The sequence below is a fragment of the Ornithodoros turicata genome, chromosome 2 (genome assembly GCF_037126465.1).
Source record: "Ornithodoros turicata isolate Travis chromosome 2, ASM3712646v1, whole genome shotgun sequence".
Taxonomy (NCBI): Eukaryota; Metazoa; Arthropoda; class Arachnida; order Ixodida; family Argasidae; genus Ornithodoros; species Ornithodoros turicata.
This window is the reverse complement of record NC_088202.1, coordinates 123,449,531-123,593,709: the sequence shown is the minus strand read 5'-3', so window position 1 is coordinate 123,593,709 and position 144,179 is coordinate 123,449,531. Positions and strand designations below refer to the sequence as shown.

Sequence of the window (144,179 nt, the reverse complement as noted above, 5' to 3'; positions counted from 1 at the left end):
GGGCTCACGGTTCCTTGACTTTCGCATCGGGCAACTATGTTGCGAGATGGTTATGTCTGCTACATACTTAATTAAGGTACTGATGGTGCGGCCAAATCAGTTTTTCTTCACACCAAATCCCACAGCGGGTTATCCGCTCTAGCATTACATCATAACTCATTACAGTTGTGCTCCTTGTTAGGAACACACGTCCCAAGTCCCTTCGATGTTCCAACCTCTCACTCCTCGTCTTTTCCACCCATGAGTTACACCAACCATCCCCACAGAGGCTCCGGCCCGGAGCCTAATTAGTTATTTGTGGTTGGGAAGGTACATATTTCTTTAGTTGGTCCGCGTGAGCTCTTCTGAGGAAGGTGTTGTCGTGATTTCCAACGACGTAGACGTCTTGGATTTTGTTGCGGATGTAATACGGACCTTTGTATGGATTCGTGAGCTTGCCCTTTCGTACATGCGTTCGAAGCAGTACTGGATCTCCGATAGCGTAGTCGGCTGTCTTTCTGTGGATGTTGACTTTCTGCATCTGACACGTTTGTGATGTTTGTAGCAATGCTCTGGCTTGTTCCCTAATGTGTTCAACGCTTTCGTCTTGCGATACGAGTGCCAGGTCGCTTGCCGAGATTGTGGTGAGTTCCTGAGGTCTTATAGGGTCGTAGCCATATAGTACGTGGAATGATGAGCGCTGTGTTGCCGAATGGGGAGTTGCATTTATTTGAAACAGTATTGGTGCAATATGTTGTTCCCAATCTTGTTGTAAGGACTGACTACTTGTATGGCTGACAGCTTTTGTGAGTACTTGCAGAATAGAACGGTTGTATCTCTCGACGAGACCGTTTGAGCGAGCCATGTATGGTACTGTCAACGTGTGCGTTATTCCGTGGGATTCGAAAAACTCCCTTGTGGTGTTGCTAGTGTAGGCACTGTCACCGTCTGAAATCACTGTTTCAGGTTGCCCGTACTTGCATATTATGTCGTTTTTTAGGAACTCAACGAAGTGTATCGATGCTTTTGATGGAACAGGCTTGGCTAGAATGTATCTTGTGGAGTGATCCACGGCGGTGATGAGGTACCGGTTAGCGCTGCCTTCGTTGATGGGTCCTATGTGATCCATAGAAACTACTGCGAATGGTCTGTAGGAAATCTCTCGGAAGTGTAGTTGTCCTGTTGGTTGGTTGGTTCTGTGGTTTGTGGTTTGGCAGGTTTCGCAGCTGCGAACGTATTCTAAGACATCTGCGTGGAATCCAGGCCAGTGGTATTTTCCTGCTATCATAGACGCAGTTCTTTTTGGGTCCATGTGGCCGTGTTCGTCATGATAGAGACGAATAATGGTGTCCCTTAGTAACAGTGGTAGCGCGATGACCCGTTTTTCTTTACCTTTGTTGAGAAGTATCAGTATCAGTAATTCTTCTTCTAGGACATAGTCTTTAACGATCCTGTTGTCGATTCTTGTGAGGGATGTCTGTGGTTTTCTGAGGGTTTCTATGATGAGTGCCAATTCCGGGTCTTGAAGCTAAGCGTGTTTGAGTTTGAAGTTCTCAGCGCGCACGGTGACAAGGGCAACGATGCTTCCCGGAAGTCTTGACAAGGCATCGGCTACTACATTTTGTTTTCCTTTCTTGTGTTTGATAGTGAAGGTGAAGTCGCCGAGGTCCAGTGCAACTCTCGCAAATCGTCGAGAAACGGTTGCTTTAGAGGCTAAGTGCATTGCAGTCCAGTTATTTGTGTATATAGTGAAGCTCGGGAGACCCTGTAAATAAAGTCGGAAACGTTCAGTTACAGCCCAGTGTATGGCAAGTGATTCTAGCTCGTTCGCATGACGGACTCTATCCTGTGCAGGAACGAGTCTGCTGGCGAATTCCACGGGTCGTTCATTGGATCCGTGTTTTTGGCAAAGTACCGCGCCGAAAGCGTCACAGGAAGCGTCAACATAGAGGATTGTTTCTTTGAATGGGTCGAAGAACGCTAGTATTGGTGGATTCTTGATGCAGTATTTGAGTGTGTCTAAGGAGCGCTGGCATTGTTCAGTCCATTGGAATTTCACACTGGCTTTGGTGAGTTCAGTGAGTGGTTTTGCCACTTCTGCAAATCCTTTTATGTACTTCCTGTAGTACCCGGCTAATCCAAGGAATGATCGAACTTCTTTGGCGTTCTTGAATGATGTGTATTTGTCGATGTCTGCTGTTCTGGAATGGTCTGGGGTTACGCCGTTGTTGGAAACGATCCTCCCGAGGAAAGATATCTCTGTTTTGAGAAATTCGCATTTTTTTATGTCGACTTTAAGGCCTACTTGAATCAATCGTTGAAGGACAAGATCGACAACTTCAATGTTTCTCTCTGCGTCAACAGTGTGGATGCATATGTCATCCATGTAGAGTACAAGTTCTTCTGACCATTTGAACTCCTCGAAGTATTTGTCCATTGCAGCTTGCATTGTAGCTGGAGCGTTGCATAAGCCGAAACTCATTCTGTTGTACTGAAAGTGCCCATCGGGCGTGACGAATGCAGTCTTGTGCCGGTCCTCTTTGCGAATAGGTATGTTGAGAAATCCCTTTTTGATGTCAATTTTTGTAAAATAATTGGCCGATGGTAATTGGTCAAGGACATCATCAATGCGAGGCATGGAATAGGGATGCTTGATGGTTTTTGTATTTAGCTTTCTGAAGTCGTTACATAAACGCAAACGTGTCGTGATATGGTGGGGCTAATGCACAACAATACAAGGCGAAGCATATTCAGAGTGTGAATGAGACACAATTCCTTTCGAGAGCCATTGTGTTACTTCCTCCTCCACGAATTTGCGGTCGCTCCATGAACACCGGTAGGGTGCTGACCTTATTGGTATATCGTCTGTTTGTTGAATTGAATGTTCCACATCAGAGACAATGCCAATGTCGGAATTGCCACTTGTGAAGGCCTGTTTGTTCTTCTTTAGGATTTGCTTCAATTTTTCTTGTTGTTCAAGCGGTAGGTGGGAAACATATGGAAGAGTTGCACCTTCGGTAATGTCGGCAACACAAGTGTCGTAGGTTGCAGTATCTACAACGGGCGGTGCATCAAGAGTCGGTAGAGTCTCGGTTTGCGGAGTGTTTATTTCTCCTGAAAGTGATGAGCCGAAGTACTCAGCATTCGGTTTATTCTCTTCATTTGTACATAGTGTTGTTTGGATGATCTCTAGCACAACATGGTTGTCCTCTGTGATGGTAGTTTTTATTTTGGCCGCGCATCGCCAGTCATTGCCTATGATGACATCTTTCGGAAGGTCGTCAAGTACGGCGATTTGGGAGAGCAATGCCTCGTGTCCATCGACTGACACTGTAGCAGTACAGCTGGCTCTTGGTGTTACAGCAATATTGCCAATTGCCGTGACGGGTTGCTCTGTCCATTCATCTAGGATCAGGTTGCTTCGTTCTGCCATTTTTCGTGATATGAATGTGAGCCATGATCCTGTGTCTAGGATTCCTTCAGTTGTATTATAAGGGGATAAGCTGAGGTGCTTGGATGGATGGCAGAGTTTGCGTGGTATGATTGTTTGCGGTTATGTTCATCCCGTGCTCCGACGGAGCTTGAGGTGGGCAAGACGTCGTCGTGCGCTTGCGGTCGAAACAGGGAGCGTGCTGCTCTTTGTTCGTTTCTTTGGTCAGGAAAAGGACAGTCGTAGCTTAAATGACCGTACTGTCCACAAAGGTAGCAGTTATAGGCTGCCCGGTCACGTCTTGGGGACCACCTTGTGCTGGGGTCTTCTCCTCTGATGCAGTCTCCACCTTGGTCTTGGTTATTATAACGAGTGGAATGAAATGTTCGCTGGCGTGTACGTGGTGAGGTTCGTTGTGGTACTGGCTGTAGGCTTCTTCCTTGAGGGTTTAACCAAGGGTCGTGCTGTTGTACGAATGAGTTAGCTATGTCAATGGCAGTTTGAATAGCTTCCATGATGTCGAGATTTATGCCACGATAGTGAGTTGTGGTAATAGTCACAACTTCGCGTTTGTTACATCCGTAGAGAACACAGTTCAGCTTGTCGGAATTTGAAAGTTTGTATGAACACGATTCTGCTATTTTTAGCCGAGCGAACAGATAAGATGATATGTCTTCGTTTTGAAGCTGCGTGCGTTGGACTGCAGTTGTAGCCCAGTTCATTGTTGTGACACTCTTTTTGAATGCTTGACGTATTTGCGTTTGCCAGACTTGCCATGTTTTGGAGTGCACTCCGATGGTTTCGTTCCAGTCACGAGCTGCGCCGCTTAATTTCATTCTGGCAACAGTTAATGTGGTAGAATCCGTCCAGTTGTATTGGTCTCGTATTTGCTGTATGTCTGTTAACCAGCTGTCCAGTTTATCTTCATGAAGTCCGTCAAAATTTCTTATCATCGCTGTCAAATCGAGTTGCGGTGCAGCTAACTGACCTGAAGGATTCGAAGCTGCTATTCGGGTGGCGTGGTCGAAGAGTGTCATTTGCGTTCCCATAATTGGTCTCATGGTCGACAGACAGTCCCTGATTGTCTCAGGAGTCTCCTGCGCTGGCGGTGGACAGGAATTTGATGCATCCGTGTTCGTTGTCACGGCCGAATTTCGCTGATTAATACGTTGCGCTATTACGTCTTTAGTCCCTTGGCACTCGAGGTCAACAGATATGCAGTAGTCTTCTAGTACATTTTTGGGCAGGGGAGTGATTACACTTACATTGTAGAATTTCCCGGTATTCGGATAGTCGGCTGCGCCATGTTAGGAACACACGTCCCAAGTCTTCCTCTTCTTCTTCTTCGTCCCACGGAGAATGGCCATTAGCCCCAAGGGAGATCGGCCCTTCGATGTTCCAACTTCTTCCTCTCCCTCCTCGTCTTTTCCACCCATGGGTTACATCCTACATTTAACCGATATCTGCAAACCATTACGCGCATTTAAAATTAACCCCAGATTTTCTTAGAAGTTCAACGATTGCTATCGCATCACTCCTTGTGGCATCAGCAGTCGCGCAGCGTTTTCTTTTTCCTTCTCATTTGTTTTTCCGAGGACTCTGTTCTCCTCAATACATGCTCTGAACGCAACGCGACACGTGAGAATCGCAGGATCATCAGGATGCATCCGTCGCTCTGTTATTCCAGCCCGCATATCTACTCGTGTACGAAACGAAACCGATGTTGAATTCCAATGGCAGAGTCGGAGCATGCGGCAGACTCGGCAATGGAGCGGCTTGATCTGGCCTAAAGCAAGTGATCCGAATCTGCGACTGGAACACTTGCGCCCAACTTGGAGTTTAGCCCTGGCTTGGTGGATGGCGGCCAGAGACGGCGGAAGAAGAAGAAGAAGGTACTCATGTTCCATTATAACGCCATGTTTTGCAACTTCAAGGTCCTTCTAATCTCCTAACGTTGACATTGTAATGTCTGACTTATCGCTTCCTTCATGAAATAAAATCGCCAACGTACGACGCGAAAGACTAGTCACAGCGAAGACGCGTTGCCAAGCTGCTTTGTTGGCGAAGCAGAGACAGGAAATAGGAAGCACAAGTGACAAGTCACAATAGAGTTCCGATTGAATCTGCCTATTTTGGCGGAGCAGTCTGGGTTGCGCCCTGGAGCGAGCTTGGCTCGAATGCCGCTCCGAAGCTCCCATTGAAAGATCCCAGAATTGTTCCCAATCTGCTAATCGAACAGACTTGCTCTCGGGGGAGCAACAAAACTTGCTCCTGAGGCGCTGCGAATCTGCCATTGGAATTCAACACTACACAAAAGACGCGTGCCTCGGGGTTTTTAATTTCACCGTGGGTTGGCACTTGGCAGTGCCGTTTTCTACTGGTAGCGTCCGTCTGATACCCTGAAAAGAGGTCTTTTTACAGCTAGTCACTCTATAGGTACACTCTTAAAAATGAACTTCACCGCATAGCACGCTCGTAGCTAACCATAAACTCTAATGACACCGTTATGTGCCCTGATTTGTTGAAAACTGGAGGCGTATGCCATTTTTGTGACACTTATGCTGTTCATAATTGTCACAAAAAATGCGTACACCTCCCGTTTTCAACAAATCAGGGAAGATAACGATATCATTCGAGATTATGGTTGGCTACGAGCGTGCAATACGGTGAAGTTCATTTCTAAGAGTGTACAGCGATATGTAGGTCTGTTGGACTCAGAATTTCAGCAGGGTACTCTACAAGATGGAGATCGACAAATATACGTTTCTACAGATTTTCTTCTAAATCCCGGTTCGATTTCGTGATATGTTACGTATTCTAAACCGCCACTTAGGGAAAGGGCTGTCTAGTCGAAGCTCCATCCGCTTCCATTACCGGAAAGAGTAACGATAACGAAATTACGCCCGTTACCCTCTCCTGGAGACCAAATTGACCTAATTAGTGACATAAGTTTCCGGGCTTCGTGTTCCTACGCGTGGCGAAAAACCGCATCAATATTTGAGATCACACCGTAGGCCATCCGCTACGCCTTCAGGGGGTTTTACATGTTACCTTTCTTATCCTGAGTGACAAAATAAAATATCCACAATGCCACATCGATAACGAATCATGTAATCGGAGGTTCGACACAATGTTCCTGCGACGATATCAGATGGGCACTAAGAACTCCGCCGTATCACTCTCAAATACACTTCAGTATAAAGACAATTCTTTGCACTGAAGTCGGCTGTTGAAGCCACTTTCTTGTGGACGCAGGTGTCTCTTGGCAGATTCGAATTCCCCCTCTTCTCGGACGAAGCTCTGGTCGAGTCTTTGTTCGCTCAATTATGGGGCTCTTCTTTCCTTCCGGTTCATTTGCACGCAGCCTTTTCTACCGTATTGTCGCTTTTCGTTAAGCATTTGGAATGGGCTGACTTTCCGCTAGATATACTCAGGCGCCACGGTTAGACCGTGCAAGCACCTTTTTACCGTATCTTTTCGCGCAGAATGAAGCAGCGAGAGCGTCAGTGTACTTTCATGTTAGCAAAATGCCGACTGGGACAGTGCAGTCCATCTTTTGTTCGCGAAATTTGTTTTCCGAAAATGTTCAGTATAAACTTGTAATTTTCTATATGCACCATTATGTAGTAAAATGCTGCACAAATCACCACACTTCGATGACTGCTGTTACGACTTTAAAAGGACGATATATGCTGCGCAGTTACAATACTATATGGCGCTGTTCGAGCGCCCATAAGCGCTGTTTGTGCCCACAATCACACACGAATTTGATTAGCGACGCATCCTCTCTGCCTGTTTATAGAAGTAGAGGGAGTATAACACAGGCACATAATTAGAACTAACAGGAGTATAACAGGCATGTTTGTATTTATACGCCAGCATAATCATCATCATGAAACATCGTGAAACAGTCTTAATTGTAATGTCCTTGACATAACGAGCAGTTTGTCCGTTTCCTCATTCCATAATACAATTTGGCATCGCCATAGCGTCAGCCTCACAGGCGGCAAAGCAGCAGTTCGCGCGCAATAATGACGTGACTAAAGTCTGGCTAATAAAGTCTGGCGCAATAATGACGTGACTAAAGTGACGACACAACGGGATACAAATGCGGAGACTGGGCAGGAGAAGCCCGAACGATTAGTCGAACCCAATGCTACAAATATATTTGGTCCAAACGTTCGTGGGCTATGGTCAGGTGTACTTATGGGGTACGACCAATGAGCCTAAGTTCTAGTGTCCGAATGCGCTTTCGAATGACAGCTGTAACCCCATATTGCTCTATGCTGTTCCCTTCTTTGGGTAACTTTCGATGCGTGCTCCCCTCTCGGTTTGTCGAATTTTCACGGCATAGCTTTTGCTTTCCGAGAAAGGCGAAATATCTAAACAAAATGTAAGCTTTCTACAGAAACCGAGGTTGATATTTTAAATACTTGAACCCCGACCCCTGACGACCCCTGACGCTTGGACCCCCAGGATGCCGAAGAAGGGGCGTTCCGACCCGGAGCGGAAAGCTGGACCGCGTGTCTATACCTCGTCGACGCCAAATACTGCAAGCAGAATCAGGGCGCCAGAGATGACAACTTTCCTCTGGTTGATTGAAAATCGCCAGTATCTACAAGGGAAGAAGAGCACAGAGGAGGACAACTACAGAGAAGAAGCGGACGAGACCAGTTTACTTGGAGGGAGGGAGTCCATGTGATTACATCCAACGTGCCGTTACATCCAAAAGCGAGACTACATTCATCATGCCTTTACATCCAACGAGCCGTTACATCCAACGTGTGCTTTAATCCATTTTTGGTTGATACGTCCACAGGCCACTACATCCAACGAGCCATTACATCCAACGGGTTCTTACATCCAACGTGAGTGCACGTCCAACGAGCATATGTTTCGAAACTTTCTTGCAAGTCAAGAAGTACACGGCAATGCGTGGGTACACGCTTGCAGAAGAAAAAAAGAAAAAGATAATAAATAAATAAATAAATAAATAAAAGGTAATGAATAACGGGTCTTCCTGAGCTGCAAGAGAACCGAACCGAAATTATTTTACAGGTTCGCGCAACGGTTCAGGTGTAATTACTGCCTGACGATGCCCGTACAAATTCACGAGTCGTGAATTTAAAAAAAATAAGCCGAATAATACATTTGAAACCACACGGGCTATAAGCTCATAATGGTTTTCTCTGTACATTACGGTGGTTTATTTCGTTACTCGGAAAATCGCCAAGCAATGGTGATTTTTGTCCGTCGTGAAATCGACAGCTCATGGCGATAACAGAACATTCCAATGAGAATCCGGGGATCTTTTACAAAAACCTTTCCCTGTGCGAACGACTCGGTGTGCGGACATTTCGGAGTCACAATAAAGTTGTTGTTGTTGTTGTTGTTGTTTTTCTTTTTTTTTTCTTTTTTCCAAGCGGTAAAACCGCATACGACGAATTCTCGACAGAAAACCTGCCACCGTCACCGTTTCTTCCGGTGAGCCGACGCGAGCAATCGGAACTTCACCGATTTCTCGACGACGGCGGTGGACAGGTGGTGGTGGAAAAATTTATTCCATGGGTGGCATAACTACAAGTGGTACGAATACATGGCTTTTAAAACATGCTAATGAACATGTGCGAACGTGATGTAAAAACTCAATTGTCTGATTAGCTTTAATTTCCCCAGTCAACAAACAATGTATAACAAAAATGGTCAAACATATTCAGGCTGCACTGTAGTACGCGAGTTTATAACTCAAAGGTCATCGTATGAGAAGGAGGGTGTGGTGAATGCCGCCACCACACATAGATGGCACCAGAACCCATGGTTAGGTCATGTCCTGGTGCCATAGTTCTGGTCTCACGCGCAGAGGGAGGGGCTTTTGGTGTCCGGAGTGTTCGGGAGGTCCGGGTCAAAAAACCGTGAGCGCGTGAGAGCGCGGGCTGAGAGCTCGGAACGTTTGGCCTAGTTGACTGGACTTTGACGTAAGTGAATAATAAACCTTTTATTCCTTGAATAACTTGGTTTGTCTCGATGTTGCGTCTTCCCCGGGGACAGAACCGACGGGTTTAGCTCCGAGAGTGGCAATAGTTTCCCACAAGGGTGATGTCACATACACTTGCTGATTAAAATTTGGAGGGCAAGCGGGGTAACTCTTTGCAGTGATGGAGTTACGTGGCTAAAGGTGTCACACGCAATAAAGGCACAGGGACAGAAAGAAGAAGAAGAGACCAACACAACGCTACTGCATTGATCTTGTCCAGTGGCGTAGCTTGAGGAGTGCCGTATAGGGGAGGTCGGCCCGGGCGTAAGATTTTTTTGGGCGCAAGTTATCGGCACAGAGAAAAACAGTTCGAAATATAAACAGTCAAACTATTTATCACCTGAAAAAATCTAAATTTTTTAAAATTGGGCGCTCTTCGAACGATCTTCTGGGCGCCTCAAATACGGAGGCGATTGAAGCGAGGTTCGAAATACCACACGCCGGTGTAAATTTGCGTCCTATGTGGGCTTCGACCGCAGACTGGGTGCGTTGAGACAGCAGAGCATATTCTCAAAGTGAAGCAACCGAAGCGCAAAGTCCGTGAAGCGCTTTCTACTGGATGGGGGGGGGGGGGGGGGATTCTGATGCATTCCTGTTATATGCCTTGTTTGGGGGCGCCATACTCGGTTAGCCCCGTGCGCTGGGAACCCACGCTACGCCGCTGTGTCTTGTCTCTTCTTTTCACTCTGTCCCTGTGCCTTTGCTGCGTGTAACATCTCTAGTATGACATACCAACTATCCCCGATTCAAAACCTTAGTGTACATGTGCAATGCAGGAAGAAAGAGGGAGTAAGCGACTGATGCAAGCGATGATGCAAAGGTCTTATTGTAACGTCTATATCCGTATATATCCGGGCCGTTGCGTGAACGACCGAACGACAGTTACCATCTGGACGACACCAAATAAAATGTCCTGCTGTAGCGTATATATCCGTATTATATCCATCTCTATATATACATATGGGCCGTTGCGTGAACGACCGAATTGGGGAACATGTCCTCTCGGTAAAACACAATACTACCAACCACCTGCTAGTCCATTGTGCTATGCAAGTGCCAGCCACGCACTAGAGAGGTGATGGAATAGATGTGTATGGACCAGGTGAGATAATAGAGCCACGCCATATCCGCAAAAGGGAAAAAAATGCATAAGTGACACCTCGATACACCTATGTGACAGTGTAAGTAACTGTTCAGAGTATGGAACGCACAAACATACGAACATTACCTATATAGCCTCGAGGTGTCTCAGAACATGAATGATTGAGATATGTTAGTCGTTGAAAAAGTGCACTTCACAGCCATTAAGAGACGCATGGTTTGATTCCCGCCGCTGGCTGACTTTTTCGACGGCTGCCATATTTCAATCTTAAATCAGGTTTCTTGAGAGCATGTTTTAAATATGAGTGTTATATCTGTGTTTTTTAGGAAATATCTCCTTGTCTGGTGGCGTTCTGCGGCTGCTCAGAAAAATAGCTCTGTATTTGATGTCGCCTAAGTAAAACAGTTGAAGGTTGAGCGATTGTTTCAACCGCTCCTTCTTCGTCTGCGCTCTTCTTCCCGCATAAGCCGAATGTACCAACTAGTCTTACAAAGTGTGCTATTGCGCCAGTAACCGTACAACGGAGATTTTGCAGTACGTTCAATGAAAGCGAGCACTTGCTTCTTGCAATCTCTTCCTGCGTGATTTCAACCCTTGGCTCTGCAGCAATGGCGCCGGGACATCACAGCTCAATCTCTCATGTATTCGGTACACCCAAATTTGTCGTTTTCTTTCCCTGCCCGTCTATTACGCCATTTTACCTCCCTCCCGCGTAGACTCCGGCTCAATGTGGCTTTCACCCCGCAATTCAAGTGCATGATCAGATGCTGTGACACGGGCCTCTGTTCCACCTACGGTGTTGTGGCGACCGCCCAGCACGTTCTTATGGAATGTTCACTCTACTGCCCGCAAAGGCGGATATTGTGTGATGAGCTTGCCCGTATCAGCAAGAGGCCGCTCACCTTAGCTGTACCCATTGGCCCTTATGAAGATCCTGTGCTCCATCGTCGGGTTCTTCACCTGTTCGTGGACTTCCTGTCGTCCACTGGATTGCTCCAGACGCTTTAGTTTGTAGCAGTGCAGCACCTTCATCCACATCGCTACTGGTGCGAGGCACCATCTCACGAGCACAATCATTAAAGCATCAGTTGGGCTCTCGCCACTAACCGAACAGGTTGTCGTTATTTAGAGCTCCCAACAAGTTCTTCATCATCATCATCACACTACATCATCCCACATCATCTTCACATAATGTTCCACGTGCAATTGGGTAGGGTACCGCACCACCGCGATGAAACACCCCATCTCATCGTCATCTTTTATTGATGTTGCTGTTGTTGCTCTTCCTAAGGGCACTTGAAGCCTAGAATAAATTTCTCTTTGTGTTGTGGCGCTGGTAGGAGAACCAGGGCTCTGGAAGCCCAACGTAGCTCACAATGCCACATTTGTGCAAATTATAGTACATCCTTTTCTTCACAGGGTTTGGCGGCATACAAGTTCCTGTTCGTGTTCAAGTGTGCTCCTGTGAATTTCCTGTTAGCGTGATGTTGTTATGGCGACCTGAGTTCTGATTGGTGGAGAGGATCAATATGGTTATTTTTGTTCTGGAGTTTCTTTTAGAGGTTTTTGCTGTACATAACTGAGGGAACAAGTTACACCTGATGCGTGTGCATGCGTGATTATACAGGAGTAGCAGTTCACAGTCCCTGGAAGCCTAGCTTTTATTTTTCCTTGCCAATCCATGCGTCCACTCAAGACGATCAGAAAAAATGTTCAATGACGTGAAGTTTCTCGTCGAACAGTGACGTTTAGGACGTTGTGTTGAATTTTTACTTCAAAATTAGAAATAATTTGGGGCTTTCGAACCTGAATATCGCTTGTCATTTTTGCTTTTTATATACGTATATATACATATATATATATGTAGCTATGAGCATCTCCGCACCGAATCCCTCCGTATTCCGCTACGCTCCTGCACGGGGGAAAAGTCTACAGACACGAAGCAGGCTTTAGAAATGCGCTTGGCGAAGATCACCGAAAGAAGTAAATTTCTCATGCTAACGTCGGTGACGGAATTTGCACTCTTGCACTCACAAGCGCGAGGAAAAAAGCACATTACAGAAGAGCGTGTACGTTCGAAGGGCGCTTCACAACGAGTCAGCACGCCTCAATCGTGCCTTGAGTGAAGCAGGTATGGAGTCGGGCATCTTAAATGTACGAGAGGTTTTGCAAATAGAATTGTGATTTAAGCAGAGCATATATCACTAGACAAATTCATATTTTGTGGAACTATATCATGTCCACATTTGCTGTACACCCGTACCCGTACGTACCCGTACCACCCGTCCATATGCTGTACACGCGCGCCCACGTAACCTTGTGGTAACTACGTGAGCCCTGCATGGTTCATTTACCAGGTGGGCACTGCACTGTGTCTGTAGGCATGATAATTTAGATCGGCAACTTCACCTCTTACGCTGAGGTGTTCGTAAGAAGTAGAATTGTCAACGACTGTGGAACAGAGTCGTTGACAATTCTGCTTCCGTCTTGCAACGCTGCTACACTTTGCAGTTCGGAAGAGAAAGCCATATAATCGTGGCCACAATAGCGGAACTGGTAATTCAGATTATTCATCATTTAGAAGATTATAGTTATTGTTTAAGACTAACAATTATTATTTCTAGTGGATGCGCAGTTAGATCCTCACTCACTCAAAGGAGTGTCCTTGTCGTTGACATTGACGAGAGCACTTTTGGAATAAGCTCTGGTAGTCCTTCACTTGTCTCGTCGTGTTGGCTGGAATATCTTGAACTTTGTGGAATGGACGACCGTGTTGCGGGAAGGTGAAATGCGCGGGAAATGGTGTGGAAGCAAATGGGTGCTGTGTTTGCCAGAAATTTATTATAGTGAGAGTCTGAGAGAACTGCGAGCAAGGACATCTCGATGACGCATTTCTCATTTGCTAATCTTCACCTGTGGTGTTCTGGCACACGCCAAGTGCTAATCCTACATCTTCTGCAGCCTTCCTGGCATTGAGATGTCAGTCATCACGAATGATTCCTCTCACGTGTGTCACTGTCCTCAGTGTGGCAGGCAATCTGCCTGGGCGGCAGTGATGGACAAAGTACCTCAAAATTGTACTTAAAGGAAAGTGCCAAGTACCCGGCGTCATTGGTACTCTAAGTACAAAGTAACTTAAGGTACAAAGTGTAATACAAATTTCACCGAGCATGCTTCGCCCAGCGACGGATATTTTGCTATCAAACTTTTATAGAAATCTTGTGAAAAACCTCGTGGTTCTGACTGGAATAATGTGTTATGGCCATAGGCTTCCGAATTCGTGAAGAAAAATATTGCATTTGCTCGGCTAATGTGCCAGTTCAATTAACAAAATCAGCTTCATCAATGCGTGACAAGAATGCAAACTGCCGTAACGGGTGGCAACAACCTTTAGGGGTGCATCTCAAGTAGTTTCAAATTTTTTATGGAGCGAGACCTATTTTTAAGAACTAAATGGACGTCCTCTCGTCGGACACCCGAACACCCTGAAAAATGGCTTTGTTGCCAACAAAATAATTACCATGCAAACCAGGTAAATATAAAAACGAATAGAATAAATACAGTAAATAAAAATAAAAGGTTTACCTATAAGGTGGACGGCTTACGCCGCTGGCGGGCCATGCAGGACTGGATATAGCGGTACAGTGATTTGTATAAACTGGGTCAAAAATATCGTTGGCGAACGCAGTCATACGCCTTAAACCCTGTATTCACATGAGTCAGTTTTCTGCCAGCTGACGCTCAGGCGGCAGGGAACGTCACCGCTCTCTGGTGCCACGTGACCGGCGCTTTTCGCGGCGTCACCACTTTCTGGTCTCCGGAGCGGCAGTCGAAGCAGCCGGATATCAGAAGCCCAAATGACCGGCGGTCGGGTCGGCGTGGGGAGTCGTGAGGACTGACGGGTCGAGTGACGACAGAATAACGAATATCAAACGACAGCCGTTGGGGTGGTAGTTGAGACGATAGAGCACTCCACCTTCAATAACGTATAGTGTATAGCGTTGCGAGTGTCCTTCCTGTCGCTTGATGGTAGACGTCCCGTGAAAATGCCGCACGAGGATAGCAAGGCCAGGGTCGCGAAGTTGCTCAGCACGGAAGGACACTGATAAAAACGGGGTAAGAGGCAGTAGTTTCGTATCGGATGCCTGCGACTGTTAATTCAGGAGAGGCCGACCGTGACAGAGCATCGACATCAGAGTGAAGTCTTCTTGATTTGTGTTTGAGAGTGAGATCTTATTCCTGAAGACTCAGGAGCCAGCGGGCAAGGCGGCTTGAGGGCTGCTTGAGGTTGGAGAGCCAGCACAATATTTTCGTCTTTTTTTTTTTTTCAGCATCCCAGTTGGGTACTTGAATCACTTGGCAAGAAAGTATCATGATCCTGGGAACGCCCATGATCCGTACACAGTATACTAACGCACACCAGCACGGGCACAAATGCACAGACGTGGGTGCAGCAGGCGCGATTTTTGACCCACGCGTCGACCGTTATCACAGGGGCGACATCTAATGTATTGCTCGATAGACGAAAGCCTGCTTAGCGGACGCAAAGCATTCTGGATAGGTCATGGTCACATGTCACAGCAAACGTCACCGCATACGTGACCTTAAAGATGGCCGCGCCCGTGATCGCCGGCCAAACCGCTAGTAAAAAACGCGTTTATTTTTTCTGTGTCTTTCGTGGACCTTTTTCGATCCCAGTAATTATTTTTATCCGATAATCTCGCAGTAAAACGTGCAGTTTTGTTTATGAGGGCTCGTACTGCTGACCACTTCCAAAGATGTGATGACGACCCCGCGTTAAGACATATTGAGCCGGTGCGATGTACTTAATCTAAGCAGAGACGGGATACCACGTCGCGGAAGAAGCACCGTTTTGTTTACACTGGTAAAATACGTTCATCTCTTGACTTTATGCAAACGGGAATATGTCCGCAGGCGCTAAAGCGACATGTAAACAAAGTCATGAACTCAAAATGACGTTGCCTATGACGTGTGTCCACGACAAGATGGCGGTTTTGCGAAAAGCACCCGCCTGAAGGTAGTCACAACACTGGCGGATTTGTGTAACCCCTATGCTCGGCGGCGGCGGGCGGCGGCTCCTTGGGGCGACGGCGCACACGTCGACCGCGGACCCCAAGGCAGATCCGTAGGACGAAACTGCGTTCAAGTCAACGTTGCAGCAAGCTGAAAGTAGGAGACGACGACGACGTCATTATAATTTTCACCCTCGATACTGTACAGGTCAACTGTTATGTCAACTGGAAGAACTACCAGTTTTGTAAAGCTCTCTTCAAGCGGTCTGTTGCTACAGCAAAGCGTGAGTTTTACTCTGGACGCAACACCTTCCTTTCTGCACCGAACCGTAGGAAAGCGCTTCATAGGCATATTGCCTTGCTTCGCTCCTCTTCGTCTGCCGTCTCCACAGATCTCACTGTCCTCTCGGACACGGATTTTAAGGCGCGCCTTGAAGACATTGCCAAGGGTCTCTCATTGCGTTTTTTCGACGCGATGCCCCTCGGATCAGCCCTTCCCTCTTCTTGTGTGGGCTATCACGATGTCTCTGCCGATGAATTGGAATTTGTGGTGCAGTCCTTGCCCGGAACAGCCCCTGGACCTGATGGAATTTCTGCTGCCACAGTGAAATCTCTGTGGGCCAACCACCGGCCGGCTTTACTGAATCTTGTGAATACATCTCTTCAATATGCATGGATTCCCGCTACCTGGAAGGTGGCGCGCATTGTCATCGTTAAGAAAGCCCCTTCCAATGGCCTTACGCTAGACAATATTAGGCCTATCGCCTTAACATCTGTGCTCTGTAAGACCGTTGAACGTATCATCAATCGGCGACTTCTCTCCCATGTGGTATCCCGTGGCATTCTCGCTGCCCACCAGATAGGCTTTCGCCCTCATTGCTCGATATGGCTCGCCCATACGAACATTGAGAGCCAGATTCGCCTTGCAAAGGAGATGAGACACCTTTCAGCACTTGTTGCCCTGGACATCGCCAAAGCATATGATAGTGTCATACATGCTGTGCTCCTCCAGAGGCTGCTAGACACCTCCACCCCCCCGTATCTGCTCACTTGGATTGCGAACTTTCTCTCGGGTCGCACCTTTTTCTGTTCAGACGGCCGATTTGTCTCCTCAGCGTACCCCCAGAGTAAAGGTGTCCCCCAGGGCTCGGTCCTGTCCCCCATACTGTTTAACATTCTCATGAGCTCTCTCCCTTGTGACCCAGAAGTCCTCACTGTAACGTATGCCGACGACATCGCGTTCTTCGCTTCGGCACCATCTTTGCCAGAGCTGTATGCGAAGCTGCAAGCCTATATGAACACCTTGTCCACGTGGCTAGACTCTGTCCATCTGTCGCTCAATGTGGCTAAGTCTGCTATTCTCGTCTTCCCGCTGGATGCGGCCATCTCTATTGATCTAAGGGTGGGGCTCCAGTCTGTCCGTCAGGTGAGCCAGCTTAAATACCTGGGTGTGTGGTATGATGAGGCTCTGTGCTGGTCCCAACACATCGACTACCTGAGCGCTAAGGCGTCGAAAGCTCTCTGCATACTTCATCGTTGCTGCAGCCCTCGCATTGGTATGCGCAGGGCTGCCCTCCTGTATATATATAAACTGTACATCCGACCTATATTAGAGTTCGGCTGTGTTCTGTTTTCTTCTCTGCCTGACTGGCGCTTGAGTAAACTATACATCTTGGAGAGGCGGGCCTTGCGGCTCTGTTTAGGCCTCCCTAAATATACGGCAAACGACGCACTCCTCTCTGAAGCCCGTCTACCTTCACTGAAAGAACGCTTTCGGTCTCTTACTATCTGTTGCTACCTCTCGCAAAGACAACACCCGATTGCGTTGGAGAATAACGAGTCGATGAGAGACACTCGGCTTTGGCTAACACGTCGTTGGCACCGTAGGAATACACCACAGCTGCTTTTCGCCGAACAGCTCCTCGCGCCACTCAGGATCTCTTTGGCCGATGTATGTGTACTTGGTCCTCACCGGGATGCCGCCTTCATTCAAGTCTCCGAGATATTTCATGCGGATGCCAAGCGGCTTCCACTGTCCACTCTACAGAGGACATTAACGGACCACCTAAATCGCTACGCGCAGTACTTGATTGTTGCAACGGACGCGTCAGTTTCTGCGGAGCGCGCTGGAGCTGGCTTGTACTTCCCACAACTTGATTTCCAGTTTCCGGTTCGCCTCCCTGACTTTACCCCACCCTTTGACAGCGAGTTCTTAGCTATGGCCCTTGCCCTTAGGAGGGTTCCTCCCGCCTTCGAACAAGTTATCCTGCTGTCGGACTCCCTATCTGTCATTTCAGCCTTGGCGTCGCCCTCAGGCTTCCGGGCGTCCTCAGAGTCATTGGTATCCATCTTGGCTCGGCTTGCCCCACCTCATATTCGCAACGTCATAATCACGTGGATTCCTGGCCACTGCGGACTCACCCTTAACGAAACCGCTGACACCCTCGCTAAAATGTCCCTCTCCGGCGAGATTCTTCCTCTCCTCCCAGTACTTGCTCGCACTTCTGTTGCCAGGTACAGACGGCTCACAGGTCTGTCTCGAGCTGCCCCCCCACGCCCGCCATATGAACACCTCGTCTTTTCGTGGAACCCTAACCTCTGCAGCTCAAGGCAGACAGAAGTCTTGGTGACGAGAGCTCGATGCCTGGCGCTGCCGCTAAATTTTTACCTCCACCGTGCTGGACGGTCTTTGTCCCCTGCTTGCTCCCACTGTGGCCAGGATGAAACAACTGAACACTTCTTGCTAACCTGCTCTCAGCTCGGCCAATTACGCCGCAGATATATCTGGACACCCTTACGCTTGTTAGGAGCCCCACTCTCATTGGCGTCAGTGTTGTCTCTCGGAGCATCACACACTGCGCTCTGTCATAGGGCTGTGGTAGCGGGTCTTGCATCCTACATCGTGCTCTCCAACCGCTTCTAGTCACTTCCTTCCTACACTCATACACTTTCACGTACACACACACATTCATACAGCCAGCCTTTTGGCCCTGCATAGTCGTCATACGCATATTCCTACATACGTGCATATCCAGTTCCTGCATTAGTCATCACATGTCATATATGTCATAAGATACTTGGATCCGACTTGGCCTTAGTCCCCATCATTACTGCACAGACATAAACAAACATCTCACGCCACTTTTGTCCTGGCCAATCTCCCTTAGTGGCTCACGGCCATTACCTCATTGGTAGAAGAAGAAGAAGAAGGATCAGCGTCAGCAGTATCAACCTGCTGGTAGTGTGCAGTTCCAGAAATTATAGACAGGTATGTGCGCACTCAAAATTTTACAGCATTGCATTTGGTGCCTTTAATGGCATTACGAAAGCGCGTTTGAAACTTGGCAGTACACAACATTCGAAAACATGATGACTTATCGGTGCCATCTACTCCTTAACCCCAAAAGTATTCGTAATATCGGAATAATCTGAAACACTGGCAGTGCATTTGCTTTTTGGTGCCCACACCTTTGCTTATGTGAATTGATCCGGTGTTTGATTCCAAGCTACTGCTCATGTAACATTTCATCACGAACTACCCGGTGGGTAAATTGTTTTGTATCCAATTACACTACCAATAGAATAGTAATACTGCACTTCGCATTTGAAGTTAATTATCTCGCGTAATTAATTGCAACACACATATTGGATTAGTCTTTGGTTCATCAACACTTTTGCTGGTTCTCCACATTTCCGGCCGCAATGCAAAGACTGCAACTGTTGCTTTGGCGCCTGTGTACTCGATCTGACTCTAACAGAAACCCCCTTGCTTCAAAGCTAGGCAGACAGGCAGAGCCGTAGCGACGGCAGTGCGTGAGGGGCAGCTGCCCCAGGCGTCCTCACCAGAGAAGGCGCTGAAGGGCAGGCCCCGGCAGGTTAGTTGGACAGTATGGAGTGGGAATGAGGAGAATTTGAATTTACGAACTCGGCAGGGCAAATAAGCGCTTTCTTTTCTTTGTTTACAAAGCTTCTGGCGGCAACGGGAGGGCGCTTCAGATTTGCTCTGCCCCGATCGCAAACTTGCCTCGCGATGGCGCTGCAGACAGGCGTCCGGTGATGTGCAGTAGTTCAACTACTTTTTTTTCTAGTTGACCAGTTATTGCAACTACTTGACGAAAAGTAATTCAAACTAAGCTGTTAAACTAATTTTCTTCTAGTTAACTACTGCAGTTTAACTACGAAGCCTTGCCCATCTTTATTCACTACGCCGTGAACAAATACGCTTTTGCTGGGAAAGTGGGCACTTTCATCGCTATTGGCGCGATACTTTACCCCATTCACTTCACTTCACTTGCGTTATTTCACGTTCAGTTCGCGTTACTTGCATGCTCAGTGATACGGTTTTGTTTGTCCAAGCTTGGTTTCATAGAAATGAATCGATGCGCACAGTTTTTCTATATAGGAAGCGTCGCATACTAAAAATTAATGGAAAGCATCGAAGTGCCACTGTTCACTCAAATAGGATGTTTATTTTATTTCATATTATTAGTCAACCTCGCTCAAGGATTCAGTACGCAAAATGTTTCGTACACATATTCAGAACAATTTTTCAAGGGGACCCACATGGACTTCTTCAGAAATGTCTCTAGGCTTAGAACTGGCTCTAGACACACTACTGCTGCAGAAAAACATCATTACAGAAATTATCATAAAATATAAAAGCAAAGTGACTGAAAACTATTTGTATTGCATGCAACATCCTGTGACGATAGCCCTCGTGGGTTTCCCAAGATGCTTACAAGGTAAGCCTTTCGAGTATATTCGCTTACTTCAACTTAATACGCGCACTTCACAGTCACTTCAGATTTACACAGTACTGTTAAAATGCGAGCACCATTGCGGAAAAAAACGTTATGGTAACGTGTTCATGCCCGGCTGCGGCTCTCGTTCGACGGAAAGCAGATCTGTCACGGAATAACGTTTCATTCGTAAGTACATACATGATCGGTAGTTTCGGGCCCCTGCGTGTGTTTGAGTCATGTTGAACCGTTCGTTTGCGATCTGGCACTGTGCCACAGATTTATTGTGCAAGTTTCGTCAATGCTATCCTTTATCACTTAAGCAGCAAACACGAACGTTGCCACTGCTACTACACGTGATGTTTCTAGTCCAGCGTACTCGTCCTGCAGGCCGTGACTGCCCGGAGGGAACAAAGCCATCCATGGAACATTCCGCAGATATCATCGTTCTGGGAGATCGAGATATCCATGGGACATGATCATTTGGAGCATGTTCGTCCACAGGTCATTCAGCTGGCCGCATTTCTCGAATTCTGTAGATATCCTGTAATAGTCCTAAGGGATACCACGTGCATGTGTATGGGACTTACGTGGAACGTGCATGAAATGAAGTGGGAAATATCACCTTGAGGTTGAGGGGAACGAAGTAGACAGGAGGCTCACCACTACTACTCTACTTCGTTCTACTTCGTCTAATACGGTCTACTCTACTTCTTTTACGGTCTGCTTCGTTCCCTTCAAGCTCAAGGTGATGCTTACTACTTCAACGTTACACCAGGTCGCTTGTGTACTTTTCCTTTCTTCATGTATACAGGGTGTCCCAGAAAACGTGTCATTCAATTATAATAAAAAAACTACACCATCTAGAGTCATGCGGTCAAGGGTATTTGTTCTTACTGTGTTTTTGCCACCTCCTCATGTGAATGTCGTGTAACGCAAGTTTAATTATGTAAATTTTTTAGAGCTTAAGTCGGAAATTTGCCTAGTAAAGGTCACTTTTTTACCCCACCAATGTGAAGAGCGTGTCTAATTTACTCAAATTAATGACAATTGACAGGGATATTCAGGAGCTATCCCATAAGAAAAAATAGCCGAACATCATGCTCTATGGAGGTCGCACAGAATAGCGCACGATGAATTTTTCAGCGCAATCTGTGTCAGTCCGACGAAAGGAGGTTGGAAACCCAGCCCACCCGGCATCGCAGAAAGAGATAACGCAGGCATGGCTTATCACGTCCGACTTTCGCTGGGATAATGCTTTCCCTCTCCCAATTTTAGGAACTGTTACTTTTTCTACTATCACTCTGTGGGCTGACTTCGGAACCTCCTTTCGTCGGACTGCGAGCGATTGCGCTCAGAAAGACATCGCGCGTTATGGTCCGGTGCTCCGAAAAGCATGATATTCGGCTATTTTTTCCGATGGGATAGCTCGTGAATATCACTGTCAATTATCATGAATTTGAGTGAATTCGGCACGCTCTTCATATTGGTGGGGTAAAAAAGTGACATTACCTTGGCAAATTTCTGAGTTCAGTTCGCAAATATTTGCATAATTAAACTTGGGGTACATGGCGTTAACTTTACAAGGTGGCAAAAACCTAATAAGAACAAATGCCGTTGACCGCATGATTCTAGGTGGCGTAGTTTTTTTATTATAATTCAATGACACGTTTTCTGGGACACCCTGTAGATTGATTGCTTGACTTGTGAATTTCATTAGGCACTTGCAACCTTTCGACGCTTTCAATTTAATAAATGCAGCACTTTTGAAAATGCATGCCATCAACTTTTCTTTTCTTTTTTTTTCAATTTTAATTGTTCGTTTCTTGCATTTCCGATAACGAACGACGCGCCGTTTTACAAAGTAAAAAAAAGGCAAATATAAAAGCTTCCAGAACCACTAAGTCTTCTAATGGCTCCAGTAGCATTTCCTTCGAAAGAGAAAACACACACTGTAGAGCTTGTTTTGTGACCTACCCCAAACTGGAGAGTCCTGCTCGCCTCTGAGGCAAATTTGGAAGGGTGACTTGTCTACGATGAATTGAATTACGTGCACACACAACACAGAAGTGAGGAATTGCTTGAAGTATTAATACTCAATCACTATACTATCTGTGTTTCTTACTGCTTTTACTGATTTTGGTTTGGGACATTTGATAGATCTACCAAAAGTGTTACACCAACGCGGGTTCTCCCTCCCTCTCTCTCTCTCTCGGAAGAGATGCTCCATGTGACATCCTATCCTGTACCTAATTTGGACAATCAGCCGCGAGAGATGTCCCACGGATATTCATTTCTGGATGTTGATATTAGGATATATTTCGGACGTCCACAGGATATAGTATTCCCTATGGGTGGTCGTGTAATAGGAAAGTAAACGTCCAAACACACAGAACTAAAACTGCACGTAGGCGTTCATCACCATGCTGATATCTGAACGGTAAGACAACCACAACTCGCGTCGTCCGCTTTGAGGGCTGAAATGCTCTTGGCATACGCTCCGCAAGTATGTTTCTGCGCAGTAGAAGAGAGCGAGGGTGTAAAATTACATGTGTCCCTGTCGACTCCACGTACGAACCACAGAAAAGTAAGCAGTAGGGAACCGGCAATACGTTTCTTGTTAAGCGATACGGTGTGAAATACCTGCTGTATCTATGACTGTAATTCGTCCCATTTAGATGTAGTGTCACTTTTTTTTTTTTTTCCGAAGCGCGCACGGTTGCGCCGACAGTGGGAGAATGCGATCAACTGCTGCTGCTGGCGGGTCCAAACGGCATTCTACAACTGGGGGAGTGTTTGTATGCATGTGTGTTGTGCTGTGTTTTACGGTGGCTACAGAAAAAGTTGAAACATGGTGCACTACCAAGGCTCTGCCTTCGTGGCGGAACCAAAGAGCACCACTGCAGGGCACAGTTCAATGTGCTGTTTTGAGTGGCCCCATAGACGTTCTAACGTCTAATAACAGTGGAGCCTCACACTTTACCAGGAACGAGCCACATCATTGTCTGTTCGGGTGCCACTGCCGCAGTATCAGGCTCCTGTTGCCTCACATTGTAAGATGCAAGTTCGTACGTGTGCTGAGGCGGTTGTCTTCGTTCCGTCGTTCACGATAGTTTATAGTATTGTAGCTGCCATGTGACTACATTTGCCATCTCTACGAGGACCCTCGAAGTTCACCCTAGATAGCTGTCTACTCTGCAAAACCGTAAGTTGAACAAAATGGGAAAAATGTTTGCAGGATGCTCACACGAACGAACTTATACAAGAGCAGTTCAAACGTCAGCAAACATATATTGCGTTAAACTTCCGTTTGTCTTTCGTAGGTAAACCAAGGTCATCCCTAAGGAAAAGTGGGACCTCTAATACAGAAATCAGAGCTGTTCCAGTCTTCCCGGGAGCACTCATGCATCAAATGTTCCTTTGTTTACCTCTATGAAGCGCGCACATGGTTCCTGCGGCCAATCAGGAGCGTTCTAGAAATCTCACCGTAATGTCATGCGCATTGACCTCGAGGACTTGCGGAGCGTATAGAGTTAATATAGGAAGACTCTAGAGAACGGACTTGGCGCCCCGCCAATAGGATCCCCTTATCCCCGAGTGTGACCACAGGGGCACAGCCATCAGTTGGTCATGGACAGAGTTAGTGTACGACTTTTCTTTTTTTTTTTTTTTTGCTATAGTCGTGATGACGCTCACTTTTGTGTGCCCAACAACGGCAAGCCGATCCTGCCCCCCCCCCCCCCCCCCCCAAAGCTGCTGCTGAACGGCGAAGCATGCCGTTGGAACGACGGTCAGCGAAGGAAGCGGAGCAAGCCCCGTACTATATGCCTGTACATTTTGTTGCGTACGTACGGCCCTTCTGGGTGCGTGTAGAATTGAGTAGTGCTATTGGTATCACAGCATAAACGTTGGGAATCATATGTTACCTGTGAGATCGTCTATGGCACCTGAACTCTTTGCTTCCCAGTGACACAGATGAACATGTTTACCGCCAATAACGTGTTGAAGCTGCGTTTGTATGCTTTGCGAGCGAAATAAATAAATCGTAAGGAATAGGCATGCATTTTCGAAGGCAACAGCAATCCAAAGATGAATACCCACAGTTAGCCGTCATCTTCATGCTGCTCTGCGGATCAACGGGAACCGCAAATATGCAAAACCGAAACCACCCGTCATTTCTTGCTCTGGTCTGTCGAGTTTCTGTAACAATAAAGTGACGTACGAACGACAGCACACAAGTAAGTGATGTAGTGGAAAATACTCGCTACTTATTAGTTTCACAGATACATACCGGATACGCACATGGTAATATATGTGGCTAATTTAGATAGCAACCTACGAATTTAGGGAAACTGGAAAGTCAAGTTTAGCGCGATGAAGCAGGCAACGAAAGGCAACGCCTTCCATGACCAACTTATGGCAGCTTCCTTGTGCTAACGCTTCCGAGACCGACCACCCTGGCTCTTGGGGTTGCGTGAGCGGTCACGTGGGAGACAGGAGCATTCCAGAATGCATTGCTAGTGCTGGCAGTACCAGCAGTACCAGTCTACCATAGACTTGAGCGCCGATGGAACTTTGACCGACGGTGGCGTCATGCCCATTTTACCACCGGCGGCGGCGTCAGCAACACGAACAAACGCAACTAAAAAACAGCACAAAATCGCAACGTACCGTCATCGGCATCAACAAAAGCAAATTCGACTTCGCGAGAGAGCTGCAATTCGCATTTTTTCTTTTTTTTCGTTCAAAAACAGGTGCGCAGAGCAGGGATCGGAACCGGTATTTTTTCGTTCCGGTTTGGGTTCGGGTTCAGGCATATTGGTTCGGTTCGGGTTTAGCTCCGCTGAACCGAAATTATCAGCTTAAACCGGTTCAGGTATTTCGGTTCGGTTCGGGTTCGGCTCCGGGAGGAACGGAAAAAAAGCGGTCAGCGGTCCGGACACTTACAGGGATTGGAACCGTTACTTTTTTTCGGTCCTGATTTATCCGGTTCATCGGCAGTAATTTTGCTTCATGAAAGCGAGCTTAGCCTCACCGCACACGATTGTAAGAGAAAGGTGTGAGATAACCGTTTCAGGAAGCGTCTACTGCTGCCTCGCCACGACCACTTGCTTCACAAGACGAAGCGTTCTTAGGGAAACGCACGAAGTTTTGCATAGTTTCGGTTTCACTCTCTGCCTCTTTGTTGCACAAGATGGTCAGGGCATCCGAAGGGAGTAGCAGGGCTCTGATATTTTATTGTATTGCACTCCCGTTGTCGTCTGCTAAAAACGAAAAGCGAAGTGCTGGAAGCCAGGGAGGAACCCGGTCAGCGCCCTCATTTGTTCCGGCAAAAAACTGGCGATACAGTCACAAACTCTTATACTCTCATCTGGCATTGTACAAAAAGTAAATAATCGAAAGAAAGGTCGGTCGATAGTACAATTAGGTATTTCACCTCTGAACCGATTTCCGAACCGGTAACCGCATCAATTTTTTTCGGTTCAATTTTTTTGCGTGTCCTGTCCGGTTCAGGACGGTTAAGGCAAAAAAGTTGTTCGGGTTCGATGGAAAATAACGTGTTTTTTTTTTTCGGTTTGCGGTTCGGGTTCAGTTCGCAGAGGCCAGAAGTAGAGATGTGCACCGCCGGTCCGGAATGATTGGCGCGTGGATCAAAAATCGTCAAAAACTGTATCTGCGTGTCTGTGTGTTTCCCTCCGTGCTCGTGTGTGTTAGTACTGTGTGCGGATCATGCGCGTTCCCATGATTTTTTTCAAGGGGGCAGGGTGGTGGTGGTGGTGATAGGGCTTGCCGTTGTCGGCCTCACGTATGTGGGCAACGTCACGACTCACGCCCTGGGGGAATGTGCGTCCTGGGCCGACTTCTAAGGGAACTGTGCCGACATATGTCTGAAAGCGTCTGAGGAAAACCCAGGAAAAACCCCAGACAGCACAGCTGGCACCGGGATTCGAAAAGGGGGCAGGGCAAAGTGCTTCGTGGATGGAGGCAAAGCGTGCAATCCCCTCACCGCTTTTCCTGGAAACGGAGGTTGCTGACTGTGCGGGTGTTCAGAGCTTCGGATTCTCCAAGAGGAGGTGACGTCACCGGAACCCCGACGTCTCATTTGGAAGGTTCGAACGAAGACAGCTGCGGGGTGAGGAGGCAACGAAAGTCGACTTTCGATTAGCAATGTTCCCAGACTCCAGACAGATTGCGCACTCTGTGACGCACACTTTTCAAAACTGCAAATTAATTTTATCAAACAACAACTTTATTTGATGATGATGATTGGGGCGTTTCATCGCAAGGGACAATACCTTACCTCATTACTGGTGGGAAATGGGATAACGAGTCGTCTCATAGTGAGGACTGGAGTCCTATACGGTTTCCAAAAAGGTCACAGAGCTTTGAGGGCAGACCGTTGGTGGGCTGGATTTGGCCATGGACCAATCAATTTGAAAAGGGAGAGGATGAGAGTCCAGCAGATTGAGAGACACGAAAGTGTGGTTCGGGAAGGTTGGTAGTATGAGCAATGATGCTCTAGGATCTTCCAGGTCGCGTCACATAGGGAAACTATTTTGAGAGAATACAGCGCGAGACACGAAGATTGCTGTGACGAAAATTTGACGGGGGTCTGAAGACACGGGATTTAGTGCGTAGTGCACTATAATGCTTCGTTCCACACACAGAGACTGTTGGTAGAGGAGACAACGCACAAAAAGCACACACGAAACGTACGTTTTTACAAAATGATCGTGTGTGCGCAATGTCTCGGTTTTATCTCAATCCCCGAGTCCCGTCCCAGGATCCGTCGGGGAAAATCCCGAAATCCTGGGAGTGAAAATGACCGGGAATTCCCAATCCCAACACGAACGGCACTACTATGTTATACATATTGCTGTGAAGATGCGAACATGAATATATCCACCCAACGACAGCGCTTACATATCGCAGATTGTTTTAACATATCGCACTGCATGGCAGTGCGTTCTACCGCTGTTTCCACCATTGCAGGAAGTGAGTGGCACCTATCATCGTTGCTGCGCAGATCTACTCTGAGAAGACAACAGCAGAAAGATAACAAAACTTGTGCTCGATAAAGCGCTCTCACATAACCCTCACCGGAGCTTCAGTGGTGTATCCGCCGTGTTTGTTCCTGTAAACTGGTTTTGACGCCGAGGCATATATGCCAACGTTCTCACTGCAGAGGTCACAAGAAAAATGCCGCTGAAGTTCGTTCACGCTCTGTTCTCTGTTCTCTACGTTCTCAATATCGTGCGGGCGCTGGAGTTGTCTTTGGATGGAACGTGGACAGCACACAACAGCGGGAACCGTAAGTCTGACTCATGTTTATCTCTTACAACGTGAGTGCGTACAGGTACGCTATGGGGTCCGATTTTAAGTTCCATCCTGTCTGTTCTCTGCCCTTTTTTTGTTTTTGTTTTTGTTTTCTCTGGGACTTAAAAACAACACTAACTTACGTGTGTGTATATGTCGATGGACGCAATAATCTTAACCAAGCACGATGACACACGATGCGTGATGCATTTTGGCACGCCCCCTGACGTTAAGAAGCTACAAAGCCCTCTTATCTTGCTCGCTAATTAACTGAACACACATATACAGGGTGTTTGCTCTAACGTGTGTCCAGAAATTTTATTTAAACCGAGTGATAAAAGAGAAACGAGCGCTACTTTTCAGCTACTTGACTAAGAAACAGGTGCTACTAGTGAAGCATTGCCTGTTTCTTACTCAAATAGCAGAAAGGTACCACTTGCTTTTCTGTTATCGCTCGCTTTAAATATAATTTCTGGAAACATTAGAGCAAACACCGTGTATATATGTGAAAAGAAAATTTTTGGGGGGAAAAACTCCGAGGGAATAAACACAAGTTTATTGTAAACACTAAACGAGGGAATAAACACTTATTGTAAAAGACTTGTAAACACAAGTCACACTTCTATATATACCTCACCTTCACCTCACTCGTCTACCCTCTTTAGACTTCTACTCTCCTCTCCTCTCCTTCTACGATTTCATTTTGTTATTTGCTAACACTGATCGCTTCATACTCTGCACGAATCACGAAGATTGGGTTTGTTAAGCGTTGTAAGAAGGGGGATACCGAGTCTTGGTCATTTTTCTTGTAAGCTCTGCTCAGATCGTACAGCGATGCAATGTCTTGTGTTTCCGTTGCGTTTCCGTTGCTGTAACATGCAGATATATTCATATTGCTTTGTGCGATGCATTTCTCTGGGCTTGGTCGTTAAATCACTCCAAACGCTCATGTGTATCCGCCCTTAAACTGGATTCCAGGAAACATACACCGCAGTGTGGACACATGTTGTGTGTTCCTTGTGTGCCTAAGGATTTGCAGCGATGTTATACCGTGGTATCGGGTGCGGAGTATAAACTCCATGAACCGCAATTGTTAACAACCGTGACCGAAGCAAAACTTTGACAACAGCAGTAAAAATGTGGCAAGTGCAGCTCCGGTCAACCTTAATAATAACACTGGAAAAAATGTGGTCACGTTCCCAAGCGCGATTACAGCAACCCTTGGAGTCATGAGGAAATCTTAATTGGGCAGAATTATACTGTTAGTTTAACGCAAGGATTTTGTTCACTTAACATTCCCCCAGTGCCCCAAGGGTGGCTTTTATCGTGTTGACCGAATTGTTTCCAGTGTTATGATTGAGGTTGACCGGAGCTGTACAAAGTACACACTACGAAAAAATTTGGGTATACCCTTTCTTCAGTTCTTTTTTTCTCTGTGTCTGTCTCTCTCTCTCTCTCTCTTAGCGTTAAACCTACTTCTTTAATGTGCATTTCGGGTTGTTTACACGTCTACCTATATGGTCTTGATTTTTCAGGCCTAAATATATCAGCCCAAGTTCCTGGTGGCATATACACGGACCTTCATCGAAATCATATTATAGGGGAGCCCTACTATGGCTTCAACGACATTGTGTACCGTTATGTCAGCAACGAGAACTGGACTTTCTCTAGGGAATTTGACGGTTAGTGCGCATTTCGAAGTACTACTGTCATTTTGGCTGTTTCTGCATAGCGCAGTGGTTCCCAAAGTGTGATCCGCGGACCCCCGGGGGTCCCCGACAGTGTTCGTGTGGGTCGGCGACACAGGTGGGACAGGGTTCGCGACGATCGAAGACCGCCCGAAGAATGTCTTTGCGAGTGCTGGCCACGTCATCTCTGAGGGGGACGCGCGGATCTAAACCGAAATATCTAATATTATCGAGTCGAAATACTACCTTCTCATTTTTCTGCGAGGCGATGCCTTGCTTTTTTTTTTTCCCCTTCACGTTCCTTATTTATGTCATCATGAATCATACTTAACGGGGGTCCTCGAATGGATTCCCAGTGGTTTGCGGGTGCCGACACAACAAGAAGTTTGGGAAAAGCTGGCATAACGTATAACTGCACTGCACTGCATTGGGTTGTACAAACAAGGACGAAGGGGAACTCCTGAACCAGCGGTTTCTGCTACTTCCAGATTAAACTCTCACTTCTTCCCCCAGCCAAAAAGAAGATGACTTACCAAGCTACCTCAACACTGCCCTCACCCCCACCTCGGACGGCATGCACATAACGGCATATACACAAACACGCGGATTTTTGCGCGCCTTACGTTCATAAGATGATACATCGTAAAATGATTTTATCTGCGTTCTACTGACTTGACGATTGTTCTTCGAAGAATGACTGATACGTTGAGAAGGACGACCTTTTTACGATTGCTTTACGTGTTTTATGTCGCGAACAATTTGGCGCATATAATACACGGTCGACAGGCATGAGCTTTGAACATACAAGCGCAGTATTAAGCATTTTCAGTTTTGTCCACGATGTATCACTGTCGGGCAGAATGTCCGAAAAAAGCCGTCAGAGTGTCAGGCAAATGCCTGGAGTCTCGTTATCCTGATATGTTGTTCTGTATTTTTTTAATGCGGAAAGTTGGGCGAGTTGGTTCGCAGCGCCTGTGTTTGTCTGATCCTTCTCGTCTTCGTTGTTGCGCTGTATCGTTTTGAGTTTGTTCTGTATGTGTTGCAGGAACTACGTAAATTCTCGAACGCAGCATTTTGCAACTGCGCCTGGATATTTTTCTTTTATTCATGCCGTGACTGAGCAGATACATTTGTTGATTGTTGCACGTTTCTTTGCTTCCAAACAGTTCCTGCTGAAATGCTGCAGAAATCCAGAGTGGCCCTAGTAGCCCACGGCATCGACACAGCTTGTAACGTCTCCGTCAACAACCATTCTTTGGGAAGCACAGTCAATATGTTTGTTCGATTCGTGTTCGACCTCAAAGGCATAATCAGGGTAATGTGCCAATTATTGACAAGTTTTACTGTTTACGATTACGCTTTCGCATTGAGGTGCCCAAAAGTTCCCACCCCCATAGTACAATGCACGTTAAAGTTATATAAAGTATCTTGACGTTACAGTACGTATGAACCCATTATCGATAGCTACATCACTACTCCTACGTCATGCTTTTCGAACGTTAAAATGTACTTTTTTACTTAAAGGGTTTATTCGCTTATTTATTCCTTCAGAGGGCACTAACTTCGAAAAGGCGAAATCGCCGCCATGATGTAGGACGCTCAAAGTTAGGTTCCGGTTTTCGTTCCCTGCCTTTAGGCTATAGAGCTCTCCCTGTCTATAAACAAATGACGTCCTAGTGTTCGACAGCGCCACCAATTTGGTAGAGTTGAACTATACGCTCGAAGTATAGGGTCGAACAAGGTCGCGCCCGAAAGCAACGGTCTTGAGGGGATTACGATGGTCCCTGAAAGGGACGCGGCCTTCGGTCCTACTCTTCTTTCAATAGACCTTTCCCTGTTTGTAAACAAATTACGTCATAGTGTTCGACAGCGCCACCAATTTGGTAGAGTTGAACTACGCTCGAGGCTATCGGATGCGAACAAGGTCGCGCCCCCCAAGCCACGGTCTTGAGGGGATTACGATGGTCACTGAAAGGGACGCCACGTTCGGTCCTACTTTTCTTTCAATAGCAGGCAGCGAACAAGTGCCCATTCGTGGAGTTTTTCATTTGTTTCAGTTTCAGTCCGCCTACCAATGTCATGATGAGGTTTATCGGGTAGAGGTCTATTTAGAGGACCATTCACGTCGAAAACATGAAAATTACTTTGATTATGGTGCAAATAATGTTCACACAGTACAGTAGCTTTGAAACTCCGAATGGTGAATGGTTGCCTGGACAGTCAAAACCCGAGGACCTACACCATGGCGGAAAATCTGCTAGCGACAGTGGCGCTCTCCTGCTGATGACGTCATGTGTATAAACCCTATGAGAACTTTCAGAACGATGGCTTTACCAGCGCCAGAAGCAATGAGCTAACAAATAATGAAATTTTACTGAACCCGGAAACAAGGAAAACACAGATGATCACAAACACATTCTCTTTTCCTTGTCTCTGGGTTCAGTCAAATTTCATCATGTATCACTGGTGATACATGATGAAATTAGCAGAAATTAGAAATCAGATAGCCTGCATTTTGACTCTTATTCAACTTAACAAAAGCGTCGCCATACCAGCAATGGACAGCCGTTTCGGTCTTGTTCGGACCATTTCGGCAAGTAGGCAGCGTAGAGCACTGCACGGGCCCGGGCCCCCGACCCGGCCCGCGGGCCGGGCTGGGCTTGTTATTGGCTGTGTGCTCCGGGCCGGGCCGAGCCCGGGCCGACAAAATACGCCAGCACCGCGGGCCGGGCCGGGCCCGGGCCGTTAAAATACGCCACCACCGCGGGCCGGGCCGGGCCCGGGCCGACAAATATGTTCCCGAGAGTCCGGCCCGGCCGGGCCACGCAGCTAATTCCACACATTGGAGATGCATCAGTTCATATCATTATGCGCTTGCGTCATTCCTGTGCATATTTTGCAAAGACAAGCAAAGGGTACTGCATTATGCATATGATTCGACCCTCTAGAACATTCTCCAAGCCACTTTACATTGCTCCTCACTCCTCACATATTTCACAATCACTTTGGCAAAGCTTGGTGAGAGGGATAGGGACTGGGAGAAGCAGTTTGTCGACAGCATGCTCTATCTCCGCAAAATCTTGACAGTGTAACGATAACGCCCCGTGCGTTCTGGATTATTTAATTTGGTCTCGTGCGGTTACGGTGTTAAACCGCCATCACTTGTATGTTTGTCTTCTCTCCTTATAAATTTACTTATAAATTTGTTTGATAATCGCCAGAAACGCGTACGTCGCGGCTGGAAATACTAGGCCGGGATCTACTCGCCGGGTCACCGGGCCGGGCCGGGCTCTATTTGCTTAGACGCCGGGCCGGGCCGGGCTCTAGTCACTGGGTCACCGGGCCGGGCCGGGCCGGGCCGCATAAAAATATGAAGGTCCGGGCCCGGGTCGGGCCGGGCCATTTTTCGATGCGCCCGGGCCGGGTCGGGCCCGGAAAAGTCGGCCCGTGCAGTGCTCTAAGGCAGCGTTTGAGGACATGCCATGAGAAGGTCACGTGCGGGATGATTGCTCACGACAGGCTGATAGCCTCACCAACTGGATGCGCCAGTGAAACGTGTTGTGAGGGGCTATAGCGCTAACGGGACGAATCAGGGGGCTTAATCGCTTCGTCGTCGTTACGGTCGTTACAAGCTAACGAGTGGCGGGAAATTCAAAAAGATGGGCACGTGACACATTGCGCGTGACGTGTACCACGTCCTTCACATATCACGCGAAGAGCGCCGTGCACGTGTTTTATCACGTGCCCACCTTTTTAATTTTCCCGCCCGCCTTTTTGAATTTCCCGCCACTCGTTAGCTTGTAACGACCGTAACGACGATGAAGCGATTAAGCCCCCAGGTTCCACGTAAGCCTGTGACACCATGTCCTCAAACGTTGCCTATTAGCACTGCTGAATAGGTCCCAACAAGGCCGAAGCAGCTGCCCATTGCTCGTATGGCGACGTTTGAATTGCAAACTCACATATTACTTGCAGCGATTTACTGATTACTTGCACCATGAAGTGAAGCCATTTGCGACAAACAATTTTAGACTTGAAAGTGGAGGTAATGAGCCCACTTAATGAAGTTCTGTGTTTTCATATTTTCATCAAATGTCGCGAAATGTCTGTATTGTCTTCCCAGTTATCTGCTGTCGGCACCACACTACACCTTCGCACACTCTCATAAATATCACTTCGTTGATCGGTATTCGTTTCTCCAAATCTTCACCCGTGCAGTGCGTCTTGTCCCTGTGCCAGCTTCCAAGGCGCAGATTTAGTGTGCATAGCAGGCATTGTGTTCCCGCGATTAAATGAAGCATACGTCTCCCAATCGAAATACGGAAAAGTTGCGCGCTGCACAGATATCCATTGAGTGCATTACAAGCTATACGTTTCATCCGTTTTCTGTTTTTGTTGTTTTTTTCTTGTCAATGCCTGTATCCATCTCTCTACTTTATGACTACCATAAATTCACTCGTGCATGTGAAATCAATATATACAGCGAATTTGGGTCCGTTTCATAAATATGAGGGTACATAACTTTCTTTAATGAGGTTCGGAACGCGACAGAGGTTTACGACACTGTCGCGTGAGGCATGTGAACTGGTTCACGGGCATATTTCTCGTCTGAACGATTTTTCTTAGAAAGTCCTATTAATTATTTCGATTAAAGAATGGCAGTTGATGAAAAGGCTCCAGCTGGGAGATTGCCTCTTCGGCTACTGCACTGGATTTGTTTCGTTGCTACGGCTATTACGACAGTTTCGTTTACATGGAGTAAACACGCGTTTTTGACGTTCTCTTCACAACATGCAGGAAACTGGGAATGAGATTCAAGTAGCTTGTGAGTCACCCGTTGCTTACGCCTTGCGCCAGTACGAGATGCAGGCCAAGGATTATCCAGTCTACCCAATATGTCCACCCAGCAGCCAGCATGGAAATTGCCACATCAACCACATGAGGAAAATGCAATGTTCTTTTAGTTGGGATTGGGGACCATCGTTTCCCTCCCAAGGAATTTGGTGAGCAATACATTCTGTTTTTCCGGTCTTGTGCACGATTCTTATTACACATCTAGCAATAGAAGGTAAACTGTTTTTTAGTGAGTAAGAAAAATAATGCAACTTGGGTATCGGCTTTAACTCACTGCATCGGGGACTAGAATAAAGGGCATAATCGGTAAGCAGGAATAATGCCAGAAAGGTACGACTCGCGCAGAACAATGCAAAAAGATAAACACAGGTGCAAGAGGTTGCTACGTTCGAGTTTGGAATGAACCCCACAATCATTGTGTGATGTCTCATGTATGCTTCTCGAAACATGGAATTAGTTGCTTTCCCTTTTCTTTCGTCTTCTGCTTCTGGAACTGGGGGAAGTGCAGAGTATAAGGGAGTGCTGGGAAATTTTCGCCCCGACAAGGAAGAACGCGGCTTCCTGAACCTTCATTACAATTCGACTAAAGCTGCTCTAAGCCCTGAAAAAGAAAACAGCGCTCTACTCTCCGAAGTATATTCTTCGACTGCTCCTATCACCTCTGAGTCCTCCGAGAACCTCTTTCTTTTCAACGTATTTTTTCTTATGTTTGGAAACGAAATATAGTTCGATAAGGCAAGATCCGGCGAGTACAGCGGACGTTCAATGCATTCAAATTGCAAGACCCTCAGAACATGCGTTGTCTTGCCTGTTTTGTGAGCTGGTGCTTTGTCCTGCAAAAGAAGAACGTCTTTCCGCAGTTTCCTGTGCCGTATTTTTCTTTGAAATCCTCCTTTAACCGGCAGAATAAGCTACAGTATGATACATGAACTGTTTCTCCCGTCTAGAGATAGTCAATCATCAAAACACCTTCCTTCTCCCTGGAGACCGTGGCAATGATTAGAGTGGAGCACGGATAAGATTGACAGTATCCACGCATGTCAGGTCAGGGACCCCATCTGGAACCGCGGTGGTTGAAATAGATGTACCCTCGACCGCACCCTCTCGGGTATGAAGTGTATACGCATAACAGCGGTCATTGTATTTTCAGCAAAAATCTGCACGACGAAAATGTCACGTTGCGAACGTTTTTGCTTTTCAGCATACAAACTTTCTCGGGAACGTTGTGCCACCTACAGTTGTCACAGTTGCCCGATAATAGTCATTTAAAGGCATATCAATGCACTATTTCGTATTCACTGCGTACTCTCAATTATGGCTTCCCCTATCGGGACCGTGCGACAAACTGGTGGTGCCGCAATGCGGCCTCCGGAGAAAGTACCTTGCGTGACAGCCGTCGGGTAGCCACCTGTGTTTACATGTGAAGTGCGAGTGTCTTTTTTGCCACACTGGAACTGTTGCACCGCTCACTGTGCGAACACCTAAAAGAACTCTTCACTAGGGACCAGATGTTTCATTTCTCGTGATTTCTATGCTTCCACCAAGGGGACTCGCAGCGCATTACGTTGTTGACGCGTGTTCGTCTATTGCGTGAGGTGTGCACAACATATATTCTATACCTTTTGTTCTGGTTTCGATGAAACTGAATAAGGACCTGCAAAATGATCAGCGATTTACATTTGCCGCTTTCGCGACGGTGAAATAACGCTGGATACTGTATCACCGTTGACGCACCGACCAAACGGCAACTTTATTTGGACGGAAAATGACAGGGGCGTTGTATCGCCAGAGGCGATATTGCTCCCGGTAATTTGGTTGACATGTCTCACAGTGAGAACGGAGTGAGTGAGTGAATGAAAAAGAAAAAAAAAAGAGAAAATTGGCACGGGAGTCCTACGTTGTCCGAAAACTCCAGTATTTACGCACCGACCATATCACAACCGTCCTGCCGCAAGCCCACAACGGTAGCCAAGGCAAAAAAAAAACTAAACAAAAAAACTCATATATATAATTTCTTTCAGGGTCTCTTTAGCATTACTGTTTCTGAAACTGGAAAAACTGCAGCACAATATGTTGTAACCACACGTGTTTATTTGTATGGATGAAGCGACGCACGATGTAGATTTCAGTGACGAAGCTATGTGCGCAGTGATGTGCCAAAAGGACGAAAGGTATACAAGAGTCAGTCAAAAACATGATGTCACAAGAGGCTGGAGTCAGAGAAATGTGCCTAGTATTTGGTAGCAAGCTAGAATTTCGTGAGACATCAATCAAATAACCATCCTCTCCACGTATCACGTACAGGTGTTTTGACACGGACAGACGCGAGGCGCTCCATATCCATGCACACTGTCAGATACGTTATAAAAACTGTGGTTTCTTCTATGCAGTTTGTCTCCCTTCTCTTCGTTCGCGTCCTCGATAGGTTGCACATTATTCGCACTTCGAAAATCAGCCTTCTAATTACGGTGGTCGCCACGCAAACGTGCGGTTCCACTTGGGAATGCATAGAACGGGTGGCATGGTGTCACGCTTGATACTTCCAAGACCGCCGCTGGAGGCGCTGTCGCGACGGAGCAGCGTGCCCCTTTAAGTTTCGCACAGTCCCTATAGTGGACGTCGACAAAGACACTGCGGATAAAATGCTGATATCCGCGCGATTTTAACCGCATTTTATCCTGGCGGATCTCAAAACGTGATATTTCTACACGCAGATATTTGGATGCCGAGCGGATATCGGCGCGTATCCGCGTATTTAACCCACACCCGTGCGCGCACACACCTTTAGTCATGGCCTTTCCCGCTGATCGCCAAGTCTTGAATTTCTTCGGCATCGGACAACCTGAGCGCCCCCAGTCCATGAATTGTTATGTTTTGTCTTAGGATCATGGTGATGGAACCATGTTTCATCAAATATAACAATAGATAGCGCTAAAAATGGTGCAGACTTAACTTGTAGACACAAGCAACACAGGTGTTGACAACGTTGGATGTCTCCATGATCTTCGACGTCTTTGGCGTCGAAATCCCCACGCTGAAAGTTGGCATCCCACATCTTCACAGTTAAGTATGATGGGCACTTGTCACTTAATGTTTGCATCATACACTCATAGCTTTCCCTTGGTTTTTTTCTTTTTTTGCACGAACAGGAATTTTATGACAGCCCTAAGTTCAACTTTTGAAAATTTTACGCTTGTAGTACACACGGTTCTGCCGATAACCCGATGAAAAATGAACAGTTCGCTTTACCAAGCCATAGCCTCCTATATATTACATGACTGCCCAATGATTCTGAAACACAGACGAGCCGGTCGTCCACAATAATGGCGCTAGCTTCCAAGGTTGATGAAACTATCTCGATGCGATATCAGCAGTATCGGTCATGACGCCGTCCTCCTACATACAGAGCGTACCGGCGGCGTTTGACAGTCGGCGACATGACATGACACCCAAAAGAGACCGTACCAACGCTAACTGAAGCGGCGTCTTTCGATAACCACTTGCTTATCGAGCGATGACGAAGGCTTGAACAGCGTGTACCCATAGCTCGGCGTTTCGGGCCTTCCAAACTCACGATCACACTCATCTGATAAGGCGTGAGTTCGGACCCCGCAACGAACTGTCGTGTAGGTCGACATGGCGTATCGGCGAGCTCCATCACGCCTCCGCCGCATATATTAGCGCACTCACCAGATAACATCACATTTAATTGCTCTGTTTATCAGTGTGATATTCGGATGAGTGCACTAATATGCGGCATGGTCGAGCTCACCGATACGCCATGTCGACCTTCACGTTAGTTCCTAACAAGAGCCGAACTCACGACTTATCAGATGATTGTGATCATGGGTTTCGAAGGCCCGAAACGCCGAGGTGTGCGTGTACCCATGCAGCCAGGGCATTTATCTCCGCAAAGCGCTGTAGAGCAGCGTATGCACCGAGCATACGGTAGCCTATATGCTTACAGGGGAGGCAAAAGTTGTCACTGCCCTGACTTGTCCGTGTTTCCGACCCAGGAAAGAGTGGGGTCCCCGTCAACGGCCGATTTTGCCTCATTGGGCAGGCATGTATAGTATAAAGGAGGCTATAAGGAGGAGGCTATAAGTACATAGGAGGGTATAATTGTAGGCTTGGTAAACCTACAATTTCTCTTCTCTTTCGTCTCGCTCTTTGTGTCTACGATGGCAAGATTGCGTTCGCATGATATATATGGAAACCGCTCGGGCCGGGAACTTTTCAGCACGCCCTCGTACGTTGCCGTCACGTTGCAAGGCGCCGTCACTTTGCCGTATATTTTTAGTTGTCTGAACGGTAGTTCTTGTTTTACTCGCACCTTTAGTGCCTCGTTATGCATATCATTTATTCTGTCTTTCGTAATTCGCTATATTCCTCATTTCAAGGAAACACATTGCAGTTGAAGCCTACAGTGGTGCCATCATTCGTGACGTCTCCGTTGTAACGATACCGCAATGTAAGTTTCTACTCACACATTACTCAATACTACGACCTCTTAACGTTGAACATCAATTGAAAGGCCTGCACGACCATTGACGATAATTATTCGAGTGACTTCTGATTTCAATGCCCATGGTGGGGAGCACAATTGGTTTCCACGTCATGCTAATGCCAATCCAATAGACCTCTCCCTGTTTACAAACAAATGACATCAGATGGTACAACAGCGCCGCCAACTTGGTAGAGTGGAACTACTGTAGCAAAAAATCAATAGTAAAAAAAAAAGTTTAAATGTGGCGTCTCATATTGTAAGATTTTTTTTGTAATTCCTTACATATTATTAGCTGTATGGCCTTGTTCTGCTCCATTCTACCGGTAGCCCTATCTTTTCGGTAGCCCTTTCTAAAGATGGCTGCCGGGCTCTTCCATCTTCTGGAACCTGAAGGGCACGAATTTCTCTTGGAGTGCACGGGGTAGCTCTATACAAAGCAAGCGCGAACTAAGTCGTAATAACAAACCACATTCCGCACAGGATTACGACATTGACTTTCAGACGATGCAGCTCTTGGGGTGAATGAAGCCTTATTTTCTTTCCGCGGTGGACTGGGAACGCGAATAAAGACACGAAAACGTCAAAAACCGTGACCTAATTTGTGAATAGACCTCTACCCGAGAAACGTCATCACGACGTTGGTAGACAAACTGAAACCGAAACAAATCGGAAGGGTATGGCTGAGTTTCACGAATGGGCACTTGTTCGCTGCCTCCTATTAAAAGAAATTTAGGACCGAACGTCCCGTCCCTTTCAAAGACCATCGTAACCCCCTCAAAATCGCGGCTTCCAGGCGCGACCTTGTTCGCCTCTAGCTTCGAGTGTAGTTCAACTCTACCAAATTGATGGCGCTGTCGAACACTATGACGTCATTTGTTTACAGACGGGGAGAGGTGTATACCACTAATACAAAGAAGCCACCCGTGACATTCGTGAACGAGTACGGCAATGTGAAACGGCGGTGTTCTCCACCCGCGCTCTTTCGGTTTCGATATGTCGACCAACGTCATGATTACGTCAGGGGGCGTTTCTTCGGTAGAGGTCTATTCCTTCACGTGTAGATTTCATTTTTGTCGAACGTGTGTGTACTGTTTTCAGTGTGGTTGTGTTTTCTGTAAACCTTAAGTGAGCTGCTTTGTGCGTGAGTCTTCCCTATACGGGGTGGTATCAAAAAGTTCCGAGACTATGTGCATATCAAGGGAAGTATTTACTTTGTAGGGATAGAACGATATCGATATTCTTATCGAAAAAAAAATCGATACTCCTGAATATTATCTTCCTTGTCAATCGATACTTCTGAATATTAATCGATAAAAATATCGATATTCACATCGATATAAATATCGATTTTAACGATTATTTTTTACGATGTTGATATTTATCGATATAGGAAATTTCGATATTTTTGCATCACTTCTACTTTGTTTAAGTTTGACTATTATCGCCCTCAAAGAAGTATCCTTGTGCACTGATACACTGCTTGCAGAGCTTTTCCCACTTTCGGAAGGCTGCCTGTTCGGAAGTAACAACTATTGCCATTGTGGAATCGACTTCGTAATGGAGTGGGGTAAATCATATATGGAAAACTTTCTCCCTCTGTCAAAGAATGTTACATTGCCTTGGCAAAATGTGGAGTTCCACTCAAGAAATTAAATTTCTTTGAATTAAAATTTGATAAAATTACGTGAAGCACACGGCATAAGCTCCCTGCAAATAAATGTCGTTGATCGCATAGTACAGATAGCCGTTACAGAGCCTTTTTGCTGAAGCGTACTAGCCGATCGCGAAGAGCAACACAAACAAACGCATGTTTTTCCGTAGCGTACTTTCTTCCTTTTTCTTTTTTTTCACACAGTTACTGAAACACGCTGTATATACTGCCTGAATGAATGCTGGTTTACACGGGTTGCTCTTCAGTTCACATAGCACACTACCTAAACCAGAACGTTTTCTAAAAAGTTGCCTAAATAAACCCTGTAATATGTTAGCGAACTAGCAACTTCTGCTTATTCGAATAAACGCATTGGTAAGTATGTCTTGATTCAACCAGGTTTTTGCAAAACACATTTTTACACAATGCAAAATTACATCGACACGTGGCAGTACACAATGATCCAACACACAACACACTCAAAGCAGAGAACAGACATCAATTAGCATTAGGACCCCGATGAAGCCAAAATATCCCTGAGGCGAGACTAACGCCTTCCGGCCTTCCGTGAATTTTAGTTCATGCGGATAACTAAGTAATGGCCGATACTAACCGTATTCATTAGTTACGGAAAACCTGTCATGACCAAAAATTGCGAGTGGACATCCTTTCATTGCGAGTGCTGGCCGCAGAAACAGAAATGAATCTTGTAGAAAGCAGTGACAACGACAGTTTCCTCGTGGCACTAACTCAAGAAAGTCTCACAGAGTCACACCATACAAGAACGCACCTCATACCAAATTGCAAAAAATCGCCAGAACGAAGAACTTTCTTTTCTCAGCGTCTAGTCTAGCGCACGCGCAGCGGAGGAAGGAGGGAGTCAAGAACGAGTTGCGTTTTTTTTTTTTTTTTTGCGCGATTTTCCAAGACTACCATGTTTTTCTGTTTAATTTCGTTGCTTACATAACCGTTTCTTTGGAACACAGAACAAGCATCGGAATAAAGGGTGATTTTCGCGTTTCGACTGTCTCAAATAAGAATGTGCAGGCCAATGCGCACCCAAGAGCGCGAGCGCGCGTGTGTGTGTGCTTTTTTCCTTGTTTTTACACCCATAAGTGTCTTAAGAAGGTACGTTCTTGCAATAAGTGTCAAGTAATAGAGAACATTTCCCCCTTCCAAGACAGGTTCCCCAATCACGTACAACAGTTTGCCTATTTTATGTGATTATCCGGGAAACAGTTAGGGTCGGATTCAGACCCTGGGTATGGGGGTGGAGGGGTGGTTTCTTTGTTGAAGCTTGTAGTGGGGGAAGGGAGAGAGGGATATCCTATGTATAAACTGGCGTTTCAGGGGCGATCACCCCCCCTCTCTAGATCCGCCACTGGAAACAGCTCGCTTGCTGAAGAATTGCGTATTGTTATGTTTACTGTTACTGTTATCTAACTACCTGACTGTTATATCTTTGGGTGTATTTTTCAAACGAAACACCAAAAGGAGTTTGCCTTCGCCGTGTATCACCGGCACGAACTCATTTCGCCAAGGTGTCCTTTCACCTGTAAAGGACACCTAATGTAAAGGAGTTCAAACGTGCCCGTGTGTCAGGAGTGTAAGAGGCATATGCTATACGTATGACACCAAGAGAGAATTAGCGACAAGTCACGTTGTAAACTTACTTGTTCAGAGGGGAATGATACTGTGCAGTAAATAACACTATCATCTGCGAAAAGACGCACGGTAGAACAAAGGCCAATAGGAAGATAATTATCATAAACTTAGAAAAGAAGGGGCTCCACACAGAACCCTGAGGGACACCAGATGTACGTGACAGGGACAGGATAGGAAGATATGTCATTACAGACTACAAAAAGTGAGCGATGAGAAGGAAAATCACTGGTCCAGTTATAAACAGAGAAGTTGTGCGGAACCCTATCGAACGTCTTACGGAAATCAAGGAAAACTGCCTCCGTCTGCGTGGAAGAGTCAGTGTACGATTAAAGGTCCTGCAGAGAGTTCACCAGTTGTGTTTCGCAAGAGCAGCTTTGGCGGCATCCCTGCTGAATGGTATAGAAGAAGTTGTTTCCTTCGAGAAATCTCATGACGGGAGACTGTATTATATGTTCAAAGATTTTGCAACAAACACTCATCAATGAAACTGCCCGATAGTCTTCGTTAGCAGCATGGCTATCACCTGATTTAAAGACTGGATTATATCATGTAGCTCCAGTTTCACACTTCCCACGGTAGCTGTGTTATGTTTATACTGTATACCTTCTGCGTTTTGTATCCACTTACCTGTACAACGTGTTGCACCACTTTATTTTTGAGATGGTATCATATCAGTTAAACACAGACCTCAATACAGTAGCATTTTAGTCAACAGGGCGAGCGACTTATGGTAGCGCATTATCTGTGCAAGAGAGCAGATCTAGGCGTCCTCACTCATAAAGGCGCTTCTAGGGCGAAGGCGACCCCACAAGTTTCGAAGCCGCGGTATTTGTATTCTGTATCGGTATTTGCATTCTAGTACGAGGGTGGTTCCATAAGTTTCCGGCCCGAGGTAGAAAATGCGCGCGAATTTGAAAATGCGATTAAGAACGCGTGGCGCCATCTGTTGGAGGGCCGGAGCACCACCCTCTCCATGCTTTTGTCGGTTGGAGAGCGGCATTTCAAACAGCCAGGGTGCACTTTTCAGTTAAAATGAAAAAAATCGAGTACCGCGCTGTGATAAAATTCTTGACAAAAGAGGGACTTTCGCCTAAAGAAATTAAAGCGCGACTGGACAACGTGTACAGGGAAGCCCCTCCGTCGTACACAACGGTAAAAGACTGGGCTAAGCAGTTTCGACTGGGGCGAGAGTCCATTGAAGAGGATCCACGCGATGGTCGTCCAGTGGAAGTGGTGACACAAGAAAATTTGTCTCTTGTCGAGGAGGAAGTGCTGAGCGACAGGCGTCTGAAGGTGAAGGAAACCTCAGAAAGGCTGGGGCTTTCCAAAACAACCGTTTTTCGCATCATCGGCGAGGGCCTTCACATGAAAAAGGTCAGTGCGAGATGGGTGCCACGACTTCTCTCGTCAGTTCAAAAGCAACAGCGCGTCGTCAGTGCCAAAGAGTTTTTGGAGCTCTGTCAAGAGAACGAAGAAGAAATATCCAAGTCAATTGTCATAGGGGATGAGACTATGGTGCTCTACTATGATCCCCTTTCGAAAAAGGAGTCGATGGAATGGCGCAAACCAGGAGAAGCACCCCCAAGAAAAGCAAAGGTCACACAATCCACAAAGAAGACCATGACAACAATATTTTGGGATTGTCACGGGATCCTCCTCATCGACTTCAAAGAGAGGAATACCACAGTGAATGCGACTTATTATGCTTCACTCATGCACCGACTGCGAGACGCCATCCAGGAAAAGAGGCGCGGCAGGTTGAGTCGAGGTGTCCGGTTGCTCCAGGACAATGCCCCTGTCCACACGGCTTCTGTTGCCAAGGCTGCACTAAAGGAGTGCGGCTTCGAAGAAATCCACCACCCACCCTACAGTCCAGACTTTGCACCGAGTGACTACTTCCTGTTCTCAAACTTGAAGAGGGATCTTCTGAACTTGAAGAGGCATCTCAGAGGACGGAGATTTCAAAACGATAGTGAGGTGCAAGAGGCAGTTTTCCAGCATTTTGCGGACAAAACTTCGGACTATTTTTTCAAGGGTATAAGAATGCTGGTTGAAAGGTGTCAAAAGTGCATCGAAGTTAAGGGTGACTATGTCGAAAAGTGATATGTGATATATATAAGTCTCTATGACTCTTAAAAGTTGGTCGAGCCGGAAACTTATGGAACCACCCTCGTACATGCCAAACTGTTACGTGGCTCTTTCTGGTTCACGTACGTGCTTTGTGAACGTGATTTTGTGTGTGTGTATTGTACATTTCCCCCTTGTCGTTGTGATTGTTGTTATTATTTTTTTCCCTGATTGGAAGGAGGTCACTTCGATATACAGTGCTCAAGTAAATCGTACCTCCCTGTTTCCGAATATTTATGTTCTCAAAATATATATCTCTTAGTGTGTACGTATATGTTTATACCTGCGAAGTGAAAATAACATCGCGGGTTGTATATACGCAGCACATTACTCGTTTAGGTATACCAGAGATATTTGGGGATATAGATGATATCCCCCCCCCCCGAGGCATAAATTCTAGACCGACCAAATTTATAAAGCATTTATATCTTTCTAAATGTATGACCGTACACCCTAAGAGGTACAATTTACTCTACGGGCAATTTATACCCTAAAAGGTATACATTTTTTGTAACAATGGTGTTCAGAATGCGACGCGAAGGCAACCGTTGATTTTCTGCTTTTCTCAACCTGTGAAAAAATTCATCCATAAAAACAGCCAACTGCACAAATCTGACATTCATGCTTCTTATCCTTAACTAGCATTGCGCTTCTCTTCACAGCAGAAGACGCATCAGAATGGATCCTTAATGTGACAGCTTTTGTGGAGACAGCGACCACCAATGGAATTCCATCGTTTTCGGGCCATGTTCGAGTGCTATTGAACGATGAACCCTTGGGAAGCAGTGCCATGACAATTCAACCAGATGAACACGGAGCAGCATCCGTAAACCTTTCTTACACGGTGCCTCAAGTGAGATTCTCCTCTAACGTGTCCGTTTCTGCTTCGACGCATTTAATACTCGGAGCCACGAAATATTTCGTAGTTTAGCACGGGTACCGCAGCAACAAGGGAAACAGCTTCATTGAGCTCGCCCTTGTTTCTGTGCTGGTAATAGACGAAACAAAGCGACAACATGTACTGCTTGCGACACGGTTGTATGGAATCGCTTCTCAGCAGTTCTGCAGCCCATATTTCCTTGGTTGCCCTAAGAAATTTTGTTCCAATATTGTATTTAAAGAAAGTCCATACACTGCATGTGTTTATTACTCAAAATAAATTGTGTATTTTGTAGCAACTGGAGATTTGAGATAGGATAAACCACAGGGTGCTGATTTCCGACAACCGTGTCGCAAGCAGTTCCTCTTGTCCACCGAGAAATTAGTGATTACTCATGTGACCAACAACAACTTTATTCCAAGACGATGACTGGGGAGTTTCATCGCCAGGGGCGATACCCTAGGCATACTTTTCATACCAGGGGCGATATTACTGGTGGTGATGCGGGCAATGAAATTTTGAGCCCCTTCACAATAAGGATCGAAGTCCCATGGTGTCCAGAAAGGTGACGAGGGCTTTGAGGCAGAGCGTTAGTGGGCTGGATGTGGCCAGGGACCAAGCAATTTTGTGACATTCATGTGACAGCGGCAGTAACACGCCGATCAATCTGCTCAATTCGTATTGAGCGTTAATTGCTTCTTTCTGTGCACATTACAAGGAGTGGCTGTTTCGAGTTGAGCCGGTTAGTCCGGCCTGCGTGAAGGTTCTAGAAGGTTTGGAAATAATGCATTAATTAAAAAACGCAAAACCTCGTTCAGTTTCTGTTGCCTACCGTGGCACCGAGTTAATTATTCCAGTCATAAATTTATCTTTCCTTCCAAACAAAATCATAAGAGGCGCCGCATGCGAAGATTTTTGGAACCCTTAAAAATTAGCACTGCGCTCATTTATCACACAAGTCAAGAACTTTGGTTAGGGTACCAGCGAAGCAAAACAACGATGTGTTTGCTTGGAAAACAACAAACAACGATGTGTTTTCATACTGAATTCACTGCTGGCTACAGTACATACAATTCCACTCCGATCTCAATCAGTCTTGTGAAGTAACTTGGTGAGAAGTAACTAGTTTCTGAAAAAGTAACTAGTAAGTGTAACTAATTACTCTTCCAGAGAAAGTAACTTCTAGCTGTAACTACACCCTTAAAAGAGAACTTCACCGCATAGCACGCTCTCATAGCCAACCATCATCACGAATGACATCCTTCTCTCCCCTGATTTGTTGAAAACGGGAGGCGTACGCCTTTTTTGTGGCACTTATGCAGTTCATAATTGACACAAAAAGGGCGTACGCCTCCCGTTTTCAACAAATCGGCAGATAACGATGTCATTCGGGATGATGGCTGGCTATAGGAGCGTGCTGTGCGGTGAAGTTACGTTTTTAAGAGTGTAGCTACCTTCTCCGGGAACTATAGATACAGTAACTAGTTGCTTTCAGAATCGTAAGTTTTTCTCAATAATTCTGGAAAGCGTTTCGCATTTTCTTTATCTGCGCGTTGCCGCATGTTATTCGTGGCTCGCACAAGTCCTCGTGGCTCTAAAAGAATGGAGATGTGAAAAGGGCGCAGCTATACCAGCGTCACGCAGAAACAAGCGCCTGACGCGTGCACTGTGTTCGGAGGTGGCCCTCGACTCGAGACTAGCCGTGGTGGGGACACCGCCAACATCACCTAGATAGAGAAAGCCTGCTTACTCGTCGACGTGACGTCACAACTAAGTGTCAGCCAATCAGAATCGTGTTTTCAACGGCGGCAGCAAATCACGAACGTGCTTTCAGTGGTCGTAGCCATGGAAGACGAACCACTGTCGTCTGCGAGTAGTGATTGAAGATCCACGCGTACTAAATGGGTAATCTTTAAAATATATAAAGGGTGTTTGCTCTAACGTGTCCAGAAATTATATGTAGAGCGAGCGATAAAAGAAAAGCATGTGGTACTTTTCTGCTACTTGAGTAAGAAACTAGTAGCTTCACTATAGTAGCACCTGTTTCTTAGCCAAGCAGCTGAAAAATAGCGCTCGTTTCTCTTTTATCGCTCGCTTTAAATAAAATTTCTCGGCACGTTAGAGCAAACACCCTGTATAGCGCAAAACTGTCCCATAACTTTCTCTAAACAGGTTTTCTGGAAAGCGTGTCACGCTTTTTGTCTACAGATTCAGGTCTACAGCTTCCAAGTTAGCTGCAATCATTTGCGAGTTCTCGAATTCGCAGAACGACGAATCACAATAGCAGACAAATTCTTGCGTTATATGTCCACGTAGCGAAGGAGGGAGAGGAGGCAATAAGCAGGCCTTCTGTATCAAGGTGGCGTTGACACCGCACTATGATAGGGTACCATACTGTCCCTAGCATAGTTAGGTGCTCATAGGTGATGCAATCCAACAGAGCGACTCAGCGGTTCCGCTAGAATCAGCTAAATGTGTTCCGCAGTAAAGGGCTCAAATTAAAGTAAATTTTGGTGTGCTACAATCTGAAACGTTCCCATTACTCTGATGAAAGTAAAGTAGTTCTGTGGTCAGCGCCAATAAGCGCGATATGGAAGAAGCCGTAGTGCCGTCTAGTGGCCCAGTTGAACGGCAGTTTAGCATTCGTAGAGATGCTTTGGAATAAAGTGGGGTACACCTACAGAGAGAGACTTCGACCAGGAGCTGTTGCTCAAGTGAAACCTGTACAAGTAGTTCACATAACATTAGCGAATAATTTAGAACAGATGTGTTTGAACTGGAATCCTTGTTTTCGTCATTTTGGAAAGTTAACTATGAAATGACTGACTCGGTTACTTGTACATGTAACTTAACTAGTTACTATTTGTGCACAGAAACTGGATCTCAACTTAGCTACTTTATTCGTGTATAGTAATTGTAACTCTAGGTCAGTTACTTTTACAAATCTCATTTACCAACCTTTTGGATGTGTCTCGCTTCCATGTGCCTTGTCTCAATATTTAAACTAGAGATGGGACGAATCCAGAATTTCCCGAATCTGAATCCGAATCCAAGGAAGGTTCTGCCGAATTCACGAATGTTTCGAATCCTTTCTTTAAAAAGTTTAAAAAGCTAGGGGGTAAAACACTTCTACTGAAAAGTGTAGTGAAGCAGAATTTGATATCTTTGTTCAATGAAAAACAAATCAAATAGTAGTTCACTTTCAAGAGAAAACATACACATATATTACTTTTTAAATGTAATTTATAGACTACAGGATATATGTAGATAAACTCTCGGGTCTGAATCCTTTCCTCAAAACTAAGAAACAATGAAAAGCAAAACCATGTTCGTTCGTTAGTTAGTTAGTTCATGTTGGAGCAGGGTGGCTGCCAGTCCATGTTACTTTTAAACTTGTAATGTCGGAGCTTTATGCTGTGGTTTTGGCGCGCCGCGGACCAAGTCAAGCAGGCTTTCCGCGGACTCCGGAAGCGCCAATTTTGGAAAGAAACAAACAAACGTGGTTGGTGGATTCGAAAGACTCGATTCGCCGTTTTGGGCACTGGGATTCGGATCAGGCCAATCAGGCATTCGGCGGACTCAGGAGCCGCAAATTTTACAAAGAAACAAACAAACGTGGTTGGTGGATTCGAAAGATTCGATTCGCCGTTTTGGGCAATGGGATTCGGATCCCCGAATCTCGAATCCCTGCCGAGGATTCGAGGATTCGGTTGGCCCATCCCTAATTTAAACTATGCTGTCGACCAATTGTGATTTTGTAACAATCTCGATTCTTCACCGTTTCGCATCGTTATTATAACTGATGACGCTAGCTTTTCGGATTTCGGACCTTTTCGGATTTAGGTCCTCGCTGGGAGGCCCATCAACCACCCCGACCATTGGGGTGAAGTATCGCCTCTGGCGATCAAACACCCCGATCGCGACCACCAAAAATAAAATTGTTGTTGTTGTTGTTGTTGTTGTTGTTGTTGTGACGCTGACTACATTGCTGGTCTTTATGCAGAGTATGAATATAAAACGATGGTGGCCGAACGGATACGGAGAACAGAACCTGTATACGCTAAAGGTCATCGTAGCAACGAGAGGAGAAGAATTCACAAAAGCGCTCAAAATAGGATTCCGAACGGTAGAGCTCATGCAGACTCCAGTCAGTAAGTCTGTCGAGCAACAGAATTGTTAACAGATTGCTGTTGGTGTTGTTGGTGTTTTTTGGTACAGAACGTCGCTGATTGTTTTTAAAATTACCGAAGACTTACAGTACTGATATATGTATTTAAAACAAAAACAAAAACTTTCCAGAGAACGGCACAGGTGGCCTTGAGTTCTACTTCAAAATAAACGATGTTCCAATCTACGCGAAAGGAAGTAACTGGATTCCGGCTGACATATTCCCTGAGCGTGTAACTGAGGAATATGTGAGGTACCTATTGGAGTCTGCTCAGGTAAGCCAGTTGGGTGTACACGTATGTGGCAGCTGAACGCATGCACAATCATCCCTTCGTTTATTTCTGCTTAGTTCGCTAACATGAACATGCTGCGTGTATGGGGAGGAGGAATTTATGAGTCGGACTACTTCTACCAAACCGCGGACGAACTTGGGATTCTAATATGGCAAGACTTCATGTTTGCTGTGGCTCTATATCCAACCAAACCCGACTTTCTGGAGACTGTCAAAACGGAAATTCGCCAACAGGTAGTAGATATCTCTTGTAGGGAACTTTTCCAATCCTGCCGAATGCACGACTTTATACACAGCACATTTTAACAGGTGCGGAGACTGCAGCACCACCCATCAGTGTTCCTCTGGGCAGCAAACAACGAAAACGAACAAGCTATTGCAGGTTTTTGGTGGTGTGTATTAGATTCCTTTCCACTGCCTTCGTTTCTGTTGCTCTTTCGTTCTGTAAGAGTCAAGTATTCCATTAATGCGGGTCCAACAGTACAAATACCTGGGTGCAACGTTAACACAATATTTGACCTGGTCGAAGCATATATTGACACAATTTGTTGTTCCCCACGTAGGAAACTGGTATTACATAGGCGGCGCATTAGTAACACATATCCTCAACTAAAACTGACTGCATTTAAAACCCTTGCACGACCCATCCTAGAATATGCCTGTATATTATGCGATCCTCACACTCAAAAGGAAATAATGGAATTAGAAAAAAAAAATCAAAGACTATAGCTGCTGGTTTCATCTACGACAGGTACGGCAGACGTAATTCACAAATGCTACTTCAAGCCCAACTTCCTCTCTTAGCAAATCGCCAAATAAATAGTGCTCGTCTGAGATATTGAATGTTCTATACCTTGGTAGAGTAAGAATATACCAACACAGGGGCGCCGTCACGGAAGGGGGGCAAGGGGACAAATTTCCCCCTCCCCCACGGTCTCAGTAAGGAAACATTGCCGTTGCAACACAATCACAAATTATGATTCCTTTGTTTTTTCTCTACATTCCGCAAAGTGGGGTGTCTGAGCCAAGAAAACGTAGTTGGGGGCAATGTCGACGCACAGAATGCATGCAGACTGCATCCGGACCTTTTTTTCTCTCTCTTCGTTCACATGGCGAAGCAGTGAAAGGAGACACTAGGATGGCCTTCTGCGTCATGGTGTCTCGTATTTTCACTCGTTTATTTATTTTTGTAATTCAGTTTTGCTCTTTGTTGGACTTAGGCCGGGATTGGTACTGCGGTTACACACATACAAAGAAGACTACGTACGTTTGTACATCGAGACAATTATGCCTATCGTTCTGGAGGAAGATCGAACACGTCCTTTCCTCTCTTCGAGCCCATCAAACGGCAAGGAGACGGAGAAAGAGCATTGGATTGCGAGAAATCCTAACGACGTCAAATACGGAGATGGCATGTATCACACTGTATACTGTCAGTAACTCAAACGACGTGAATCGAAGTTTTCAATCTATATATTTTTCCAAATCTACCCTTAAAATTGAAATTTTTGGATTGACTGCTATTTTTTAGTGCACTACTACAACTACTTCGCCGACCCGTGGGATTCAAACACGTACCCCACGGCCCGCTTTGTCTCTGAATATGGAATCCAGTCTCTCCCATCACGGGATACTTTTCTCACGGCTGCTCCAGAATCCTTCCTGGAGTACCCGTTCAAGATGTTCATCGACTTCCGCCAGCATCAAACGCTCGGTACGTAGGGTGACAGACGTATATACGGCTTGCAATCATGAGCTGCTCTGCTTGCTTGTCTTTTGAGCCTTGTTTGTCTCGAAATTCGAATGACTGGAGAGCTGTCTGCATACAAAAATTTGTAAATGAGAAATGGAGGAGAGTAAAGTCACTCTGTGATTACAGTAAAGTCACAGTAAAGTACAGTAAAGTCACTCTGTGCATAACGGAGCAGATATTTCGTACATCACGAGGTTATTAAACCGGTGATTTATCCAGACCCCCTTACACCCCTAATACCCCCATATGTTCAGGGACACCCCCTAAATTTTTCACCTGTGTACCTCTTACAGGGGCGGCTTTGCGATTTCAGCTTTAGACACATGTCGGTATTGATATGTTAAGCTGTAATGACATCTATAATTATGCCTCCCCCGTCCCTAATTTTTTCCAACACCCCACCGTACTTGGAACCATTGAAACAAACTATTAGGTGAAAGCAAAAATAATGAATGGACCTGCTATATACTTAGTCAAATGCGCATGTTGCAACTCGAGATATCGCGACTAAAAGATGATGACCGCACTTGCCTCATTCTTCCTAACAAGCCTTCGTTTAGAAAGCTGTTCTAAAACCGCATAGCCCTCCTTAGTACGTGGATTGTGTTCGGTAGCCGTCCTCTTGCAGCACTTTGAACAGTATTCCGAATGTAATCTACAATCATTGTAAATTGAGGTTTTGCTCTTAGGTAATCAAAACATTATGCGTTTCGTCAGGGAGGAATTTAATCTGCCACTGACGGGGAACAAAGCAAAAGACTTCGACACGGTAGTGTATTTGTCCCAGGTAGGTGAGTCTCCTGTTTGTTTCGTTTCCTGCCCATTCAATTACTTAATGCTGAAATGCTTATGTCTAGACTGAAATGTGTGCCACTCGCAGAGCACGTACTTTCCGTTATGCTTATGTTTATGGCGCTGCGGTACCGCACTTCACTTTACTGCATCTGCAGTAAATGGATAACTGAGAAGCTGCAACTGAGAGAAACTGGAGAAATTGAGCTGTCGAACTGGGCAGGCCATAAGGAAGCAAAGTAAATTTCAATGTGCCCTTATATCGCCCTATCCCCGTATCTACTCTACTAATCTCCGCCGAACATTCGCGGAATATTTTACATATCCATCGATTTCAGTAACTGTATTTTAAATAGCGCTATTTACAAAAGAGAGAGAGAGAGAGAGAGAGAAATCTGAATATTGGATTCGCAAATATCACATTAATAGGCGAGTTCAGAAAATCCCAGAGTGCTTAGCGTCGCTTTGAACTGTGGGAGTTTACTAATACGAAAGAAACGGGTGGCCTCCAAACTGTTCCGATTTCTCCCCTACCGGTCCATGTTCCACGACGTGTCAAGGTCAGCGAAAGCGAAATCGGAAGGATTATTCTTTCTTCCCCCGCTCAGCAAGCGCCCAGGATACAATGCGTGCGCAAAGAGCACTGGGATTTTCTGAACTCGTCTATTCCCAGTTCGCAGCTGTGCATGTGAGAAAGATATTAAAAATGATTGATACCGGGGTGTATGCCTCCAACCAGGGACGTCAGCTCCTCTCCAAATTGTGAACATTTTAAATTTTTACAAATGCGCTTCTTTTCATGCGCAGTATTTTCAAATCATGAACTAATTAGACTAATAAAATTTAATCGGCAACGGAAAATCGTTCACCACGAAAAACTATGTTACGAAAAACCGTTGGCATATATTCGTTTTGAGATCTATACGGATATACGACAATTCAGTGTACTCAGGCTGCTTGAAGTTTTTACAGGAGAACAAAAGCAAGCATATCATAACATATTGGGTCCAAATGTGTGCGCAAAACTTGCGAGAGTGCAACAGGGCAAACGTGCTCACCAGCAGTGCGCGTGCAACAGTTTCGCTGTTTTAGTGTTACAGCTTTTTTGTTGTTGTCAAGGTTAGTCGAAAAGAAATCTTTCACAGGTCGTGCAAGCAGAAGGCATCAAAACAGGAGTGGAGTATTTCCGACATTTACGCAGTATCTTATACGGTGATAAAGGTCACAACATGGGTGTGCTGTACTGGCAACTCAACTCAATCTGGCAAGCGCCCTCATGGGCATCTATTGGTAAGTCGCTCATGGGCTTCTATTGGTAAGTCGCTCATATGTGACTATTCAAAATTTGTAGTCAAAATCGTCAGGTTTACACCAGCTCTCTTGCTTAATCATTTTAGGTTCAACGTTTCTATTCCGCTTCCCTGCAACCTTATGACACAACATAGCTTACAGCTTATATAGTTGGCAATACCACTGTCGTATAGCACAACTTCCACTTATTTTCGTGCATGGCTAAACGGACATGCACGGTGTTCCACCTAACGTGTGACAAAATAGTATGAAAAATATACTCGCCTGAAAATTATGGGACCAACGGTATTTACCTACATGGAACATTTGTCACGTACTCAAGTGGTTTTAGCAATGTTTTATTGAAAGAAATTAGTTGAAATTAAGGTAACGTTTTTGTTTGTTTGTTTGTCTGTGTCTGTCTGTCTGTCTGTCTGTCTGTCTGTTTGTTTGTTTTTGCCGGAACAGGGTTGCGCGTTGCGGATTTGTCCAAAATACGCTATACCCAGTCCAATGGTAAGAGCTGGAAAAAATGTTCGAAAATGGTTTCTTGATAAGTGCGATCGCTTCTCTGCGCTCAGTTCTCAGTCAAGTAGCGACTGAAGAAAACGGTGGCCCGCATGTCCATGTCTCCTTCTCATTTTTGTTTTAGAATGACACAAACATCGAAATGGAAACTGAACGCACAAGCCCGTGTTATTCAATTGCTTCTCTTCTTGACTGATAATTGAGCCCTGCTCCGCAATTGCGTTTCTCAATTTGCCATTTTCCCGCATATAATTATTTGTACTACGTGGCAAAGGTTAGCCATAGATGAATATCATTGTCCCCATAGTTTCCAGACATCAGTAGATTTTTAATAAACGTTTGTGACACGTTGGGTGAAACGCCCTACCTGTTCACAAAAGGTTGAAACTAAATTTGGCTGCGGTAGAGTGAAAGTAACAAAAGATACATAGACACAATTAAAACAGTTTGATATGGTTTGCACTTGGTGCGCATTTCATTCGTCAGTGAATATTATAAACGTAGGTAGTACTTCCTACTTTCCCAACTGTTTCTGTTTGGGGCGCATTTATTTTTAACGCGTATCACTTCCAGATTATCCGTTCAACCATCTATTTGCGCGTGTTCTTATGCGCTATATAGATCAAATAAGCCGAAGCCTAATGAGCGAAAGTAAAATGTGTGTTCTCTTATTAAGCTTCCCACTAATGGCTTACGCGCTTAAAGCCCAATTGCTGCAAGTAATACGTGTGTTCGCTTGTTAAGCGTGCCATTAACCAGAGCCATGTTGATCAAATAGCTGTCGACGCAACGTCGGGGCTCACAGGAAACTTAAGCAGGTGTATTTGTGTTTCTATTGGTTATACCTACGCATCTGCGACATGCGAGATGTGCGCGTCAAATTCAGAACCCGGGCTGTGCCACGCCCGGAAACCCAGTCACCCAGTCCTGCGCGAGAAATTTTATGCAGTGCACGCGCCATTTCGTGGAGTGAGACACGTAGTCTTTAGGTTTGACCGTTATCGAACACTGTGTTCATTTCCCATTCACACATGCAGTTTTATTAGAGAGTTTTAGCAGACCGTTGATAACGTGGCTTGCGTCGAACCGTATCAACCGGAACAAATCACTGGATAAGATTCTGAGTCACGCACCACTGCGATTGGTTCCGATAGGCACGATAACCTTATCAACGGTATACTAAAACTCACTATTATCTATTTCAGCGCTCTGTGCTGTTCCTATGCGTGTCATTCACATATCACACACGGAAATACAGCAGTTTGAGAACAAATAACTTCACGGATGTAGAACCCAGCCCAGTATTGAAATATAAACGGTTTGTGTTCGCCCTACTTTTACGCAGAATATGGAGGCAGATGGAAGATGCTCCATTATTTCGCTCGTCGGTTCTTCAGTCCGCTGATTGTGGTACCGTTTATCAACAAGGACAGCCTCTTCTCGACCGGGGAACTTCAGGTTTACGTCGTTAATGACCTCCGTGAAGATTTTCCAAACGCCGTACTTCATATTGATTCATACTCATGGGGAAACTTTACTCCCGTCCATAGATTCAACGTTGTTTTGGACGTGGTACGTATATGTGGATCTTTTTATTATTATTATTGCTTTTTTTTCTTTTGTCTTGTTTTTTGCATTCCACAACCGGCGCAGTGGTCCTACCTAAGACAGGATTTCGCTACTAACAAATATGGGAGTTTTTTTTTTTTTTTTTCCTCCAAATAAGCTTTCTTATAATCCTCAGGGTCACTGTGAAAAATAGATAAAAAGTAATCGCAGCCAAATATTTAGAATATAATTCTGGAGAAAGCACTTCCGCTGCCGTGACGTCACTGTGAGTCACGTCACTAATGCCGTGACGTCACTGTTTCTGTCCTGCCAAGCAATCCAGCCACCGATTCGAAACAGAACTTGGGAAGTACGTTTTACCATATCAGAAAACATTCCGCAGTCACCTTTATCTCGATCGCACACCTTCATGACGACCACTGGTGCTGTATGTCACTGTACGTCACCGTGAAACTGAATGTGCATGTGAACATGTCGTTCGTTTCTGTCGTTTATCTCGTAACTATGACGTGGACAGAATTTTGTATTTGGCATCTACACGTGATCTACAGTCGACAACAACCCCAATCTTCTAATTGGTCAATACCTTCAGGCTGTCCCCTTAGAGTCATTTTTACTCACGAGGGTCAAACGATCGACTCAAGTTTTATTCGCAGACGCGAGTCCTTATACGGGTGATCTGCGTGTGCCACAAGTGTGCTGGAGCTAGGCCGACATGTATTACTGCAGGTCTGAAAGCTCTGCACAAAAGGGTGTGCCGCGCTTAGTTCACCAACTTGCCACATTGGCGCTGCACACATGGCCCGAATGTCCGTTAAGCTGAGCATGATCCGCTGCTGGAAAAGTTATATGGACCTCCCCTCACCCTGGCACTTGCATACTGCTGCTTCTCCCCAAAGTGGTTTCAAGCAGGGAACGGTAATGGTAATGGAAACATAAACAGTTTATTATCGAAATTTGAGATAACGGAAGCGCATACCACAATCCTCCATTACCGGAAACAAAAACGAAGATTATCGTCCGGTACTGAATTCGAGTAATGGCTATTCCTGTTGTGCGATGGCATTTGAGGGTCTTTTCATTTTATTTTCGTATTTTGATGATGATCTATTCCCTGTAATGCTCTAAATACTACGCGAGAGCATGGAAACAAAGGGCAATATTGAATCTCGATGGTGCATCCCTCGCTTACCTACTCGGCCCAGTCCTCATAACTCCATGACATCGACACATGAGACTTATACAACATAGACTCCGCGCACTCTATTCCACCATAGCACGAGGATCAAGGCCTACGATTTCTGTTTATCTATTTATTTTTTACTTTTTTCAATTCACCCTGGCACTGGATGAAGGTCACGCCCATCTTCAGTTGCTGGACTCAGAGTGACTGAAGACGGAAGACTGACTGAAGACCGAAGACATGTTCCTACATTTTCTTTTAAAATCTTGCCAGATGTGCGCATCTCAACAACGTAAAATTACTTGTGTAGTGTGTACGCGTGTCACCGAAGCAGCACTTGGGCAAAGCAGGGAACTTACACAACCGGACGAGCTGTGCTCCCGCAGCTCTGTAACAGCTGTTCCATTACTGGAAACAATAAACGGAAAAGAAATTGAAAGGCTGCTATCAGAAACGGATAACGGAAACGAAAATATTGCAGTAACGAAAATGGAAACTGTAACGGAAATACGTCTGTTACCCTTCCCTGGTTTTTCAAGCATTCTGTACGTCACCCATGCCTAATCCGTTGCCGCTGTGCATTGGAATAAACGTCATCTGCGCTGAAATTTGAGGAAGAATACTAATTCAAAGTAAATTAAATCGGCAGCTAACGCTCGTCAGCAACCCTTCTGTTATTATGTGCTCGTATGAAGATTCACATTTGTTGCAGATATTGCTATAATTGATTTCTTAAATTTTTGCAATAAATCGCTATGTGATTACTCTTAATTATATTATAACAGTTTACACTAATTGCTATCCAACGACATCGCCACAATTCTTGGTCAGGGAGCGAGCGCCACTGCGGCAACCAAGTAAACTAAGTTGGGCACAAGTTTTCAATAGGAGGACTGTGAAACTTTCAGGCCTGTAGTAATAAATGTCGGCATAGGCTGGAGAGATCTTCAAACTCAATGCAGGGTAATGCGGAGAAAACTGCAGCTCGTAGCACGTGTCGGCTACTGTACTCGTATCTTCGTCGTAGTCACGGGAGTGAGAAAAAGCGCTGTTTTCTCTATTTACAGCATCATGAGTGGGTCAGCAGCTTTTTGGTCACGTACATTAAAACACCTGATATTTTTAAAATCACGCTGACGGTCCATACAATGACGTACATGTGGAAATTCGCGCGTCCATTTTGAACATCATATCTGCAAATCGCACGAACTTGGCGAATTGTCGGTGTTCTTAAAATTAAATCCCTAAAAAGTGAGAATTTCTGGGTTTCCATAAACGCCTCCAGTTCATGAAAAGTGAAGTGTCGTGAGCATGGTAGGGACTAGTATATTTATCGATGTTATTACGTAATACTCAAAGCACACAAAAATTTGGGGGAGCAATTAAGCTTTCAGGTGTCTCGACCTTTTCTAAGGTTTAATGCTTGCTACCTTACCAACCAGTGAAACGCTCCTATTCAATAATGCGTGCACTTAGTACGTCCATATGAAGACGTGCTATCTGAAGAGTCACTGGACGTGGACGTCCATATCTATCATGTGTAGAGCCTGAGCTCTTGCAACGAAGAAACACGACATACCGACGAGAGCTCAAAATAAATTAGGTCCCGCGCTGACGACACTATCTATCGCAAACACAGCGGAGTTGATCTGCATTAAGATGCTTCCATACTAGTAAAAAAGGGCATTATAATTCGCTCACTTTTCTCCACAGCGTCGGGAAAGCTCTGTTACAGCGTACCGATCGAGGTTACGTGACTTTATGAACATGACGTCCTGTACCTCTGCGACGTGCTTCGTCTGGTTTACACTCACTGACAAAACGGGACGAGCCCTCGGACCTGCAAATTATCTTCTACCTGAGGCCCCCAAGAAGATCAAGGGATTCAAGAATGCCACACTTACAGTAAGTACGTCGCGTACATTTATGCTACTGTCTCAGGTTATCCGTGTACTGGGCATTACTATACTGACCCTTTGTCACAGAAATTCACCACAACCCAGGCAATGTTGTGTGGGTAGTCATTTGGTGCAGGGTAATGTACTTAAGAGCTGCGATTCATCATATTCAATAAATAGCTAGTAACAGTACTTCATCCCTGCTCACCTATATACAAGGAAAATTATGTACGAAATGATACACACTTCTTTCAAGCACACCACTACAGGAACACATGTTCGTGTAGGTAGCGTTTATATGTCTCAAGGACCCTCACGCGTCCAAATTGCAAAAAAAAAAAGGAAAAGAAGAAGAAGGAAAGCTTCGAACAATATAGAGAAGACATTTTAGTGGGTTGCGCCCTTCCACGTACCCGATTTTCACCAAACGTTTTAGATATGTTCAGCAGCTTTCAATGACACAATATCAAGGCATAACGCAAGGTGACAGCACCGCTGTGCTGAGGAAATGAACGTATCACTGACATTTATGTCAAAAACACACCTCTATTAGAAAATATTGTGCTCTGCGATTCATCTGTCGTCGAGGGCATTACTACGCAGTCATCCATGCAGCCCAGTGTCGACCTCAATGACATATACATGGGAAGTATATAGATTCCCGAAGAAGGCCATTCACAACTGGAAGTGCAGCACGCGTTTACAGTTCTCGTTGCCTCTATGCTGTGGAGACGTTTTCGAAAGGAAGAGGATGCCCGTTGACGTTTCAGATATGGAAGAATATGGATCAACCACGCTCGTGGAGGGCCGACCGCTCCGACTAAATGCCATGCGGAGCAGGACGTGCACAGACGGGAAAATATCCAGGGTCCTGGCAGCGGACACCTGGAAACGTATATGGAAGCATAAAACGCACAGCCCTTCCATAAGCATGACCTTTATGCGCGGAGTCTCATTCGGTGACCCGTGATATGAACCACTGGAGACAACGGTCGACAGAACCCGCGGCATGAGCAGAGGTGCATTGGAGCCGTGTACTGCCAATTATCATTAGGGGATGTAAATATGTTTGTGCGTTTTCGTCGTTGACAATAATCTGTCCCAGGTCCCATACTTTTTGTTCTGTCAAAGGCAATCGGTCATATGCACATTTTACATTGTTTCGGTTGTGCATCTACAGTTGTATAGCTAGACCGCTTTTTTGGTAGTTCGAGCACACTATAAATGTACAGATAATTCCTTTTCTCCTCTTCAGATAACCAACGTAAGTGGCCCATTTGCCGGGAATAGCGGCATGAAAGGCTTCAACGTAACTGTAGCCACGAATTTTATTGCCTTGTTTGTGTGGCTGGATGCGCACAATGTCACTGGCCACTTCTCAGACAACGGATTCGTGATGTTGGAACCAACGATGAGCCTGCAGTTCTTTACACGGGAAGGTATCACGCCAGACTACCTCAGGTCTGTGATAACGGCAGTCTCCCTTCCGGACACTGCCACTGCCAGCATACGGACAGCGCGGGAAGCAACGACATTGCTATAGTGTTCTATGAAAACTGCGTTGTGATGGGTAATCTTGCTGCGATTAAAGAAATGGAATTTTTGCACATATGTCTCTGTAAATATGTTTAATGTCTATCCAATAACGAAATCAGAAGATTGCAATGTGTCGAGTAATACTCGCCTTAGAAAAGTCCAAAGTTGGGCCTGTATGTGACTGAATAAAACACCAGTGGCAAAAGACACAGACACACTCACCGGGAAGGTCCATCTCAGGTTGGTTTTGCCGTCTTACTCTGTGGTCCTTTTCACAACACCTCGTCCTCGTTCAGAAACCAGTTCTGCTTTTCTTTTGACATCAGAGAGTTGAGTTAGGCACTGCACTTACTGAACACAGTGTAGCGACTGCCCTCCTTACCATACCAATCGCACTCGTGGATCTTGTGCCAACACTGTGCTCAACACTGTGCTCAATAGCTGGTGCGCCGACGCTAGCACGATGCCAGCACGTTTTGTTCGCTCACTGAACGGAAAGGGAACACTAATACTTGTGGACGTCCGAAATAGATCCCAATGTCCATATACGAAAATGGATGTCCATCGAACATCTCTCGCGGTTGTTTCAATGATTCGCCGAATGGGGTCCCGGACGGGATGCCACATGGAGCATTTCTTGCGAGAGAGAGGGAGAAACACACGATGGTGTAGCATTGCGGATATGGACCTACTGAATGTCCAATACCAAAAGCAGTAATAAAACATTATTTTGATGGTGAGTTAATACTCCAGGCGATTCCTCACTTCAGGTGTTGTTTGTGTACGTAATCAAATTAAACTTGTACACGTCACCCTTCATTTTGACTCAGAGGCGTACAGGACTCTCCTGTTTACGGAAGATCACAGAACAAGCAATATGGGAAGGAAGCGCCACTGGTGCCTTTCGAAATCAGCTTTTTGGGCTTAGTGGTCCCGTGGAAGCTTTTAATTCCTTTTTTCTTTTTGCTTTGTAAAACGTTGAAACGATGCGCTTGTTGTCCATTATGGAAAATGCTGGATCAATCAATCAATTAAGATTTACAAATGTTGACGATAGTATGTATTTTGGAGTGTGCTGTATTTATTAAACCAAAAACGTTGAAACGTGTGTACCTGAGGTTGAAAATTTGCATTTGCCTTTTTAAAATCACATAAGCCAACCAAGCAATAATGTACCATATACATTAACCTCTGCTCTCCCCTAAATTCTTTCATTAATTGTGTTCCAATCTTTCTGACACAAACCAAGGCTGAAATGTATGCACGCCTTATCGCGAACCCTTCAGGAATCTGCTCTCATTGCCACCACAAAGGTCTGCGTGAGCGAGTCAAGTGTTCTGTCCGAGGGGATGACTGACCCTTTTAAACCACTTTTAGCTGGGTCGGGTAGAGGAACTAAATACTTAAGCATCGCTTATTTAGTGACTCTTGGGTCAGGTAGACTCCAACCTTTTGCCTTCGTTGTACTCCTCTTATCCTTGTCCCCATATGTGTATTTATGTCCACATGTGCAGTAAATGTCTGTCTACTGGTTTTTGAGGCTGTCCGCGGCGTGTCCTTCGTCTCTGTGTCAATCTTTCTTCAAGCTCAAGGATGTTGCCCTCTTCGAAGCCACTACTCAGAAGAGGGATTTGGTGAGTTGCGATAACGATAATTGATGAAATATCGTCATTGGTCCTCGTAATGCACGTTGTTCGTCGGCATCTTCATCACGTGCCTCAGTGGTAATTCCCAAGCAGCACAATGTACTGAAAGTCGAGTGCAATAGGGGTGGACGGGTAGGTGGAAGGCCTTGAACGAACTGGTGAAACTAAAGAACATTGATAAGACACATACAGGCCACCCCCATTGCACTTGACTTTCAGTACATTATGCTGCTTGGGAACACGCATGGAAGATAATAGACGACCTGCACCCGTACGTCATCGATTACGTTTCGCCGCCACGCATCTGGTGGGCATTATCAGCTTGATCGCCCTATCAGCCGGCGCATTTTTCCCGCTTCTTGCCCACCACAGTGAAATATAACCTCGAACCGGTCTTCTCGTGACGCCACATGTTTGTCAACGAAGGTCGTCTATAAAACTAGGGCAACTTTTTTTAATTGTTCAAGTAATGGCGTGACGGCTTTTCAAACATCGATATATCAATAGTTCTTTTCAAAATATCGATATAGTATATATATATATATATGTGTGTGTGTGTGTGTGTGTGTGTGGAAAGCTGGGTACAGATGGACCCGAAGAACATATAGACTACAAGTAATGAGACTTGGGAAGCCGTATAAGGATTAAAAACAGTTGCTACTTTTATTGCATTAATAATTAAGGGGGAGGTACTAGAAATAGATTTACAGTTACAGTTAGGGGTCGACGTTTCGGCAGTCAGCGCTGCCTTCAACAGGACGTCCTGTTGAAGGCAGCGCTGACTGCCGAAACGTCTGCCGACTTGCTGACTGCCGTTTGCTGACGTCCGAACGTCTGCTGACTGCCGAAACGTGATAGCCAAAAGAGGCTACCATACCCCTCCATAGGTAGTGCTCTTACTCGATCACATATGTGTATGCGCGTACAAACTGTCACCCCTCACCCTCAATGGGATACGCAGGTCAGGTGGTGCCACTGTGGTCTCCCATGGTCCACTGTGGTGCCACTCACTGTGGTCTCCCTGCGGGTCCCCGGTGGAACAGTGGTCCCGGTGCGTCTTCCTGCTAGAGGGTGGTTCGCTGCTGGTTTGACGAAAATTTTAGGATGGTGAATGACCGAATTACGCTGAACATGGTGTTCGTTGTTCGGGTCACCAAATGTCGAGGAGGTGGTGTCCCTCTACATGAGTCCTCACCAGCGATGATAGAATGTCCCGGCGGGCAGATGTGCGTGACCTCACGCTAGGACGGTGCTGGTAGAACTGGCTGCCAGGCGCAGTAGCGCGCGGCAGCAGAGGCGAGTAGTCGTCGTCCATGGGCCGCCACAGTTGTCCAAATAAAAGATGTAGACTATCCAAAACTGTTACTAAAACGTGCAACAACAATAGTTGGGCTAGTTGGTAAAACTGATGCATCTTAAGGCGCAACACACACGGACAAGAGGGAGACACACATACGCGCCACTCGCAACTCAGTTTAATAGCAAAAGGCACATAGACAGGAACAAAAAGAAAGAATGGATGGTCTGGAAATAGAGATTTTCTGGATGGTCTTTCTTTTTTTCCTGTCTATGTGCCTTTTGCTACTAAACTGAGTTGCGAGTGGAGCGTATGTGTGTCTCCCTCTTGTCCGTGTGTGTTGCACTTAAGATGCACTAAAACGTGCACAGATAACAAAAATGTAATAATAAGTATAGGTACAAGCTAATTTGATATGAAACGGTAAACGTCCCATTCACGTCCAGATATCCAACACAAGACACTCATGGGGCGTCCCCCGGACTGCAAAATAAGGAAGAAAATCTGTTCCCCTGGACGTCCCACGGACGTGAACGGGGACATTCACGAAGGGGACGTTCACAAGCATCCCCTGGATATCCGAATGTTAAATTTAGTTCTTCCCCAGGATATCCTTCGGACATATTTGGCTTACTGGGCCCAACAAACCATATATATCCAGAAAATGTCTACAGGACATCCCATTTTTAACGTTGGGATATCCCACGGACTTTGCCAAAGAGCCCATTGACATCCAAGAGACGTTCTGTGGACTAGCACTTCTTAGTGATTTCTAGATCCAGTGAATATCCCGGGAACGTCTTTTTAGGATATATGGACGTATGTGGTAGCAGGTTTAACTTTGCCTTTTAAAAGTCATGCTAGTATCATTTACGTGTTTCACACAGTCTACATGATGTTGTGAGCTGTCCTGGAGAATGAAGTTACTTCGAAGCAGTTAAGATTGACCATCAATTCGAATACAAGTTGGCGTCAGGTAGTGAAAGGCGATGGGCGTCTACTCGGATTATATGTAGAGGAGAAACAGGAAATTCTAAAGGAACGAAGTTGTTGCAGCATACATGCAGTTACTTTAAGAGAAATACGAACATTAAAGTAACTAAAAGTAACGTGCAACAACATTTTACCTTACAACTTCCTATTTCCCCACAAAATTTCAGGGACAGGTACCACATGCAAACTATTCAAACTCAAATTCGTTATTTAAGAAATAATTTATTAAAGTCCCAGTATAATTCATTGATAACCGATTACAAGTAACCTACTGCCGAACACTGCTTACAACACCTTGTGCGGTATTGTGTAAAAAACTTGACACTTTTATAAACTAGAGCCCGATCACACCCCCTTTCATCACCTATCTAGGAATGCTATCCTCTGAAAAATACTTAATGACTTGAGAGAGTCAGTCCTTCGGCTCTAAAAATAGGAAGACATGTATACACAGGCTTTCCCTCATCTTGTATGTTTGCATGCAATTATGCATAGTTCATACCTGTTACTAAGATAACAGCATTCCGCAACCAGCAAAAACTAGTGCACGACACAACAATACAACAGGATACACATGACACAACAAAGCACACCAGACGACAGAACGGCACACAGCAGATATTTACAACAGACAACGAAACGATACGCGACCGACATGTGCAACAGACGTCAGAACGACACACGACAAATATCTATAAGAGACGACAAGGTCCCAATATATACGACAGCCCTGTTATTTGTTCTATTTTTCTATCGTTTTTTTTTTTCGACTGAGATATGTCCATAGCATATCCAGGGAACGTTGTATGAGAGACGAATGGGATGTAAATTTTGGACATCCAGTAAAGGTCTTCAGGACTTGCGTGACATCCACGACGTCTGAGACCAATTTGGTACGTCTCCTGGATATTAGTGGTTTACTGGGTTGTTGCCCTCTTCGGATCCGCACCAGTTTGTTTGCCTCCTCCTGCTTTGTTCTTTGATGAGTGGATGTGTGGCGCCACCGATGACGACGCTCTTGTGCCGTGCCGGCTGTACTTTAGGTGCGCGGGGAGCACGAAATAAAACCGTTCAATTGTTCTGATCTGATGGTGGCACTAGACGTTTTCCTTTCACGCCATCGACCGAGGACCACACATCTGTTGACCCGAACAATGGATGACGCCAGCGCCCCGGATCTAAGCAACGCCAGGTCGCGTCATCACGTTGGCCATGTATCCGTGAAGCTTCCGCCGTTCTGGCACGCCAACCCGAACGTGTGGATCTCTCAAGTGGAGTGGCAAATCAACCTCGCCGGAATTACGTCGCAGCTGACTATCTACTACTATCGCTATCACTATCACGATACCTACTATCATGTCTCCGTTTTACCACCCGAGCTCCACCGACGGCGACGCCGTAGTGCCGTGCCGTCTATACTTTAGGTGTGCGGGGCGCGGGAAATAAAACCATTCATTTGTTCTGACCAGCTGGCGGCTCTGGACGTTTTCCTTTCACGCCCGACCAAGAACCACAGATGTTTGCGCTGACGGAGTCACGCCAGCAACAGAAAATCATTGGTTTCGGCTACTGTGTACGTTGCGCGCTCGGTGAACTCGTTCTGCACGTTCCGACGAGTTGTTCGGCACGAAATGCAGCCCCGGACGATCCACAAACTTTTAGAAACTAGACAGTTTTTCCTAACGTGCATCACATCTTTACAGGAAATGCGGGCATTGTGTTGTTTAGTTGTCTCCCCATCCCCAACCCTTCCTCACCGCAAAGCGAAAACAAATCAAGAGTGAGAGAGGGCGGCGATGCAGTATAGTTTGGTTAGTAAACTCGTTGACCCACTCCTTTTTTCACATCCTGTTCGCGCACAGAAGCCACCGAATTCCTGATATTTCTGTCAGCATGCGTATCGATATCTATATCGATGTAATATCGATATCTATACAAATGTCGATATTTTAAAAGTACCAATAATATCGCATGCATAAAATATCGATCAGAATATCAATATCGTTCCATCCCAACCTGCAGGCCATCCGGCATAACGAGACCCGTGTCGTGGACATCGAAAGTAAACTTGCGCGGTGCTACACGCACGTTTAATTCTGTCGCATTCGCAATAAAATCGCTATGAAACATCCCGTCAAGGACCTGATTCGGACAGTCCTTGAGACAGCCACAATGGGACATTCTGCGGATATACGGGCAGTGACGTCCATCTATGCAGCTCCCAAATATGTCTGACGGGTATCCATTTCCGGATATTGACATTGGGATCTACTTCAGACGTCCGCAGGATAAAGTGTTCTGTCTGGGTGGGTAGCAGCGTTGGATCTGTGCGATATTGGTCATCGTCAAGCATCACTTTCTCGTTACTACAGGTACCTAGAGCGACTGAAATACATGCTCGCCTTCTAAGCGGAGACCAGATGTTCATCCGCAGAATGTGCCGTCATCAGTCGGTCGGCTGTTCGCGTCTCTTTTGCCATGTGATATGTTTTCACCGTTTCCTCATTGAACTCAACAACTGATACTGTGTGGTTCGCCTATTTTTCTTATAACAGGCGCGCTTTCACAGTCCATCGGCCCATCCATCTCCGTCCCTTCTGTTGCCGTACCCTCGTTGTTCCACTGGCCGACGAAATGTCTTCAGCTACGCCATTGTCCATGATTATCTATACTTTATGTAAGGATTTGTACGTTAACAACTTTCTGTATACCGCGACCAAATGGTAAAAAACTGCTACACGTGTGCTATACAGTGAATGACTTGAAATATGCTAAAATATGCTGCTTGCAGCATCGAGCATTGGGCAATGGCCAGTCATTTTCAAACAACAACAACAACTTTATTTTCAGAAGGAGAGTGGGGAGATTCATCGCCAGAGGCGATACTTTACCCCATTGCTGGTGGAGATGTGGGGTATAAAATACAGAGCCCCTTCACAATAACGATCGGAGTCCGATGGTGCCCAGAGATGTCAAAAGGGCTTTGAGCGCTGATCGTTGCTGGGCTGGATTGGGCCAGGGACCAAGCAATTTCGAGAAGGAGAAGGGGCGAGAGTCCTGCTGACAAAGAGACTCGGAGAGTGAGGTCCGGGGAAGGTTAGTAGTGTGTGCAATGAAGAAGAATGTGCTCCAGATCCTCTAGAGCACCACAGTGGCAGCAGGTGGGAGAGTCAACTTGTCTCAAGCGGTAACGCCACTGGGCTGTAAAGGCCACATCGAGTCGCATTCGGTGGATTGATGCAGCATCTTGACGAGAGGTGTTTCGTGGCATGCGGAAAGCGAGCGTTGGATCAACTCTGCTCAACATAGATGGGGGGAGAATGTCGGTTGTTCATTGGCGGGAAGCCAGGGGTGTCACGAGGCGTCGCAGAATGGAACGACGGTCTCCTTTCAGCAGAACAATACTGGTCCGTTTCCGATACGAGAGTGCTGCTTCTGCGGCGCTGTCGGCCTGCTCATTTCCCACGACACCACAATGGGCTGGAACCCACTGGAGAACTAGCCCGTGTCCTGCTGCGTAGACAGTTTGGTAAGCCATTAACACATCTGTGACCAGGGGTGCGGATGGACCTCGTATGCCGGAATTTTCAATAGCGTTAACTGCAGATTTGGAGTCTGTGAAGACTGCCCATGCCCGCGAGGTAAAGTCAGCGATGTGTTGTAGAAAGAAAAGGATGGCATGAGTTCCGCAGCTGTTGAGGAGGTTGGATGTGAAAGGCGTCGTCCTTGCACTACGCCTTCGGATGGTATGACGAATGCTGAGGCGGACTTGTTGTTTCGGGGTACGCCATCTGTATATGCTGCCGTGAACGTAGAAAACTTCTCGTCTACCAGAGCATGAAAATGGGCTCGAAGGACTTGAGGGGGAACCTGATCTCTTCTTTCCAGAAGGCTCGGAAGGCTTACGAAAGTCGGCGGTACCGGCAGAGACCATGGGGCTTGCGGCGGTATAATGTCCTTAGCTACGAAGCCAGTGAGGGTCTGGCGTGTCTTCTGCGCTACTTGATAGCGCAGTTTCCATGTGACTATACAGATTTTTCATTAAAAAAACTAAGGGCTATAGACATCCTGTTTTCACTTGTATCATCTCTGGGTCGGCGGATGATCTTGGCCATCTGTTGCTCAACCGTCGAATGACTAATTACCTAAAAATCGTTAACTAACTTTTTAATTATAAAACCTTCGAAGTTGTCGCAATGAGAACATCTGTTCCTTTCGGTCACCTGATATCGTAGCCGTTTTCAGAACAAAAATCCGTTCGGTAGATCGTCCGCAAAAAATTCGTGAAGGAACACCATTTTTTTTCTGTATTTTGTTCATTGCGCATCTTCGGAGCCCCGTCTTTCCTTCACCGCCAATGTGAGAGGATGAAAGAGCACCCTGTCGCCTCTTGCGTCCTAGAAAAAGATTAAAAGAAAACGAAAATGCAACCCAAGATAAGGGCAGTTCCGATAACGTCACCCGATACGTGTGTTTTTGTTTTGTTTCCGCAAGTTAAAGCTCATCTTCGACGCATGAGGCGGCACTGTGCTCCTTCACCCTCTCACATTGGGGGTGAAGGAAAAACGCGTATCAGCGAACGTCTCAGCGATGTAACTTCGGGATATTTGGATATTCACAGGATGTTCTTAAATCATTGATTTTAGTTAATATAATTGTGTTCTTTCAGAGATGTTGCACTGCTATCCAGTGCGATGCTACACCTTCTGATGAGATATATCAAAATGCTCTCGTCACTCTACATTATGGCTAAGTTTGTGTCAGTACAAGATTCATCATAGTACAGCAACACTGTGTGACCAGCATAAGTGCCGTACCTTGCACTATACTTGCAGAAGTTGCGCGGGGGGATTTATTGGCAGAAAAAAAAGAACCTCCATTTTCATCAAGTGTAGCGTGGCGTATCACGTTTGCAATGGTGACAACGTGTTTGCAGTTAACCTGTGAGTCCACAAACGACGTCAGCGTATACCTGCGAACGTTCCTGACATGCTGACAAATATCGTATTTTTAACTCAAGCTACTGTCTATAATGTGATTACTTGGTAAATAAAGTAGTAAACTCAAAAATTTTCTCTATTTGCTTACGTCATGCCACTCAGGGTCACGTGTCCTAGACTTCTCAAAAAACAAAAAAACGCGAGCTTGCTCTTTTTTTTTTTACGTCTACCAGATGTCCCTGGGATATAGAAAGTAAGACACTTTTCGGAGTCACATTGTGGACGTACAGGTAACGTCGCATAGACGTGGTGGACATATACGACGTGTGCGACCTTTGTGAGACGTACCTGGGGTATTTCTGGTTTACTGGGAATGCCTGGCTCACATCACATCCACACGTGGCCAGGCTTACTGGGGCACTGTGGCTAGGGAAAATTTCTCAGCATGTATGTTATCATACAGGAGAGCTACATGTGGGTAAATTTCACAGCAGCCTCTATATCGTCGTATCCTAGTAAACCACCGATGTCCCAAGGACGTCCATATAATGTTACACTCAGGACGAGAAAAACATCCTAAGGACATCCTGAAACATAATTTTGATATACTTGGGATGTACTCAGAAGTGCCAAAATACCATCCGCGCGCGTCCCAAAGAAGTCCGTCGTACGTCAGTGACGGCCTTTGACGGACCTCTATTGGGCCTTTTCCCCGTGCCTTAACCAGTCTTACTGTCGTTCTCTGAACATTACATCAACACCGCACAACAGTGCATATCAGTGGCACAAACAAGCAACATGAGATCAAACACTTTATTTCGTATGAAACTGAGCGTCATAGCATCGTATCACTTCACCAGATATTATATCAGCGTAACATGACAAGCATTTTTCCGCAACTGGTTATTGAGCGCTTACATGGCTTTGAAAGCATGATGTCCATGAACGGACACAGCATCGGTCCACAAGGGGTAAACTCAAAGGCATGTACCCTCCGAACTGCGACGACGAAAAATATGTTGAAGCACTGAGATAAACGGCGATCATGCTGCACTGTGTCTCGTACACCTGGAGATTTGCGATGCCCCGTCCAGCTTGCCTTTCGTGCGCAAAAAATAACGCCACCCAACTTCGGCGAGATTCAGTTTTAACCGTCTCATCACGAATACTGACTCCCCTGCCTGCCGCGTCATGTGAGCTTAACCTGCAAGAAACGCAATTTCAAAAACACTGTTACAGCAGCATGTCACTGTGAAGTACGCATCGATGTATACGCATACCTTTACACACAGCGCCAATGGTTGCGGTCTGACAGCAGCCTTGCATTCTCGTTATCAACAGTCTGTTGCCTGCGAAGACGGGTAAAAGCACGGATAACTACGTAGTAGGAACTTGAATGTCTCACACATTGACTACATACCTTGAAAACGGGTAAAACCTTGAAAAAGACGCCCGGTCAACAGTGGGGTAGAGCATCGTCCCTAGCGACGAAACTCTCCATTATTAACCTTAGAAATAAAGTTGTTGTTGTTTTATTGATACTGTAGGCCAATTCCTTAAATTGGTTTTTGTATTCTTTGAACTGGTGGAGTGTGCAAAACATGTTCGATCACATTAAATCAATTGAAAATCAGCGTTTAGCATTTATATCCATTAAGCCAATTCATTGAATTGCTTCTTTATTCCGTGGGTGCGGTCTTCGCCACACAGCATAGTGAACACGACGTCGCGAAGGTAGCTTCTCTGCAAAACCCCTGATTCCGTCAGTGCGGAACTTCTACCTGACGTGTATGTAATGAACGAACTGGCTGTCTGATTTGTCTTTGAATCTCGTTGGAATTGTGGAGATAATTCAATGATGTTATGTCTTCTCGTTCCGGCAGGCAAGCACATCTAGACATGTAGTTTTGTGTGTTCTGTTCTACATTGAGATATTGCAGAAGATATCTGAGACCTTGTTGGCCTTCCCAACTACCTTTATTGGTACTACAGCAAAAGGCAAACAGAAGCTAGATATACTTTGGTACATCTGCCAAGCTCAGACAATGTCCCAGTCAGAAAATTCTGTCTTACGGATATCCATCGGATATACTTTCACGGAGATACGGATATCCGCAGAATAATGAAATTCCTCCAGCGGATGTACTACGGAGGTCCACTTGGCCGGGCTTCGAACTTCCTACGAACGTCCACTTTGCGGACATAACCAGGAGATGCGGACATAAACAGGAGCACTCTGGGATGTAGCGTGTATCTCGAGCGCGTGTTAGTTTTTTATTTTTCAGAAGTCAGTATACGCCGCGTAGTAAAATATAAAGCCTGTTTCCGCCATTTTTTAACATCTGCCACATTCACCGGTCGTTTCACTTTCTGTTGCTCCGCTTTGCTTCCCATAAGAGAAAATCAGCGCGGCGTTTCAAAAAAAAAAAAAAGAAAAGAAAAGAAGAAGAAACAGCAACAAGAGATTGGGCCACTCTCCCGAAATGCTTTGAAAATGAGGTTGCATTCACTTCCAAACAGGGAACAGACACTGTACATTGGTGTTCTCGCGAGCTTCTACACATTCTAGAGCCTTGTTCGCCTGTGAGTCGAAATGAAGGGTGAGCTACGGCGAAATGAGAAATTGTTTGGCATATTAAGTCGGTCTCTGTTTCTTACTCATGTAGTTTGAGAATGTGAGTTGGTTCATGGAAACTCGAATTTCTGCAGTGCTACATCGTCCCGTGTTCTCTCTCTTCAAATACGTGATCCGTACAGCATCCCATCACGGAGCTGATTCGGACAATCCGTGAAACAACAGCAACAGGACCTCCTGCGGATATACGGCTACGGATATCCCTCCATAAATATCCGAGCAGAGTCCCACGGAGGTCAGTTTTCGGATATGGTCATGGGATCTATTTCGGACGTCCGTAGGAGATGATGTTCTGTCTGGGGTTAGGAATTTCTTTGTAAATTCAGATGAATAATATTTGTATGTTGCCACTTTGGTACCATGGTTTCATACCACTAAATATTAGCATCACTGTTTTAGTTTCTTGCTGCACGCTGTTGAACGTTATCATAAGGCTGCAAAAATATAATTAGCATCGAAAATATGACTCTATTGTACTTCTAAATCAACGTCCGATCGGGACGCAATTTCGAAGTCCCAGTGATATCATGAAAAGACATCCTGGTTAGACAACGCTAGAACGTTTCGAATGACGTCTTTATTTACATCAACGGGACATTTCTTACGAATCAGAACTTCGGGATCATTTCAGGACGTCCATGGGACATCGGTGGTTTACTGGGATTGGATCTCAGCAAACCAGATACATCCGGCAAATGTCCGTGAGATATCTCGCTCGGGACGTTTGGATATCCAGTGGAGTTTGCCACAGATCCGTTTTACATCCATGCGGTATTCCAGCGACTAGCATTTCTGCCGTGTTTGTAGATCCACTGAAAGCCCCTGCGACGTCTGTCACGGATATTTGGATATATACGGTAGATTATGAGTATCGTACATATTTTGCTTTTAAAAATTCCGCGCATGAGATATTTAGTGTTTGTAGAGTGCGTAGAGACCACGGCAACTGTGTACCAGCAAATAATATTTATTGTGTGTTTTAACCTGTTTACAATGTGAACTTTTGGTACCTTGTATTCCACGGGTTATTGTACAGCCTACGTACAGAAACTCAGGAATCCACCGAGATAACATATATATGTAAGGTCCACCCGGACTATATATTAGTACAAACATATGTGCATGTGCAGCATCCTATACACTCACGCAATACTTTATACAGGTTATACAGTTTTTCAGTACTTCAGTACTTCCTTAATTTTTCCTCGGTGTTGTGTTGGACCGCAACCTGTCGTGGGCAAGACACATTGACTATCTCACTTCAAAGGCGCAACGTTGGGGAAATGTGATACGTCACTTTGCCGGCTAGCGCTGGGGATGTACTGAGCGGGACCTTCTTGCACTCCACAAAGCGCTGGTTCGTGTCTCAGTAGTCTACAGCCTTCCTGTGTTGCACGGACTATCACGGACGTCCGAACACAAGCTCCGTTGCGTCTTGGCGCGCAGCTTGCGGACCTGTCTTGGCGTTCCGCGTTGCGCTGAGACGAGGATGGTGGTAGCCGAAGCCAGGGAACTCCCAATTGGCGTCCTCCGCAAGAGAGAAACTTTCCGACTACGCGCTCACTATCGCCGTCACCCACTGGTACAGAAGCTTCGTAAGCGGAACCGCAGCAAAATCCAGTAATTCCAGAGGAGTCAATTTCACGTGGGTTCCGCCTATCGCACCGTACCTCGGCCACCTCTGCGGAGTTGTATGGCATCCTGCTATTCCTAAAGTCTATTTTGGATCACCATCCCCCGCCTCTGGGTGGTTTACACAGATTCGCGGGCAGCGCTGCAGTGCATAGACAACATGGGCATCCGTGGCTCCTTGGCTCCGGTGGTAGTGAACATCCTGACGACGCTCAAGGTTTTAGAAGACAGGGGCCACCGGCTCACCCTCCAATGGGTCCCAAGCCACATTGGAATAAGAGGCAATGGAGTAGCGGATCGGGCAGCTGCTGCGGCTCACCATCGCCGCTCAGCAGTCCCCATCATACTTTCGAATGGGGATAGGCGCTCCTTCTTTTCCGCGTTGACGTCGCCTTGGGCCCATCAGGAATGGTGTCATGACATCACCCGGTGGTCGCTTCTGTATGCTGTTGACCCAACGCTTTTATTTGAAATGCCAGGCGGTTTCTCTCGCCTCTTTACGTCACTCGTGGGTCGTTTACGACTTAGCGTCGCATTCACCCCTGCACTCCGATATAGGCTGGGCCACAGCAACACGGCGCTGTGTACAACTTGTGGTTTCCCGCCAACAATCCGACACATTCTCGAAGACTGCAGCCAGTACGTATACGCGAGCGACGGGCCTTTAAATGTCAACTTGAAATGCTGGATCAGAGGCCATTCAACATCTGCAAAGTTATCGGCCAATGGAGTAACCCTGGACATCAATGCCGTGCACTTGACGCTTTTCTTTCCTTTCTAAGGGCCACCGGCCTCCTTCACGAACTGTAGGGATTTCCTTCCCTCGTCATCCTTTCATGTGAACCTCTTTGGAATGGGGTAGGGCCCTGCACTCAACGCAGGGAAACATCCCACATCATCATCATCATCCATTCATTCATCTATGTTGTTGTTGTTGTTGTCATTTTTTAAAGCCAGCTCCAGCTTAGCTGGGACAACGTGTATATTTCCTGTTTGTGTGACTCCTCTTTTGCCACTTTCAGGGATCAGCATTAATTCGATATTTATGACGTGATTTGTTTGAGTTTTTGTGGTAAGATAGCAAATAAGAGAACGCAATAAGGATTTGCGAATTATTTATTACATCTCAAGTTTTACCTTGCATAATATCGTCATCATACATCTATGCGCCGTATCACAAGGTAACTTTATCTAGCCACACAAAGGCTGATGTGTATCTAAACATTTACACTTCGTTACATTACATTTACACTTCTGGAATAGGAATGTGCCTGACACACTATAAGTGGAACAAGGCTGTAATCAGCAAATCCACCATGTGTCTAAATTGCTTCAGTCCTCAGTTTGTAACATTTATCTTATGAGTAGCTCACTTGCTAACTTTCGAACCATTAATTTAGGTTTTACAATATTAGCAGTTGCTCGGCATAAACCTTTTGACCACATTGCCCAGATAGCATTTTGATAAAAGGTAAATAAATAAGTAACAACATTTATTTCCTCATGTGCAAATGATTTAGCATTATCTTACTGTAATAGCTTTTCTAACCTCACATGATTCGTAAGATATATTGCACTGGGCATTCACATGGAATAACAATCCCCATGTGGAATGCACAGTGTATCAATTTTGCCCGCATTGTCGAGTGCAATGTCCCACCTTGAGTGGTTCCCCGCGCAGCCTGAAATAGGTACCGTGTTTGCGGTGACCAGTTGTAAAGACAGGTTTTTATCCCCTGCATGCAGACAGAGCTAATGACTAGGCCCAGAAGTTTTGGGTTTAACTCGATTCTTCCCCGAATTTGCACCCTGAATTGAAGGTCGCCTCTTTAGGGTGAAACTCGATTTTTACCTAACAAATTGCCCTCACTGGCAAGTCTGCAGGAATGCATACTAACTTGTTTGGCAGCAAGTTAAATAACCCTTTGTAGCAAGCCGGTACAGTTAGTTGGAGTAACTGCCCCAAATTTCTCAGGAATTATCATACAGCAAGTTTTTCCATCTAAATTTGCATTAATTTAGAGCACGTTTCTTACCCGATTTTTATGCCCTCAATTTAGGAAAAATTATTTCTCCAAAACTTCACGCTCTACTCATGACGCTGTGTACTACGTCAACACACATTATCATGCGCAGTTTGAAATTTACCCCACAATTTTTGCTAACATACACTAGTGTAGTCGATCCCTGACATACGAGGACGATATATATGCAGCATCAGTTATTGGTCATAGAACATAAAATAAATGAAATTACAGTGATGTACGAGTTTTTATTTTATTTGTTTGTGTTGCCTTGCTGCGTTTTTTTTTTTTTTTTAGCTATTTGCGATTCGCAACAGCAAAGGTTCTCACTGGCAAGTAAGGACTGCGCCTTCAACATCATGTTATTTAAATACAGACGACCCCCGTTTATCCGGACAAAAAAGCATCGGGACGGATTTCTCCCCATGTATTTCGCCCTCGTTTATCCGGACTTCAGCTTCCGGACACGGACGAGAATTTCAGGGAACAGAAGTGACTTCACACGTGACGTCACGCGCAGCCTTTGCGCGCCTTGGAGCCACGTGACATGGGAAAACATGGGGATGCTTCAGAGACGTCTTTCTTCGGGCCGAATGAGGCAGCAGCGTATGTTTTTACAATTTTCTCTCGTAATTGCACGCATACCGCAACGACTCACGACATGCCCTCCTACTGTGACTTCGGACTGCAATATGTTTTCCAATGTCACGTGACCAAATATGACGTCACTGCACAAGCCTCAACACTTGGCCCACACCTAGTCAAGTCTGAGTCAAGCGAGGTCGACAACCCTGGTGGTGGCCTCCTTTTTACTGACACAAAGAGGGTGTTGCTAGGAAGAATTTTCTCCCTTCCCGACTTTGCGCGTTACACAAAAATAATCCACTGAGCAGTCTGGTCATTTCAGACTGAGAAGGTCTACAACGAGGACCCCTGCGCTGCAATCACAGATGACGACATCGTCAGTGCCGTCGCTTCCGATAGTGTTCAAGAAGAATCTGATGATGAAAGCGGGGATGCACCAGCCGTGACGGTAGAGAATGTGCGGGCTGCATTGAGAACATTTTTTCGAGCAACAGAACAATATTTCGCAAGCTAATGCCATTAGCAAAGGTTTGCAAGAACTGGATGCGTGTATTAGAATGAAACAGATGACAATGAATACTTTTCTGTGTAATGGTCAATAAAGACGTCCTAGGGCCACTCTGGATTTTCGTGTTTCACTTATCCGGTTCCTCCGCTATCCGGACATTTTTACAGGAAACGGAGCCGTCCGGATAAACGCGGGTCGACTCTATGTGAGAGCTGTTGAAAGCTGTAAAAAGCACGCGTCATTGGAGCACATAAAAACATGCTGCAAAAGAAAGCTTTGTTACGCAAAGTTGTCAGAGCTTCGTCCGCCATGCACTGGTCCTTTTCTCCAAAAGCAGTTTCTAAATGTGTACAGTGCACCAAAATGTGTTTTGTGATGACATGAACCTTGGGATGTCCATTAGATATGGGAAGCTTGGGATGTCCATTAGATATTGAAAGGACATTACAATGTCTGGGACATTACCGACCTAAGTTGGACCAATCCATGGATAACCCACAGATATCTGGTGGACGTTGAGATGTCTGAGACATCTGCGACTTATTTTGGATATCACCAATAAGACGTGTGTGGTTTGCTGGGATAAAGCATATACTTGGGGCACGTTCATTAGGCCCCCGCTACGGTGACCTAGAATTCTAGGTTCAACAACGGTCCCTATCAATGGACCGTGGTTCTACTGCACCCCCACCTTCCAATGCCCTTGATTTCCATGCTGTGTAACCTGAGCATCGTCGTACCGTCGTACACGACCCAACTTGCCTTTGGCTACTCTTTTCCTGGTAATCAGTCAATATATTGTGTACACTACTACACTGAGCTCTTCTGTCTACTGAGCTGAGCTCTTGAGCCTTCGTGTGTGTTCGTCTTTTACTTGTCTTCAAGCTCAAGGGTTCCTAGTTACACTGTGAAGTAGCAGCAGAACGCTAGTGTTGCGAAAAGACCGCCGCCAGTAGTTTCGATTTGGACTTTTTTGTTAGCTGTGCAGCAAGCAACATTGAGTCTCACTGTAAATTAACACAAGGTGGCGGTGGCCTAGAGAAAGTTTTGTGCACTGGTTTTGTGTTTACGGGGTTTGTAAAAAGTTTCGGTATGCCAGAGTGGTGGCCAGAGAAAATGAAATGAGCTTTTCAAGTAATTCATATCACTTAAACTGGAGCCGTTTAATTTCATGAAACTAAACGAGAACACGCACCTGAAAAGATACATTGTGTGCAACATCGTAACTGGAAAGATAACGGACTGGCACGAATCACACCTAGCTTAGTCATAGGAGGCCATGGCTTAGTTTATTGATGTGATACATCGTGTCGTAATGTCTGTATACTGTTAGTCAAACATAATACCGTAGCTCCCTATGCAAAACGGGCTCTGCATGCGTCGTGTGTCGAAACTAGAATCTAGTCCTTATTACGCTTCAGCGCTATGGAGACAAGCGTATCGGGTACGTATACATACAAGTATACATTTTTTCATGTACAGCATCCAGGTCACAGTACGTCATGTCCTTCTCGCATGACCACTCGCAGAGCTTGGGAATTTCACAGCGAACCAGCTGGTTATTGAGCTTTCAGTATGGCATTCGTAGCGAGTTTTCTAGCGAGCACGGTTTGCACTATACAGGGTGTTTGCTCCAACGTGTCCAGAAAATTTTACTTAAAGCTAGCGATAAAAGAGAATTGCGCGCTACTTTTCAGCTACTTCTCAGCTACTTTTCAGCTACTTGACTAAGAAACAGGTGCTACTAGTGAAGCAGTACCTGTTTCTCACTCAAGTAGCAGAAAAATACCACTTGCTTTTGTTTTATAGCTCGCTTTAAATATAATTTCTGGACACGTCAGAGCAAACACCCTGTAGATAAGCCCTCGTAGGAACATGTGCATAGTCGTAGTGCGACACATGCCCATTTGGTGTTCGATTTTGTTCTGAAATGAGCAGCTTCGATGACACTTAATTACACGAATGAAACTGACTTCAAACGCACCTGCAGCTGGACATCGAGGGTGGGACACACCATCCTCTCAGGATATGGGGGCTTGTGCCTGTTTCCCCCACCGCAACAGACACATCAAGATTAAGAAGCATAGCAATAGCTACAGTTCTTCGCTTGTTAATAGCATATGTACTAACTCACGAAACCTGTGCCAGTTTTATAATACGTGTTTACATTCTCAGTATTCTGTTTAAGGATTTGAACATGTGGATTTTCCTGCTACAGCAGTCGGTTCTTCGGCTGAAGCTGTACAAGGCAGTCACAGAGGACCAAGAAAATATTGGTAAGTAAATGTCACGCTTTACTGTGACATGAACTGTAAATTCCCTAAAAATCTGTGCAGGTGCCGTTATGTCAAATGTGTTAACGGATACCAATATTGACTTCATTGTATCTAACTACACACACCTGTCGCTACGAGCAGTTGTCATTGTAATGTGTCGTCTACACATACAAAGTTTCCGCTCATCCTTTTTTTTTCCTCTTTACAAATTATAATTATTAGTTAGTTACAAAGTTTGCAAAGTGTAATAGCACAAATACATGTGTGACCTCTTTTATTTCAGGGAAGAATGGATGGATCTTTTCGAAGGTGAACACTTAGGTAACAAGCTAAAATACATGGCACTCAGCATCAAGCTAGCTGACTGTAGATTTCGGAGCATATGCTGGAAGGTACGCCGTCACTAATACTGCTTTTGTTGTTAGATCATGCAGAGCAATGTGGCTGCATGCTACACCAGAGTCCTTCAAAGTTTGTACACCGACCACTTGCTTGTGAGGAAAATTTCAAAGCTCTTGCTTCCAAAGCTTTTTGAAAACCTCTCTGAAGGAGTCAGAAGGTACACAGGATCGGTAATCCTCACTGGAGCTTTAGAAGAGGAACTCGTAGAGTTTTCTTTGAAACCATAGAAGAAGCCACAATCAATGTATGGCTTAAGTAATCCTGTTACACAAATTTCTTTTGCCTAGATGTTTTGTACAAGACTACATGCGATGTGTAAATTCTGTTAGTTACTGGCAACGGGAGACTGTAGTATTCATGACGTTGCATTCGCCGTAGATTTGGTGTTTCTAAGTTGGTCCGCCTTGGTGGACCGTGTCTTGGAATACGGCCAAATGGTCGCGGGGCAGTATTTCCTGCGGTACTGCTCTATGGAAAGATTTTGCCTAATCTTTCAAATAGCATATGGCAGAGAACAAAAACTTGGACCATACTTCGTGGGACCTAGATTGTGGCAGCGATTTTGCCTTCTTGAGGCTAGTACTGTCTAGAGGGGTGAAGTCAGGGAATATACTCTACTCAGCAACAGCTTCATTTTTTATTTTTGTTGTGGTTTGACCTATTTCATGCAGCTACTCTGCCACTGAGTGTGCTCACCAATCAATCAATCAAAATATTTTATTTGATATAACACACACAACGTTAAATGTGGGACTACGAGGGCAGGCCTGTGATGCAGTCCCAAATAAATACATGGTTCCAAAACACTAATAACTGTACAGTGGCAACAGGAGATGCCGTCACAATGCCTATGTACCAGGAGGAGTTTGCAAATGCCCTCACGATCTTTGCCCTGACCTCAGTTTTTGCCAGCAGATGTCTCTTCTCACCTCAGTCCTTTTCTGAAAATTCCCCACCTCAACTCAATCTGTTTTCTGGAAATTTACCTCACGTAACGTTAACCTTTTTGTTGAGGGACGTCCTCACATGCCCTCCTGAGGATTCCCGCCTGTGTGTACCAGCATAATTTCACATACACACACAAAAAAAAAACAACAACAACTTTATTTCGAGGTGATGAATATCACCATTACATGTTGCATTGTTGTCACTTGTAGGTGTTTCTCGAGTGTCTTCCTGAAACTCGACAAGACTGGATATATGTGACAAGAGAGAGGAGAAGCAAATATACATCACTACTAAATCAAGTGAGTGGTTCTAAGCACTTCATTGCAGCGAAGAAAGTGAGTGGTTAAACAACATGAAATGTGATGTGCTTATTGTGTGCTTGTGTTAGTTACCCGTACTGTTATTTTGTATAGGTAGCTTATAATCCTCGTCAAGGCACCAAAGAAATAGATCTGGACTTGAATAACCCATTGTCTCAAGATTTGTCCAGCCCCTGGAATCAGTACTTTGAGGACAGTGAGCTCAAAGTCACAATAACGCAGGACGTGATACGGACGTAAGTATAACTAGGCACATTGAGAATCACACCTTGTGCATGCATCTGTACAGATTGTTTGAAACGACATGCTGTAATAGTTACCCGTTCTTCCATGTACTCCGAAAGCTTTCCAGAGATAGAATTCTTCCAAACAGCTGATGTCCAACAGATGATGGTGAACATCTTATTCTGTTATGCAAGGCAACATCAACAGGTTTCGTACCGTCAGGTAATTTACTCATCACTTGCGAAGTTGAGTTGCCTTTTGAGGTCATTTCTATATTAATTACGTGTGCTCGTGAGATGAGCAAGTGATTACGTTTTTGTGCCTGTGATGTAGTCACCTATGCTGGGTACTCCACGAACGAAAGGGACAATGATATTTCACTCTTTATACTAGGGGATGCACGAGCTCCTTGCTCCCATCATCTTTGTACTTCACCATGATCAGCAGACTTTTCTGCATGCCCTGGAACTAGGATATGTAAAGTGAGGGTCACAGATTTAAATAATTTTTTTGGCACTGTTTTCCGCAGTGGTGATTAATACGTTTCTTTCCTTTCCAGTGAATTCCCCTCTCCTATAAGGTGTGCATGCTTTTCTTAATTTTTTGTGCTGGGAGTGAATCTGTGATGCAAAACATGAATCTCTGCAGTAATGCTTTGTTCCTTCAGAGATGACATCAGGGAGCTGCTCAACCCGGACTTCACAGAACACGATGCCTTGTATGTGTCTTCAGATCCACAGTAGAGCACGCGGCATAAAGTGAAACGTGTTTGTGGTTTGCGATACTTTTTGCAGCTTCCTCTTCAGCCAAGTAATGGATGGTGTGGAGTCTTGGTACATTTGCAACGAATCAGCTACTAGAGTAAGCCAGTGTTTTGAATTGAAGCAATAAAAGAGACTAGATCAGTGGGACAGGTCTCAGCTGCATGACCTCTCCCCGTGAAATACCATAGCATTTGTGCCATTTCCCATATCTTAGACATTTTACACGCTCAGTTGTGGGTTTGCATGTGTTGAAATACTGTTCGCATTAAAAAATATTTGTAGAAAACACTCAAAGCAATTTTAAAATGGCTGAGTGGCTTGCCTACAACATAATGCATACCTGCCAACTCTCCCGATTCATCCGGGAGACTCCCGGATTCGGATTGTACGATTGTACGGCCGAGAAGCAAATCTCCCGGAAAATGCAGTTTCCCCCTCTATATCACAAAGACCTGCTTTTTCTGTGGGCACACAGACAAAAACGTCAATCCAATACCAGCCCAATTGCCATCGGCATCGCTGCCGCTTCCCGGAGCCTCTGTGTTACGGAGTTCAGGGGTTCTGGTCATGGTTCTAGTTCTAGCACTTCTAGTTTCCGGGCATTTCCTCCATATTTTCGTGCGACAAAGGTGCCTTTGCACTAGCTGTTTCGACCTTGCGTACCTCGCAAAGAGGACAGAGACATAGTTTTGTGTCCTCACGTTCTTTTGAGAAAGTGTCATAGCCTTGTCACAGCTTGACGCCCAGATAGTTTCTTGGAGAGGGCAAAGTCTGTTGCTGCAAAACTTGTGCCTGATGAGCCTGCTGGGGTGAAGTGTGCTCCTGTTACATATGCAAATAAAAGCCACCCCAACAACGGCTTTCTCTCCCCCCCTGCTTTTGAAATCTCCCTAATTCGGATGTTCCCAAGTTGGCAGGTATGATAATGTACAGGATGCTAACATGCATCAAGTTTTTAAATAGACTGTGCACTCTATACGAATGGAACAAAGTGAATGCTGTTAGCAGTTGTGTATCATAGCTGCCTAGTATTTTTGTCATTGTGCGTAATTAGTTAATTAGATAATTTGTAAAACATTGGTTTAGGTGCCAATGTGCCAGTTGGAAAGTTCGAGTGCCCCTTGCAACACGCGACGAAGGTGTTTCAACAAGTCATGCTTTGTGTAGCATTTTTCCTGACCTAAAAAGAAAGCCAGCGCAATACAAGAAAAGAGAGCTGTGAAAATATTGGAAATTTCGAATGCGAATGGAATGTCAGATGCTATTCGAATCCTATTCGCAACCTAATTTGCAGAATCCGAAATTTTGAAATATTTTTCGGACAGTGCTGAAGTGAGGTATTGCTACCACCGCCTTTCTGCAAGTGGGCTTCGCCTCATTGCATTCAAAAGTTAGGTGATGCCCACTTCATGTTACCTCCATTTTTTTTTTTTTTTCTTAGTTCAGCAAGATGGCTTTGCATCATTACACACGAGTGTTAGGTGAAGCCTGCTTTACACTGCTTACAGTATTCTGTCACTGAAGTCTGCAACTTCTGTGACCTCATGATCCACACTGTACTCTTTGCAATGTATGTTCCAGGAAACGTACTCCCAACTTTGAGAGTTATGTTCAGTAACAGACGGAAATATGTGCCGTTTCTAAAAAAAAGTACAGGAAATTCGCGATGTGAACATACAAATGAGGAGATACTCTATGAAGTTCCACAATAACGTATGCTATGTAGCCCACATAATAGAAATATGTGAAATGCTGTGTGTAAAATGTTTTTATGTCTATATTCCCGTTCCTCCCTCTTAACCTCCGTGATATAATAACTAAAAGTTAATTATGATTTGTGAAGTGGAATAACTGTTGCACAAGGCAGCTACCAAAGAAAGGACAACAGTATAAAAACGTGCCAAACCCAGATCTTGGGAACGCAATAAGTACACAAGCGTAGGTCTCTGCTTCCCCTCTTTTGCAGACGTGATTACATGCATACCCTCCAAACGGCTAAACCTTGAATAGTAATGTGTGTCAGTTCGGGGGAACAAGAAGTCTGGCCTTGGTGGGCCCGGCCTTGAGCAGACTTCTTGTTCCCCCGAACTGACCCTTTTTGGCCTCAACTGGTTGTTCCCTTCCCTCTGGTTGTATACAAGTCTTGTATGTGAAGTAAAATTTTCAGCTGTGTTTGAGACTTCGTGTTTGTGTCTGTCCTTTCGTGTTCCCTAGTCTCGGGGTTTTACATTATGCATTGGATCACTGTTGCAAAACTGTAATTGAAATCCTTTCAGATTGACCAGTTTGGCTTTACACCGTTCTCCAAGGCTAGCTGTGTGGGGATGCACAATGTGCTTGGTGTGAAACTGTGCAAGATAAATGAACAGATGCTGAAAAGATATGACTACGTTTTGTACAACCATTTGGAGAGCATGGAGATTCCACTGCACATTTTTGGAATGCAAGTATCAAGCCACTACTTCACACATAGAAGAGTCATTGTTACTAACTCTCATTGTTCCACAGACGTTGGCTTCGGCTGCTGTTTGGACGAGAGTTTGGTTTGCCGGATTTGCTCATCATTTGGGACGCAATATTTGCGGAGAGCCTCGCGTTCTGCTTGGTGGACTTTATATTTATAGCCATGCTTATCTGCATAAGAGACAAATGTAAGAATACAAGCAATGCGACAAGTATGACTGCATTTTAAAATGCACTGAGAAAAATATGTGGTATCTTGCCAGTGTTGAATGCAGACTACACCCAATGTCTCAGTTGCCTTATGAAATATCCTGGAGGTTCATATATCACATATATTATACAAATGGCACTGCACCTCAAGCATCCCATGGTAATTACGGTCATTTCACAGTCTGCCTTTCAATTTACCAGTACCAAATAATGTTTAAGGATTAACATTGCTTTTACTTCAGCAATACACAAAGCCATCTGGAGAGCACTTAGTTCAGCAAAACAGAGTTTCCACAGGAGCAGTAAGAGAACTGCAAAGGACAAGTAATGCAAGGACAGAAACTATGGATAATGCAAAATCTTCAAGAAGGTATAGCTGTGACATTATTCTCGTGTGATCAAGAGCTCATTAAATCTTTGTTTTTCATTTTTCCAGGCCGAAGACTTTACCATTACCAGGGCATATGGCACAGGCATTCAAGGCCAATAGTGAACCAACTACATTGGACTCTAGTCCTGAAGCATCCGATGGAGATGGTACAGTAGCGCGCCACACCAATTCTATAACATTTTAATGTGGGAACAAGCACAGCTGAGTCATTCATAAAAGTTCTGAGGGGAAGCAAAATAGGATCGACAAACTTAAAATTTTGTAAAAATAATAGGATAATTGTTTATCACAGTTGTAAACACCTATTCAACGGCCTGTTATTACTTATATTACTGGTGCCTAGTTTGTGCAACTAATTTTGTTTGTATACAGGGTGTCTTTTTTTCTTCGATACAGATTTTTCATTAAAAAAACTATAAGGGTTATAGACATCCTATTTTCACTTCTGTCATCTCTGGGCTAGTGGACGTTCTTGGCCATCTGTTGCTCAACCATCGAATGACTAATTACCTGAAAATCGTTAATTAACTTTTTAATTATAAATGCTACGAAGTTGTCCCAATGAGAACATCCGTTCCTTTTGGTCACCTGATATCGTAGCCGTTTTCAGAACAAAAATCTGTGTGGTAGATCATCCGCAAAAAATTCGTGAAGGAACACCATTTCTTTCTTTATTTTTTTCATTGCGCATCTTCGGAGACACGTCTTTCCTTCACCTCTAATGTGAGAGGGTGAAGGAGCACAGTGCCGCCTCATGCGTTGAAGATGAGCTTGAACTTGCGGAAACAAAACAAAAACACATTATCGAGTGACGCTATCGGAACTGCCCTTACCTTGGGTTGCATTTTCTGTTTTCTTTTAATCTTTTTCCAGGACGCAAGAGGCGACAGTGGGCTCTTTCACCCTCTCACATTGGGGGTGAAGGAAAGACGGGTCTCCGAAGGTGCACAATGAACAAAATAAAGAAAAAAATGGGGTACCTTCACAAATTTTTTGTGGACAGTCTACCAAACAGATTTTTGTTCTGAAAATGGCTACAATATCAGGTGACCGTAAAGAACATATGTTCTCATTGGGACAGCTTCCTAGCCTTTATAATTAAGAAGTTAATTAACGATTTTTAGGTACATAATTAGTCATTGGACGGTTGAGCAAGTGATGGCCAAGAACGTCCGCCGTCCCAGAGATGATAGAAGTGAAAACGGGATGTCTATAGCCCTTATAGTTTTTTAATGAAAAATCTGTATTAAAAAAAAGACACCCTGTATATATTATCAATTTTCTGTAGCAGGGAGACTCTTTCTCTAGCTCTGCTACTATGCCAACTTTGCCTATTGTCAGGAGCACCACCAGGATTTTTTCCAAGGGACGGGGGAGCAGAATGTTTGGGGTGGTGGTACCCCCCCAGATCGTTTACGTTTCCGTCCAACAATTCGAATACTTTGCATTTTACTCCCTGTGGGCGCACAATGGTTCAGCTCCATTTCAATGGCAGCGGTTCTTACTTCCTGAATCATTGTTGATTGCAACTACTGTCATTGATTGAAAATCATGTTTTATGGCATAAAATGCCATGAAAGAACCGCAGAGAAAGCAAGCAAATATGTGGACGTGAGTGAAAAGTGAATTAAAAGTCACTTGGAACTTAGCTTAAGTTACTTTGGCAAAGTTACCTAGAAAAGAAACGAGTTCCTCTGCAAGTTACCACAGCGCAAAAGTACCGAGTTAAGTTACAAGTTACCAAAAAAAAGGAACTTAGTTACAGTAACGAGTTGCCTCGAACTCTGCCTAAACCTAAGAGAGCCATAACTATGTGTGTCCAAAACACAATTAAACTGACACACAGCTTCATCGATCAGTTTCTTTCCTCCTAGTAGTCTTCACAACGTTCGTTTGCCCCTCCAATAAGACATGCATTGCTCTGGCACTTGCATGTTCTGCAATGACTAGCGCCATGCTATACGGGCGGTTAAGCTTTAAATATGCAAAAAAAGTGCCAACATTTGTTCGCCCAAGCTGAGAGTGTGTTCATTATGTGAGTAAATACAGATGTAGTCTGGCTTTGTTCCTCTGCTATGGCTGAGCACAACCAATGATTTTATCATGTTGTAGGGCCTATCGCTATGTATCAGCTCCATTGTTTGTTGTGGTCTGCCTGGTAAGGTTATAGACTTCCATGTACACAGATGAAAACTCGCTCAGAGGCGACCAGCGGCACGGTGTACGGAAAGCTGGTTACAACACATGGACGTTGCGAAGTCTGAAGGGGCCTAACGCTATCACCCGTAGCCTCAATCAGCTGGTGAACAGCAGTGAGGATGATCGGGTGCGTGAGATGGTGACGCTTAAGGCTAAGAACCTGGCTTCAAGCTCGGCTGCTGGAATAGCAGAAAGTCAGGTACGTTATAGTCATGAACAGCAATAATTTTTTGCTTTTGCGTAAACACATTTTAAGATGTGCTTTCATATCTTCAGGGTACCTACAAGACCTTTAACTGGCTGGATTTCATACATATCTCGTAGAGGGGTGCCACTGGTGAAGTGGCGGTAAAGTTGCTAGCGCGATTAACAGTTGAGTGGTCTGTTTCAGACTGCTGTTGCTTTTAAGGGTCTAACATGCACCAGTCTTGTAAATCGGATTAAGTCACCAAGCACACCATTGGAGAAAAACGGTCTGTTATTGACTGGCATTTTTAATCTTGACATTTGGTCTTGTACAATATTCACAGTGTTAGAAAAGAAATAGTATTGTTTGAGAGCTGGTCTTGTAAAAAGCAAGATGCAGATCCTTTGCAGTGGGTGTGCAGTAAAGCCCTGCATGGGCACGGGCCCCCAACAAAATAGACCCGGCACCACGGTCCGGGCCGATGAAAGATGCCGGCACCGCGGGCCGGGCCCGGGCTGACAAACGTGTTTCCGAGAGTCAGGCTCTGCCGGGTCACGCAGCTAATTCCACACCATGTAGGACTATTAGTTCATACCATCACATGCTTGCGTCATTCCTGTGCATATATTTACAAAAACAAGGAAAGGACACTGCATTATGCGTATGATTCAGCACTCCAGAACATTCTCAAAGCCACTTCACATTGCTCCTGACTCCTCGCGTATTTCGCAATCACGTTTGGTAAGCGTGGTAGAGGGGTAGGGATAGGGAGAAGGAGTTTGTCGACAACGTCCTCTACCTCCGCCAAAACTTGGTAGTGTAACGGTAACGCGCTTGCCCGTGTGCGTTCTGGATTTATTTTGGTCTCGTGCCGTTGCGGTGTTAAACGGCCTGCACTTGTATGTTTGTGGCCTTGTCTTTTGTTCTTATAAATGTACTTATAAATTTGTTTGATGAGCGCTAGAAATGCGTACGCCATGGCTGGAAATACTAGGCCATGCTGTACTCGCTGAGTCACCGGGCCAGGCCTGGCTCTACTCACTGGGCGGGCTGGGCCGGGCCGGGCCCCATAAAAACATGAAGGCCATTTTTGGGTTCGCCCGGGCCAGGTCAGGCCTGGAAAAGTTGGCCCGTGCAGGGCTCTAGTGTGCAGTACATGTATACTCAGTTATTTGTATTCTCAGCGAGTTTACTAACAACAGGCACTGAATATTGAATCAGTTTTCTGAATGATGTGAATTCAGTATCAGTTCTGAGTAAACGTGTTTCAAGCAGCCATTTTTGTTGTCTGTATTTATGCTTTCATGCTCTGAAAACTTAAGACAAAAATGCAAGACAAGATAGGGGATCACGTAAGATATGTGAACAGTTTGACTGACATAGGAAAGCCAGTTACACAAGTGAACCCTTTCTCGTGTGCAGTGCAGAACATGTTACCAAAGTAATCAACAAATTGGCCAAAATTAGCTGCTGAGGGTATACCTAGTACTACCTTTTGTACTAATTAGTTTCAACTACATTTTGTACTAATTAGTTTCAACTACATTTTGTTAATTGCATTTAACTACATTTTGTAATTGATTAAACTTTCTTTTTTCAACATTCATAAGATCATGAAGCACATTGTACATTTGCTACGTTTCTATTATATTTCTGCTGTTTCCAGTAGCAGTTTATAACACGGCAGTTCATGCATTCACAAAATTTCGATAGAAAATTTCATTGAAACTGACAGACACGCAGGCACAAAATGATACGGCAACAGCAGATAGGATGCAAGCCTGGCAAGCAAGTTGTTCATGTGAGTGACAGACAGTGGCTTTGTAATCACCTGTTGTTAGAAGTGCACAAAGATTTGACTACTTTGACATATGCCTCCTTACGTTTGCTGTAAAGCTACACGAATAGTAACATTTTCTCACATGAATGCTGGAATGTGGTATGATTATCAGCTAGTATGGGTTGATACTATTTAATCAACAAGCAAATACACTGTGACAAAGGATTGGTGCAGAGTCTACACAAAAACTGTAGAAAAGTATGCATTTGGTACAGATGTGGAGAACCACAATCATGTTCTTATGCTGCCCATTGCTGACTTCACTGTGCATTGTAAATGCAATAGCATTGTCCTTCACTTTTGGTATATATCCTTATACTTTTGGTATATATATATATATACAGGGTGTCCCAGCTAACTGTGAACATATTTTTTAAAAATATATATAACACTTTTTCCAAGATGAAATCAATTGCAATATAGCATATGCTGAAGGGCACTCCCTAGGAGGGCATTAGCAAAGTCCAAAGGCAATGTCTTAATTAACTTTCATTAATTAACTTTTTAATTATAAAAGCTACAAAGTTGTCCCAATGAGAACATCTGTTCCTTTTGGTCACCTGATATTGTAGCTGTTTTCAGAACAAAAATCCGTTTGATAGATCGCCCGCAAAAGATTTGTGAAGGAACGCCATTTTTTTCTTTATTTTGTTCATTGCGCTTCTTAGAAGACACGTCTTTCCTTCACCCCCAATGTGAGAGGGAGAAAGAGCACACTATCACCTCTCGTGTCCTGGAAAAAGATTAAAAGGAAACAGAAAATGCAACCCAAGATAAGGCCAGTTCCGATAGAGTCACCCGATACATTTGTTTTTGTTTTGTTTCCGCAAGTTAAAGCTCATCTTCGACGCATGAGGCGGCACTGTGCTCCTTCCCCCTCTCCCGTTGGGGATGAAGGAAATACGCGTCTTCTAAGAAGAGCAATGAACAAAATAAGGACAAAAATGGCGTTCCTTCACGAATTTTTTGCGGGCGATCTATCGAACGGATTTTTGTTCTGCAAACGGCTACGATATCAGGTGACCGAAAGGAACAGATGTTCTCATTGGGACAACTTTGTAGCTTTTATAATTAAGAAGTTAATTAATGAAAGTTAAGTTAAACATTGCCTTTGGACTTTGCTAATACCCTCCTAGGGAGTGCCCTTCAGCATATGCTGTATCGCAATTGATTTCATCTTGGAAAAAGTGTTATATATATATTTTTTAAATATGTTCACAGTTAGCTGGGACACCCTGTATATATATATATATATATATCAGTGTTTTCCCTTCACATTATTATGCACTATTGCTGAGGTGATAGCTCGGGCAGACTTGTGGAACATGATGCCAAAGAAGTTATAGTACTAAAGTGCAATCTCCTTTGAAAGATGATTATGCAAATTAATCATGCACACCTGTAAAATGCAATCTGAAAAAAAAAAAAAAAACGCTAAGGATCTCAGTGACACGGACCAGAACTACAGTTGTCGCATTCCGTATTTTCCTGTCATACGAGAATTGATATGGGAAATTTCTCACGGGTGCAGATAGTGTGGGGGTATTAACCTTGGAATGCATATTGAAATACCTATTGCATCTGTTACATTTGTAGTGGCATTTTATTGCAGAGCACTACTGCCGAAAAGTGCACGGTGAAAGACACTGCCAGGCTGCATCACGTCATAAAGGACTGCTACAGAGAAATGAATGTCCACCTGAGCCTCTTGCAGGAGTGTCTCTGTTCACAGGAGCTACAGCGAGAAGATGAAATGCTCCTTGCGTTGGCCAGTCTCAAGAGAGTAGGTTACTTTCTAATTGCCTCTCATTAGTGCTGTGGCCAGAGAAGCATGAAAGCTTCAGCCTCAGAACCAGAAAGCAATGCAGTTGATGGTGACAGCAGTAATAACTGTGGCACGAGAGCGGAGCTTGCACACTAGGTTGCACGCGCGTTGCCATGAACGTACTTGCTACACTGCCCCTCGCCAAATTTAAAGTCAATACATGGCACAAAAGGAGAAATAGAACTTGAGGTAGCCGATGAGGGAGTAAAGAGTTACAGTTAACTTCCGTTAATTATACCGTGACGCAAACGTGAAATTTGATCGAATTATCCTACGTCATCTGCTTACTTTTTTTTTATCAAGATACACCACATTGAACAATATTGTTTCCTTTTATTGAGAATTACACTTTGCATGGTTGTGTTAAAAAAGGACCTGATTTTCATTAATCAAGTTCCACAGAGCAGCATTACTGTGCACTATGTAACTAGTAACTTAGAGTGAGATGTTCCCATACGTGCACTTTTTAAATTGCACTCTGATTTTGTGGTAGAATCGGGTTAAATCCTAAAACTTCAGGCTGTATTTATGAATCATTATATCATGCTCCAGTAGGTTATAGCAACATGCATTACAGCATTCTTAACGTTCTCAACAGCTAACTCAATATCGTGTAAGAAAATGGTATGACAATAAAAAGAAATCCAACCCAATCCAATCCAAGTGCGAGCTGTACACAGAACAGGGTTCACGTCTATTATTCCAGGTACGTGACAACTTGAAGGAAGCTACGGACTCATCTGATATGGAAGAAGAAATTGCCACAGACGCAGAACAAATGGATGACTGGACTCTTATTACAGCTTCACAACCTGTAGAAGGCAATCGAGCATGTGAGGACATGGTACTAACAGTTAGAGAACATTCCCTGCTTTCTGTTCCTGAGCAGGATAGCCTGCAGGGTGTGCCTCACCCTCAGGAAGCAAAGAAGAAGAAGCTTGTTGCGCTTGTTTCAAGCCAGAAAGAGCAGACCAGTGGCAGAATTTCAGATGGTGGTGGTGGTGATGTCAGATGATGTCGTGATGTCGTCTGCTTACATTTTTTTATCAAGATACACCACATTAAACAATATTGTTTCCTTTTATTGAGATTTACACCTTGCATGGTTGTGCTAAAAACGGATCTGATTTCCAGTAATCAAGTTCCGCAGAACAGCGTTACTGTGCACTATGTATGTATGTATGTACTTAGAGTAAGATGTTCAACACACGTGCACTTTTTAAATTGCACTCTGATGTGTGGTAAGTGCAGTTTTCTTCCAAGCCATTCCAAGCTGTTGGAATGACTCTCCGAATGACTATAACTTCATGATGATGTCTGACAATATGTACATTTTGGCATGCTTCAGGTATGAATAGTGGCCAGCCCTACTGCTTCATATTGTAGTAATATTGTGCCAGATGCGTATACGAAGAGGGGAGTCAAGTCCTGTAGATCACATAAACAAAATACAGAAGCCGACACTGAAGATTTTTGTTTAAGTTTAATTTGTACAAGCTTTCGCGTGGAGGTCCACGCTTCCTCAGGTGCCACTGAGAATTACGCTCTGCAAAGTGCCAAGTGATTCAGCAGTGCATATAAGTTGGGATACATGAGTGGCGCATGCTTATCATGGCAAAACATGGGTGTTTAAACAAAAGGACAAATGTTTCTTTCCTATTGTTACCCTTGTAACTTTGCCCGTGCACGGCTAGACTGGAGCAGACATGATAACCAGATGAGCTCACAAACAGAGCTGAGTACCAGGAGCCAGACAAGGATGACACAGTGCAGAGATAAGCATTGGAATGTTGGAGCACAAAAGCTTGTTTATAGAAAAGGAGCGTTATCTTTCAGATAACCTTGCCCTTGTGTGTAACAGTTTGGCTTTCGATTTGCCAATGACGTTTTTTTTTTCTTTTTTTCGCTGGTTCTTGATATATATTAGTTGCAAAGCAGACGACGGTTGTGTACAACATTTTATGCCTGTAGTGTAAAAGTCACAGCGTAGCAGTGTTGTGGAAACCTCAAGTGTGTGAGTCAGTTTCCACAAACCAGTTCAGAAGATTTCTACAAGAACTCAGAACCAATGGCCATCCTGGATAAATATGTGATTATGGTTCAGATGGAACGTGATGAGCTGACTGAGCATTTCTTGATCTGATACATTTATAAAATGTTTAACATTGAATTGTAACAAGGGGTAATATGCAGTAAGGTGTGTGCTCCCTTTATGTTACTCATTTCTGAAAGTGCTCAATCAGCAAGTGTGAACAAAGGTATTGTTCGTTTGCACAGCAAACATAAAATGTGTATTGTTCAAGTTCCAGGAAAAGCCAAGAGGCACCGCTTTATGCAGTGACAATAAATGCATCTATCATAAATCATTTTGAACATGGAGCCTTTTTATGTACCCCCTGAGAACTGAATAATAATATTGGACCTTTACACACAATTGGTATTTTGCGGACTCCACGTAGTGTTTGCTTGCCTCGCAGATAATTGAAATGGCAAAGCAAAGAGCAACCCGTCTTGGAGATAAGCTGAGAAAGTGGATAGAATTGATTCTACAGCAGGAATTCGGCAGACTGTCTGGTGAACACTCATGTGACATCACTGCACCACCACTACAGACAATCCCTATCCGCAGCAGGGTGACCTGCATCATTGCTTGTACTGTTCAGCTGGTCCTTCAAACTATGTTTCAGAGAGATGGAAGGCATGATGGTTACTTTTGTCTTTGCCTTAACTCATGAACAAATTAATTGCAAGAAAATTTCACGAAACCCAGATTAGAGGACCGGGAATGCAAGAAAATTTGTTAATTTTCTTGCATTCCCGGTCCTCTAATCTGGGTTTCGTGTCCTAAAATTAGTTAATTTTCTTGAAATCCATTTCTTGAGTCCAAGAGTCAATGAATGATAACGAAACCTGAGACCAATCTTGAACTAAGCAGATTTGCCTGTAGCAAGAGTAGGTTATACATACACAAACACGTAAGGGTATTTCACAAAAAATGAGCCAAAGTTGGAAAAAAAAAAAAAAAAACAGTTCATCGCACACCAAAAAGACTGATTGCATGGTGTTACCAGTGGTGTGAGGATACTAGAACTTTTTTTTTTCGAAACTAATTAGTCAGTTTTTTAATTATAAGGATTAGAGCCAAAATGTCAAGGAGAAAGTTGTAGCGAGTGATACGACGACACGAAACCCGTGGACTGCAACTTTGTACCTCTAATGGATCCTTTTTTCCCGGCTCCAAAGACTAACTTTCAGGTTTGCAAAAAACCGATGTGGGACATGTCGCAGACGCACGAGGAGCGCCAGATCACACTGCTCTCGAGCCTCCTGTTATTGAACGAAGACTAGTCATGGTTCTCATTGACATTTCGGCTTGAGACTGACCCCTCGCGCGTCTGAGGCAGGTCCCGCGTTGTTTTCTTTTTCCCCGGGTTTCGTGTCGTCGTATCACCCACTACAACCTTCTCATTGACATTTTGGCTCTAATCCTTCTAATTAAAAAACTGACTAGTTAATTTCACTTTAATTAATTACAAAACAAAACAAAAAAAATAGTTTGAGTATACTCACAGTCAGTGTGGGATGAATACTCCTAGTACTGCAACTCCTAGTACTACTACTCCAGTACTACTATCAGTCAATCTTTTTAGTGTGGGATAAACCGTTTTTTTTTAATATTTGACTCGTTTTTTGTGAAACACCCTGTATACTGGGTCGTCGTATCCTACACTCTACAGTCCTTTTCAAATTTACTGAAACTTCATGCCGCATCTCTGTGTAACAAGGCGTCCATCTCCACAAAATATCACATGCTGTTCACTTGGAAGTGCACCAGCTTCCCACGGCTGTGATTATGACTTCTGTTTGGGAGGGATATGTTGTAGAACATAAAACAACTAGCTAGCAACTAGCAGCTTGTAACATAAGCAGTATGCAAGCAACCAGGAGCACAATCTATAATATAAGAATACGTTGTGGAATTCAGGTGTATGTGGTGGCTACCACATGAAACCTTACAGAAAAAAAAAGAGAACAGTTACTTTCAAAATTTGGCAGCTTGCAAAACCCTACCATTTTGTACTCACAGTAGTTCAACATTTTTGTTTCCAATAGAAGCTGGTTTTCATATCAGGAAACATTAACAAGAGGTTTCTTAACAAGAGGTTTGTGCTTAATAATTATGTAATATACTTAGGCAACAAGAACTAACTGAGGCAAGCTACAAACAGGAGCAACAGTGGTATACTTCCATCAATCAAGAAACAATGAAATACCTTTGTTTTACCTCTTCCTTTTTCTCAAATTATTTGAATTTCATATTTGGGCAGTTATGTGCAGTATAGATAAACTACTACTAGTATAATTGTAGTTTGTCACTGTCTTGCATACCCCTAGCACTCTCCAGAACTGACTGTGTTGAACTTGTGCAAAGATGCAATGTCAAGCATGCATGGAGTTCTGTTTAGTCTTGAGTTCTCAGTGTTACTTGTTGCTCATGTTTTTTTTTTTTTTTGCACCCCTGAGGCTTTCATGTGCATACTCCGTTCCTTTTACATGATCTCTAGGGCCCTAGAGGTATATGTTGAGGCAATGTGCAAAAACTGTATTTAGTGGTAAATCCATCCAATGGTAGAGCATAGATGTTTTCAAGATCTGAGGCAGTGTGAGTGGCACGCAATCCATATCGAACGTGAGCAATATTTCTGCCATGGAGAGATGCCATTTCAAACAGTCGATGTTGAACTGCTGAAATGTTAGTGCAGGTGACAGGGCTTATTTATACGAAGTCACTTGCAGAGGAATGCCACAGTTGTACGAAAAATTTGTAATCACGATGCAAACCTTCCTAGCATTTTAAATGCTTCGACAGTACTCATGCAACGTTTCTATAAATGTTTGCTGTTGGTAAACTGGTATGTACAAACAAAAAACAATGAAATGGTAGGTGTAGTGCTTGCACAGCCACCATAGATATGACAACTAGGCACATGATTGAAGGTAACTGAAAATGAAACAATATCAGACAAATTGGAAGCCTCCCCCCCCTCACAGACAAAGGACATGGCAGGTGTGCAATATACATGCATAGTTTACTTTCATGCAAAAAAATGGAAAGGCAGTAATATTATCGCATCATGCTTGTTCATACATTTCGGCAGACTTAATCCGTAAGTAATCCAAGTATAAATTTATTCAAGTTTCATAATTTTCCATTCGCCAGCACGCATTCATTTGCAAGGTATGAAGAACAAAGGGTCACATATGTTCGAACTTTGGAGAAAGCAGTTTCTGTCATGTACATTTCATTTCTGAGTGGCAGCTGTACAAAAGAGGTGGTGGTATGTCACAAAAGAGGCTGTTCTCACACCACAGTGCGGTATTAAAAATGCGCCCAGCTCGTAGCACTTGGGCTATCGTGAAGGAAGCGTCTGGTGGAGCTGCGAGAGGATTTGAAGGACCATATCCCTCAATGTCTGTGGCTTGCAGTATTCTTCGAGCCAACCAAACACACAGCCTGAAAGCTCCGAGAAGTTGGACACAGACACCGAAGCGTTGAATGACTGAAAGAGGGAATCCCCAATCGCCTGGAACTGAACAAAGAGAACATGTGGCAAAGAAGGGGTAGACACGGTTTCAAAGGAACGGTAACATAATCCTAAATATTCTTATTGATAGCATACTTTATCAATTCATGCGGTAACATATTGTGACAATGTCCGAGAAAACGTTGTGAACCTAATTTTTTCTACAGCAGTTACTGAACTTGTAGAAATTTGAGTGCAAATCCCTAATGTGCATAGGGAACAGTCCTTCAGTTGGTGCCACCAATGTTGTGTCACACTGATCGAAACAGACTTCGCTGACATGCCATTTGAGTGATGAAACTCTCTTTTGTTGTAAACTACGTATCCTCACATGTCATTATGAACAGTGCAAAGCGAGTGTTCCGGCAACGGTTCGTAATCCTAGAATCTTTCATAAGTGAGCAAAAACAGATTCTCTTATTTCATGAGCTGTAACAGATGCTCACATATTTCTCTTCCTGTCAGAGTTTACAGCTATGTTCAGAGCTTTGTGTTTTAGAGCTAAACCCGGTAAAGCCCCAGATGTGCATCAGCCTCACTGACGGTAAAAGAAAAAAAATATAAATAAATAAATAAAAAGCAAAACAACTAAACGAACTTGCCAGAGTGCTAATTCGGCCTCTGAAGAACAGTACTCACTGTGCATTCAACACCCACTAGGCATCAAACGAGAAACAAGTTTTTCTTTTCTTTTTTTTTTTCTAAGGTACTAGAGCACTGCACGGGCCTAATTTTCAGGCCCGGCTGCTACGGCCCGCCGTCTTCTATAGATTTCCAGCCCAGGCCCGATGCCGCCGGCCCGGGCCCAGCCTGTACCCGACTGCTTCCATGCTCAGGCCAGGTCCCAGCCCACCTCTCCTCTATGTGCTCTCGACCCCGGAGGCGTATTTAGACTTACTAAACTGAGGAAAATGATGCAGCTAATTGGTAGCGAGTGAGGAGGTACACTCGAACGGAGCGGCTGTGTTTCTCTGCCTACAGGCCGCTCTGTGCTTGCTTGCTTGTGTGGTGACCGCCTTGATCACCGTCTCACTCTGCTTCACGGAGAGGGCGGTGTCGTGTGCAGACGTAGTACGCGGTTGCTCCTCTCTGGCTTTGGTGAAGCGAAGGACGCTCCTTCTGTCAATTGGCGAACTCCTTTCATCTTGTCGGCAGACATCTCAGCGCGCCTGCCTCACCAATCGTCCCCAAATGTGTGTGAGTGCACGCATGAAATCCAGACCCATTACACGAAATAAGTATGATCACACATAAAAGTGATAGTTCTCAGATGAGGATGCCATGATATCCCATACCCAATGGGAAAAAAGTGACATGAAAATTCAGCTGTCCAGTCTCGTGTAATATGTTCGCGTACATGGCCGGCATTGTCAAGCCCGTACCCGGCCCTGGCTTAGCGTTTTTTAGCGGCTCAGGCTTTCGGGTAAGCCCGTGCAGTGCTCATAAGGTACAGGAGGCAGTATAGTTGAACCCAGTACAACAACTTATACATGTTACAGGGAACACTAAATATTTTTAATGTGCCAGTAAAATTTTGCTGAAACAGCTCGGGGTGACGGCCTGTGGGAAACAATACACGATTTGTTGGGCAACAGTGATTTATGTTCCTGACTCGCTTGCTGCTCATGATGACTACATAGCCAACTTTCAGACACAGCGTTATGCGCATGCAACATACTTGACGAGCAATACGCAGTTGGTGCTGACTGATGTGGTGTTGCCCGTGATTTTCAGTTTCCATTTTCTAAAAAACTATGAGCCTAGCTATGTTGTGACACAAAGCGCAACAAGGCTTTGCCAGCACTTTGTATCACATCATATTGTGGTATACTAACACGAGCGATTTTTTTCTAACCTTGTACAGGTACGTAACGCTCTCGCAATGTTGCTGCCGTACGCACCTGGATGGCACAAAACGCCATTGCCTTTTATGCTTTGCATGCAAAGATACCAGGAGTTATGAGAGTACTGACCACTTCAAATTTCATCTCATCACTGACTTGATTCTTGTTTTGCCCAGGCTGGTTTTGATTCACCTTCACCAGTTGCTCGTAGTTTCTAAGGAAATGAACTGTCTTAATTACACAGCAGCAAGCAGCACCGAAAGTTGTCTCACGTTTTCATGATTTGCAAAGCAACAACTTCTTTCCGGAGTGCATTAAGCTCTTCTTCATGCTTCTTCTTTTGTTGGAGTAAGAAAGTGATATAGTCGATTGCTGAAATCGAGAAGGACACTATGCATCATGTGTAGACCTTGTAAAAAAACATGCAAAAACATGTTGGCCAGACTTGCAAATTGTAAAAACAACTCTGCTTACATTTTTGCAGAACAGCTGCCTTGCTCATTTTTACTGCATTTGTACTATCTTGTTGGCAGGTAGGTACCAGGAACTGCAGGTCCTCGTAACCTTTCTTGATGGCATCTCTGCGCTTCTGCTCTGCTTGGGTGTGGGCTTCACGGCGTCGTTCTTTGTAGCTAAGGGTTGACTTGTGGTCGCTATCTTCATCATCTTGAAGCACACAGTAAACAATCATAAATCCTATACCTACGGTGCAATGGTCCGAATTTCAAAAGGCAATTCTGAAGCCCAACTTCTCAATACTTCTATTAAACCTTTCTTTGCATGCCTGAACATATCTACAACCTTGCATCATATTGACATTGTATCATTTCAAACATCGATGCAAGCAGCCTCAGATGTGTGCACCAGTCCAGCGTGCATACCACTGCTGGTTGCATCTCTTGCTGGAAAAGGCGCTGGTTACCTGTGTTATGGGCAGACGATGAAGTCAGAATGTTGTCGATTGATCCAGTGGACGAAGTCCGGGAGAACGAAAATTGCCCCAGTCCTGGAAGTGTTGGACTTGGTATTCCCACCTTCTGATCCCAATCTGCTTAACCACATAACCTATCTGCTAAATCACTGCAAGGAGCACAGTCATCTTAAAATGAAAACGAACATACCTGGATCGTGCTTCCCTTCACTCGGTCGTCGTTCTGCCATATCTGCGCGTCACTTCTTACTACTAGAATACAGAAATTTGCCGTATCAGCTGGGCATGTGGCAAACCGCATAAAATCCGAAACCTGAATTGGCGAGTCAGAGGCAAATACGCATGCGATCTTCGCCAGCCATTCGTTTTAAGCTCAGATACCAAGGTTAGAGCAATGTTCCCGAACATACACGACAGTACAGTCACCATTAGTAAGCAGCGCAGAGCTCTGGTTATCAACCGCGAGTAGGTTGCCTTTGCAGCAGCTGTTTATATTCTCCTTTACGAAAGACGGGAGGTTAACAACTTTAAGCTAACGAATATATGTGAATACCTGACATAACATGCGTACCTAACACATGTGAGGCAGTCATAAATATTTATATTTACCATTGCTTCGCTACCCCCAACCTGCGTGGTCCCCTACACTCATCCTTCCCAGCCAGTTTCATGACCAACTTCGCACTTTGCGACCGTTCGTGAGTCGCGACTGTGGTCTCCGCCGTACGAAGCGCTGGAGCGCTGGCATCACTTCCAATTTCACCTTCACGGAATTTCAAAATCTGAACACGTGCATGACATGTACAAATTATTCTCGTAGAATAGTAAAATGGCCCTTTCTTCAACCCTAGTTGAACACGACTTTTGGAACCTGTTGTTCCAAAACAGATTTCGTTGAACCCTCTCGTGACGTTCCTAAGCGCAGTCTGGCAACCATGTAGCAAATCGTGAATTTTTTTCACGGAGGAGAAGTAAGGAGACCGAACTCTGCCGCGCCGCCGTTGAAAAAGTGTGGTCCTGATTCCTCGAGTCTAATTGTGGCCGCGGCGCGGCGCTCGCGCTCCCTCAGGTACTTGCTCCTCTGAAATGACGTGCTTGTAAATGTGCTGTGTCAGAGTTACTAGTGTGTCCAGTGCAAGCAGGAAAAAATAGTTTGATAAAGAAACACGATTGTCGTGTATCAAGGAACGATCTCTCTTTGCATTTTTCGCCTGGAGTCCTTGTTGGTGCAAAGCGGGAAGCTTTCATTTTACAATGTGGGGAAGCCGCCGTCAAGGGGATCCGCGTTTGCTCGAAGGCTTGAAGGTGTAAATAAGCGCAGTGCTCTCGCAGTTAGGAAGCTATTAAGAATCGCGGAAGTATGTTTTGTTTTATTTGAGATAAAAAGACACCCGAAGGAGCACAAAGGTGGTTGTTTGACATCGTACAGGATGGTAGTATAAGTTTTCGTGACTGGCAATGAACGACTGCGAGATCTACATTGTTTATGGTGTGCACTGATTATTATTACTTCCCACAAACGTCTCGCAGCGTGAGGAAATGATGTAATTGAGCACATTTGGATTCCAGCTGTTGCACGACAGCGTCGTAGCGCGCGTTTCTACCATCCGCTTCGCGTGCACAACGTTTTGGGAAACGCGAACTTTTTGTCGTAATTGTAAAGCATCCGCTAGGGTACAGAGGATAGAATTACATTTCACATGACACCGCACATGAATTTAATGCCAACGTACCGGAACACACTTTCTTTCACAGGTTTGCAAACGCGGCAGGACACAGTACACGTACTTCAGTTTAAGGAAGAGATCCCGAAGACGATTTTCATCTTGGTGTCCGGTTGGGGTGTCAAACCCATATCTACTGAATTTGGGTCTTTTTTAGCTTAGGTAGAATACCTGGTGTAGCGTATTGAGCAGCATGCTTGTGCTGAAGTAAATTGAAACTCCTAGGCATGGAACTGAACATCAAAAGTCAGTGTTATTCAAGATGTCAGTGTTGGACGACACACATTACAGACTACATACCGACTTTCTTTTCTGTTCCCAAAACCGTAGCATAGCGTGTCACTAAAACGTCGCCATACACGAAGTTCTCTTAATTGGTTCACACGTACGCAGATAAAACTTTCCCAGTCCCAGCTTATGCGGCTACACCACATAGAAATTCCGACATATTCCGAAAAGATCGCGTCCGGAAACTTTACAGATCTTCAAACACATCATTCCCTCCACGCCATTTAAATGTGGCTTTTCAACACAACCTTTGCTTCCTTTGGAGTAGGTGCCACCTATGACACGAAAACGAGGCAACAGAAATTGCAAAACAAGATTGGAGCTGACCAGAAAACATTAACTCATTATTGGAGAAATTGTTGTTAATTTTTATTACACAAACACTCGTTTTTAACGCTTCTTAGTAGAGTATTCGAGGGCAAACAGCGCATTGCCTTGCAGGCAATTTCGCGGAGCTAGTACCGGAGGGAACGCGAGCGCCGCGCCGCGGCCAACAATAGACTCGAGGAATCGGGACGTCATTCTCCAGTCGAGTTCGGTCTCCTTACTTCTCCTCCGTGATTTTTTTGCTTTTTGTGCGGTTCCGTGTTTTATGGTTTTGTGTTAGATATCCGCCTTTGGGTGGAGGCGTTGTGAGCTTGTTTGAGCTGTTCTCGCGATATTAATATCTGATCGCAATCACCGACAGGCAAGTTGTTATGTCCAATACTGCTTGACTGGCGACTGTGCGTTACAAGTGTCTTCGTTCCCCGCGTCGAAGTATACGAACGGTGTTGTCACTCCAATGTGTTCTGGTGTTTCTTTCCTCCTCATGATGTTGAATTTCCACCATAGTGTACCCCCTTCCCTTCCATCAGCATATCCAAACCGTATGCTTACAACATGGGCTTTCGATATGACTGTCTGCAGAGTCAGCGGTCGGCACTAGCAATGGCCGATTAGGAGGCTGTCCCACGCTCTGAATGGCGACAAATGCGATGGTTGCAGGTTGCAGCACTGCTACATTTTGTTAACTCACTGAAGCACTGAAATAGGTGAGGTGCGCTCCGTGGCATTTGGATTTGTGGAGCGGATGTGAGCAGTCGGGCATTCAGAAGACCCTCACGCTGCCGCTGTTCTGTTGTGTTCATGCTGCGATTTCCAGTATTTGGTTCCACAAAATTACAGCGCTGAACATGAGTCTTGCCACACACGCTTCCACAGCACAATTTACAAATTCTAATGCTGCAGAGTGCACACCACTACGTTGCGTTTGTGAGTTACGTACGTAGATGTAGTGACTAATAAAGCTGTCGTCGGTGAACTCCTCGGCATGCGCGTCATCGGAAGCAGCCTGACACAAGGGTGCAGAAACAGAGAGGCACTTGCACACCATGGGACGACACTCTAATCAGCTTCTCTGCTGCCATTCGATGGTGCACAATGCACAGCCTTTTGATTTTGAGGTTGTCAACGTGCTACACTCTTTTCCCGTAGCTGCAGAAAATGCGCATCATGTAATTATGTGCGGTTAAAGATTACAACATATTGTGGCTCATGAATGGCCAGTGTAGCTCAAGGTGGAGTGACAAATGCCTTGAACCATGTTCTGTTTACCTAGCTCCGGACCTTCATAGGGATTTTCGCTCTGTTATTTCAGTTTCCACAAAGATGCCATCAGTCATGACAGATATTATGACCTTGATCCAACATGAAATTCCTGAAGGAAGACAAAACATTCATGACAGCCACACCAATCTTGAAAAGGTTGCGGAGTACTGCGAGGCCAACTACTTTCAGGTCGGTCTGCGCCGCGGTTCTCTTGTACGACAATATTTTTAAGTTGCAGCAAACTCATTTTGCAGGCAGATAATAAACACGCAGCCCTGGAAGAAACAAAACGTTACGCCACACAGTCCCTGGCCAGTGTTGCTTACCAGATCAACACGCTTGCCTACAACCTGCTGCACTTGCTCGACCTGCAGACCGCGCAGCTGGCAGAAATGGAGTCCCAAGTGCACCACCTTTCCCAGACGGTGATGATACACAAGGAGAAGGTAGCACGAAGAGAGATTGGAGTGCTCACTGCCAATAAAAGTGCTACGCGGCAGCACAAGATCCTGGCCCCTGCTAGCCAGGAGCGCCCCGTGAAATATATTCGTCGTCCCATCGATTACAGTGTGCTAGACGATGTGGGTCATGGGCTGCGATCCATGGCCAACAACGGAGCTAACAGGACGCGGAGGGTACCTTCTTCGCAGGTGTGTTCCGCGATGTTTGCCCCCCCCCTTTTGTTTGGGACTCCTAGTCATTTGTTGACGTGCGGGTACTCATTTTCGCAGTCCCTGATAAATGCTGGGCCAGCTCCTACAACGAAGCCACCCACTCCTCCCCAAGCAAATCGTGGAGTCACAGTTGGTTCTCTGACTCGAGGAGCTAGGGAGTACAGAACTCCCGCCCCTCCAATTGCACCTCCTCAGGTGCCCAGCAACTATGCGGCCAACTACCCACTTGGACATCCCAGAAGAGGTGAGTGACCTTCCTTGTACTGAAGCTGTTCTGTCATTCTGCACTACTGGAGCACGCTCATAATGATGTTGACAGGAACATGAAATCTTATCGTTCGACGATCGTTACAGAGTTTTTTTGTTTGATAGTTGCCAATAGAGGTCACACGTGAGCAGATTTGCAAGCATACAGGTAGAACGTGCACTTTTGACGCAAGAAGGAAGATAGTGTGTGTGTGGGGGGGGGTGATCTATTTATTTTAGCAGGAAAAGTCAGCCAGACAGGACAGCTTGCTATTCCTCAGTAAATAATTCCTTGATGCGTAATCAAGTTCCTGGGGTAGTCCGACTCAGGCGATGTGGGGTTAAAAGGTCTTCTCCCGTTCCACCCACGATGTCACAGGCTGCTGAGGAGGAGACTGGTATCCCGCAAGTGGTTGGGAAGTGCTGTTCTATCACTGCTGCGTATGCAAGCAATGCTGGAAGAGACGTGTTCGAATATCTGAGGCTGGTCAGGCGAGACTTCGGACGATCGGAGCAGCTTTGTTTGACATTCCGTAAATGCTTGTCCAACAGCAAGGCAAGCTGTGCCAAGGCCACATGAGTCTCTGGACTGCCTGACTTGGATGACCATGTCAGTTGTGCGCTGGTTTTTGTCGAAGTGTCATAGGCAAATTCGTCATTATTCTCACTTAAGGAACAGCTTTATCCATAAGCTTGTACATCTTCCATGCACACTTTATCAATACACAATTTTCTGCCAACCCACACGGGGCCCAAAGCCGTACTTTGTGACAAGGGGTGGCACAGTAACTCTGGAATAAAGCCATCGAGCGCACACCACTTAATTTCAAAGCACGTGTCTTTCCTTTTCAATACAATTCGTGAAGCAGATATCGTTGCATGCACAGTGGTTCCACCCCTGTGCCATTTTGCGCCAAATGCGATTTACTGCGCCATCCCGATAAAATCCGCAATATTGTGCCAGTCTGCTCCAAAGCTAGCGGCAAGGAGTTATGTATTGCAGGCAGTGATTGTAGAGCACTAGGAAACGCGGTTCACGGTGGTGCACATTATTTTCTTGCAATGAAAGGACACATACAGTGATCATGTCTGCGGCTTTTGTTGTGCCAGAAAGTTGGTAAGTTCACGTCAGATGGTTCTAGCTCGCTGTCTATTCTATGTGAGCTTTTTCAGTGTAATTTCAGCCATCAATAGAGGCATTGGGGATGCTAAACACTGAGCGCCGCCTCTAGTAATCATGTGTTCATACGAAATGTGAGGAGTGTTTTTTTTTCTTTTTATCTTTAGAGCCTGAAGTTTTCGGGAAATATTTTTTTCTAAATTCGGGGGGTAAAAATCGGGTAAATAAACATGTGCTCTAAATTCATGCAAATTCGGGTGAAAAAACTTCCAGTGTGCTAAATTCGGGGTGAAATCGGGCTCAGTTGCTCAAACTAACTGTAGTGGTTTGGTACAAACGGTGATCTAACTGGAATTTTCTGCCAAACAAGTAAATTAGTGCATTCCTACAGACATCCCAGTGAGGGCAATTTGCCAGGTAAAAAGCGGGTTTCACCCTAAAAAGGCCACCTTCAATTCGGGTAAGAATCGGGTAAAACCCTAAAACTTCAGGCTCTACTTATCTTCCACCCGATATCAACTGATTTTGTCTTATTTCACAGCTGCTGACATAATACACAATCCTTGCCCTCCCCCACACTCTTTTTCCCGATTTTCAGAAGGCAGAAAGCCAGACAACAACAACTTTATTTTGAGATGATGAATGGGGAGTTTAAACGCCAGGGGCGATACGCTACCCCAATACTGGTGGTGATGTTGGGAATGAAATAATGAGCCTGTTCGCAGAAAAAACACAGTTGTCTAAGTGTACAGTGCAGTAGTAAACATGCAGACAAATATTTGTGATGCGGTACCCCGTGTGTCCTATGTTAGCCGCAGCAAGCCCTCCAAAATGCACTTCTTTGATGGCGCAGCAGTTTTTGCATCAGGCCAACAGCAAAAAAATAAAGCATACTGCAGTGGATGTGCGGGTTACGTCCTATACTTCCTGTTTGATCGCCTAACTTTAGTTCCACAATACGTAGAGCCTGAAGTTTTTGGGAAATATTTTTTTCAAAATTCGGGGGGTAAAAATCGGGTAAATAAACGTGTGCACTAAATTCGTGCGAATTCGGGTGAAAAAACAGCCGGTATGCTAAATTCGGGGAGAAATCGGGTTCAGTTACTCAAACTAACTGTGGTGGTTTGGTACAAATGGTGATGTAACTGCATTTGCTGCAAAAAAGCAAGTTAATGCATTCCTAGAGACATCCAGTGAGGGGACTTTGCCGTGTAAAAATCGGGTTTCACCCTAAAGGGTGAACCTTCACTTCGGGGTGCAAATTCGGGGAAGAATCGGGTAAAACCCTAAAACTTCAGGCTCTAACAATACGGTAGGGAAGTTAAGTGACTTTAATTCCATCCGCGATCACACATAGGTAGCGGATACTCCACACTGCCAGCACATGGCCATCACAGCTCTGGACAACACCCAGCCCCGCAGCGCACACCTCCTCCGAGTCTGTCCAGTCAGCCCCAAGTGGGCATGGTGCACCCTATGAGCCAGCAGCACGTTCCACAGCCCCAGCCTCAGTCCCTGCCACACCACATTCCTCAAGCGACTCAGCAGTTGACAGATCCTCCGGTGATGAGTTCCAGCGTTACGGACCGCTTGCCGGAACCACCACCGCCACATATGGTTCCTCCGGTGGACTACGACCATCAGGGAAACGGTAAGAAGTTACAGGGTTACGTGTGATGCTTACTTGTGATTGTTGCATAGTTTGATTCGAATATCACAAAAAAATCTGACATTTCTCCCAAACTCTCACGGACTACATACTGCATACCACGTTCTACTTAAGGGCGAACCCACCTCACAGATTGCTTCCTGACTGCCGAATTCAGGGTGGTGTCACATGAGACACGAGCCTAAAACCGTGCACTTTTTTGAATCAAATTTAAGTGCAAAATTTAGCTATTGGGATTTTATTCAGCAATCAATTCTCTCTCACTGAAACAAATTATGCATTGGAGATCAGATTTTACTTCATCATTGTAGTTTGAAACACTCTAGTGTACAGAGCATGAGCAGCAATTCCCTTTAAGCCTTTGTGGTTTCTCGAAATCTATGTCACAGCTAGGATTGCTGATGCAGCCAAAAGATATGCAGAAAAATGATGATCGGCACCCAGTGCGAGTATAGTTTCGACTCCTCTCTTCATCTCGGATATCTTCATAGCTGCTAGTCCCAACTGCTTCAGAAGGAAGTAATTGACCGTGATCCTAAGTATGTGCAGCAAAGAGATAGCCATCGCTAAGTTCCTTACTTTACACTCTCTGTTTAATGTATCCCACATTTACCCTGACAGTGCGCATGTTCCACTAACTGCCACCTTTTTCAAAGCATGTGATGCACCCTCCCACCCCCCACCCCACCATTATTGAAGTGGATATACACTGTGTAGGAAATTTCCCACCATGTGGGTCTCTCAGGTCCACCAAGGTCAGGTCAAGTTCGCCACCTGCCACCTAACTCTGCAGCTTGCTTGTCCTCTCCTGCTTGTGTCCCAAGAGCACTCCGACATCACAGTTCCCAGCTCCTACACTTCTGTAGTTTCTGTTTCCTTTCCATTTTCTGTTTCCTTCAACATCTTTCTCTTTGTCCCGCAACTGGTATCCCCAGAGTAACACGTAGAGTGTAATGATGTGGGCAACTGTGGCATAAAGCAATAATTTTAAATATATTGCAACCTTGACATCTGTGAATGCACTACAGTAGAATCTCGATGATACGATCACGGATGATACGAATTCTTTTCTGGTCCCGGCCGGAACGCCTATTCTTCCCATGTATTAGAGTTCGGATGATACGAACGCGTTATCTTGCCTTTACGGATGATACGAATGAGCCGAGGATGCGACAGAGGTCGTTCCCCCGTGACGCGAGAGCGCGCGAGTCATGCTGCTGCCTCTTTCGAAAAGGGAGGACGATCCTCACCACGAACTCCCTTACATCATGTAGCGCAATGCAAGCAATGACTTTCTTTTTGGTGGTGGTGGTGGAGATAAGATCAATGGGATTAAACGGCCTGGAACCTTATCACCTTATCTCTGTTTTGACCTTTTTACCCCCTTCGCAACAATAAACCGCGAAGCTGTGTGACATCGCTCTGGCGGGAAACAGCGATCAGAACCACCGTGCCCAGAGCACGTGGAGGGAACATATCGGGACAACTTGTGGCAACATTACGCGTCACCATTCCGCAAGTCGGCTTCACCTAACGCCTGCGTGCTTTAGGAGAAGCTCGCTTTAGACCACTGTCGCGCGACTCGCGGGTGAAAAGCACGTGCTACGTCTTTTGAATCATCTCGCGTATTGGGCAACATTGGCCCTCCTGTTGCGTGCATACGGAGACGCAAAAGCGTTACAACCGACCTCTTTCATTGACAATAACGGAAAATGAACAGTCACTGTCTATTTTCTTGCCTCAATTTTTATTTTGGTTTAATTCGTTTGATACGAATTTCGGATGATACGAATTTTTTCCGCGACCCCGTGAGATTCGTATCATCGCGATTCTACTGTATAATATGTGCATTATATTTTGCTGCTGGTGTTGCCGCTCTTTCAGTAATGTAGGTGCTGGTCATCATCATGTTACAGTTAAGTTTGTGTGCCCTTGCTCACGATAGTGGAGGGTATGACGTCCTGCATACATATTGTGTAATTTACTAAATGTCCTGAGCTTGCCATCTGTTCTTCATCCCCAGACTCTCTCTCTTTGAAATACCTATATTGCCTTCAGGAAGGGAGCTTGTTTTCAATGTAGTTCTCGAAAACAATTATACGACAAAACCAGTGGCCAACTTATAAAGCTTTGGTTCTTGTTGTCACTGAAGCTTATTTCTACTTTCTAGCATTTTCCTTCCAGTTTATTGGTCTTTCTAATCAGTGGCTCTGAGAATTTGTGCCACACCTGTGGAGTTTTCCACCAGGCCTTCTGCTGATGTACAGGGTTCGCCAAGATAAACTTCGGGGTTTGTAAGGGAGATAAAACAAATAAGAACAGTGTCGGAAAGCTAAAGTAGGTGCTAGAAGAAGTATTATGCCCCAAAATTTTATGTCGATACTGCCATTTGGTCCGTTCCTCTGCGGATAAATCCAAAGAGGAAAGGAGCTGAAACACAGGTACAGCCGTTTAGGCAGCGGCGATTTTTTTATTTTCACGATTTATCCACAAGCGGCATTGTCGACATAAAATTTTGGGGCATAATACGTCTTCTAACATCTACTTTGGCTTTCCGACACTGTTCTAATTTGTTTTATCTGCGTTACGAACCCCGAAGTTTATTTTGGCGAACCCTGTACTTTAGATTGTTTGCTATTTCTAAAGTTCTCTACCTGAAAGATCAGTTGGGACTTGGCTGGATAATGAAATTTGTTAAGTCTGCCTTGTTCCCACTTTCTGCTTTTTCCCGGTCAGTACGTATTTAACCGACACAGCCAGCCATTTGTTGCTCGTGCCAGCTGCCGGTTGAGAGGAGTACTGGCAGCCTTTTGCCGGTATTTTACCACAGATTGTTCTTTTTCTAGAAGTATACGAGCTATATCTTTAAAAATAAATTATTTGTGGCAGTTTTTTTACCTTGTTTAGTCCATAGTACTTAGTCTTTATCTCTAGGTACTTACATTGTAGCACGAACTGTCCAAACAGCACGTTTTTGGGTATGCTGTTGAATGTGTGCCCTTTCTCCCTTGACACAACTCCTCTTTCACCCTTTTCTCCCTCCTATTTTTCTTTCTGTATTTCCCTCGCCAAATCAACTGCTTTTCCTCCTGTCCCTTTTGGTCTCACTTACTCAGCCGGTATTTTTCGTGACGAAAGGAGGCAACCCTGTTTCCCACACTCCTTTCATTGACTGCTGCCTTATCTATGGTCTACTCCTTTGTCATCTGAGCTCACGAATAATGTTCTCTGCTGTTTTTAATGAACTATTCATAATCTTCTGTTTTATGCATGATGGTTAGACCCTGAAGTTTTCGGGTTTTATTTTTTTCCAAATTCGGGGGGTAAAATTCAGGTGAATCACGTGATGTTGAAAATTCATGCAAATTCGGGCGGAAAAATTACCACCAGACTGAATTTGGAGATAAATCGGGCTCTATTGTCGTTCGTTGTACAGCCTATCCAGAGTATCAGACGTTGAGATCAACCGTGTATTTTGTGAAAAATTAGTATGTCATTGCCGTGAGGTACCTAGCTTAGGTGGAGTTTTCCAGGTAGAAATCGGGTTTAACCCGAACCGGTGAACCTCGATTCGGGGTGCAAATTCGGGGAAAAATCGGGTTTAACCCTAAAACTTCAGGGTCTAATGATAGTGTGTGTTAGAGCACTGACTGCACTCGGCTGCCTGGATGCGAGTCAAGGCCCGTGATGATTCGTAAGAGGTTAGGGTTGGAGCAAAGGTCACCTTGCTAGAAGAAGGGTACAGTCGACCCCCGTTTATCCCTGCTTCACTTATCTGGGTCCCACACTATCCGGACAAAAATCGTGGGGGCCGATTTCAAGTCCATGCATTTTAGCTTCTTCAGAGTCACTGTGCGACCTACGTTTTCTCCAGCGGGGACGACAACCTTGAGGGTAGAGTGAACTACTCTATACTCTGCTTCAAGTCTTTACCACTTTCCTATGGTACCCATGTGGAGGCGATGACCAGTCCAGGCATCTGAATCCGTAGAGGAAGGTCCTCCAATCAGAAAGTTAGTCAGAAAGTCTGATGTGGGCGGACATGATGAAACGCGTGTCATCATTACTGATGAAGACGTGGTTGGTATTATTGGTTGCAATGACGACAGCCGTGAATCACGTGGGATCACTGGCGAACCCGTGTGTTGTGACACTCCGAGAGGCCCGAGATGCACTCAGAACCGCTTTTGTTTTTTAGCGAAAGAATAATGTTCCTTAAGTTAGTGGCCATAACTAAGAGCTTAGAAAAACCCGCTGCTTGTAGTAATACTGCGCAAGTGAGTATGAACAATTTTATAGTATTACAGAATAAGTACATGCCTCGTGGACAGCACAAAATATTGTTTTACTTATCCGGATGCCCGGTCATCTGGACATTTTCGCTGGGAGTGGTCAAGACCGGTTAAACGGGGGTCGACTGTATGAGGAAAAGGAAATATATTAATGGCATGCTCAGAAAGGCCAGTGGCCAGATCAGTGTCTGAGCCAGAGGGAACAAGGTTGGCAAAACAATGGCCACTACTTGAAACTGAAATCTGTGAAATGCCTTACTATACAACTTCAGCTGACATCTTGCATTGGATGTGTGTTGCAATGTGTGCTGCAGTACCAAATCATTCAAAAGATATTACTGGATAAAGACACTTGCAAGATAGCTGTCAAAAATACCACACTGTAACAAACATAGATACAAGAAGGAAATTGGTAATTGAATTATTTGCACGTGATGCCTGTCAAGACATTTGCCATGTAAATATAGTTGGAGTGCCACACAGTTCTGGTGATATGCTGGCTTGAAACTCAAACCAACAAAAAACTAAATCAAACAAAAAAAACTGTGCTCTACATGCTATACGTAGTGTGATGACATGAACAAGAAGTTGCATGGCTGTGCACTTCCGGTGACCTTAAAGCATGGCTGTCTACCCTTCCAATGCTAATGATTTTCTTCTGTTGTGTGCATATCTGTCATTGTGTGCATGATGACATGGACCAGGCATTCTCCTGATGGTTCTCGAAAAAAAAAAAAAAAAATCATATATTTGTCTTTCGGCATGCATCTTAGAAACAGCCGTGTATGATAAGATGAACTGTAAGTTACACCACACGAGGCAATGGTGACTTATCAACGTATATGTTGTTCCTGCAAGTTCACTTGTTCTGAATCTTTCAGAGTTTCAAAAGGTTACAACTAATACTGCAGATCGTGTCTTTAGTTCTGGATGGTTATTGGACTATTGCAAAGCCACACTTTGCAAGAAAGCCCAAGGCAGTACCCAACTTCAAATATCTGACGTTTGGCTAGCTACGTCAGTGGCTGCAGTGCTAATAAGACTACTGTAAATGCTAATACTTGTGTAGTAGTTTATATTGTAGTTACAACGTTAAGAAATTTTATATTTGCCATACACAAGGTATCGAATGGGCCAGAGACTTGCCAAGACAGCACCGCAATGCTTTCAACTTTTCGAAGCATTTTTGTAGTAATTGTTCATTCGTCCGTAATGGTGGATGGTTAACACTTACAATGCAATCAAATAATGCATCTCTGCATTTACAAATTTGGGCGACGAGAGCATTATAAAAGCACACAAACGGCTTCTGCTACAGACGACGGGTAAATGCAAGATAAAATTACCACAGGAGGTTGTCTCAAACAAGTAGCAGTATTATGTAGTGTTCTTTCCTTTGCCTGTATTGTTCTCTGAATGGCATGCTGCTGAGGATAAGTAGCAACCTTTTTGTTCCCTCCCTTTGGTTCTTTATCGTTGTATTCCCCAATGTGGCCCTGTTTCAGTTTCGCCTCCACTTCCCCCTCCGCCACCTCCTGTTGCTGAGAACTTGTACTCGGGTAGTTATGTTCCGCCTTCCCCACCAGCCTACGGGCGGCAACACTTGGATGGGGAGCACGACTGGGTGCCAAAGAATTACATCGAAAAAGGTGAGACATATCCACACAAAAGTTTATCCACATAGAAACAAAATGCAAGCAAGCCGGTGTGTACTGGTTGTTGGTAACATTCCTCTCAGTGGCATAGCCAGAAAAATATTTTAGGAGGGGTTCTATGGGGACTTTACATGGGGGAGCAGGATTTGACACTTGTTTCCCTCTCCCAAATGCACTACCAAAGGTACATTTTCGAAGCGTGGGGTTTGAACCCCCAAAACTCCCCCCTGGCTGCACCGCTGATTCCTCAAGTCAGTTTAGATATGTACAGACAGACGAGACGATAATTTGTAATTAAAGAGGTTGTGACACTTCGCCCCGGGTTATCCCGGATAAGCATAAAAGACGCATCTGTGCGAACCTACATTCCAAGTTCCGCAGCAAAGGGGGTACAGTCACCGACCGATAAGTCAGACTCCAAAAACTCTGGACTATCCAATTCGTCGGCCAAATCTGTTGGCACCGTCAAAAGTCCCATAGAGCTAATGTATTTCTGCTAGGGGCATGCGAATCCAAATATTCAAAGTCGAATCGAATGGCGGAAAATAATGCCGAATACCGAATTGAATATAGAATATTCGTGCAAATTTTAAAATACGTGCCCTCTGCACTAAAAGTTTGCAGTTTGTAGCGCGTGGCTTTAGAGTAATTTTTCTGCCATCAACTGTCACAAGCTAGACATCTAAATCTTCTGTGGGAAGCCCCTACTCTTTAATTCTACATGATAGTGTTTCTGGCTGTTCAGCTGAGCCTACACTTACTGGGGCAATTATCTTGATTTCAAAATTTGATGCCATGCAGTGGCATCATGTATGATGAGGCTGTAATATAGTCCCCGAGCATCCATAGGTCACTTGTGAAACAAACAAATTGGCGTCCTGCCTCAGCTTTGCCATGAACATCCTTTAGCTTCCTTGCTTGAGTGTGCATGTCTCACCTGGGCATGTTGTATTGCTGAAATTAAGGGTTGTCTTTGAGGCACCCTTTTGTTCCTGCAGGCATTAATCAGACATGAAATCAAAATTCCCTGCCGCCATCGCTAAAGTGGATGTGGGAGGGGCGCCGCCCCTTCCTCAGGCGATACACAATTAACCTGGACTAACGTTATCTCACGCTAATGGCGCTAATCATGTGCTGTCTGGGGTTTTCCCTGGGTTTTCCAGCAGACTTTCCAGACGAATGTCGGCACAGTTCCCCTTGAAGTCTGCCCAAGACGCATACTAACCCTCCTTTCCCCCCCCCCACTCCTTCCTGCTGTCCTCTCTCCATCTGTCCACGTCTGTATGCCGCTCATAGCCACAGTTACTTTGTGGCACTCACACGGAATTTTAAAAAACAGTCGTAGATTTATTAAGGTACAAGCTTTCAGACGGAGTCCGTCCTTCATCAGGTGCGGTACATTTGCGTTTGTTTGTTTTGTATACAAATGTAACGCACCCGATGAAGGACACACTCCGTCCGAAAGCTTGTACCTTAATAAATCTACGATTGTCTTGAGTGTTTTTTGTCTTGGTATCGGAAATAGTGAAATTCCGACTCAACTTCAAGTGAGGATGTCGATGATGTTACTATTAGCGAATTCCACTGGTCGTTCTAGTGCAGAAAAACCTGCACTGGCCAGCGCGCGCGTGTTCCACTGGTCGTTTCAATGCAAAGCGCATCGCATTCCGCTGGTCGTTACGGGGCGACTACACCGGGCGAGTGCAACACCAGTGCAACTCTGCCTGCACGGAGAAAATCGGCGGTGGAGACCGGAACACGGGAGTGCGCCCGCTTCCGGACGGTCCATCCTCCTCTTTCGAATGAACATGGCGGACGAAATGGAAGTGGTTTTCGGTCTCGTTGAGGATTCCGAAAGCAGTGACAGCAGCAGATATAGCAGTGCACTGAAAGCAAGCAGCTGCACTGAAACCCTCTCGGATGTTCCGCTGGGCGGATTAGTGTAGTTGCACTGGCGGAGAGCGCCCCTCATTGTGGCGAGGGTGTTACACTGCTCTACGGTGCACCAGAACGACCAGTGGAATTCGCTATATGATAGACAGGTTTAGTAGAGGACAAGACGCAAATCTATTGACGATTTCACTAATAACTAGGGGTGTGCGAATCCGAATATTTTAAGTTGAATCGAATATCGAATTGAATGGAGGGAAAAATTCCGAATACTGAATCGAATATCGAATATTCGTGCAAAATTTACAATATGTGACTTTCGCACTAAAAGTTTCCATTTTGTAGCTCAGGGCTTTAGTGTAATTTTTCTGGCATTAACTGTCACAAGAGAGACATGCAATTCTTCTGTTTAAGCCCCTACTCTTTAATTTTACGTGAGAGTGATTCCTGCTTTTCAGGTGAGCCTACACTTACTGGTGTACTGGAGTGGTTACCTTCATTTCAAAATTTTATGTCAGGCAGTAGCATGTTATACGGATGAGGCTGTAATTGTTTCAGACAATCACAGGGCATTTGCGAAACAAACGAATTGGCATCCTGTCTCAGCTTTGCCATGAACACCATTTAGTTTCTTTGCACTGACCCTAAGAAGTTGCACTACTGAAATTTTAGACATAAAGGACATCTTTAAGACACCCTTCTTTTTCGTGGGTTGTAGTCGTTATTCAAGAGTCCTAACTTTTTAAAGGCAACCTCGCAGACATCAAATCAAAGTCCCTCACCGGCACCGCTAAACTGCATGTGGGAGGGGCCCCACCCCTTTCACAGACGATGTCTACAAACCAAACTTTGGATAACGTTATCTTAAACTAAACACCGTCCTGCCTGTGTTCGTCCTGCAGCAAGGGCAATTTCGTAAAGCAGGCTTCACCTGATGCACGGAAGCATCAGGTGAAGCCCTCTTTCGGGTTGTGTCGTTCATATTCGTGGAATAGTCGAATATTCGAAAAATCGAATAGTGGATATTGGATTCGCGAATCGAATAGTCCGAGCGTTTGATATTCGATTCGAATTCGAGAACTCGAATATTCGCACACCCCTACTAATAACGTGACTACTAATGTGACGTCGCCGTTTCACACTTCAGCAGCGTTAGCATCAGTGTCGTCTTCGGCACCGACAATGTAAGAAGAAGAAAAAAGGTGGAAACGACAGCTGCGATGAGGATATCGTTGATGCACACCCGTCCGCAGGGGTGCAATCGTTGCTGTGGTGGCTACACTGAAATTCGCTGCCATGTGTTGTTTGGCCTTTTTTAAGTCACTTCGAATGTTCTGAGTGGAAGCTTTTGAAATAAAGTGATTTTTGTGTCCTTCACCAAAAATTTGGACTGCCTTATAATTCGGACTGATTTTGTGGCTCCTAGAAGTCTGAAAAATCGGTCGGTGACTGTAATCAGTGCATACAAAATCTGCACAACAAATGCAGAAGCCCGTCCAGTTCCGACATCATGGCAGACAACTCTGTCAATGTTGCAGCCCCGGGTGAGGTTACATGCTTTAAAAAACAAACGGGTTTTTCAAAAAACAACTTCGCTCTTCTGAACAACAACAACTTTATTTTCGGCCTTGGAGAGTGGGGAGTTTCATCGCAACAGGCGATACTCTACCCCAGTGCTTGGTGGAATGGGGGGAATAAAATAACGAGCCCCTTTACAATAACGATCGAAGTCCGATGGTGTCCAGAAATGTCAGAAGAGCTTTGAGCGCAGAGCGTTGCTGGGCTGGATTGGGCCAGGATTGGGATGTAGTTGTTTGAGGGTTTGTATGTTGCGAAGTACGAAGCTTAGAAGAAAAAGTCGTCGTTTCTTTCTCACTTTGCTGGTATGTACTACAATGTGCACATGATGTGAATGGACCCCATCTATCTGCGTCACAACCCCTTTATACCTCAGATGGTGACAGTACGTTTTTAGATTTGTTGTTCAGCTAGGTCCTTGGCGTAATGCCGCTGTTCATATTAACCCTGAATGTGCCAATAAAGTAAAGGGGTAGGCTTGAGTGCTGACCGCAGTGGCACATGCATATAATTGTACCTTTCATAAATTTAAAGTCAGCACACGCAGGGTGATTCACCTAATCAATACACAGTTTGTTTGCATGAACAAAAGTACAAGACAATGTTTTACCTGACTTTGCACACTAATGTTTTTCTTGCATACTTATTACAATTTCTTCTGCACGTTCCCGTGACAGGGAAGTAAAACTGACAATGTAAAATTGTAGCCCTTGTATTTGATCTGCAGTTTCTTCTTACACCATCTTGTGGTTGTCTTGTGAATACAATGGTGGCTAGACAAGCTATAGCATTTTGTTTCTTCAAGAAGCCAGTGACATTTTCTTTTTTCAGTTTTTTTCTCGCACCATGCCAACATAAGAAAAGGAAAAGTATTTTAAAAAATGGTGGAAAACAGACAGTATTGGTGTGCAAAATTTGTGCCAGGAGAGACATTGTCCAGTGTTTCTGCAATACTATGTGTAGGTGTATGGCATGGGTGAAACACCCTACACATGCAAGGTAATATAACATTCCTCATGAAGCGTACCTGTTCCTGCCACCCTGATTGCTGCACTGCTTCTAGATATGCATATTGTAGATAATAGAACTTATTCATTTGCCCCTAAAGTGGAAAGATCAAAAGACCCGTTCTTTGAATGTACTGTCTCATCTTTTATGTGTAATGTGTTGGCAGGTGTGGATAATAATTTATTTCATTGCTTTATTGCTGTGTCAATCTGTCTTCTCTCTTCCCACAGTGGTTGCAATCTACGACTATACTGCTGACAAGGACGATGAGCTGTCATTTTCAGAAAGCTCTCTCATCTACGTTGTGAAGAAGAATGATGATGGATGGTATGAAGGGGTAATGAATGGTGTAACTGGATTGTTCCCTGGCAATTATGTTGAGCCGTTAATGTGAGTTGTAACGTCCAGTCAGTGTTATTTGCATTCCAGGACTTGTGCAGCATAGTGTTAAGCCTGCACCCAATTACACGTTGTGTGTGTGTAGTTTTTTTTTTTTTCTTTTAGCTTCATCAAAGAAAACACAGACACTTTGATTTGTCAGTATTTATACATCCTTATTGCGCATGCCTACATGATGCATTCTCATCATAAAGCAATTCCATGCTAGAGTGCAGGAAGAAACACACAAGACTAAAAGACACAACTGACGCAAACAAGCACTCAGACAAATTTCTTTTTTCTCATGAGAATGTATGTAGGTGTGTTTTTGTAGTGTGGTATCATTGGAATAGTAAGTGTGCAGTTTTTCTAAAGCACACTTTGTTGCTCGAATAAATTATCTTCACCTTTCTGGCACTTTTTTACCTTCGGAATTCTCCTGTGCAGCTGCTTTATATTCTTGTGAATGGGACTGATGTGTTTGCAGTGGGGTTATACGTGTATTTGGATTTTTGGAATACTGAAGCAAACAATTGTGTATTAGATTTGAATTCAGATTCGCATATGGAATCATACTTGCATAAAAAAACAGCAGCAGAGGCATAGAAGACAAGGAAAGGGTAAGGACCTATGAACAACAGGCATGGACAGCTGCTGTATATGGAATGCTGTGCAAAGTTCAAGTCAAAGGGATGTTACTTCCAAACCGAATACGTTTGAGTAGAAGGTTTCAAAGCTGCACTGTAAGCTCAAAAACGCCAGAAGAAGGGTTACAAACTGAGTGCTGCTTCACACAAAAGTCCTTATGCATATATTATATAGATATGCTGTATATTTGCTATACATATATGCTGTGGTTCGGTTTGTATATATAACTGTTTGCTCTGTATTCACTCTAACTACATAACTATTTGCTTGGGCATTAAAATTACTATTCGCATCTCCGTAGGGGGCAGATTTATTTCAAACTCGTGCCCAGGACATAAAATGCTGTACCTGTTACCACTGTCTCGTAGCCATCTGTGATTTACGTATTCGCCAGTCAGGTCTCCTTTGGTCTAGGAGAGGTCCAGATTGAACTACCTTTCCCAAGTTTGCAGTTTTGTCTGTTACAGACATGTGCAACGTCAGTGCCTCACAGAGGACAAATCACAGAAGACCACGACATCTCAAATACGAAAGTGTAGCCACCCGCTACATTCGGCCACGTCTTCATAGCCATCGCCGTCCTGCGTGCGCCCGAGGTTTTTTTTTCGCTGCGCGTCTATAATCAATAATTAAACATCGTTCCACTGTAGAGTACGGTCGTTGTGGTCCCCTACTCTACAACTTGGTGAGCCCAACGTCTTACCCGATGGCACAAGCAGGAGACCGCCAAGCATCTCCATCGCGGAAGCCACACTCACCTGGCCGCTTGCCACCATACTTCGCGTCGGACTCGCAGTTATGGTTTGCTCCAGTTGAAGTGCAGTTTCCGGGGCGGCGCACCACCTCCCAGCTTTCGAAATTTGGGTATGCCATTGCCCATGGAGCTACGGAAGTCCGCGACCTGATTATTCATCCGCACCCTGAAGCCCCGTATGACACGTTGCGGTACGAGCTTATTCGACAAACATCCATTTCCGAGCAGCGACATCAATAGCACTACTGGCGGCAGAAGAACTCGCGAACCGAAGACCGACCCAGCTGCTACGACGCATGCGCGAACTTATGAGGACCTCACCAACGACCATTCGATTTTTCGCGAACTGTTCCTGCAGAGGCTTCCCCATAACATCAGATGATCATCGTAGCTGCTGAAAATTCTACCTCGATGATCTGACCGAAATGGCGTACAGCATTCGCGATTTCGCTGGTATCCCCACGCTACAACAACCAACGCAAGGCGCAGCGTCGTTGTTGCGGTTGGTGCCATCGCGCTCGCTCTCCATCGCCAACCAACCATCCCCCATTGCCGGTATCACCGAAGCTTTGGGGATGCCGCTCGCACATGTCAACAACCCTTCTCCTGTCCGGGAAATTCCATCCCCAGCCATTACCGACTGTTATGGCTGGGGATACTCATAGCCGGCTATTTTACATCACCGATTGCATAACCTTCTCTCGTTTTTCCCGCCTTCCCCTGCTGACAAGTGTCACGAAATACCATGTTATACCTCGCAAGCGGTTAAATCTTCGAAAATTGAGCCATATGGGTTGCGCTACGTCTCGTTGAACCGTCTACCTACGTCTTCCGGTGAATTTTCACTATTGCTGACTTGTCCTACGCGGCTATTTGATCAGATTTCCTCGTTTTGGCCTCTTGGTAGACGCTCGTCGCCATCGCTTAGTTGACCACGCCACTTCTCTTCAAGTCCGCGGCGCGCGATCCTCCCTCGCAGCCATCAGTCGCACATTGCGGCTGCCTGACTCTATTGTCTGCGCTACGCTTCCATTACAAAACCAACTCACGTGGACGTACCACCCCTAGCACACGGTCACGCATCCTTTCGTGATGCGTTTATCCCCTCTGGCACATCGCTCACGCAGATTGCCTCCAGAAAGTCTTGGTGTTGTCGAACAAGAATTTGATCATGTGCTCGAACTGGGTATCGTCCGACCTTTGTCAAGTCCTTTGTCTTCAGCCTTACGCATTGTTCTGAAGTCCACTCCATGGGATTGGTGTCCGTGCGCCGACTATCAGGCCTTGAACCTTGTGACAGTGCCCAACCGCCAGACCCTTCCTCACATCCAGGGCTTCATTCCACATCTTCATGGCGCTTGCTTATTCCCGGAGATCGACTTGATCAAGGCTTACAACCAGATCCCTGTTCATCCGCACGACATTCCGAAGTCTGCCATTACAACACCTTTTGGCCTCTTCGGGTACGTGCGATACAATGGCAGCCATGTAGCGCCCTGGTATATTTATCCACATCTTGATAATATCACCGTCCTGGGTGCGTGGTCGATCGTGTGCCTGAGGCAGTGGCGGTTGGGCGATCGTCCCCTCCCAAAAGGTCAGTTTTACATTGGATTTCCCTCTCTCCCCACTACGCGCTTCAACAAAGACCCCCCCCATACCCAGGGTCTGCCCTGCTTTTGTCTTGAGGTTTCATTTTTCGCTGCGCAACTATCATCTATATTTAAACATCGCGGGTAGTGGTGGTTGTGGAAACAGACAAACATCGGTACAGGGCGACGGCTTCCGGGCGGCTCAGACGAGGGCAGAGCAGGTAGAGGACCTCTTTCATAATTGCCTGTGCACGTGTGTATGGTGCAGTAACCTTGAAGGCACCACGATAAATTCTATATTCACTAGACAGGTAGCATTTTATGCATCCAGTTCGTGCAGAACACCTCCCTCCGAGTAAGACGCATGCACAGGCGGCACGATAGTCTGGCTGGCGCAGCACTAAACCGGCTTTATGATTGTTTTCCAAAGTTTCACAACAAAAGGGGAAATACGCGCGTAGGAAATCAGCACTGCAAATCACCCACCGTGTAAGTTACTGAACAACAGACATTATAGCTCCGTTCCGGATTTAATGTGTCCGCCCAGTCCTATTCTTCCGGCCATGTCCTCAGACACCGAAACGCCCAAAGCTCCGCGCGCGACAGGTCATTCCGAATCAAAGCGAAGGTGTGGACGTTATATCCTCGTAAGAAGGGTCATTGGAGATTTGTCACTATCGCGGTCAAAGAAGGATACGTAATTTTCAAGGTTCGGGGCTCTGCTGGGAAGGTACAGTGCTGGACAAAAGTTTACGGAACACGCTCTGGCGCATTCCTTCCTCAGAGTGACGCGCTAGCGATTGGGACCGTACGGACTTAGACATGTGCCTAGGTAACCCAGTCATCTGTTCGCAAGTCCGTACGGTAGCATTCGTTGCTGGCGTGTCACTCCGAGGAAGAAATCCGCCGGAGCGTGTTCCGTAAACTTTTGTCCAGCACTGTACAACGGGTACGCAAAGACCACCTTGAGGCAAAGCAGTCTTTCGATATCTGGAGCTTCCAAAGACTTCGACCGAACATCAGCGACGTGTGGAAGCAGGTCTCTGCTTTTTCCAGAAGTTGAAGATGCACCCCTTGATGGCGGTTGCCATCGTATCCCGCACGATGACCAGCCGCCTCCAGTAGGAGGAGCTATTCCTCTGCCGGATAAGAAGTCTTCTTTGAGCACCACTATAAGCACGTATCCTATCAGGACTCGTCGACCAGTAGACTAGGCACTCGACCCAAAGGTGAAGGTACTGTGGTGGCGTCACATCGAAAGAACACGAGCGATAGCGCGACAATAGGCTGTCGTGTGCCAGATGTTCTTCGATTCAGGTTTCGATTGCATATTTTTCATGAAGCAGTCTTTAACCTAGGCCAACATATATAATACAGGCCTCAAAGCTTCGCGGTTTCCCCAGTTGGCCGCGTGTGCAGGCATCGGCGCTTGTTCCGTGGCCCAGATTGATGTCGATGTTGTTGGTATCGTGCCGCTTTGAGTCGCTACATGCTGTTCTAGTTCCGGATTTCCCGGTAGCCTTCAGGTTGCCCGCAACTTACCACAGCGCGCAGAAAGACTCGTTAACATTTTATAACAATAGACAAACACACACAAATGGTGGAGACGTCAAGTTATATTTCATGAAAGGGTGCAATTTCCGGAACTGACGGGAGTTTTGTGACGACAGTCGTTATCAGTGCCTGCGAAGTCAGGTTGATAGCGCGGTAGTCACAAAATCTGTGACTAGCGATGGTTCACTGCTGCGTTAAACGATGTGGCTCAAGAAGCGACAGAAGGGACGGCACCGATAAATGTTCATCTCATCAATTTCCTGTCGACCAAACGTTATACGACGTATGGAGACGAGCCATACCAGAGCATGGTGTGTGTCTTTGGTTCCTCTTTAAAAAATGAGCAATGCTTTTCATAATGTGAAACCTATCGCGCTTCACAGTGCAGCACTGCTCTAGTCACTGATATCTATACTATAGGCTGGATCGCGCATAGGGTGCTCCACAGCGTGGGCACCCAACGCATACTGTCGTCTGCATTTAGTCCTGTCGTCTGCAAGCGAGGTTGCCCGTATTTTTAAAGATTTTCTTTAAATTAAAGAGCATGTCATGCCAGTTTGTTGTAGCTTTGAGTACACTTCACGCGCACAGAGAAAGAGGGATAATTTTTCACAGGTAAGTTCTTTATTTTGAGGAATTTTTTTTTATTCGTATCGCGTGCATCTGACAACGCGGACTTTTTTGCATTGCTGCTTCGCTGGTGCCATTGCGTACTAAGAAAGTATATGTGGCTGCTCCTACAAATCTCAAGACCATTTATTTTCTATAAACAATGCGCTTGTGCTTGCAGGTTCTCTCACAGTCGCTCAGCTGTGCCGAAGAACCGTATGCAGAACCTACGCCAATATGCCAATTTGTTCCACTGTTCTTTTAATCTGTGAGGTACGGTGGAAGCAAATAAACTGCTGTGTTAACCTCGTATGTGCAGTCGGTCCTTCAGCGTGTGTGATAAGTCATGCATGTGCATGCTCTTCGTGCACAGCGCTTCGAATTTCTGCAATGAAATACACTGACAGCTAAACAACTGCAAAGCACTCGTGACAATAACGTTAGTTTAAGATGAGGAATGGGGAGTTTCATTGCCAGGGGCTATACTCCACCCCATTGCTGGTGGTCATGTGGTGAATAAAATAATGAGCCCCTTCAGAATAAGGATCGAGGTCTTATTGCAGAACACACACAGAGACACTCGTAGAACATAATACGATAATGGAAAAAGTCAAACGAGAACTGTACAATACCAAACCACATAATAACGAACGAGAACCGCGGAACACCACACGAAAACCGAACAATGAAAACAAACAAACGCTCTACAATTCTCGCATGTACGCCGCTTGTTTATCTTGTCTGCATCATTTTCATGCCTCTCCAGGAGCAGGAGCCAAACTTCGCAAACAAGATGAAGCGCAGCTTCTGCTCGAAATCGTATTTCGAACCGTTTCACAAGGAGCAGACACGGAGGTCGAGCGCTATACGATTGAAACCTTTTCTGTCGACACCTGATAATTTTAATTAATTTGTTTTTATTTTGTTTTATCTAATTCCCTTATTTTTGCGCATATGTGGCAGCTTATTTAGATTTAGACAATTCTATAATTTTCAGATGAGAAATGGCGGCCCACCGAGCACGACAGAGTTTGCTCGAAGCACTTCCTAGAGAGTGACTACAAGGCTGACACGATACGGAACCTCAAGCGAGGTGCCGTCCCTTCTGTTTTTGTTGACAAACGTCAAAGAATCGATGGCCCTGGAGTCGGTGACCCTTATGTTGAGCCAGCAAGTACCAATCAAACGGCACATATTACGATAGCTCCAAGCGAAGCAGAAATTGATGGCTGGCCACCAAGAAGGCAGCATCGGTACTCCAGGTGCAGCGATCCCCTCGCACACGACAAGTGACACAGACTATGGAACCGTGGAGACGGTTCCTTTTTCCGTTCACGTGACTGGAAGCCAACCCCGTTCACGGGCTAGCGTAGCGGTGCAGACGACAGTCAGGAGTGAAACCGTGCGTTTAAAAATACGGACGCCAAAGGTATCGATGCAAAACTGCAGGCGCTACATCACCACTATAGAGAAATTGAAAAGAGCGCAAAATGCGCTGAAACTCCAAATGCAGGACTACATAAGACTAGACAACACCTATAACCTAAAAAGAATTGAGAATGACATGGCAGAGGGTTCAGAAAGAGCAGCTTTCATAGTTGACCAACTCCGCAATTATTCAAAGAAATCGCCCAGGTGGTCAGAGACAACCATTCGCCACTGCATATTATGGAGCAGTCATTCGCCATCCAGTTATGCTCTACAACGATCATCGGACGTGCTAAAGCTCCCGTCTAAACCTACACTAAAAAAATACATTGGGCCTACAACCGCAGATTCCGTAACCGAGTTGTTGGATGCCAGGCTAAAGAAAGAAGCGGAACGCCTAAAAGATGAGGAAAAGCTGGGATCACTCCTAATGGACGAAATGGCCATCAGAGAGGGCATCCACTATGACCGGGCCGGTGACCAGCTCGTAGGGTTCACGAATATCGACACCCCGAAGCCTGGACTTGAAAGAGAGGTCGCAAACAGACTTCTGTGCTTCCTCTTCTTGGGTCTGAGTACCCGGTACCGGCTGCCAGTGGCATTCTACTTTACCAAGCGACTACAGGGTCCCCAGCTGCACGCCCTTATCCTAGAAGTCATGAAGCGAGTTGAAGAAGCAGGCTTCATCGTGGTACGCCTGGTCGCCGACAATCACAAAACCAACGTCAGCGCATTCACAATGCTTTGCGGCGGCGAGGACAAACCTTCAATTGACCATCCGTTGGATCCACAGAGGAAGCTATTTGTCGCCTATGACCACTGCCATATCATTAAGAACATTCGGTCACAGTTTCTGTCAGAGAGCAAAAATTTTCAAATCGACAACCATACAGTTTCATCGAAGTATCTAAAAAAACTGGCTGCCATCCAGGACTCCACAAACGATGTGGTTAGTCCAGTGCGCTGCTTGACACGGAAACACTTGTTTCCGAGTAATATAGAAAAGGTGAATGTCAAAAGGGCAGTCCAGATTTTCACTCCAGAAGTTATAGCCGCCTTGGAGTGGCTCGAGCAGTACGGACAACAATACGGCACTAGCTGCTTCCAGGACGCTGGAGCCACAATCAAGTTCATGAAGATGGTCGGGGAGTGGTTTCGGATCCTGAATGTGAGAAACACCACACATAGCATACATTCCAGAGACACATCATGCGCTGCCTTCTTCGATGTGGAAGACGAGCGGCTGAAATGGCTGGAAGAGGACTTCTTGTCATACATAGAGGCCTGGCGAGTGTCCTGCACGTGTCCACAAAAGCAGTTTTTGACAAACGAAACGTACCGTGCTTTGAAAATAACAACGTTGTCGACCGTTGGGTGCGTGATATACCTGATAAAAGCAGGCTTTCACTTCGTCCTGACCAGGAAATTTTCAAGCGACGAAATAGAAATCCTGTTCTCTGGAATGAGGCGCATGGCCGGAAGTAATGATCAAACCAACGCAGCCAGTGTCCTCTCGTCTCTGCAAAAAATTTTAGTTACGGGTTTGCTGAAGCCATCACCAACAGCAAATGCAGTGGCAAATGAAGACGCACCCATCTGCGTTCCAGCCTTAAAGAAACTTCCGAAGCCTTCATCGGTTGGATATTGCGACCCCACGGTACTGCGTTCAGGAATGCAGAATCAGCTTCATCGTTTGGAAGCAAGTGCATGTAAGTCCCGTTTAAAATTACCGACCTCCCCTCATCCGCAGAGGTGATGATTCTCGGATAAAAACACGAGCTCTGCGAACGATATCTTTGTTGACAAATAACTCTCTTTGCAGCTGCACCACCCTCTGGACTGAAGGCGGCGACAATGGCTGTTATGGCGGGCTACCTCATCCGTACACTTAAAGATAATATTCGGTGCGACAAGTGCTGTTCGATGCTAGAAGCTCCAAGGACCGACGCTCCACTAAGTGGGATCATTCGTAAACTGGACAGGGGTGGGCTCACATATCCATCGTCGAGCTTTGTGGGGCTAATTTGCACGCTGCACTGTCTTACAGTAGACTCATTCAAGTTCCTTGAGGCGAAGCCACGACTGGTGTGCGCACTTCGAGAGGTATTTTTACCGCACTTAGCAAAAAATCCCCTCCTTCAGTGCCCGGACTCTCCCGACCATGCCCCCATCACCGCCAGACTAATCTTGACGAAGTTTCTACGGCCCTGCCTAGCTAATAAAGCCCGGAAACTCACTGACCGAAGTGAAACCACCCGTCCGTTTTATTCGAAGCCTCTCTCCCGCATAACCATCAAGCTGAACTGAGGATGGCCGAAGGGGGCCCCACTGTACTATGCTAAGCGTTGTTTCAGTGTTACGGAATGCTAATGTTAATTTATGTAAATATATGTAAATTGATTCAGAAATATACCTGTGGATAAAGACTATGAACATATTGGTAAGGACTTGTGAAGTGTGCGGATGCTAACTGATGTGCATACCTACTACTCCATGTAAATAGCTCAGAAATATGACTGTATGTGTCGTATATATTTTTAAATAGCCCCTTTTAGTACAGCTTCGTTTTAGAGGGACAAATGAGTATTTGTCTACGTTTTGCTCAGTAGTGCCAATTAAACTGCTGAAGCCCGCTTTTGGCAGTGGAAACTCCCACAGTTCATATTCTTCACAATACTATTTTCATATACTTTGTCCTCCTGCTCTGTCATAGTGCAAGAATAACATAAATTCAATGAAATGGCCCAAAATTACGTCAGAAAAGTTGGTGGCAATTTTTCCTCCCCACTGAGAAGGCACGTGAACGTGCACGCTATTGCCCCATCAGCACGCGATCATTCATTCATCAAAATACTTATATATTAAATACAAGAGAGGCAAATATAAAGCGCGCATCCCTCACGGTCATGTAACATCCCTCCTTCCAGACGGGTCGTGAATGCAATCGCGGCGCTAGTCCATATTACCTTTGAGAAATCACTTCTTTTTTTCAAAACGAGAGATGCGGCGGAAAATCCGAAACTTGGCGCAGTCCGCCATAAAAATAGGTCGGTCCCGACAACATCGATATCAATCTGGGCCACGCAACGAGCGCCGCTGCCCGCACACGCGGCCAACTGGGGAAACCGCGAAGCTTTGAGGCCTGTATTATATATGTTGGCCTAGCTTTAACCCACATAATGAACACATACAGCTACAGGTGGCGCATGTGCGGCTAGAGCCGCAGATACCTGCGATATGCGGCCACAAATTCAGCGTCGCTTCCGGTTATGGAACTGCTGCGCAAATTGCGCCAAAAAGCAGATCGTGCACATATGCAGCTACTATAACGCGTGTTTTTCTGACTTATTGCGCCGTGTTGGCTCCAAAAGGGACTGCCGAACGTGCACTTAAAGTGAACACAAAACGAAGTTGTACTGTTGGTCTTTCCACGGCGGTGATGCTTCGACAAATCGTTCCATGGCATTAGTCGAGACCAGGCCATAACAGCTCCCCATAGAGCCTAAGCGCAGTCTACAAAGTGAATGGCACAGAGATGAAGAGTGAACCAATATTTGAATGCATGCCGACCATTCGCTAGAGAGCTGGCCTCAGATTTTCCCTCTCCCTCGCGCGCCCCGCCCACCCGGAGCGCGCCAATGGGAGGACGCGTGGGCAGTGTCGGCTGAGTGCCATCTGGGGGCATAGGTTCGAACGTTTACGGAGGCGTGCTTTTCGCGATGCTACATCCACTGGATCGTTCCATCCACCACGGGCCTGAGTTGGCCCGTGTTCCACAGATGGCGCTGCTCGATCTGTGAACCCAGTGCCGTGTATGCCAAAGGGAGTCTGGCCATTAATGGAACATGCCTATACCTGGAGCTCCACCCACTTTTTGAGCTCTCTGGCCAATCACAAGCCAAAATACAGTTCGCTATTAACCCCAGGCTATCCAAGCTATATATTACCTGTATTAACTGGGTGCCGACATTTTCGGGAAACTGCATTGGATTAGTTTGAATAGGATATTCCCTGACGACCTAGCAACATAATGGATTTTGCGTCCACTTTTAACGGCGCCATCTGGATGGTGAGGGGCATGCCGGGAAGACGCAGAATAGCAGAAGACAGAAGTAGCAGAAGCAGAAGTGCTTGCTAGCAGAACTGATTGGCCGGCAGAACCGCTAGTTGGAACAGACTGCCGGTATATACGGTATATACGTATTTTAACTATGAAACATAACAAGACTGAACCAAGAACGGGCAAAGGTGTGTATATGAATAAAAGTATGTCATAAAATGAAAATTTTTTGCCATTTGTAGCGTTTTTCTCGCTATTTGCCTGTGATCGCTGTCGTTACTAGGCCTAACAAGGACGACGAAACATATTATTTTCAGGTAAACATCGACACTGGAACGTAATTTAAAGGTGATTTGCAAGATAATTGCAACAGAATGTACACTTACGGAATAAAATTGACGTAATTTGTGAAAAAAAATTGTCATGAAATCCTCGCTTCGCCGTTCCAAGCTACGCCGCCATTTTCGGGAAAATTTTGGTGTCATGGCGGCCCGCATAGAAAACAGCAGCCAATGAAAAACGCTCAATTTGATTGACAGGTTGAGCCCCTTTTTTAGGCTCCTCCTAATGGCCAGACTCCCTTTGGCATACACGGCACTGTGTGAACCCAGAGCCGTATATTAAAAGGAAGTCTGGCCATTAATGGGTCATGCCTATACCTGAAGCTCTACCCACTGATCTCGATTGTAAAAGGCTGGATCGCGGATAGGGAGCGCGAGCGTGAAGAAACCGGCCGCCATCTTACGGTGCCCACAACAGCCGCCGCAGCGATCATGGCAACTTCTTGCAATTACGGTCGTACCAACCGTACTGGCAAGGTTACAGGGCCTAAACTTATACAGGTGAGTCACTCTTCATCAAGGAATAAATAGGCGTCCATTCTGTACATTTATTTGACCATTATGAAGTGTTTTTTTGCCCAAAACGAGCACTGGATGCAGGTTGCTTGATCGCTCTTCCGACGTTCAATCGAGCACACTTGCATTTTACCCGGCGGCAAATACAGTTTGAGTGCATAATATGCTTGAAAGAATATGTTACACTACACAGGTAGTGTTGTCATCAATATATGTGCGAACACTCGAGCGCTTTTTTGCATGCATTGCTAGCATGGTACACGGTGTTCTCTGCGGAAGCAAGTGCCACATTCATTTCTTTGAATTACCTTCGCGGACAAGGTCGGTATTACGTCATAATAAGACCACGATTGTCACATTTTTTCATGTATTGGTATTGTTTTGTGCCTTGGTTTGATTTGTGAATCCTACGTAACGGTGGTGTGGCGCGACTTGAATAACGCCTTTGTGTCTGAGCTGTATCGTCAGCTTGTTACGATAGTAATAATTTGTAGCGTGTCGTGCTATTTGTAGCAGTTTTAAGGCAAAAGTGGTCTCTCAATACAGGTTTCGTCATGAGGGCTGCCCAGTGAATAATCTGTGCAGTGTGACACGGCTGGGTGTACAGGTAAGTATCACGTTCCTCATCCACTGGTTTCTACTTTACAGGAAGGAACAACCTCAGTGCACGCACTGTGGTTAGCCTCTCTCAGTTTTGCATATTTTCTTACATGTTCACATCAGAAACACACCTTACACTTTAGGCTCCTTAACCCAGCAATATAATAATTAGAGATTATAATTCTTTTTAGAATAGTTTTTAATCTTTTTAATTATTAGAAGATACAGGGATTGTAAACCATGTTTTAAACTGATGTTTTAACATTTGTCCAATGCATTTATTGAACAACATATTCATTTTTAACTGGTTGCACCCAAACCAATGTTCTGATGTATTATTTCCTTTGTTGTCGATGCACCATAAAAATTGGAATAATAATCATCAATGCAGGTTACTTCAGAGCTGCCTTGACATACTCAAGAAATGGGTGCAGAACCTGCGTAATGCCCACAAACTTTGACTACCACAGCATCTCCAGAAAGTAAAGGGATATGTGTCACATGGGATTTTTAAAGGCATTCACAGTATATAATACCTTGTATGAACTGTTGTAGATCTAAGCAGCTTCTACAGTACACTCTCAGAAATTAAAACTTGTCAGGGAACTGTGATAATTGTTTCAGTTAATAGACATGCACATATACGCTATAAGAAGACAATTATTTATTGAGAATGCACTTCTCTGGCTACTCATGTTGTTTACATCTACTGTTGATCGCATTCATTTATCACATATTATATTCTTATATATTATTATTATATTATCACATATTCGATCACATTAAATTTAAAATTTAGCATATATGAGAAAATATCAGTGGGGAAGTTGATATTCATTGCTCATTCCAGCCTAAAATTGAGTGCTACAAATTTAGAGAGCGTACCTGACCATTGTCATTCCTAAAATATATATTGCCATTGTAGCAAGGTCACAAAACAATAAATGTAGCCTTTTGCGACGTCCCTGCACGTTCATTGTATCCTGAAACGCATAAGTGCAAGAAATAAATATTGAACTTGAATAAACTTGATGTTGTATAAACTTGACATAAAATGTTGAATAATATAACGAATGATATAAAATATTGAATAAACTTGAACTCGTATATTCTCTTTACTCATCATCAGTGATCTTCATTACAAAAGCATATCGTGTTAGACTTTTTTGTTTGCGTTTCACAGACTGGGTACACGAGGGCCAAAATGACAAAATCACAACTGTTTCAACCTCCAAATAGTCCTGTTGCAATTTGAAGACCATACGTGGAGCTGCATTGTTTGGAACATGCTCCACATAACAAGCATGACAAAGTCAGCGCTGGATAGCAGGACCCCGTCCCCAAGCAGCTTTCCTCACGCTCCAGTTGTATTCAACAAAAGCATGTGAGTGCTGGAGAAGGACATTCAGTTTGGCACAGCCGCGCCTGCAAATAATCGGAACAAATAAAGGAAGAAGCAAACAAACATAGAAGGGCTGTACTTCAAAAAGAGATAAGTCCTGTGTCTCAAGGAGGTGTTACCACTTTCTAAGTAACTTAATTGATTAAGCTTACATCACTACCTGATTAACTGTCCTAACGAGCGGGATCTAATTGCGTGAAGTATTTAGGGCTGCTTCGGTGTGTCCATATTTGCGAGGCAAAGCACCGCTGTCGTTTACTAAAAGACTGTTTTTGCAGCGATGCTTGATATAAATCATACTAAACCCATACACGACTAAGACAACGGCTGTGATTCTACAGTACGATCTCTTTCTGCCATGCGAGTATATATCATCCCGGACCGTTCTTTATGGAACAATTTTTGTCCAGAACGCAGCACGGGATATTACATACGTGGTTGTTGTTAACCTCACATCGTTTCTTATTGAAATATTGGCTGGGAAACGTACTGTAGTACAATCGCCAGCGCTGCACTGCCGTGACGGTCTAGTTTCGGAATGCAAAACATAACGTAATTAAGAATCGAACGACAGGACACCTGTGAAACACTGTTAGGATACATCAGTATACTGGCACCTTACAAAATTGTGTGATGACAAACAACGATCAACGCCTGCAGCGCAATAAATACTCACAATCTCCGTTGCCTCCCATTGTTTTCTATGGGCGCACACTGCGTTTTAGGGCCTCCCAACATGGGGGCCCTAATGCACGCCTCTCCCCCACAAGCCCCTCTCCCATGCGCGATCCAGCCTTTATACATAGAGATCAGTGGCTCTACCCACTTTTTCAGCTTTCCGACCAACGAAGTCTTGAAATATGGGGCGCTATCAATACACCTATCCTCATTATTTGTCCTCGTATCCAACATGGGCAGCGCCATTTTGGGTGGCAGGTGGATTGGATGGGATTGAAATGGATACCTCTCGCAATCTGCAAAACTAGTGGAGTTTTGGTGCAAATTTGATTAACGCCACCTAGGGAGCGTAAGGCTCGTCGGGAATTGTCGTCTGCTTCTTGGTACGCTGCCGGCAGAACCACCTACTGGGACACGTTCTGTTGCCGGTATGATTTTTAAACAAATCTACATGAATAGTTGGAATATAAAAGGCAAGAATGTTTATATCCATGAAATCCAGCAATGAAATATAAGATTGTACAGCACACTGCCATTTTTGTTATGATTTCATTATGATCGCCGTGTTCACTAGGCCTAACACCGGCGACAAAACGTATTATTTTCAGTTAGATATCGGTGGATGAGCATAAGGTGAAACTGATTTCCGAGAAACGTATATGAGGATGTACATTTGAGCGTAAAATCAGAGTAGTCTGTTCAAATTTTTTGTCACGAAATCCCCGCTTCACTGCGTTTGTTTTCGTCGCCATTTTGTGTGGCAGTAAGGTGTCATGGCCGAAACTGTGATTGACAGGTCGAGCCTCTTTTTGTGACTCCTCCCAATGGCCAGACTCCCTTTTAATATACGGCTCTGTGTGAACCCAGTGCCGTGTATGCCAAAGGGAGTCTGGCCATTAGGAGGAGCCTAAAAAAGAGTCTCGACTTGTCAATCAAACTTAGGCGCATTTCATTGGTTACCGTTTTCCATGGGAGCTGCCATGACACCAAATTTTCTCCAAAATGGAGGATGGTGCTTGGAACGACGAAGCGGAGATTCCGTGACAAAAAATTTTCACGGACTACTTTAATTTAATACTGTGAGTATATATCCTCATGTACGCATGTGCAAAATCAGCTTCAACTTTCGCTCCGCCATCATTATTTACGTGAAAATGGGATGTTTCGTCGCTAACGTTAGGCCTAGTTAAGATCGTGATACCAGGAAAATAGCAAGAAGGACGACCCTTATATGTAGGATTTCGCATTATATAATTGGGTTTTATTTATACATACACCTTTGCTCCTTTTTGATTCAATGTACTTACATTACGTGATATAAAACTTCATACCGGCTGTCGTCTGCTACGAAGAAGCGGTTGTACCGCCATCCTGGCCAATCACTTCTGCCAGCAACCATTTCTGCAATTCTGAGCCTTCCCAACATGCCTCTCTCCGTGCAGATGGCGTTGATAAAAGTGGGCGCAAAATCCGTCGTTTTGGTCTGTCACCAGTGATATCCGTTTCAATCCAAATCCATCAATTTTCTCCAAAATGGTAGCGCCCAGTAAATAAGGGTGAGGTATAAGTACTGGATGGATGTAACAACAGACAACTGTATTTCGACCTGTGATTGGCTAGATACCTCAAAAAGTGGGTGGAGCCTCAGGTATAGGCAGGTCCCATTAATGGCCAGACTCCCTTTGGCATGCACTGCACTGTGTGAACCCAGAGCCGTCGCTCTGTGTGAACCTAGGGACGCGCGTTCCTTGGGACCGCGAAAATGGTCGGCGATAAGTACTGGTGATTAATCATATCTGATCATACAGTCATCCCAAGCAGCACAATGTACTGAAAGTTGAGTGCAATAGGGGTGGACGGTATGTGTCTTATCGATGTTCCTTAGCTTCACGAGTCTGTTCAAGGCCTTCCACCTACCCGTCCACCCCTATTGCACCCATTGATCTCGATTGTAAAAGGCTGGATCGCGGATAGGGAGCGCGAGCGTGAAGAAACCGGCCGCCATCTTACGGTGCCCACAACAGTCGCCGCAGCGATCATGGCAACTTCTTGCAATTACGGTCGTACCAACCGTACTGGCAAGGTTACGGGACCTAAACTTATACAGGTGAGTCACTCTTCATCACGGAATAAATAGGCGTCCATTCTGTACATTTATTTGACCATTATGAAGTGTTTTTTGCCCAAAACGAGCACTGGATGCAGGTTGCTTGATCGCCCTTCCGACGTTCAATCGAGCACACTTGCATTTTACCCGGCGGCAAATACAGTTTGAGTGCATAATATGCTTGAAAGAACATGTTACACTACACAGGTAGTGTTGTCATCAATATATGTGCGAGCACTCGAGCGCTTTTTTGCATGCATTGCTAGCATGGTACACGGTGTTCTCTGCGGAAGCAAGTGCCACATTCATTTCTTTGAATTACCTTCGCGCACAAGTTCGGTATTACGTCATAATAAGACCACGATTGTCACATTTTTTCATGTATTGGTATTGTTTTGTGCCTTGGTTTGATTTGTGACAAAGAATCCTACGTAACGGTGGTGTGGCGCGACTTGAATAACGCCTTTGTGTCTGAGCTGTATCGTCAGCTTGTTACGATAGTAATAATTTGTAGCGTGTCGTGCTATTTGTAGCAGTTTTAAGGCAAAAGTGGTCTCTCAATACAGGTTTCGTCATGAGGGCTGCCCAGTGAATAATCTGTGCAGCGTGATACGGCTGGGTGTACAGGTAAGTATCACGTTCCTCATACACTGGTTTCTACTTTACAGGAAGGAACAACCTCAGTGCACGCACTGTGGTTAGCCTCTCTCAGTTTTACATATTTTCTTACATGTTCACATCAGAAACACACCTTACACTTTAGGCTCCTTCACCCAGCAATATAATAATTAGAGATTATATTTCTTTCTAGAAGAGTTCCCCATATTCTTTTTAGAATAGTTTTTAATCTTTTTAATTTTTAGAAGATACAGGGATTGTAAACCATGTTTTAAACTGATGTTTTAACATTTGTCCAATGCATTTATTAAACAACATATTCATTTTTAACTGGTTGCACCCAAACCAATGTTCTGATGTATTATTTCCTTTGTTGTCGATGCACCATAAAAGTTGGAATAATCATCATCAATGCAGGTTACTTCACAGCTGCCTCGACATACTCAAGAAATGGGTGCAGAACCTCCGTAATGCCCGCAAACTTTGACTACCACAGCACCTCCAGAAAGTAAAGGGATATGTGTCACATGGGATTTTTAAAGGCATTCACAGTATATAATACCTCGTATGAACTGTTGTAGATCTAAGCAGCTTCTACAGTACACTCTCAGAAATTAAAACTTGTCAGAAAACTGTGATAATTGTTTCAGTTAATAGGCATGCACATATACGCTATAAGAAGACAATTATGCGAACCGTCCGATGACCGTGAGCGCTGCTTTTGCGCGCCTTTTCGTAGCGCTATATTAGCGTGCTGCTATATGTCGGAACAGGCCTTAACGGTGGTGTGGCGCGACTTGAGTACCACCTTTGTGTCTGAGCTATATCGTCAGCTTGTTGCGATAATAATAATTTGTAGCGTGTCGTGCTATTTGTAGCAGTTTTTAAGGCAAAAGTGGTCTCTCAATACAGATTTCCTCATGGGGCTATTCAGAGGATCGTCTATGCAGTGTGATGCGACTGAGTGTACAGGTAAGTATCATGTTCCTCATCCGGGTTTCTACTTTACAGGAAGGAACCACCTCCAGTGCACGCACTGTGCCTTTCTCAATTTTGCACATTTTCTAACATGCTCACATCTGACACACATCTTATACACCTTAGGCTCCTTCACCCAGCAATATAATAATTATAGTTCTTTTTAGAATAGTTTTTAATCTTTTCAATTTTTAGAAGATACAGGGATTGTAAACCCTGTTTTAAACTGATGTTTTAACATTTGTCCAATGCATTTATTAAACGTATTTATTTTTAACTAGTTGCACCCAAACCAATGTTCTGATGTATTATTTCCTTTGTTGTCGATGCACCATAAAAATTGGAATAATCACCATCAATGCAGGTTACTTCACAGCTGCCTCGACATACTCAAGAAATGGGTGCAGAACCTGCGTAATGCCCACAAACTTTGATTACCACAGCACCTCCAGAAAGTATGTGTCACATGGGATTTTTAAATGTATTCACAGTATATAATACCTTGTATTAACTGTTGTAGATCTAAGCCGTCTCTACAGTACACTCTCAGAAATTAAAACCGTGAGAACCGTGATAATTGTTTCAGTTAATAGGCATACACATATATGCTATAAGAAGAAAATTATTTCTTGAGAATGCACTTCTCTGGCTACTGGTGTTGTTTACATCTACTGTTGATCACATATTATATTCTTATATATATTATTATATTAACACATATTTGATCACATTAAATTCAAAATTCATCATATATAACAAAATACCAGGAGGGAAGTTGCTATTCATTGCTCATTCTAACCTAAAATTGAGTGCTACAAATTTAGAGAGAGTACCTGTCCATTGTCATTCCTAAAATATATATTGTCATTGTAGCAAGGTCATAAAACAATAAATGTAGTCTTTTGTGACCTCCCTGCATGTTCATTGTATCCTGAAACGCATAAGTGCAAGAAATAACTTGAATAAACTTGATGTTGTATAAACTTGATATAAAATGTTGAATAATATAATGTATGATATAAAATGTTGAATAAACTTGAACTTGTATATTCTCTTTACTCACCGTCAGTGACCTTCTTTACAAAAGCATATCGTGTTAGATTTTTTTTTTTTTTCGTTTACGTTTCACAGACGGGGTACACGAGGGCCAAAATGATAAAATCACAACTGTTTCAAGCTCCAAATCGTCCTGCTGCAATTATCCTGTTGCAGACCATACGTGTGTAGTGCAAGAAGGCCCTTGCACATCAAAATGTAAGATGGGAATCACAGTTAATGCAAAGTGGTTCCTATGAGAGACTTCGATGCTGAACAAAATTGTGCAAACTGCGGAAGGTGCCATAGAAGATATTCAGAAAGCGTGTCTGGTCTCACAACGGTGCTACGACGCTCTCTTTTAGATGACGATGATACTCATTGGAGTTTCAGATGTGCAGCTGCATTTTTTCGAACGTGCTCCACATAACAAGCATGACAAAGTCAGCACTGGATAGCAGGCCCCCGTTCCTAAGCAGCTTTGCTCACGCTGCAGTTGTATTCAGCAAAAGCATGTGAGTACTCGAGAAGGACATTCAGTTTGGCACAACCGCGCCTGCAAATAATCAGAACAAATGAAGGAAGAAACAAACAAACATAGAAGGGCTGTACTTCAAAAAAATTCCAGAACGCAGCACGGGATATTACATACATGGTGGTTGTTAACCTCACATCGTTTCTTGTTGAAATATTGGCTGGGAAACATACTGTAGTACAATCCCCAGCGCTGCACTGCTGTGACGGTCTAGTTTCGGAATGCAAAACATAACGTAATTAAGAATCGAACAGCAGGACACCTGTGAAACACTGTTAGGATACATCAGTATACTGGCACCTTACAAAATTGTGTGATGACAAGCAACGATCAACGCCTGCAGCGCTATAAATACTCACAATCTCCGTTGTCTCCCATTGTTTTCTATGGGCGCACACTGCGCTTTAGGGCCTCCCAACATGGCGGCCCGAATGCACGCCTCTCCCCCGCGAGCCCCTCTCCCATGCGCCATCCAGCCTTTATAGATAGAGATCAGTGATTGCACCCGACTTTTAGTACATTTTGCTGCTTGGGATGATCCCATTTCTGTCTCTCTCTCTTTTTTTTTTTTTTTTCTGTTTTCGTGGAATGAATTGACGGATTTTGACGGCACCTGTGTTCGCTTGTTTTTGGTTTTAATAAACGTTTCATGATCGGTGTCTTTGTGCGATGCCCGCGTTCACCACAGCAGAACTGTTGCAACGTGACACTTGGGGAGTTAGATTCTTGCCAAACTCTATGCGCAGTAAAGGGTCGTTCGTTCCGGTTTCCACGCGATTTGATGCGCTTCTGTCGCATTCATGTCAACGCCGGCTTTCTGAATCCGTATGTTCACTGAGTAATCTTGCAGTCGCTTCTCGCATTCATCGTCCTCGCCAAAAAACATTCATGTGCGGAAACAAGAGATGAATATGGTTCAGGATTTATTGAATACTTTCCGATAACACTCAGCGATTGCATTGACATCTGAGTGGAGCATAAGTTTCAGCCAGAACGTCCTTCCTGTGATGTGCCCATCTCTCTGCAAGGTGTCGGCTGCGGAAGCGTGTAACTTCATAACCACATACTCGCAACAATAAGGCAAAAGGGTCACCAGCGCTTCTGCACTATACGACTGTGCATGTTCTACCATTACTGAGTTACCTCGTCGATCACAACAGTTAACGAGAGAGTGTGGGATAAGACATCTCAGAACATTCGGTGTCCCTGAAGCGTAGCAACAGTTTCTACCAAGCTGGTCGCGCATATTGGGGAATGAGTGAGGCAGAAGGAAGATCGCCATATCTAGTGCACCATTTTCGGAGGCCACGTGAAGAGGGGTCCTATCATACTTATCGTGGGAACTCGTGCTAGAGCGAGGCAATAACAACTTGGCAACGTTCAGGAGTCCCACTCTGGTGCACACGTGCATGGGCGTCTCTCGATCCACATTGATCTTGTTCAGTGATTCATAAAAAGGAACTAGGAACTTCACCACATTTGCGTGTCCCTTCAACACGCTCAAGTGCAATGCAGTATTCTCGTCTTCATCTGTAAGCTACACGGATGAATGTGTGAGGTGACTCTTCACAGCATCCACATCACCTTCTGCTGCACCGATTAGCAACTGCGTACGTCTATCGCCCTCGGCAGTTTTCGTGTCGGCATCATCACTGTGCGAAACATCATTGTTATTATTACTCGACCACCTCCGATACAACGTGACGACGTCCTCCTCCTTAATGTCATGGGCTCCTTCTCGCTGCACGCTTCTTATGTAATCCTGCTCGCTGAGATATACGTGTGGCAGTAGCACCTTCATGTAACTGATGTAATCTGCTGCACGTGTTACAAGTAACTTCTTTACAACCACTTCATGCAGAAGTTTACGGCCGTAACGATTACCAGCGATGACGTTTAAGTGGAGGAGAAGGAACTTGAGACACAAAATTTCTTGTTGGTTATCCACGACGTTCTGCACACTCACTCCGGCACTGCTTATCCCCAGTGCATGCTCAGGGTCACCGTGCCGCAAATAAGGCCACAGGGTTTGCAACACTTCCCTTTCGCCTTCCAACGCCCAAACGCACAGTGGGGACGAGAGGCACCATTTAGGTGAGTCGATTAAGGAGTGTGGGAAGAGATCTCTCGCAGCATCCAATGTCGGAATTCCGATTATTGGATCTTTCCGACTACAACGTTTCCAGGCTCTGAGCGACCATGATATATAAGCGCTGTCACATGTGTGGGCTGTGGTATGAGGTAGAAAAAGCGTCACGTGGTAATGGGAACCATAGTGACAGGCCAAATAAAACGTTGTGTTGAGTCTCGTGTGACACTCGTCACCTAGCTGACTGCGAAGCAGTAGCAGCTTCGCGGCTTCACAAGAGAGCTGCTTGACACATTTATCCAACGGAGTTTCTTCCATATAATCGAGAACATTCACTGACGCACAAAGAGGAAGCAGCAGCTTGACGACCTCCGGATTTCTACTGAAGTGCAATGGAGTTTGAAGTAATTTATTTTTAACGTCAGCTGATGAATGTTTGAGATGAAACTGTGTTGTCTCCAAGTTTCTGTTCTCCGCGCTAATGTGCAGCATCGTATTTCCAGACTCGTCAACAATTCCCACATCGCAGTAAGGAAGCAGCATTTTGCAAACAGCCTCGGACGTTGCGTAAAAAAGAACAGTTTCGCCGTATCTTTCTCTGACACTATCCAGATCCCTAATGACTGGGGACCCTGCAGAGCATCTCGAGCTTCTTGCCTTGCGTGATTCTAATTTGCCCCGGGTTTCTTTGTCCAAGGTATCTGTTCTCTCTCTAGGGGAGACGTAGGTTAGGTGCACGTCTAAAACGCCTTGTAGGTCACATATGACAGCTGTGAATATTGATCGCACTAAAGAGCTCTCCTTTTCATCGATGGTTTCACATTTGCGAAGAATATCATCAAAATGCCTAACTGCTTCCTCACTGCATCGAGCACATAATATGTCAAGTTTGACTCCCAAAACTGGTTTCTTCAGGCACAGATCTAACTGGCACGGTCTACTGTCACTGAGCATTCCAATGTATGCACGGTATGTGTCCCACCAGGAAAGTAGTTCCAGGTACCGGAATGGGGTGCTATGAAAGAGATCACCCTTGATTACTCCATCATCCATCGGAAGATTCTCAAACGTTGTTCTATCAGCATGCAGGGCAGCTACATGCAACGGAGTCCTTCGGAGTACATCGACATTGAGCATGTCTTCTCTTTGGATAACACGTTGCTCAAAATATGAAACATCGTTGTTCATCACAGCAGAGTGCAGTGGAAAGGACGCCGATGCCAGTCCGTCGAACAACACCATCACACCCTCGTAATCTTCTTTGCCGTACAAGCTGACAACTTCGTTCCTAAAGCTCGGATTTCTTCTGATTTTTGTCTTTTCCAGCAGATAGTGAGCCGAGAAAAATTCGGCAAAAGTCTTGTGAGTGAACTCCGGGACTCCGTCGTTAAGTCTAAGGACAAAACCTTCTTTGAGAGTGTTCTTAGCGACGCCCTGAATGAAACTTCCTTCGGGATCTAGCTGTTCTAAGTCGTCCTCATTCAATAAGACTTCCAAAATGTTCCGGGGAAATATACACATCATGGCGAGGAGACCATGGATTGAGTAGAATGGAAGCGGCGTGTCGTCGTCTTCTTGTACGGTACGCAGGATGATGTCTTCTTTTCTTTTGTGTATTCTGTGTACAAGATACATGTACTCTACAAACATCCTGTACAAGTGTACGGTGTACATGTTTCTGTCATCTGAAATACCGACACGTTTAAGCAGCGACGAGTACTCTTCAGACTCTGAAATCTCCCCGTTCATCAACTCGGCCATCATACGAAGTAGGAGAGGGGTACCCAGGATCGTCTTGTTTGTCTTCTTCAAGTTCGCGTACAGTGTCTGCAACTGCTGGGAAACTGTGGCATTTCTAGTAACCGATTCGTCTCTTTTTTCCTTATATTTTGCAAGGAACTCCACCTGGTCTTCGTCAGAGAAAGATACGAGTTCGTACGACACCGTGTGTAAGGCATCTTGAACTTGGGATTTGAACACAGTGCGAGTAAAAATATATACCTTGTAAACATTTTTCTCAGCTAGAAACGATACAAGGTCCAGCACACACTCCCGGCATTTCGCGTTGACTTCATCGAAGGCATCCAATATGACAGCGACTTCGAAAGGGCTTCTGTTGTTCAAGCTTTCCTCGAACAAAGTGAACTCCAGTCCATCTTTTTGTACTTGGCACAGATCGGCCAGATATCTGAGGCTCGGCGACGCGATTTTCACGGCTGCCATTCTCTGTGGAAGGTCGACGTAGAGCACCCACCGCTCCCGCTTCTGATTTTTGATACCCTCGCACAGCTGAGACGCGAGCACACTCTTTCCCATTCCAGGTACACCAGAAACGACGGCAACCTTCTCCTCCCCGTTCAACAATGCCTTGACGGTGTATTCGTCGTTTCCCGTCATTGGAAGGTGACTAAGACCACCACTTGATTTAGTCCACAAGAGCATGTTACATGCCCCATCGAATCGCAACAGATGCACTAGCTTCCCTTGGTAACTATGTTTTCTCAAGAGAGCTTCGTAGTCACTTGACTTGTGGAGTTCCACGAATTTTTCAAACCGATTTAACTCCTCCGCATGTTTTGCCTCGTAACCTCGAGGCACAAGTTTTGCAACATAATCACGTGGACACCCCAGAAGTGCGAATGCTTCATTGTTGTTGTTCAGCTTGCACTCTTTCAAGTCAATTTGCACAGCTCTTCTGCACACTCGTTCTACATAATACTTCTTAACAGTTTCTTCTAGTTCATGAAGACGAGGTCCCAGGATAAGGTTCCTCGATTCGCATAGCTTTAGGAAAGCCGTGGCGTCTACGGAATGTAAGAAAGTGTGACTGTTCATTGCCTCTGGAAGCGCAGAAACGTATTCACCCTGAAGTTCTACGCGAGATTTCTTAAAAATTTCGTCTTTGCACCTGTTTGTGATGTTCTCAAAGCTTGCTTCAGGCAAGCTGTGAACTTCATGCCTCTTGGCAAAGAATGCATCTTGTTGCACTTGAGTAATCACGTTCTCTTTGTCACTTTCTTCCACAAGCAAGATTACCTTTGTTTTAGTCACACAGGATACGACACCGAGAAGTTTAATGATCTTTCGTACTTCGTTATTTGGGTAGACCGTTACAAGCACATATGCACACTTGTAGTCTAGTAACACATCCCCCAGCCTGGAGTCCATCTGGTGTGCCCCGAAAAACAAGTAGGGCTGATTCGAAGACTTCACAGTGTTGTGAACCATTATTTCGAGAAGCCTCAGTTCTGAGCCCGTAACTACGTGAAGCAAACTATTTTTCCATACACTGTTCTCCAGTTGGTTCTCGAATTCGACATTAAATTTGTCAATGTCGAAACTTTTCTTGAGTCTCGAGTTTTCGTTTTTGATACATGCTGCGTCTATGGATGGGATTCCATTCTGAACGTAGTCCCGAACGTATTCCTGCATGTCCGGGATGACAGCGTCCTTGAAAAACTCTCGCAGTTCCGGTACATCCCGTTCCAGAACCCTACTCCCGTCATCGCTACCATATTGAGCCAGTATGTGAGGCACCCGTACAACTAACTCCTCTTCCTCATTCTCGAAAAAAGCTTTTTCGATGAGGTCATGCAGACTTTCTCTCCTTTGTTTTATGCCATTCAGAATGGCTTTGTATTTTCGTTCCCTCTCTATATCGCCAGGGTAATACGGCTTGCCCTCGTTTCTGTAAACTAACGCTAGCGCCATGTGAGACAATTCATGCATGAGAGTCCCCTGGACTTCTGGTTCTTCCGTGTTGCCGCAGACATAAATTCTTTGTTCTTCAAAAGCAGTGAGACCAAGGGTGGATCCGTTGCTACATCCCGTCATCCCCTGAACGTTTGCATTGTTGTAGTCGAATTGTATTTCAAGGTGCAGTGCTGTTCCGGCCACCTTCAGGACATCTCTGTTTAGTTCATCACTGCAGAGCTGCTCGAACACTTTCTCCAATCGTCCTTCCCGGTCATCACATCCGGTGAGAATCCGTGATTTGCTCATCAAGTAATAGACGTAGGACTTCTCGCATTCCCTGGTGTAGTACCGTTGCCGTCGAATTTCAGCGCGCTCCAGTCGTGAGAGATGTTTGTAACACGATGATTCTTTGACGTCTTTGAGACCACATCCACGTGAGACTAACAGACCATGGATACGGATGACTTTCTTTTCGACTGCTCTGTAACGAGCTGACTTATCTTTGTCAGGGTGCAACCACAGTTTCAATTCAGGCACAGCATCCAGGCACTTTCGAACACAATCTTCATCTTCAGCCTCAATGGCTTCATGCATTTCCCTTCTTTCAGCTTCATGTTGTGGCGACCTTTCCACGCTGAGATCAAATTCAGATGCTGAAGCCACTCTGCTTGAGATGAAGTGAGAAATTCCTGCAATTTGATGAGGAAATTAGGAAGGTATGTGCATTCATTGAAAGACAGACAGGTCAAGTATGGCATTTGTTCTGGATCGCGACTCTCGTTTTCGCTGTATAGGATCATGTTGCATAACAAAAGGACGAACGATTTATCGTCCCTGATCTGTTGGGGTGGAGGATACGATTATTAAGAAAAAAAAAAAAAGCAAAACTTTAGCCTGTCTGTGAGTTGCTTGTTTCGTTGTTTGACCACATATTTCCCGACGGGTATTGCATGGGAACGCGTTTATTTCAGACGACACGCAAGATAAAAAACGCAGCCGTATGGAAGCGTGTAGCTTCCTCGTTGCTTCACCCAAATGGCGCCCTCCACAGATGAAATGGGATCGGGGCGTGGATCATCACTGATTCTTATTGGGCATAGAGATCGATCAGTGGCATGGATTCGGGTGAATCTGGTGTTGTCCCGCAAGTCTCTGAATGGCCACTTGCGCGCTTCGTCCTCGACGCCTAAAATATCTATTCACTTCGAACTTCGAGGGGATCGCCGCGTTTCTACTGTTCGACGCCGCTCTGGCTGCCGCTCGCCAAATGCCGCGACAGGTCGCTATAGATACAACGAACGCTGGAGAAACGCCTCATGCGGCTTTTTTTGGGGTTCTCCGTTCCGCTTTTCGATTTGCTCCGGAAGCTTGGGTCCGGGTTGGTGCAGAAAGCTTACCCAAAAAGCATTTTGCCAGGAGACCTTGTATCCAGGGCAGAGCCACTGCGAGGAACAAGAGCATGACCAGAATTCAGGGACACCTCCTCTGATGCAGTAGAAGAACGCAGTCCGCAGTAGTAGAAGTAGTAGAACATGCCCTTGTCACACGGGCAGCGCGAACCGCGGTTATCGTGGACTTTCGTCCGTGGACTTTAGTCCACGATAACCGCGGTTCGCGCTGCCCGTGTGACAAGGGCATGTTCTTGACGTTCAAGGGCACGTTCTTGGGCAAACTAGTGATGGGCGATACTATCGATAGTTTTTGACTATCGATTGTTCAACTATCGAGTGAACCGGAATTTCGATAGTATCACGATAGTTTTTCGGACTATCGATAGTGTCGACGTGCTAGTTCAACCCTGGGAACGAGGCTATGTGCCGATTGCGTTGGCAATTGGCATATAGTGGATCACTGGCTATTCTGTCCCCGTGCCGTTTGAGAATACGCATCGCTTGTTGTTGAAGTCAAGTGAGCCCAGTTTTAATATTAAACAGGGTAAGTGTGTCACTTGTTCTTACCTCGTTCATCTCGTCAAGTAAGCTTCCTAAGCTTCTGGGACAGGATTTTTGCCTATTCAGAGCAGTAGTTATTTCGCAGTGACCGATCGAAGTAGCCGTGGGTCGTTGACCAGTCTGCTCGGGTGTACCCTGTGACCCACTCTTAATAATAAAACTTTTGAAATCCACGCTAATAAATCCACCCT

At 45.0% G+C, this 144,179-nt stretch overlaps 5 protein-coding genes across 13 annotated transcripts; 3 read left to right on the top strand and 2 right to left on the bottom strand.

The window, feature by feature from the left end:
* The first annotated feature begins 27,382 nt into the window (after window positions 1–27,382).
* On the top strand, window positions 27,383–60,085 carry LOC135386036 (beta-mannosidase-like). Its single transcript, XM_064615752.1, has 17 exons — window positions 27,383–27,629; window positions 29,170–29,316; window positions 30,489–30,637; window positions 34,120–34,325; window positions 38,577–38,647; window positions 44,789–44,979; window positions 49,010–49,157; window positions 49,306–49,448; window positions 49,523–49,699; window positions 49,775–49,857; window positions 50,686–50,876; window positions 50,997–51,179; window positions 51,908–52,005; window positions 53,156–53,300; window positions 55,174–55,400; window positions 58,294–58,485; window positions 59,734–60,085. Exons 1-17 carry the CDS (start codon window positions 27,518–27,520, stop codon window positions 60,019–60,021), a joined length of 2,751 nt encoding a protein of 916 aa, XP_064471822.1. The 5' UTR covers window positions 27,383–27,517; the 3' UTR covers window positions 60,022–60,085.
* Window positions 60,086–77,284: 17,199 nt separating this feature from the next.
* Window positions 77,285–92,690, top strand: LOC135386035 (TBC1 domain family member 5-like). Of its 5 annotated transcripts, XR_010420569.1 has the most exons (20): window positions 77,285–77,718; window positions 78,463–78,550; window positions 78,834–78,942; window positions 80,110–80,199; window positions 80,314–80,456; window positions 80,565–80,667; window positions 80,839–80,927; window positions 81,005–81,025; window positions 81,113–81,163; window positions 81,240–81,306; window positions 83,486–83,652; window positions 83,718–83,860; window positions 83,936–84,042; window positions 84,125–84,252; window positions 84,319–84,419; window positions 86,460–86,671; window positions 88,395–88,460; window positions 90,112–90,282; window positions 91,031–91,717; window positions 91,851–92,690. XR_010420569.1 is itself a non-coding variant. In XM_064615748.1 (19 exons), the coding sequence occupies exons 1-19, from the start codon at window positions 77,700–77,702 to the stop codon at window positions 91,337–91,339; spliced, it is 2,154 nt and encodes a 717-aa protein (XP_064471818.1). In that variant the 5' UTR covers window positions 77,285–77,699; the 3' UTR covers window positions 91,340–92,690. The 5 variants fall into 5 exon arrangements, 4 of the variants coding, with proteins under 4 accessions (XP_064471818.1, XP_064471817.1, XP_064471820.1 ...); XM_064615748.1 differs by having other exon boundaries at window positions 78,493–78,550; window positions 91,031–92,690; XM_064615747.1 differs by having other exon boundaries at window positions 91,031–92,690.
* A 2,807-nt stretch (window positions 92,691–95,497) lies between these two features.
* Window positions 95,498–99,402, bottom strand: LOC135386033 (max-like protein X). Of its 4 annotated transcripts, none has more exons than XM_064615743.1 (7): window positions 99,294–99,402; window positions 98,875–98,936; window positions 98,676–98,801; window positions 98,228–98,419; window positions 98,026–98,125; window positions 97,883–97,967; window positions 95,498–95,915 (listed from the first exon to the last, which is right to left on the bottom strand). In XM_064615743.1, exons 2-7 carry the CDS (start codon window positions 98,912–98,914, stop codon window positions 95,736–95,738), a joined length of 723 nt encoding a protein of 240 aa, XP_064471813.1. In that variant the 5' UTR covers window positions 98,915–98,936; window positions 99,294–99,402; the 3' UTR covers window positions 95,498–95,735. The 4 variants fall into 4 exon arrangements, with proteins under 4 accessions (XP_064471813.1, XP_064471815.1, XP_064471816.1 ...); XM_064615745.1 differs by having other exon boundaries at window positions 98,676–98,759; XM_064615746.1 differs by lacking the exon at window positions 99,294–99,402 and adding an exon at window positions 98,998–99,140 and having other exon boundaries at window positions 98,676–98,759.
* Window positions 99,403–101,227: 1,825 nt separating this feature from the next.
* Window positions 101,228–117,738, top strand: LOC135386032 (abl interactor 2-like). 2 transcript variants are annotated; one of them, XM_064615742.1, is made up of 7 exons: window positions 101,229–101,384; window positions 102,336–102,475; window positions 102,541–102,936; window positions 103,018–103,204; window positions 105,684–105,977; window positions 111,793–111,936; window positions 116,649–117,738. In XM_064615742.1, the coding sequence occupies exons 2-7, from the start codon at window positions 102,347–102,349 to the stop codon at window positions 116,810–116,812; spliced, it is 1,314 nt and encodes a 437-aa protein (XP_064471812.1). In that variant the 5' UTR covers window positions 101,229–101,384; window positions 102,336–102,346; the 3' UTR covers window positions 116,813–117,738. The 2 variants fall into 2 exon arrangements, with proteins under 2 accessions (XP_064471811.1, XP_064471812.1); XM_064615741.1 differs by having other exon boundaries at window positions 101,228–101,384; window positions 102,541–103,204.
* A 19,419-nt stretch (window positions 117,739–137,157) lies between these two features.
* LOC135386031 (uncharacterized) lies at window positions 137,158–143,658 on the bottom strand. The gene is made up of 2 exons (XM_064615740.1): window positions 143,434–143,658; window positions 137,158–142,725 (listed from the first exon to the last, which is right to left on the bottom strand). Exons 1-2 carry the CDS (start codon window positions 143,495–143,497, stop codon window positions 137,789–137,791), a joined length of 5,001 nt encoding a protein of 1,666 aa, XP_064471810.1. The 5' UTR covers window positions 143,498–143,658; the 3' UTR covers window positions 137,158–137,788.
* Between the last annotated feature and the right edge of the window lie 521 nt (window positions 143,659–144,179).

Excerpts from the sequence above, each read along its gene's own strand:
- LOC135386036 (XM_064615752.1), top strand. The coding sequence starts at position 27,518 with ATGCCGCTGAAGTTCGTTCACGCTCTGTTCTCTGTTCTCTACGTTCTC. Across the intron at positions 30,638-34,119 it reads ACCTCAAAGGCATAATCAGG|GAAACTGGGAATGAGATTCA; the intron begins GTAATGTGCCAA and ends CACAACATGCAG. Across the intron at positions 44,980-49,009 it reads TTTCTTACACGGTGCCTCAA|AGTATGAATATAAAACGATG; the intron begins GTGAGATTCTCC and ends GTCTTTATGCAG.
- LOC135386035 (XM_064615747.1), top strand. Across the intron at positions 84,043-84,124 it reads TGCACCTCAAGCATCCCATG|CAATACACAAAGCCATCTGG; the intron begins GTAATTACGGTC and ends CTTTTACTTCAG. Across the intron at positions 88,461-90,111 it reads CTGGCAAGCAAGTTGTTCAT|AGCACTACTGCCGAAAAGTG; the intron begins GTGAGTGACAGA and ends ATTTTATTGCAG.
- LOC135386033 (XM_064615743.1), bottom strand. The coding sequence starts at position 98,914 with ATGGCAGAACGACGACCGAGTGAAGGGAAGCACGATCCAG. Across the intron at positions 98,420-98,675 it reads ATCGTCTGCCCATAACACAG|ATGATGAAGATAGCGACCAC; the intron begins GTAACCAGCGCC and ends GTGTGCTTCAAG. Across the intron at positions 98,126-98,227 it reads GGCAGCTGTTCTGCAAAAAT|CAATCGACTATATCACTTTC; the intron begins GTAAGCAGAGTT and ends TCTCGATTTCAG.
- LOC135386032 (XM_064615741.1), top strand. The coding sequence starts at position 102,347 with ATGCCATCAGTCATGACAGATATTATGACCTTGATCCAACATGAAATT. Across the intron at positions 103,205-105,683 it reads ACTTGGACATCCCAGAAGAG|GTAGCGGATACTCCACACTG; the intron begins GTGAGTGACCTT and ends GATCACACATAG. Across the intron at positions 111,937-116,648 it reads AAAGAATTACATCGAAAAAG|TGGTTGCAATCTACGACTAT; the intron begins GTGAGACATATC and ends CTCTTCCCACAG.
- LOC135386031 (XM_064615740.1), bottom strand. The coding sequence starts at position 143,497 with ATGCTCTTGTTCCTCGCAGTGGCTCTGCCCTGGATACAAGGTCTCCTG. Across the intron at positions 142,726-143,433 it reads CCTGGCAAAATGCTTTTTGG|GAATTTCTCACTTCATCTCA; the intron begins GTAAGCTTTCTG and ends ATCAAATTGCAG.